The 142,644-nt window shown below is 38.6% G+C and overlaps 4 protein-coding genes across 15 annotated transcripts in view; 2 read left to right on the top strand and 2 right to left on the bottom strand.

Moving 5' to 3' along the window:
• VMP1 (vacuole membrane protein 1) overlaps window positions 1-1,367 on the top strand; it is a 131,421-nt gene extending 130,054 nt beyond the window's left edge. For both annotated transcript variants that reach the window (XM_036754057.1, XM_036754058.1), the window contains exon 12: window positions 531-1,367. In XM_036754057.1, coding sequence (XP_036609952.1) covers window positions 531-674 — 144 coding nt within the window. In that variant the 3' untranslated portion in view covers window positions 675-1,367. The remainder of the gene's footprint in view (window positions 1-530) is intronic.
• A 22,660-nt stretch (window positions 1,368-24,027) lies between these two features.
• TUBD1 (tubulin delta 1) lies at window positions 24,028-55,645 on the bottom strand. 6 transcript variants are annotated; one of them, XM_036755891.1, is made up of 9 exons: window positions 55,256-55,645; window positions 52,711-52,899; window positions 51,611-51,758; window positions 49,815-50,031; window positions 48,458-48,689; window positions 41,637-41,801; window positions 26,986-27,126; window positions 26,271-26,454; window positions 24,028-24,746 (listed from the first exon to the last, which is right to left on the bottom strand). In XM_036755891.1, the coding sequence occupies exons 2-9, from the start codon at window positions 52,880-52,882 to the stop codon at window positions 24,644-24,646; spliced, it is 1,362 nt and encodes a 453-aa protein (XP_036611786.1). In that variant the 5' UTR covers window positions 52,883-52,899; window positions 55,256-55,645; the 3' UTR covers window positions 24,028-24,643. The 6 variants fall into 6 exon arrangements, with proteins under 6 accessions (XP_036611786.1, XP_036611787.1, XP_036611789.1 ...); XM_036755892.1 differs by lacking the exon at window positions 55,256-55,645 and adding an exon at window positions 55,121-55,208; XM_036755894.1 differs by lacking the exons at window positions 51,611-51,758; window positions 52,711-52,899; window positions 55,256-55,645 and adding an exon at window positions 50,639-50,661.
• A 419-nt stretch (window positions 55,646-56,064) lies between these two features.
• RPS6KB1 (ribosomal protein S6 kinase B1) lies at window positions 56,065-87,282 on the top strand. Of its 6 annotated transcripts, XM_036756679.1 has the most exons (16): window positions 56,080-56,275; window positions 63,744-63,793; window positions 65,846-65,966; window positions 67,250-67,318; window positions 68,816-68,963; window positions 72,620-72,677; window positions 74,302-74,429; window positions 76,987-77,077; window positions 77,265-77,355; window positions 77,930-78,037; window positions 78,384-78,446; window positions 78,625-78,702; window positions 80,559-80,666; window positions 82,776-82,888; window positions 83,300-83,424; window positions 87,051-87,282. In XM_036756679.1, the coding sequence occupies exons 1-16, from the start codon at window positions 56,135-56,137 to the stop codon at window positions 87,242-87,244; spliced, it is 1,686 nt and encodes a 561-aa protein (XP_036612574.1). In that variant the 5' UTR covers window positions 56,080-56,134; the 3' UTR covers window positions 87,245-87,282. The 6 variants fall into 6 exon arrangements, 5 of the variants coding, with proteins under 5 accessions (XP_036612571.1, XP_036612574.1, XP_036612570.1 ...); XM_036756676.1 differs by having other exon boundaries at window positions 56,065-56,275; window positions 74,302-74,402; window positions 83,300-87,282; XM_036756675.1 differs by having other exon boundaries at window positions 83,300-87,282.
• A 968-nt stretch (window positions 87,283-88,250) lies between these two features.
• On the bottom strand, window positions 88,251-102,347 carry RNFT1 (ring finger protein, transmembrane 1). Its single transcript, XM_036756680.1, has 9 exons — window positions 102,135-102,347; window positions 99,670-100,130; window positions 99,346-99,422; window positions 98,019-98,119; window positions 97,357-97,510; window positions 95,743-95,904; window positions 94,905-94,970; window positions 92,302-92,403; window positions 88,251-91,733 (listed from the first exon to the last, which is right to left on the bottom strand). Exons 2-9 carry the CDS (start codon window positions 100,073-100,075, stop codon window positions 91,599-91,601), a joined length of 1,203 nt encoding a protein of 400 aa, XP_036612575.1. The 5' UTR covers window positions 100,076-100,130; window positions 102,135-102,347; the 3' UTR covers window positions 88,251-91,598.
• Between the last annotated feature and the right edge of the window lie 40,297 nt (window positions 102,348-142,644).

Raw genomic sequence — 142,644 nt, 5'->3', positions numbered from 1 at the left:
AACTTCTATTTAATGCATCTGAAGGGATCACCATGTTGTCCTTTGCTGCCCTCACTTGACAGAACTAGATATTTTAAAGTATATTTTTAAAAATCTCTGAGCACTCTACTGGGAAAGCAATGTTGGAGTATGATCAAAACCCTACAATCTTCTCCATTTTATATTTGCAGATACTCCAGTATCATTGAACTATTCTATATAAAAGTAATGACGACTCATTTGCTTGGTAAATGACACAAAATGACTTCACACTTGGCTTATTCCCAACCCTATAACAAGTTAGAGCAGAATTAAGACTCTGGCCGTGTGGCTGCTGGTCATCATCGTAGGCCTTTTTAGGCACAGGTCCTTGCCGGTTACTTTGGGTATAAGAAGGCCTGAATAGCAGTCATGTGGACACTCGCCCAGGAGGGGTAATGAGTTAATATCTGTTCCTATTCCAGGTTGCTCCAATGGTCAGGATTGTTATTCTTTTATTGCCCTCCACTAACAAGGATTTTCTTGCTTTTTGTGTGTGCTTATTCCTACAGGGGGAAAACTGGTTGTCCTGGATATTTGAAAATCTAGTCATTATCATGGTGTGCTACTTCATCCTGTCCATCATCAATTCCATGGCACAAAGCTATGTCAAGCGAATCCAGCAGCAAATGTACTCAGAGGAAAAAACCAAATGAGGCCCAGAGATACAATTTACATGCCCATTCACAGAAACTATAATTGATGGGGTCTACTTAAATTGGCACTATTGTAAACAGGGAGACAGAAAAAAAGAAATCAACCATTTTCCAAACCAAGAATTTTTTTCTGGGGGAGGGAGGGTAGTGGGGGGTGAAGAAAAATTTTGTTTTTGAAAGCAATTAGTCCATGCTTTCCTTTGACAGACTTGTATGTAAAGGTAAGGTATATAGTTTTCTTAATTCATTCTGAGTTGGATGGTGTGTGGCATTTAATGTCATTTTAAGTTACTCCCAAAATTAACGCACCGCAGTACAATTAGAGACTTCAAGCCACCTCCCTCAAAAAAAAAATTTCATATATCAAGTTTATTTGGCTTGGCATAAGTGGACATTTTCTTTTTCTAAATCATCAAAATGTATACGAATGATAATAGATTGGATAACAGTCTTGCATGTCTATGATGATATTTAATATTTCATCCTGCCCAGCCCTCCTTCCTCACCCACCCAGAAAAAAATGTCATTTTATGATGCATTGCACACCTTTGGGGTGCCTTTTACATTTTAAGACAGTGTAAGCAAAATCTGGCTGGTGCCTCATAAATGAGCTGGCACCATTTTTTATTCTGTATATTTAGGATGAAGTTACCAAAAAAAACCTTTATAAAGTCATCTTTGATCATTCCAGAATTGTGTCTGTCTTCTTGAGTGGTTTTTTCACTATCTTTTAGCTTTTACCATCTGACTGGCTGCCTTGTCCTGCCTACAATCTCTGTGATAGCTCCAACCAACCCAAGAGAAAGAGCCAGTACTTTGATGACACCTTTTGTATTTTCAATTGTAGGCCAGAGTGGTACTCAAGTTGGGAGCTTTGTCTTGCGGAAGTATCTTGGTTGGCAAGCTAAGTCCTTATTCAGTTTGGGAAATGATTGTCTGTTGATTTACTTAAATAGAAAAAGGTGTCAGGTTTAACAGGCATGAAATTTGCTTTCATGATAACAGATCACATGAGAGGAATTATTTCATTTTTTTAAAATGTCACCTGTGCTATAATTCTTTAAGTTACCATAAGCTCTAATTCTGAGAACCTTGAAGTTGTGCCCTTCCTCTAGCTATTTCCATTTGTATGATGTTGCTTCCAGAGATTTCTGGCAGATGAGACCGGGTCCTGTTAACTTTGAGGAAAATGATTGTTCTTTTTTCCTTTAGGAAAAGTTATCTGGGATATTTGTTTAGAATAGAATTTGGGTTTTAACCAAGCCAACAGGTCACATTTTCCCTTAGGCTCATTTCAAGTGAAATTGGTCTATGTATGTTCCATCAAATCCTGCTTGAATATCCACTTTGTACCTATCGTCGTCCGTGACATCTCCATGGCTGTACCATCCTGTCGGATAGCTTATCAGACTGATGTTGACTGTTGGATCTCATGGCAACAGCAGTCGATGGGCTGTCTGACATTTTGGTATCTTTCATCAGACCATCCACATCAAACTTTGTTCCCATCCAAACATCAACCAGCATCATGGTTTAAATCCAGAACTTGAGTACATGGCAATATTTTGATGCCACAGTGGAGCAGCATAAAGGGAGACAGTTGCTTGGAAGATTTTTGATATTATCTTCCATGACCCAACTCATTTTTAAAAGGTTTGTTGTGCAAGATAGAGCTAGCTTCCTTTTTGAATATCCAAAGTCAAGTTTGTGGTTTTAGAAGGTCTATTACTTTCTTACTGTGCATGCTTCTTACCCACCCCACCCCCCAAGAATTTTTTAAAAATGTAATTTTGTATCTAGTCTTAAATATAGATAAAAGAGATCTTCTGGTACACTAAAGTACTATCCAAAGGGGTATCATGACTCCACATGGGAACCAGCAAGAGCAGTTAAGCAGAACTGCAATATCTGATCACTGAAGGCCAGGGAGAGGTTAAGGACTTTTCCAAAGTCACACAGTAACAATATGGATTCAGTTCTTGTCTAAAAAAGTGAAGGTTTGGATTTTCATTGTTACTTTCCAGGTGATGATCCATTTAATTTACATGCAGAGTTTGGTCACTGTTAATAAGCCTGTTGTTCAGAGTCACTTCAGTTTTCTGTTAGTTTTTTCTTTACTAAAGCATTTTCTAGTCCTTCAAGTGTCTCATTCATCTGAATTTTAAGTGTACTTAGCTGCTCTCTTCATAATCTATCTAGATGATTAGATGTCCCAGCCCTAATTTCCCTTGCTGGTTCCTATCAGAAGCTATGATGTCCCTCTGTCTACTAAAGTAGACAAATTAAGAGTGGTCCCTGGATTTTCTTTCTTAGCAAGCTATGGAGGATATCTGTATATGCTACAATTGATGAGTGGTGCCTAACTTAGCGGGAAGAGTGGTTCACAAATGGATGTCTTTATGTCTGTGCAAATTAAAATAAGAACTTGTCGGTATCTATGGGAATTTGTTTGTGGCTCATTCACATCAAATCTGTTCCATTGCTCTTCCTTTCCATGCATCAGTCTACAAATTTCTGTTCATACCTCAAGTGTCTGAGTCATGCCATGTTCCAACAGCAGTGTTAAAGACACATTAGAGAAATATCCTCACAGAGAGTAACATCCCACCTTCCAATGCAATGAAAGTCACTTGTAGAAAAATATTGTTAGTCAACAAGCATTTATTAAAAATGCTGTGTTCAGGCACTGTGCTAAGCCCTTAAAATTCATAGAAGGGCAAAAACAGGTCCTGCCCTCAGGTAGCTCACATTATAATGGGGGAGACACCATGTAAGTAAATGGGGACAGACAAAAAGTATACAGAGCAGATGAATAGTAGCCTTGGGGGAGGTGGGGTTGTAAGAAAGACTTCCTGAGGAATTGGACTTCTGTGGGCATTCAGCTTTCTGAGGACATAAGTCACAAAAACTGTCATGAAGACACTGATTAGTTTTGAGATAAGTTGCTTAATCCAGTACTCTTGCTGGTTCCCAATGTGAAAGTTGGATTTTCCTCAGTTTTGCTTTCCACTTGGCCTAGTCCAGAGGGTGCCAAATGTAAACCAAGTCATTTGCACACATTCCTAAAACTTTCAAAGACAATTAGAGAATAGCAACCTTTATAAACTTTTGAACTCAGCACATAAAATGGTTTGATTTTTTTTCAAGCATATCCCTGAAAGATGAGATTGGGCTGGAGGCTGTATATTGTGTACAAGTCAGTGATGAGCCAAGAGGGACAAATCCATTCTAAACACCTCTTTCAGGAGCCCAAATTATGATATATAAGAGCCAGTGGGTCCTGCTTATGCACAGGCTAGAGACTTAAGAGGGCAGCTAGGTGGTGCAGTGGAGAGAGCACCATACCTGGAATCAAGAAGACTCCCTGAGTACTAATCTGGTCCCAGACGCTTACGAGCTGTGTAACCCTGGGCACATCACTTAACCCTGTTGGCCTCAGTTTTTTCATCCATTAAATGAGCCTGAGAAGGAAATGGCAAATCACTCCAGTATCTTTGCCAAGAAAATCCCAAATGGGGTCACGAAGAATTGGACATGACTGTACAACAACAGAGATTTAATATCCTTTTCTGCTCAAGTAGACCAGTTCTTGTTCACAGCCTCCTTTTAGGAAAGTTCTACTGAGTTTCCAATGCTAAGTATTCCTTGTTGCGCTCCCTGGAAGCAACTAAAGAGAAAAACACTGTGAGGTGGTCTGATAAGGACCAGCTTCTCCACCAAAAAAATAAAAATACAAATCCAGTTAAAGCAGTTGGTTTGCCTTGTTTGGTGAAACATTGGATCTAAACAAATAACCTGGACTTATCTGCATATTCTTACAATGTTCCTAAGAGGGATTATAGAAAAAACCTTTCCTGGGCAGCTGCTTATTCATCCCTTTAGAAATGCTTTGTGCTTTGTGGCAGTTATGTGCCAACCATTTTCTCATTCCTTTTGAGCCAGTAGCCTTGGACAGTTTGTTTTGTGGTTGTTGACACATGATGAGTCAAAAATTTTTTAAATTGCCCCCACCCTCCACCCAGACATACTTGATTCCTTCACAGCAGTTGGATTAGAGAGATGAAGAGGATGTCAGAGAAAGAAGTTGATAGGAATGGGAAGCAGCCAGTTATGGAAACAGGAATAAAACACAGCCTAGAGGAAGGCTCATCAGCCAAGTCCACAGGTTATCCACCACTTTTGAAATGTTGGACATCTGTTCCTCATAACTTAAAATGAACTTTAAAAATCATGAAGTTGCTTGGTTCTGTGGTTAATATTGTGCAAGTGAGTGGCTGTGCTTTTCCTTCTCTTAGGTTTAGGAAGCTTCAAGTCAGACTTGGGGAAGATGACTGGTGTGTGTTTGACATAGAGCAGAAACGGGAGTGCTTTGGTTGGGTTAAGGGTGGAGAACCAGAAGAGGAACAACTTTATGTACTGCAGGGTGTACAAGGAAATTCCCTTGATAAGTAACCAGCCCAGGTGTCCCACTCAGCTACTTCCTGAGCAACCCATTTGTTAAAAACATTTTCCAAGTGAGTCAAAGGACAGAGAGAGAGAGTGTGTGTGTGTATGTGTGTACTTGTATACTCCAATGTCTAACTGTCCCAAGTTATTGATGATGTTGGAGTGAAAAAGTATTCTCTGTTTCTTGGGAATGGCTCTGGTTGAATCATGATTTCTTTAGTGTTCTCTTCCCTTCTCAGATCTCCTTGTGTTTTGTTATCTGTAAATGTGTTTATTCCCTTAATGGAAGGTAAGCTCCTTTTGGGTAGGGACTCCTTTTCACTGTATTCCCATCCCCTAACCTTGTAACTGACCAGGATAGTAGGCACTTAATACTCTGTGAACTGAATTGAGCTTTGAAAATTGAATGTTCAAAATAGATGATGAACTGCCTGGTGAGAGAGTGATGACTGGTACTAGAAGGCTCCCAAGAAACTAAGGAGACTCCCAATGAATGGCTCTTATAACTTCGGGGTTACAGCCTGGCTCACTGAAAGAGTCCACACTGGGCAGCCTACCTGCCCTCTTCCTCAGTGCAGCAAGGCAAAGGTTAACCATCTTCAGCCTTTTCCCTCCAGTGGGGGAAGCTTTCTCTTTCCTTGCTTCAAGCAGCTTTTGACCCAGCTGGACACCATTGCTTAATGCTGGGGGGACCACTGTGGCCTCTCCCAGATGGGTGGGTCTTTCCCTGGAGTTTCAGGAATGACTGGTTCAAACTGTTGTCAGCTTTACTTGGCTTCTTTATCCCTTTGGAAACAAGCAGCTCAGGTTCGAAGCTCTTGGCTGAGCTCCTGGAGCCCAGCCCACATATCCCAGGGAGAGTTGTGTTTTTCACAGCCCAGCCTCCTGTTATTTAAAACAAACAAAAAAGACCTCCATGGAATTCTGAGGGGCCTTTCACCTCTCCTTTAGCTGCATTTTGCTGCCTTTTGACTATCTGATGTTTATCAATATTTATTAGAATCTCTTTTTTTAACAACCAATTTAACTTCTCCTTAAACTCATGATCCGACTTTCCTTTTATTCCCTACTCAAGCCACCTTGGCTCTGTTTTCCCTCAGTGCTGATCTTTATGCTATCAAACTGAAACTGTGGTCCCCTGCTGTTACTAATAGTCAAGGGAGAAAGGGACTGACTGGCTTAGAGATAAGGTCATCTGAGGCTTTCCTTGTCAGATGGATGCCAGGACTTTGTGCTTTCCTTATTTAGAATCTCAGAGTTGGGAAAACCCTGCTAGGATCTATGCCATTCCTATATATACAGGTTATCCCAAAAGCCTTACGCTGCTAAAGCTTCATAGAGGAGCGGACAGGCAGATTCTCAGTACAGAGTCTGCAATAATTATGTTGTTCCCCTTCTCTTTTCTCCTCACCCTCACCACATGCAAACATACATTTGTTATTTTATCCTTTCAATAACCTAGTGAAATATTAAGTGAAGATTCATTTAAAAAAAATCATTCTTACTGGAAAGACTAAGCACACACTAAGGACAACTACAAAATACCCTTTACAGAAATAGATTGGGGCATCCTAATCCCAATGAAAATACTATCTAAATTAATTTACAGACTTAGTGTTATACTGATCAAACTATGGAACTAGATGTAAAAAAAAAAATCTAGAGAAGGGCAAGAATCTCAAGGGAGATAATGAAAAATGTAGGATTGAATGGCATTAACAGAATGTAGACTCTACTATAAAGCAGTATATTCTTCGGTTTGAAATAAGAAAATAGGTTAGATACAGAAGCAACTGAACATATTAGCCTAGTGTTCCAGAAACCCAAGTACATTGACAATTGGCAATTGACAAAAAATGCTGGGAAAACAGGAAAGCAATCTAGCAGAAATTAGGTCTGAACGTACGATATACCATGTAGTTTTTCAGTCATGTCTGACCCTTCGTGACCCAATTTGGGGTTTTCTTGGCAAAGATACGAAGTGTCTTGCCATTTCTTTCTCCAGTGGATCCATTTTGTCAGGCAGAGATTAAGTGGCTTGCGCAGGGTCACATAGCTAGGAAGGGTCTGAGGCTGTATTTGAGCTCAGGTCTTCCAAACTTCAGGCCCAGTGCTCTATCCACTGAACCACCAGCTGCATCTCTCTGGTATCTTTTTGGAGCTTCACATATACCATAATAAACTCCAAGTGGTTACATGACCTAAACCTAAAATATATCATAAAACAAATTAGAGGAGAATAGGAGAAAACTTGCACAAAAATGGCTAGGAAAATCCTTAACAAAATAAGTGATCACAAAACACCCTGGGAAGTGAAGATTAGTGCAGGAGCCCAGGTGACCCAGGGGAGGCCAAGAAGCCCCAGCCATCCTATCTACTGGCACTAGGACAAAGCCTCAATTTAGACACTATTACTAGAGAGATGAGCATACCAACCCCTTTAAGTATAAAAGGAGAGAGAGAGAGAGTAATAACTGCAAGCAAAGACAGAATTCTCCACAAGGATTGCATGAATACCTAGAAGAAATGAAGCAAGAAATAAAAAAAAATTAAAAATGAGGAAAAGGAGAACAAATCACTTAAAAGAGAAAGTGGAAAACCTTACCTACAGGAATCCCTGAAAACTAGACAAAACAGAAACCTGTGATTCCATGAGATGAGAAATGTTAAGACAAAGGACTGAAAATTGGAAGAAAATGTAATATACCTGATATCAAAAGGAACTGACTTGGAAAATAGGTCAAGAAGAGTTAATTTTAAAATTGTTGGACTCCTTGAAAACTATGACTTAAAACCTGGACACTATATTTTTAAAACTCATAAATGAAAACTTTGCAGATCTATCAGAACCAGGGTGCAGAGCAAAGATAGAATCTATTACTAATTACCTTCTCGGGGAAAAGAAAAAACTCAGGAATGACATAGCCAAAAGAAAAAAATACTACATGCATCCATAAAGAAATAGTTCAAGTACCAAAAGACCATAGTCAGGATCATACAAGACCTGGCAGCTTCTGCTATAAACAAGAGGAAATCCTGTAATGAAATATTCCAAAAGACAAAAGATAATGGACCAGGTATGACTGCAAAGTGGATAGAGTTTAATCCTACAGGGGGAAAACCATGAATCTTTAATGTAATAAAGGACTTTCAAACATTTCTGATAAAAAGACCAGAGCTGAGGAGGAATTTGGAAATATAAACACACAAGTCTATAGAAACCTAGAAAGGTAAATTTATTCAAGCAGTTGGAAGAAGCTATATTATGATGTAGAAGAAACAAGTGTCCCTTCAAAACCTTAACATTTTCAGAGGGTATTGAGGGAATTAAATAAGAAAAACAGACAAACTTGGGGTTGATTGGTGATGTTCTACAGATTTGAAAAGGGGAAAGAGAAGGAAGAATAAAAGGAATCCTAAGGAGGAGACGGGAATAAAACATGCTGGTTCTCGTAAATGTATGAGAGGAGAGAGATACAAATAGGGAGGAAGGGGCAAGGGGGAGTTGGACATCAGATGTACTTCATCTGAAATGGACAAAGAAGTGTTGAACACCCACATGAACATAGTCTGGTGTAGAAATGCATCAGAGGGGTGGCTAGGTGGCGCAGTCAGTAGAGCACTGGCCCTGGAGTCAGCAGGAGCTGAGTTCAAATCCAGCCTCAGACACTTGACACACTTACTAGCTGTGTGACCTTGGGCAAATCATTTAACCCCAATTGCCCTGCCTTCCCCCCTCAAAAAAAAAAGCATCAGACTCAATAGGGAAATAAGCAGCAAAAAAGAGCCCTGAGCATGGGTTAAGAAGGAGGGTGGTATTGAGGGAGGAGTGAATAACTAGTTGCTAGCAAAATGAATTTACTGATGCTGAAAGGGGATTAAAAAGGTATGTGGGGGCAGGGGGGAGATTAGATTCTAAGGGGTACTTTTGCTGCTACTATGTCATAAGAAATGGTAAGACAACCATTTCTACAAGGACAGTAAAATATGTCATAAGAAATGGTAAGACAACCATTTCTACAAGGACAGTAAAATAGTAAAGGAAAAGTCTGAAAGATTTAAGAACTCTGACAAGCCTTGTCTCCAGAGAACCTATGATGAAGCATGTTCTGAGAGAGAGGTGATTAAAAGAAAAAGGTACAGAAGGAACATGCATTTTGGGCCATGGCCACTACGTGGTTTTGTTTTGCTCAACTTTGCTTATTTGTTATAAGGATTTTCTTTCTTTCTCTAGGTTTTTCATTTGTAGGAGGTGAGAGGATTAGCAATAGTGGGCCATTTAAACATTTTTTTTCATTTGCAGAAGAGAACAGAAGGAAATTGAGAAGGAAGCACATTCAAGTAGGACAGTTTTAAAAGTAATGTACGGAATTTCATTATATACTCTTTTTTTAAACTAGCTATTTGAAATGGAGATTCATGGTTTCATATAGAATCCTCTTTTTGCATTTTTTCTACATATAAGGAAATGCTCCTTTTTAGGTGTTTGTTAAGAACAATAAATAATTATTTTAAAGAAAAATGTTTGCAGTAAATATCTCTGAAAAGTATTATATCCAAGAGATAACAGGGAATTCCTACATATAAAAACAAAAAACATGCCCTAATATATGTCAGTTTTCAAAATAAGAAACACAAGCTATTGAACATAAGTAGGAATGCTCCAAATTACTAGAAATTCAAATGTACTAATAAGAGAAATTACTAGTAAGAGAAATTTAAAAATTAAAACAACTCTGAGGTTTCACCTCACTTCAGACTGGCAAAAATGAAATTAAAAAATGGTAAATGTCAGAAGGGCTAAAGGACAGACGTGTTGTTGGAGCTGAGAATTGGTTCAAAAAGCCATTAATGCTAAGGACCCTTTGACCCAGCAATACCACAACTAGAGCCATAGCCTAAGCAAGTAAAATACAAAGACAAATTTCCCATATATACAAAGATATTTATAGCAGCCTTCTTCAGAATTGTTAAAAACACACACACATACACTGGAAACAGTGATTGAGGGAATGACAGAACAAACTGTGGTATAGGAATGTAATGGAATATTATTGCACTATTAAAAATAAAAACGAATTCAGAAGAAGCAATGGGTAAGCATTGCATGAATTTATATGGATATAAGCAGAACCAGGAGAACAATTTACACAGCTGTCCACAGCAATCTAAAAGCAAATAAAGAAAGACTTCAGAATTCTTATTTGTGCAGTGACTGATCATCACTTCATGAGATTAATAAAGAAGCATGCCTCTCAGCAGAAAGGTGGTGTAAAAGGGACAAAATAGGGCATTCATGTGCAAATGTATGATTTGGAAGAGTTCTGTTGGGAGTGAGGAAGTCATTGAAAAGCTACAGTGATATTTTTGGACAACATCGGTAAAAACACAACGGGATGAAAAATGCTTAGTGCCCAGATTATAACACAGTTGGACAGGTGAATTAGATTCGGACTGATCCATTCTCAATCCAACCCGATAGGCATTTAATAAGCACCTACTATGTGCAGGGCATTGTGTTAAGTGCTAGGAATACAAAGACAAAAACAATCTTTGCTCTTTGGGAGACAGAATGAAAAAGGTTGGGTTAGCTCACCTTTGGAAAATTGCATAGCACTTTCAGATAATCCATATTTGCTAATTTCCACAGAAGCATTTATCTTTTAAACACCAGAATTCTTCCAGTGATGCTACAAGGCTGTTAAATGACACAAAGCTCTTGAAATCATGATCATAGTACCTCAAATGACCATGGAAGAAAATGTCTAGTGGGTATAAATGGACTACAAAAGACATCAAAGGCAAATACATGACTGGAGAAAGAAATGAGTCAATCATATATGTAATGAGATGGTCAGCCTTGGCACTTCTTTGTTACTTACAAAATTTTAACAAAACCAGAGGAAGACCCTCCAGTGCTTTGGGTATATTTCTGATGGCTAGGATTCTTAATTTTTTTTGTTTATCATGGTCCCTTTTGGTGGTCTGGTAAAACCTATAGATCCCTTTTCAAAATGTTTTAAATTGCATAAAATAAAATACAAAGAATTACAAAAGAAACCAATTATATTGAAATAGACTTACCAAAGTATTTTTAAAAACAAATTTAAAAACAAACTCCCTGAAATCAGCTGTGAACCCCAGCTCTATAGAGAATTATGGAATCCTAGATTAAGAGTTGGAAGGAACTTTGGAGATCAAGTCAGTCAGTCGCATTTATTTATGTGCCAGGGACCGTGCTAAATGCTGGAGATACAAAGAAAGGCAAAAACACCAGTCCCTGCTCTTGAGGTCACATTTTAATGAGGTCACATTTTAATAATGACAATATGCAAATGTAATGCCGGAAGAGACCAAGGTGTATATATATGATATATACAGTGTGAATGAAAGGTGATTTCAGAGGAAAGGCAATGGAGAACTGGAAAGGTCTCTAACAGAACACGTGAATTAAGCTGAGCCTTGAAGGAAGCCAGGGAAGCAAAGAGGCAGAGGTGAGGATAAAAAGCATTCCAGGCCTGGGGGACAAACCAGTACAAATATGTGGAGTGGAGACGTGGAATTTGGAATCTGAGGAGAACAGCAAGAAGGCTGGTACAGCTGGAACGTGGTATTTAGAGGACAGTAAAATGTAAGAAGGCTAAAAAGATAGAGAGGGGTTTCCAATATCAAGCAGAATATTTTGGTTTTTGTCCTGAAGGGAATAGGGAGTCACCAGTGTTTATTAAGTAGTGGGGAAGCGGAACAGGGTGACAGAGTCAGATCCACACTTTAAAAAATCGCTTTGGCAGCTGAGTGGAGGATAGTTTGGAGTGGAGAGAGACTTGAGATAGGGACATAGGGACGTCAAACTGGAGGCTGTTGTAGTAGTCTAAGTGTGAGGTGATAAGGGCCCTTTCTAAAGGAGAGGAAGTGGCTATGTGAGTAGAGAGTAGAGTATATTTACTGGAGGTGCTCTGTAGGTAGAAACATCAACATCTGACAAGAGTGGGCTGATTGCATGTGAGGAGTCAAAGATGGCACTGAGATTGTGGACCTGGGCACCTGAAATATGGTGGTGTCTTTGAGAGTAATAGCAAAGTTAGAAAGAGAGAAGGATTGGGGGAGACGAGTCATTTTTTTGACAAGAGTTTGAGTTGCTGATGAGACATTCAACTTGAGATATTCAAAAGGCAGTTGATGATGGACGAGTTTAGGGCTGGGAATCATCCACATGGAGATGGTGATTGGACCCATGGAAGCTGATGATATCACCAAGTGAAATAGTATCGAATGAGAAGAAACCAGGGCCCAGGGCAGAGCCTTGAGAGACAATTTCAGTTAGAGGAAGTGACTTGGCTAAAGATCTGGCAAAGGAGACCAATAAGGAACCATTAGACAAGTAGGAGAACTAGAAGAGGACAATGTTATAAAAGTGAGAGTATCCAAGAGGAGGTGATCAGTAGTCTCAAAGGCTGCTAGAGAGAGGACAAGATTTAGAAAAGGCCATTCGATTTGGCAATAGAGAACATTGGCTATCTGACCATGTTACCCCCCTACTCAATGAACTAACACTGGTTCCCTATTACCACCACAATGAAATACAGAATCCTCTGTTAGGCCTTCAAAGGTCTTCATAACCCCACTCTCCACCCCTCACTTCACCCTACATACACACACACACACATCTTACACCTTGTATCCCACCCACCCCTCCCTCATACTCTTCAGTCCAGTGTCACTGACCTCCTGGCTATTCCAAGAACAAAACACTCTATCTCCAGGTATTTTCTTTGGCTGTCTCTCATACCTGGAATGCTCTCCCTCATCTCTGCCTCCTGCCTTCCCTCAAATCTCAACTAAAATTCCACCTTCTACAGGAAGCTTTACCTGGTCCTTCCTAATTCCAGTGCCTTCCTCTGCTAATTATCACCTATTTATCCTGTATATAGTTTGTACATAGTTGTTTGATTGTCTCCCCCCTTTGATTATGAGCTCCATGAGGGCATCAACTATCTTTTGCCTTTTTTCCATCTCCAGTGCTTAGCCGAGTGCCTCCCACAAAGCAGGCACTTAATAAAATGTCTGATGACTGACTGACTTTGGAGAGAGCAATTTCAGTGGAATGATGAGGTCGGAAGTCAGATTGCAAAGCTTTTAGAAGAGTGTGGAGAGGAAGTGAAGGTACTAAGTGCGGATGGATTTTTATTAAGAGAAAGGCAGCAGAGATATATGATGATAACTAGCAAGGTTAGTCAAATCAAAAGAAGGTTTGTTTTGTTTTTAGGATAATGGACACTTTATCATGTTTGTGGACAGCAGAGAAGGAGCCAGTAGATAGGGAGACATTCAAGATAAGAGAAGTTGGGGAGGATATTGGGGGCAATTTGCTTGGAGAAGTCAGGAGTCAATGGGATAAAGGACAAATGTAGAGAAGCTTTCATTGGCATGTAGAAGGGCCACCTGTTCATCTGAAACTGAAGTGAAAGAGGACATGGAAGGAGATGGTGTGAGAGATGTGAGATGAGGAAGAGGGGAGAAGAGGGAACCCTAAGCAAATGGCCACCTTTTTTCAATAGCTGAGAAGGTACTGGGGGAGGGGGCAGTTGCAGGAAGTTTAAGGAAGGCTGAAAAGGCCTGGAATAGCAATTGTGGTGTTAGATAGCCAATCAAATAGGGAAATGTAAAAAGACTGCCCTTGCAGTGAGGGCCGAGTTGTGATAATATAACACATTTATAATGGACTCAACCCTCTCATTTTATAGATAAGGAAACTGAAGCACAGCCAGGATCATGCAGCTAGAAGGTTTTCAAGCTGGGATTTGAACCTAGTTCTTCCTCACTCCAACTCCAGTGCCCTATCCACTTAGGCCATTACAAGTCTTGATAGCAGTTACAGAAAGCAATTAACAAAGATTTCAGGATATAAAGATATCATGGAGTTGAGATCTGCAACACTGGAGGAAGTAAGCAAATTAATGAGATCGATCATGGATTCATGAGAGTATAGAAGGAATTATCTGCATTTTACAAATGAGGTATGGAGGAGTGAGATGATTTGCCCAGGGTACAGGTGGCTGATCTGGGACTAGAACCCAAAATTGTTGACCCCTCATCCAGTGTGCCCTTAACCTTAGACCTGATTTTAATCTCAACCTCATCACAGGGGCCTGAAACAAACAAATGAATGAACGAATGGATGGATGGATAGATAGATAAAAAATAAAGGTCCAACCTTTTCTAAGAACTTTCCTGTGATCCCTCTGTTCATAGCTGAACCTTAATCTACCACCTTTCTAGAATTTGGGTGTGATTTAGTAGGTGAGAATAGACTTCACTGCTTCTGGGTCACAGAAGGCTGTTAATGAGACCGTGAACTGGAATAAACAGGTGCCCCTCACCCTTGGATGGGAAAGATAAGTTGTTTGCCCTTGCAAGTAGAAGAGTTTGGCAGTGATGTTTTCCTGCCATGGCATCTGAAATCCCAGCTACGCCAACTTCGTAATGGCAGCTGAGACTTCAGTGTCTTTTGAGGTAATATTATGACAACTCCACTAATGCTTTTGCCAAACCAGAAGACAGTGTCAGGGCTTCGTTGCACCTTCCCTTGCCTGTAGAGTAAGGTCTGCTACATCCAGGTCAGGTGAAAAAAAGGATGATGGACTAGACATTTACTCCAATTCTCCAAGACCTCTCACACCTCTCCTAAACAGAAATTGTGCTCCAAAAATAAAGCTATTTCAGATGTTCCATGATTTGGACACTCAGAATCCAAAAGAAGGTTAAAAAAAAACAACAAAATGCAGGTTATTGGCTCACTGACCCTGAATTCACTCAGCACACCTTTCCTACCTCCCATACTACTGGCAGCAAGGTTGCGCTAGCAGACCCAAGGACATGACACAGGCTTACATCAAAACCCAGTCCCATACCCTGGCCCCCCCCCATCTCTTTCCAGTGCCATGAAGACCTTGGCACTGGCCTGGAAATTTGATCAGGCCTGGACTAGCTTGACAATAATCCTTTAGAACTAAAAGCCTTTTTTTTTTTTTGGCAGGGCAATTGGGGTTAAGTGACTTGCCCAAGGTCACACAGCTAGTACATGTGTCAAGTGTCTGATGCCGGATTTGAACTCAGGTCCTCCTGACTCCAGGGCCGGTGCTCTACTGACTGCACCACCTAGCTGCCCCAAGAACCAAAAGCCTTGCTGGAGGCTGCAACCCAGAAGCATTAGCACTGCAAAGCACTGAACTGCCAGTGTTGGTGAAAACAGTCTCTAAACTGCCAGTGTGGGGCCAAAGAACTGAGGAACAGAAGTACGGATGGGATTCAGCTGGTTCAGCAGAACCGGTACCTAATTTTAGGTTGAGTTTGGTGAACCAGTTGTTAGCAGGGGTGGGCCTGGCACCTGCCATGTCAGTAGTGGTGGCACCTCGACTTAGTTCTGTGGAGAGCCAGTTGTTAATTTATTTGAATCCCACCACTGAACAGAAGGAATAGGACAGGTCACTAGGACAGGACACTGTGCATGTGGCGGTGCTAGGCAGCCCCAACTGGCGCTAGTTTTGACCACTCGAAACTCAGTTGGAGCAGTGATGTTGGCTGTTGAACCATGAGTTGCCCAGTTTGAGAGGAGGCTAAGATGCTTTGAGATCCAGCCCCCAAGGAAACCACACTCAGAGGGAAGGGAGTCAGGAAGTAAGTGATAAACAAAATAAGTGGGGGAAAAGACTAAAAGTACTAAAGATTTTAGGAAGAAATCTCAAAGACCTTGAATATAAACAGAGAAATCAACAAGGAAAATAGTGATGACTACAGGAAATATGACCTCCAGGTCTCATAAATGAGTTTAGGCATCTATAAATAAATACCGAAAAATAAAAGAAAATGACCCAACACTTGATGAGCGTGAGGTCCTTGTGGAACTTGAGGAGAACATGGAATGACAACACACTGTACCTGTGTGATTTCAAAGAGAGATAAGAATTGGAGCAAAATTTATCACGTACGCAGCAAAAATAATGATCAAAATAGAAAAAGTGTTCTCTGCTATGGCAAGCCTCACCAGAGAAACAAAAAAAAGAAAACAACAGATTGAGAATGCAAATGCACAGACATGAAAGATAACCCAGAAGAAAAGAAGCAAAAAAAAAAAATACTACTACTAAACGATGCTCACTGTGCAAGCAAAACATACAGATCTCAAAGGATGTGTAGAGATGGCCTAAGGATCATAGGTCTAGCAGAAGGACAAAAAACCTTAACACCAGAATGAATGAAATGATAGAATAGAACTTTTCAGGACATAGAAAATGAAATTCCAATTGAAAGAATTCACAGATTGCCTCTAGGGGAAAAAATGCCCAAGTTTGCAAACTCTAGGACACACAGTGGCTAAATTTAACAACTAAATTCAGAAATAAGAAGTTCTAAAAACCATCAGGAGAAAGATCTTCAAACATAAAGGAAAGGACATTAGAATAATGCAAGACTATTCTGTACCCACTAGAAGAAAAGAGGAGCTAATAAAATAATATGTTCTGAAGAGCAATGGAGCTCAGTGTGCAGCCCATGCTGACCTATACTGCAGATTAGGGGGAAGTAGATAACCTGGAATGAGAAACAAAAGACTAAATAAAACTAAAAGCTGATTCTTTGAAAAGATTAATAAAATTGATAAAGCCTCAGCTAACCTGACTAAAAAAGAATGAGGCAGAGAATCAAATCAATAAAATAGCAAATGAACAAGGTGAAACCCCAGCATAACCAAAGAAATAAAAAGAAAAATAAGAATATACTATGCCCAATTATATTACAACAAAACTGAGAACACAAAAGAAATAGAGGAATACCTTCAAAAATGTAAAATACCCAAACTATCAAAAAACCAGACAAAGACTTTAAATAATCTCAGAAAACGAAATAGATCTAGTTGAAAAGTAACTACTAAAGGTGGGGGGAGGGGGACTCTTCATCCTGATGAATTCACAGAAGTCTTTGAAACTTCATTTTTAAAAATTTTTAATTAATTAATTTTTAATTTTCAACATTAACTTTTGTAAGATTGTGAGTTTTAAATTTCCCCTCCTCCTTGCTCTCCTCCCTCCCCAAGATGGCAGGCAATTTGATATAGGCTATACATATACAATCATATTCAACATATTTCCACATTAGTCATGTTATGAAAGAAGAACCAGAACAAAAGGGAAAAACCACGAGAAAGAAAAAAAAGAGAAAATAGTCTGCTTCGATCTGCCTTCAGACTCTGTAGTTCTTTCTCTGGATGTGGATAGCATTTTCCATCTTTAGTCTTTTGGAATTGTCTTAGATCATTGTATTGCTGAGAAGAGCTATCAAAGTTGGTCATCACACAATGGTGATCTTACTGTGTACAATGTTCTCCTGGCTCTGCTCACTTCACTCAGTATCAGTTCATGTAAGTCTTTCCAAGTTTTTCTGAAATCTGCCTGCTCATGGTTTCTTATGGAACAATAGTAATCCATTATATTCATATACCACAACTTGTTCAGCCATTCCCCAATCGATGGGTATCCCCTCAATTTCCAATTCTTGGTCACCGCAAAAAGAGCTGCTATAAATATTTTTGTAGATCTGGTTCTTTTCCCCTTTTTTATGATCTCTTTGGGAGACTGCCCTAGTAGTAATATTGCTGCATCAAAGGGTATGCACAGTTTTATAGTCCTTTGTACATAGTTCCAAATTGCTCTCCAGAATGGTTGGATCAATTCACAACTCCACCAACAATGCATTAGTGTTCTAATTTTCCCACATCTTCTCCAACATTTATAATTTTCCTGTTTTGTCATGTTAGCTGATCTATCAAACTGCTAAAGAACAGTTAGTACCCATACTTCAGAAATTATTCTTAACAACTGAGAAAGAAAGAACCCTATCAAAATGCTTTTATGAGAGAAATATAGACCTAATACCTAAACCAGGGAAAGATAAGTCATGGAAAGAAAACTTTATGCCAATATCATTAAAGAACATGACTCAAAAAAATTTAAACAAAATCCTATCAAACAGATTACAGTGATTTATCCAAGAAATCATTCATTATGATCAAGTGGGATTTATACCAGGAACACAAGGATGGTTCAACTTTAGGAAAATAATCAACACAAGTAATCATATTAAAAACCAAAACATCTCAAACCACATGATCATTTCAATAGATGCAGAGAAATGAAAATCAAAAGAATCCTGAAGATTCATCTCACACTCTGAAAATTGGCAAAAGTGACCCCCCAAAAGGGCAACAGTTAATGTTTGAAGGGTTGTGGAATGACAGGCATACGAATACATTGTAGGGGGGGCTATGAAATAGCACAACCATTTTGGAATGCAATTTGGAATTATGAAAATAAAGTGACTAAATGTCTATACCTTTTGAATTAGAGACTCCATCACTGAGCTTATACCCCAGGAAGCCATTGGTAAGAAAAAAGTCCCCATATACTCCAAAATATTTATAGCAGCACTTTTTGTGATGGCTAAGAATGGAGGAATGACTAAACAAATTGTTGTAAATGAGTATGATGGAATATTACCATGATGTAAGTAATGATGTGTATGATAAATACAAGAAGCATGGGAAGATGCTCAGTGAAGTAAGCAGAGCCAAGAAAGCAACATACACAGTTACCACAACATGGAAAAAAACAATATGGAAAGAACAATGACACACCCCCAAATCAAAAGTAAATGTAACAAAATTAAAGATCAAATGGGGCTTCAATGAAGAGAGATGACAAACCCTCCCCATCAACCTACCTCTTTGTGGAGGCGGGAGGTCTTCAGGTGTTATATGTTTTTGGACTTTTTCAATGTTTGATCAATTGTACTGACTTTTTTTTAATCCTCTAAAAAAATACTGTTTGTCATATGGGGGTGCTTGGGGAGGGGGAAGGAAAGGATACATGGGACACTATGGTGAGATAAGAAACAGAAAATATCAATAAAACTTATTGGGGAAAACAAGAAGGGCTGCTTCTTTGGCTATTTGGCTTCCTTTAGTACTAGGTTCATTGCTTCAAGTAAACGATCTCTTGGTTTTTGAGGTTGGCTGGTCAGACACACTGATTAAATGATGCCATGGGACCACAATTACTCCATTCACCAGCAGTACCAGAGCTCAGGAGGGGAGGCTTCCTTGTGTGATAACCATACAGTAGAGACTTGAAAAAATGGAGCGCCCCACACTCAGGCAAACACATCTCTCTAGCTAAATAAAGGTTTGTGTGCAGGTTTTGTTGACTCTGTCCTGGCGTGACGATTTGCATTTGTGGTGGTACCTGGTCTTGCATGTTTTCAAAAGAAAAGCAGAAAGGAAGCTGAAAAATTCCCTGGGATAGAAGTGATGACAGGAAGATCAAAGTTAATTTCCAATGCTGTTTTTTCCTTAATGCTATGACTTAAAATGTCAAGAATCAGTCTAGAGATGATCATAATAAAAGGCATCTGACTTCTGCAGGGAGTTGTAGCATAGTTCTTTAATACAAATTTCTCTTACTTTGCAGATGTTTCATAGTCATTTAAAGTTGTATTTTTCTTCCCAGACCATTCAAACGCTTTGAAGACAATACCCCGTAGTTAAGTCTCTGCTTTCCCATCTTCTGTGGCTCCTGACTCTAAGAGTTAAATCTCTTTCCTCCAGTGGGGTGTTTTCTGAGGTTATATCCTGAACCTTTTGGCTCTACTAGACCAAAATGAAACTCTTTGCTTCTTCTCACCTTCTTCTTGCTTACTTACCCTATTTCTTTGCCCCTTGAACTGAGCACATCCCAGGTATTAACCGTAGTGCCTGAGACTCTAAGGTCCTGGGGGTTCTTGGGCAGTGGCCTTAAGGGAGTGTGTCAGAGGTTCATACTGCCCCTCCCCTTTTTAAAAAAAAATGTGAACTCAGTATCCTTCAGGCCTGTTTTGGAGGGTTGGGGTATTCAGCATTTTTTTTTCATTTCAAATTTTGTAATTTACATTTGAGAACAAGCCTTGTATAATTTAATTTCTGTATTTTCAGATCCCTAGGTTTCAGATCTGGACATTGTAAAGAAAAAGATGTCTGACCAGAAAAGGAGGTGAGCTAGTTATGTGGTACAAATGAGGGGGTAACAAATGGTTAGGCAAAGGTGCTGTGCTGGGACGTACTCAATGTCCAGCACATTGGGTAAAACATCTTTGGAGAGCTTATGGAAAATACGTACAGGAATAGCACAGGATGAGGTGGTGTGAATGAGTTACCATCACACCAGGAAATGGACACAATAAAATCATGGATCCAGAGTTGTTTAACCTAAGGGTATTCTACTATGCCCACCAGGAAATGGACACAATAAAATCATGGATCCAGAGTTGTTTAACCTAAGGGTATTCTACTATGCCCACGTGGGATCTTTGGTTGGTTTCATTGTGCTTCTAACACTCATGCTTTGTCATCTGCTTCTATCATGTCGAACAGCTCATTAGTTATTCATCCTTTGGAGCTTACATCCTGTCTCATTCCCACTGACCACATAAATCTGACTTATCCCTTCATGAAGGAAATACCCATGTTTTGCTTTATGGCATGTCTTCTAATATTGTGTTGCTATGATCCATCTTCTAGTAGAGAGACAGGCTGCTTTGTCTGGTCACAGCCTCAATAATTCCCTAGACCTTGCCCCCAAACATCTAGAATCTTTGTTTACTTGCTATGGAAATTTAGATAAATTAAAATGGGAAAGGCCATTTGGTATCACATTTGCTCTGCCACAGGCAAGAGTCCATTTGATTCAGTTCAATTAAACAAACATTAGAGACAAAATAGTCACCCAAAGAGATCTTAGGTTCTGCTGGAGGTATTGTTTTGAGAGAACAGGGATCAGTGGATAGCCTACTAGCTACTGAAAGCAATCCAGCTCACTGTTTCCTTCTTGAGAAAACAACACTTCAAGAAAAAAAAAACCCACCCTAATAAGTGTCCTAAATTCCTGGCATGATTAAAAAACCCAGCAGTCTGTTCCCGGAATCCTCAGCAGTCATGAGCAGTTCTGTTATCTTATTGCCTCACTGGCTCTCCAAAAGAATAAGGCTTTCCCCTCTTTAGTCTGTCTCTTTTCCATATCTTGGAGGCCATACTGTCTTCTGTACTGAGTTCCCTAGAAACTAGAAACATTTGCATTGTTTGTTTTAACCTCTTGTGCAATCCTTCCTGCTGTTGGAAAAGTTCTGATTCAGTCTGAAATAGCCATAATAAATAAGGTTAATATTGCATCATCTAAGAAGTTGCAGAAGAGAAGAGCACTTAAAAAAAAGCAATCTTTTATCCCACATCCTCGTGATTTCAAATATGTTTTAGGGGATAACACTACCCTTTAAGTGAAATTCTTTCTCAAAACGGACCTCTGTGTGACTGAAATCCCGATTTATTTCATCGGTAAGCCAGATAGGATCCCTTCTGCCAGAACAAGAAAGATAATGGCTGCTTAATGCTTGGATTAACAGAGGAAAAAGTGGACATGAATATATGGAGAAAGTCTAAAGGCAGATTTTTAGACAGAAGTTCAAGTGTGATAAACATGGTGGTCAGGACTGAGTTTAAACAGGGCATGAAACAGAAATGGTCTATACCCCAGATGTAAATTGAAAACACATCAAACACTTTTGCATTTATGATCTTACTGGAAATAATTCAAATCACCCCCTTAATTTTGATAATTCATATTCATCTTTTTGTGGAGAAAAGGCTTTTAGTAAATTTAGATTTGGGAAGAAAAAGGTTACCATATTCAGTCCTTAAAATGAATGTGATGTATGATGTTTAGATAAGGCCAGGAGCATTGAATCATATAACTGGAAGGGGTCTTATTTGAGGAAAAGTTGAGTACATTTGGGCAAGCTGAATAATTACAGAACATGGACTGGGGTACCATACATTATAAGAAAACTTGACACTTATTATTGTCAGAAGACACACTGGGGAAAGTTGTTCCAGGCAGATAGGATGGTGTCAAAAATACATAAAAGTGGGAAATTTAGATAGAAACACTGTGCATTTTGATTAGAGGTATTAGAACACTAGAAATCAGGACCAGTCAGGCTGCGGTAGAATGGTGAAAATCTTTAGGTAAGTTTGAAACAGCAATCTGGGAAAGTGTATTTTAATATTTACCTCATATTTGAGTTTTTCTATGACCATGTTAAAGCTGTAAAGGGATTTAAACAATATCATTTCCATATTTCTTCAATATCCTGATTCATAACAGATCTGTCATTTTGTCTACAAAGATCAAATTGAATTGGTTGAGGGAGATCAATCCTTTGTGCTCCAGACCTGATTTCCTTAAGTTTTTTTTTTGAGTGAACAGTTATAGCTCTACCATAACATTCCAAAAGAAGATGACATTTCACCTTATTTCCTAATTGAATATATTAGAGACCAGCAAATCTCTAGGGCATAAAGAATAAAGCAGCTCTGGAATATAGAAGATGGCAAATTTAATACTCTCCAAGTCATCTTTATATAAGTAGGGAACTTTGACTAAAGTCAAATTATAAAACTTAACTTGACCTCTCGCTAAGACACACAAGTTCAAATTGCCATACTACAAGTAGTGTTTTGTTAGAGTTGGAACTAATGTTATCAATAATGGAAAAGAAAATTTACATATTAATATCAGTACCATTTTCCAAGTACAACTGTGGGCTCCATTTTCTGTACGTGTGGGTGTTATGTATGAAACTCCTAGCTACACCTTATACAAACATCAAATAACATCAATGTCACCTAAAGCTGTTTTTTGAGTTTGTATCAGAGTTTAGTTAGTTCCAGGCTAAATAAGACAGGTGTAGATATTCAATAATATTTCGTCTGGGAAATTATTTTGTGTTTTTGAGTCTCTTCACTGTTTAACTGTCATTTTAAGAAATAATTACATTCTAAGTTTTGCAAACCGAAGCTTAAAATACACAGAGGTTAACTCAATGCAGCCATGGGGTGTGTCTTTTAAAAATTAGCAGTTGTGCAGACCACTCTTTGCATTCTTTAGAAATAAGATATAGTTCAATATTTTTAATCATAGCAACAGTTGATAAGAAAAACAGCAAAAAAGGTAATTGTTTCCATATGGAAAGAAAAGGAAGAAACTAGTCAAACAGCATACTGTCATTTAGTCAAATAAAAAGTGGCTACTGGTAGATTTGGCAGAAAGGGTGAATTTTCCTATGTGGGTTTCACTGTACATTTCTCAATGTACCATATATAATGTGCTTTTGAGATGTATCATTCCCCTTCCAAGACATTTGCTCGTTTTCAAGTCTGTTGTATCTTTTTCAGCTATTATTAATACTGATCTTTTCTGTATTTTCTATTACCTTACATTTACTCAGATACAATATTTTCCCCAATTAAATGGCAAATGCTTATTTTATTGACAAAGGGTAGAGAGGGAGAAAGAAAGCCAATCCCTAACTTCCATTTAAATGCAAAGTCTGTTTCTATCTACAGCAATCTACCTGACATTTGACTGAAGTATCTAGTATCTACTGTATTCGTAAAAATACAAGCCACTCCCCTAAAATGATAGCTCTTTGAAAGGAAAATAAGGTTTTATATGAGGCATTGGTGTGTGTGTGTGTATGTGTGTGTGTAGGGAGAATATAGACAATATTTCAGTCTAATATGTCGATATAAATTTCAAAGCACTGACTAAAGTTCTGGACCGCTTCTCTCCTGTGCCTCCCCTCCCCCCCATGCTCTTAGAATGATTATCAAAGGGAGATTTTATAATGACCACTGAAAAGACTCAATCAGATTCTGTAATAACCAGTAAGTTTTTAACAAAAAAGAAAGCCCTGTGAAAATCTAGGAAGCGGTCACCTATTCCCTTTTGGTATGTTAGATTAACATTCACTCATTGTAATTCTAAAATTTACTTTGAAACACAAGCTTTAATCTGATCCACTTAAGTGAAAAACTTACGTAAGCCCGCAAATATTCGATTCAAGCGTTTGACAACAGTGCCCTCCTGTGGCATAAAGTATTCATTGACTCGAGATTACCTCTATTCTAGAATTCCAGTTTAAGCACAATTAAATATCCAGCACTGTCATTAGTCAGGTTCATGTGTAGTAAATGTTTCTGACTAAATAGTTAAGTTTCCAGGACAAACTAATAGTTGAAAGAGATTACTTTAATTGTCAGAAAAGATAAAATATACTTTTTCCTCGTAATTTTTAGAATCAAAGTACCACTTATAATAGCACCCATCGTGACAATTTTTCACCAAGGTATTTTATAAAAGCATCTATTTTCCTTTTAAATTAATAAGCAATTCATCAAAAAGGGGATGTTTTTATTGAAAAAAGTTTTTCCTCTGGTAAAAAGGCTCCTACTTTCCTCTATTTACAAACTACAATCTGAATTCCAATCTGATGAGTTAGCAAAATAGGATTTTGAAACGTGATAGAGAACATGGTTTATAAATATTTCAATCCAGAAGTATTCAGAGATACTTTCTTCCACCGAAAGTCAACTTATTTTAAGATCAAAGATTACAGTAACTGGCGACCACCTGTTCCAATACCGTGAAGCTGTCTAAAAAGTCTTCCTCTTCAATTCCAAACTTTGTATACTGGTGAACATAGGCTCTGGTAGAAAAATGGGAAAAAAGATGTTAAATAGAGAATTTGAGCATATTAATTCAAAACTGAGCTATAATATATGCCTTTTTTTTTTCTTCTGGATATTAAGAATTGTAAAGTTGTAGGCCAAAGTCCTAGCATTCCAGAAGGATATTACAGTGCTAGCTAGAAGAAGGAAGAAAAGGAAATAAGCATATAATCCAATTTTACAGGTAAGGAAACTGAGGGAGAAAGAGATTAAGTGCCTTGTCCAAAATCACACAGCTAGTTAGTATTTGAAACTGGATTTGAACTCAGGTCTTTTTGACTCAAAGCTCAGCATTCCATCTACTTTACCAACAGCTGCTTCTTCCCCTAGAGAAGAGGCAGGTGTGGAAGGGGCAGCCAGGCTTGTGCCACAGGCTGTCAATGACTGTTAAATGAGTTTAGATAAGAAAAGGAAATTAGAGATGAGTATTATTAACGTTAAAGAGATACCTTTCAATAGCAAACTTTCCAAGTACTTTGAAAATAAATATTCAATTCACACATAGGTTTTCTGGAATAGAGTTATGACATTAAAAAAGGTATACTTATAGTGAACAGAAATAACAAGTGCATAAAAAAGCTGGTTGTATTCTATATTTGCCAATCATTTTGGAACTTGGGGAGTTGACGGGTTGGAGAAAGTGGAAAAGTCACTAAGTTTCTTTTCACACTAGGATAATATCCTTTAAAGGAAAAGAAAGACATGCGCAGAAGAAATCAAATACCATCTGATTTAAATGAAAACCCAACGATCTGTTTGTCCAATTTCTCTACCTATACAATTTCAACCACAGTTATAAAACAAAAAATTCCAGGGAGTTTTTTCCCTCTGGTTTCATTTTTAAGTAGAGCCTCCATACAATTCCCATTATTTTTCTTTTTACTGACACAAACTCCCTAAACACACACACATATATCCATCTGTAGTCCACAGAATAGGTGGCTGTAACAAAGTCTATAAAGTGCCTGTGACTCTCCAAATGCATCTTAGAATAACATTTTGGACTATAGTTATACCACAAACACCCACATCAACTCTACTTACTGGTAAAGATTGACAGCTCCAACCATGGAGGGATGGGGACCAGGACAAAAACCAAAACATCCAAACATGTCCTATAATCTATGATCTTCTTTGACTTGGGTGACATTAGGCTACAATGATACAGGGCAACTGTAAAGAAGTCACAAAAATGGCAACATGCAAAAGAGGATGGTGTTTGGCCTTTCCACGGCAGGAAGAAAGGAAGAAGGGAGAATTTAGGGGTTAACTTAAGCCTTCTTGGTGTTTTAGTGTATTGGTCCTGCCATTCACTAACTAAAGATGTTCTTCCAGCACCAGGCAGTGGTGACACAACTAATGTTCAGAAATCCTTGCATGTATGTGGGTATGACTACTGACCTTGAAAAACACATAGACTACACATTGTGATTACTAGTGGCAAAGAATCACAGGCCTGTAATTAAGTTGCCAATATGTTATTTTAAGCTTATTTTACTTACTTTGAAGCAAACATGTTCCAAGCTTTGCCTATGATGGTATCAAGTGGTTTTAGTAAAAATTGACTATTGCTGACCAAAGTAGCTGATTTCTCATATTTGTTAAAGGCTCGGTGTGTTCTCCATTCACTGAAGGCATCACTAGGCTGGAGCCAGGAAGTGTATAAGGCTGAATCTTTAAAACCCCCTTTGGAGGAAATAGCACAAGTTATTCTCTCGGGCATTATTTCTTAATTTTCAAAATCATTTAATAATCTTCTCTTTTCTAATCAGTTTTACATGTACCAAAAAATCTCTGAACTATTCTTAAGTCGATATGAAGAGTGGTAAGAGAGTACACAACTGTGTTGTACTTAAATGACCTCCCCCCCGCCCTTTTTTTTTATAGAAGGCTTATTACAGAGTTTGCTTGGCTCTTTTATATAAGTGCACGGACTGGCCAATTTATAATACTGCTGAACTCATCAAATCAGAATTGAAACAAGAGACCTGCTGGGGAGCTGAGAGCCAACAGCAGTAGCAGCACTATAAAGTCAACTCTTTAGAAAACTTTGGGCCAAATGCATTAACTCCATTGTGCTACAGAAACAAACACTATTTACTTTCCTGTTCCTCCATCCCTCCAGTCTGCCCCCCCGCCCCCCCAAAAAGCTTTGGGTTGGTTTATATTCACCACCTTTACCAAGAGTACTTCATTTTCAGCATGATTTTTGCTTACCTAGGTCTGCACTGTGCACATCTTTACCACGCAGGATGACCAAGTTGGCTATGGAAGTGTTAAAATGGGGCTCCTTGTTGGCAGAGACCTTCTCAAGGGCAGGAAGTCCTGACAAAGGTGGTCGGACTTGCCAATCAATACCTTAACAGAGAGTGAGTGTGTTAATTTCCATTTTCCTTTGGACAAAAATACTGGGTAGCATTTGCAGGTGTTTTTTGTAAACTTTTGCTTATTTAGTAAAAGTTTACTTTCAGAAATAGAGGGTGGTTGTTTTTTAATCTCTGTCCTGTGAACCTAGGGTGATTTATAAAATTTAGCCCAATGCCCAAAATGGATGAAATGAACATCAAAATATTCAGGAATATAGAAAAACATGATTGGAAATTACTCATTATGTGATTTCATCAGCATGTATATGCATTCCCTCACTTCAAATGGAAGTGCCTTTCCATGGGTTGCTGTTGACAAAGAAACCCAAGCCCTCACTGGCTGGCTGTCTCTCTGGTGATGACAAATATAGAGTCTTTAACTAGTTCCTCACTCAAAACCTTTCCAGCTTGGAAAAACTTGGCAAAAACCTCATGAGCTCAGGGTCTTTCCATGCCACAAGGAGGCATCTGAATAGAACTCTCCCTCTTCTACTTTCCCTCTACCACTTGGGCTAAAAGGGTGTAAGAATATTTTAAAAATGAAAAAAAAGGTGGACTTAGTGGAAATTTGGTTGACAACATTAGATTTATTCTTATAGTCTTTGTCTTTTATTTTTACTAAGAAATAAGAGAAATACAGAAAATGGAGAAATAATACAGCTGATAAATCAGGCCACTTACACATCAAATCAAGAAAGAAGGAGATAATCAAAATATCTTGCCTCAGATACATACTGCCTGTGTGACCCTGGGCAAGTCTCTTAACCTCTTAATGACTCACACAACTCACATGAGAGTCTCTCTAAGACTATACACTGAAGAGCAGATGCCCATCTGCATTGTTAGAGTAAGTTCCTCGTGCAGTTCCCATATCAATGAACTTACAGGCCTGCTCAAAAACAAACACAACAGTCAAAAGGAAATGGATATCTACAAAGGCATAAAATACCCAAACTGTCTCCAAAGGGAGAAATAAGAAAACTCTCTGAAGAATTATATGGTTGGTGGAGTGGGGCGGGGATAGAGATGAGAAGGGTACCTGGGCTCACTGTATTTACTAAAGAATGTTTCCAAAACTTTCAAAGAAATGATCCCTATCCTATATTAACTATTCTAAAATACAGAAAAAATTCATCTTAACAGGCAAATATAGTTTTACTTCCAAAATGTGACAAGCAATGTGTTCTACAGACCATTTATGAGAACAGATACAGAACTCCTAAAGAATATCCAGGCAAATATAATCCATTACTTGAAACAAATCTCTACAGAGACCAAGTTGGGTTTATTTCTCCTTGGAAATATGTAAAGCTAGAAGGAAGGAAGAGTATTAACATAATTTAACACATTTGTGAGAAAAACAGTAAGAATCATGATTTTCATATGAGAAAGCATCTAGCGAAAAAGCCCCACATCAAAATGGGTATTTTTCTAAGCAGACATACTTTAAACCATAAGCCATCACAACTTCTGGTACACTAGTTATTCCCTATAAACAAAAACAAACACCAGAACCATAGCTATCAGTATTTTGTAACTGAAGAATATAAAACAAAGTCACAAAAATCAATTGCATGCCTAGATATGAATAGCATCCAAGTAGAAAATAAAGTTGTAAAAGGTGATTAAACTATTCCATATGAACTCAGAAAATCAAAAGAATCCTAATGGGAAAAACAAAGGAAAGACTTAAGGAAAAAGAGAAATGCCAATACTTCAGAAGATTTATGATTTTAACAATGCAGATACTCCTAATGGGAAATATCACAGTTATCCACATCTCCTCCTCCTACCCCCCAACTCAATGCTCTATAGAGGTACCATGCAACATGTTGGAGGCCTTCACCTAGGTCCTATAACATTCCGTGTGTTACAGCATGGCACTCAGGGCTGTTAACCTTCACTCTCACTACAAGACTGGCCTGTCTTTCCCAATTATACATCTCCTGGATAGTTTATGTGTGCAAGTTATCATTTGCAACAGGCTGTTCAATTACCTGTTCCCAGCACACATCTCTCTGCTGCCCCTTGAGTCACCTCCAATTTGGATTTTCTGGAGAATGTGGCCTTTCATGATACACCGATAAAACACTGGTGTTGAAAAGACATTCTTCTCTATCAGCAAACAATCTGGGATCATCAAAAGTGCTGTGTAGTTTCTCCAGCACGATCCGGTCCACTGTCGTCCTTTCGATTCTGGACCCAGGTCCGTCTGCAGCACTTATTCAGGCTACAGTTATTGATGGACAAACCCAAGAGCTGGCCATCCAATTATCCACATGTCTTAGTCTGGACATTATGCATACTTCAGTCATTCTTTTTTCCTGTTAGGAGAATTAGCCCAAACTCTTTTGCAAGGTCATGGAGAGCCCTCTAAAGGCTATGTTACATCTGCATAAAGCGACACCTGGAAAATGTCACTTTAGGTCATACATATAGTAACTGACAAAGACGCCAACACTAACCCATCTACATGTATGCTTGATGCCATCCTCTCTTTTTCCACCTCTCTCTCTCTAATCCTCACTATCAACTAGTTCCCTTCCTGCCACCTACAAACATGCTTACTGTATTTCACCAAATAACTGTCACCACCACATAACTGTCATTACCGCATAATTGTCACACCGTTTTTTCAGCCCAAAAATTGGTTTATAACTTTTTGTCACGTAATCGTCACATGGTATAATTCTGTTCCTCACTCTGCTTAAAAGGTAAACAGAGCAGCAACGTATTCACTGGTGGCAATGGTTACTCATTTATCTCTCAAGCATTGCGAGCTGCAAGCCCAGAATTCTCAGCACACTGGCATTGTCAGTAGGTTTCCGAAAGCCAACTTGCATGGTTTGTTTACAGCGTTGCAGCACTAACGATACTGTCACTCAATCCAATGAAGAGACATGTGCAGGGGGAGCAGGCAGGCAATCAAAGCTGCCACGAGTAAGTCACGTGATATGGGAAGACTTGCACCTTACCAATTTTTTTTTTTGAAGGAGGGAAGGCAGGGCAACTGGTGACTTGTCCAAGGTCATACAGCTAGTAAGTGTGTCAAGTGTCTGAGGATCATAGGGCCGGTGCTCTACTCGCTGCGCTACCTAGCTGCCCCACCTTACCAATTTTAATGTGTATTCATGAGTATTCTGTGCATCCTAGTCTTGTACTAAAGACAGTGTAGTAATAAATGATTTTTAAGTAATACCAGCATTAACTCTTTTTTAAAGCTTCACATAATGGTTGCACCCCACTTTTTTTGCAAAAAAAAAAAATCGTCATAAATCTGCCGATTATATGGTGAAATATGGTACTTCTTCCCAACCTTGGAAAAAACCCTATTTGACCCTAATCATCCCCTCAAATGATCATCTTATCTCTCTCCTCCTTTTCATAGCTAAATGCCTAAAAAAAAAAAGGTGCTTTCTCTTATTTCCTCTACTTTTCTCTACTTCATGTATCAACTCCTTGTAATCTGGCTTCCAAACTCATCATTCAACTGAAATTGCTCTCTAAAGTTGCCAGCGATCTCTTAATTTCCAAATCCAATGGCCTCTTCCCAATCATCATCTTTGCTGACCTCTTGGCAACCTTTGATACTAACGACTTACCATTCTCCTGGATAATCTCTCCTTTCTGGGTTTTTGGGACATTGTTCATTTTAAATTCTCCTTCTACATGTCTGAACCCTCATTCTCAGTATCTTTTTCTGATTCTTCCTCTATGCTACTTCCACTCACAGTGAGTATCCCCCAGAGCTCAGCCTTGGTCCTCTTCCCTTCATTCTCTAAACTTTCTCCTTTGGTGACCCAATCAGTTTCCCCATCTCTCTCTATATGATATCTACATCTATAAATCCAGTCCTTGTCTCTCTCTTGAGCTCCAGTCCTGCATCACCAACTGCACGGTGGACATTTCAAATGAGATGTCTTACAAGCATCTCAAACTCAACATTTCCAAAACAGAACTGGTTATCTTTTCCCTCAGATGCACCCCACTTCCAATGTATTTCTGTCAAAGGGAATCACTAACCTTGCAGTTATCAAAGTTTACAGCACTGGTGTCATCCCCCACTCTTGTCTCTCCTTACTTTCCATGTTCAATTAGCTGCCAAGTCTTGCCGATTCAACCTTCACAACATTTCTAGAATCTGTATCCTTTCAATTTACGTGGCCACCACCCTAGTTCAAGTCCTTATCATCTCTCTCCTGGGTCACTATAATAGCCTCCTAAGCGGTCTACCTCAGGCCTGCACAACCTGTAGCTCGAGGGCTGCTTACGGCCCCTGGGACACTTGCAGCATGCCAAAGGATTTCGGGAGGCATGAAAAATGTAGGGGAAAACATCTTTTGTAAGTAGAGGAAATCCTTTGGTGGGTCACAGGTTGTGCAGGCCTAGTCTACCTGCTTCAAGTCTCTTTCTTTTCTAATCCATTTTCCTCAAAGCTGCTAACGTGATCTTCCTAAATTTTAAGCCTGACCATGTCACTCAATAGACTCTAATGGCTCCTTGGTACTTCTAACATTAAACAGAAACTCCTTTTTTATTTTTTACATTTCATTTTACATTTTTACACTTCAAAATCTTGCTATAATCTATTTTTCCTGCTTTATGATACATCACTCCCCTACATGTACTTTGCATTCCAGCAAACTGGATTCCTTTACTGTTCATTAGACCACTCCCATGTTTATGCCTTTGCCTTGCCTGTCTGTCACACCTATAACTGCACCTCTCCTCACCTCTCCTTCTTGGAACCCCTAGTACCTTTTAATACTCAGTTTAAGTTCTACCTTCTATATGAAGCTTTTCTTATTTCCTCTAGCTGCTAATGCCTCCTCTTAAAAATTACACTGTATTCCTTTTGTATAAACATATGTACATACAAGTTGTTTCTTCAGCTATAGTGTATATTTCTTTTTTTATTAAGATTTTTTTTATTTTTAGTTTACAACACTCAGTTCTGCATGTTTTTGAGTTCCAGATTTTCTTCCCCTCCCTCCCTTCCCCCCTGCCAAGACAGCAGGGAATCCAATATATCTTCTACATATACCTTCACATTAAACTTATTTATACAATAGTCAGGTTGTAAAGAAGAATTATGACTATTGGAAGGAATCATGAAAAAGAAGAAACAAAACCAAATATAGTATATGTTTCTTGAGAGAACCATTTCACTTCAAGAACCATTTCATTTCTGTATTTATATCCCCAAAGTCTAGTAGAGAGCCTGGCACATAGCAGGTGTTTAAAAAATGCTAACTGATTTACTTATCAGGAATCCCTCCTCCATTTGGACTCTTCAAAGGGCTTCTTCCATGACAGCAGAATAGATGCTGGAATAGACACATTTATGCCTGATTTACAGTCAGTTGATACTGATAATCAGAGAATCAGTGAACACGTTATCTGTGTGGTTGCACATGCATAATTTTACATATAGAGAGGCAGCTAGTGAATAGTGCTGAGCCTGGAGGCAGAAGACCTAAGTTTAAACCTGGCCTCAGACACTTACTAGCTATGTGACCACGGGCAAGTCATTCAACCTCTAAGTTTTCTCATCTATAAAATATTAATAGCACCTACTTGCTGGGGTTGTTGTGAGAATCAAATGAAATAATATTTTTAAGTGCTTTGCAAACCTTAAAGTGCTATATAAATGACAACTGTTATTATATTCAAAAGAGGCAACCTGGGGAAGAGCCTTTAAGGTTGCACCTATAATCAAATGCTTTTTTAAAAAACTAAATCAAACACCATGAGCTCCTCTGTGCCTTTCAGTCAACTATACAGCTTTGATGTGGTGTGCCATAGAAAATTACTGATGAAACTGGTATGGAATATTATGTGTAACATCAGATTTTTTTTGTCACTTGTTGATAGGTTTTGCTAAATTTTTTTCCTCTTCTTTAAAAATATCCTTTTATTATAAGAGCTCTCTGAGCAGAGCAAAAGATAGCAGGGAAAGTTTAGAACAAAGTAAAAACAAGAGAGAGCAATATCCATTATTTTTTAAAACAATTATTGGTGAAAACCTGACTTTTCTCTAGTCTCATTGTAGAGAGTGCAGACATATGGTTCAGCAATCACTGATACCTTCTCTATTCCTTTTTGTGCTAATACATTTAATACGTAATAATGTGTGCTAATACATAATACACACATTTTTTTCTAATCATTTGGCATCTTTCCTTCTTTCATATCTTAATAATTAATGCCCCAGTAGTTTCAAAATTGTGTCAACTCCAACATAGATTTCTTCTCAGTATGCATAGTCTGGTCCAGTTGCTTTTCCTATTTGTCCTTCCTTATACAGCATATCAGAGAAAGAGATGTAAATAATAACCAACATTTATATAGTGCTTTAAAGTTTTCAAAGTGCTTTACATACACCACCTCACTTGATCTTCTAACAACAACCCCGTGAGATGGGTGTTATTATAACAACAATTTTACCAATGAGCAGAGTATACAAATAAACTTTGTAGTTCCACTGTCATGGCTTGTGAGAACAGTTTGTTATAAACACAAACAGACCCCCTCTATTTATTATATGGTGTTATCCTCCTATTATTTTCATCTAAGAATGCCCGTTGGGTGATCTGTCCTGTTTAGATTTCACACGAACCTTTTTTGCATGTTCATTTTCCACCATTGTTCACTGTTTCATAAAGCAATGCTGCTCATAATCTATCACCTTTTACAAGATGTTATCCCTGGCTGCCATGTTACTCGACTTGGCAAGATCCAGTTTTTGTTGGTGAGGATGACATCTGAGTTCTTCGGCCTTCTTTGTTACAGTCATAGGATCACAAATCTAGAGCCAAAAGAGACCTTAAAGGTCATCTAGTACAACTCCTTCACTTGAGAGATGATGTGACTGCTTTATATTAGTTAACTCTTGTTGGAAATGGTGATAATCCTTGTAGATGACCATTTTCCATATGAAAGATCAGCTGATTAAGGAGGACTCTGGCAAGAATCTCGCCAGCAGCGACTAAGAGAGAGCTCCCCCTGTGATTTTCATAGGATACCTGTTTCCTTTTCCTTTATAGAGATGGACAATGGAGGAATCCTTGATCTTATGGGGGTAACTTCCTCTTGCCATATAACCCAGAAGATTTCAGTCAGCATTGGGGGAGATCACTTTTCACCCTGCTGTTTTCACAGCTAGTTATAGGGAGTTTGTAAATTTTCAGTGCTTCCAAGGTGTGGTCACTGCTGTCCTGGTCTGTATTCTGGTCATTACTCAGGATGGGCCTCTACTCCCTTGCAACTGCAACAACTATTCTCTACCCTGGAACTATGACCTAAAATTGGGTAATGGAGTTACCAAGCAGCACCCAGTTTTGCACTGGTGCCTGTCCAAGGGTCCCCCGTAATCTCTTTCTGACTAGTTACCATCTCTAAGCAGTTAAAGGTCCTAGAACTATTGCGGCTGCTGCCATTGCACCACCGTATCCAAAACCCACAGCTGGTGTTGCTGCCAGGCTGTGCTCCAGGCCAATGCCCACCCTAATGTCATAAACCTTTCCTTTGAATCTCCAGTTAAGGGTGGGGAGCCTGTGGCCTTGAGACCATATGTGGCCTTCTAGGTCCTTGGGTGTGGCCTTTTGACTGAGTCCAAGGTTTACAGAACAAATCTTTTTATTAAGAGGGATTTGTTCCGTAAAACTTGGACTCAGTCAAAGGGCTGTGCTTGAGGCTGCAGGTATCTTCCGCACCCTGCCCCCTCATTGGTTGTCTTGGGCTAGAAAAATGTCTCACCTCAACCTTTTGACGGCTATTCCACTTCAGAATTCAATTTGATGGATTAAAGTTATTTGGAGGGGAATACTCAGAGAATTCAGCCAGAATGCTCCCTCCACTTCACCCTCCCAGACATATCAAAAGAGGGAAAATAAATGTCAAAGACTAGATATTCTAGAAGTTGATTCAAATGATCATAGACTTCACACAAAGAAACAAATTTAGAGCCAGAAGGGGCTTTAGAAGTCTAATATCCTTATTTTATTTTTTATTTAATATGCTTTTAATAATGCCCTTTTCTCATATCTATCACTACTATCCACAAACCACCTTTGAGTAGAAACCCTCTCTTTAAAAAAAGTATGTATAATCAAGCAAAACAAATCAAGATACTGACCACATCTTGAGACTCATATGTCTGTTTCTGTACATCTAATCCATCACCTCTCTAACAAAAAGTACAAGACATACTTCATCTCTGGTACTTCGAAGTCTGACCGATGCTGTTTTAGTTAAAGTTCTGATTCTTTCAGAGTTGTTTCCCTACACATTAATGTAGCGATTACGCAGATTGTTCTGCTCACTTTACTCTGTATAAATTCACAGTTTTTCCATGTATCTCTGAATGTCACGTTCTTCATTTGTTAAAGCACAATAAAATTACATTGCATTCATATACTGTAATTTGCTCAGCCAATTTTCCAGTTGATGGAAGCTATTTTGTTTCTAAGTCTTTGCCACAACAAAGAATGATGCCATATTCTTGTGTGTAAGAGATCCTTTTGGAGGACCCCTCACTGGTCCAAAAGGAATGTAGTTCACTGACCTTTTGGGTATAGTTTCAAATTACTTTCTAGAATGGCTGGACCAATTAATAGCTCCACCAACAATGCCTGCCCTCCCACAACTCCTTGAACAACTGTTCTCTTTTATAATCTTTGCCAATCTGATGGTGTGAAGTGGGAACTTAGAATTGTTTTTATTTGCATTTCTCTTTATTATTAGTGACTTGAAGCATTTTTTCATATCACTGTTAATAGCTTGTATGTCTTCATTTGAAAATTGCCTATTCATATTTTTTAACCACTTATCTACTGAGGAATGGCTCTTATTCTTGGATATCTGTATCAATTCTTTATGTATCTTAGGTATTTGACCTTTAGCAGAGGAATTTTCCATGAAGATTTTTTACAAATTAATTATTTCTCTTGTGATTCTAATTGCATTTATTTTGTTTTTGCAGAAACTTTTAATTTTATGTAATTAAAATTGTTCATTTTATCTTTAATGATCATTTCTATCCCTTGTTTAGGTAAGAATTCTTACCCTTGCAATAGTCAGTCAGTCAACTAGTATTTATTAATCACCTATCTGCCAGGTACTGTGTTAAATGCTAAACCATAGTTGTAAAAGAGATCTTCCTTTTTCATCTCCAATATTTTTGATATGACCTTTCATATTTAGGGCACGTACCCAAACATAGTCTATTGTGGTATATGATGTAAGCTATTGATTTCTGCCAAACTGCCTTCCAGTTTTCCTAGCAATTTTTATCAAATACAGCCTCTTTACTTTCTCCATTAGTTAGTATCCCTGGGTTCACTCAGTGCTATGCTACCATGTACAATCACTTCTAATTTTTGCTTACATAATTTGTGTCACTGATCAACTTTTATATATTTTAACCATTACCAAACTGTTTTAATTATTTCTTTATAATATTATTTGAGAGCTGGTATGGCTAAATCCCCTTCGCTGCTACTTTAAAAACTGTTTCCTTTCTCTTCCTCCTCCTCCTCCTTTTTCTTCTCCTCCTCTTCCTCCTTCTCCTCCTGCTGCTGCTGCTTCTCTCCCTGTTCCCTTGGAGCGGACCATCCTGGTGCCTCTTTTGTGAAGCGGCGGCTGAGGAGACCGCAGGACTCGCCATGGCCGATGAAAAGCCGAAGGAAGGGGTCAAGACTGAAAACAACGATTACATTAATTTGAAGGTGGCAGGGCAAGATGGTTCAGTGGTGCAATTTAAGATTAAGAGGCACACACCACTTAGTAAACTAATGAAAGCCTATTGTGAACTTCAGGGTTTGTCAATGAGGCAGATCAGATTCCGATTTGATGGGCAACCAATCAATGAAACAGACACACCTGCACAGTTGGAAATGGAGGATAAAGATACAATTGATGTATTCCAGCAGCAGACAGGAGGCGCTTACTAAAAAGAATCTACAACTTTTCTCCAGAACTGTGCTCCGAAGAAAAGCAATACATTCACAATTAGAAACCAAGATTTGGTTCATCCACATCCTGACTACTGCAGTATAGTTTTCTCTCTTCTTTGATTCCCTTCCCCCGTTCCTTTATTGTACATAAAGTAACTGGTATATGTGCACAGGCATAATGCGTATTTTTTTTTAACTAAATGGCCGATGGTGTGTTTTGATCAACATCAAATGGAGATGGGGAGGGGAAAAAACAAACTGGTTCTGTGAAAATACCCCTTTTCTCTATTAGTGGCATGCTCATTCAACTTTTATCTTTATATTCCAGTAAGTTACTTTGCTCTCACTATTTAACAACAACAGAAAAAAAAAACCCACCAAAAAATCCTTGCATACCTTGTTTGATTGGATAATTTCAATGTTTTTCTTTTATCATTGTAAAACCAAGGACGATTTTACAACTTTTTTGTATGTAGCTGTTACATGTAGGGCAATCTCTGTCTCTCAGTAGGGATAAATTACTATAAAGAAATTGATCCTAGATAGTTTTCCCTTCAAGTCAAAACATCTTGTTGTTTAAATAAACTTGTTTAAAATAAAAAAAAAATTGTTTCCTTTGAGATTCCTGACTTTTTGTTCCTATAGAAAAATTCTATTATTCTTTTGTCTAGATTTCTAAAATAACCCCTTTGTAATTTGGTATGGTACTAGACCTATTGATTAATTTATTACCAATAAAAATGGCAGGTAAAATTTATAAAGTACTTTTACATATGTTATTTATCCTTTGCAATTTAGCACTAAATTTCACACCACCCTGATTAATTACAATTCTGGTACCTTTTTGGGTTTCTAAAGCTTACAAATGCATAGTTTCTTTCTTTCTAACATTCTTTGGTGACCTTGCTTCTAATTTACCTAAACAATTAATTTTGTTATATAAAGCTTTGAAAATTCTACTTCAGCCTTCCCAAAAGATATTCCTAGTTCCTGGTCATCTCCCCTCTGCTATCATTGTGAATATCTATCCTCATTATCTACAACTGGATCTAGGCCCAGGTGGTGCGGGTAGAGAAAGGTGCCCCTCCTCACAGATCCCTCTTCAGTTTAAATCACCCTTTCCATTTCTAAATAAAAATTTTTTGGGGGGGGGGGGGGAGGCTATTGGGGTTAAGTGACTTGCCCAGGGTCATACAGCTAGTGTCTGAGGCTGGATTTGAACTCAGGTCCTCTTGAATACAGGGCAGACGCTCTAGCTACTGCACCTTCTAGCTGCCCTCTAAATTTTATTCATTTTTAAGTTGTTCCCTGATTTAAGCAATGTTTTCTCTTTTCATAGTCAAGAAAGGGTTAACAAGAAGCATCTATTTAAGTTTCAGATATATTTAAAATGCAAACTGCATACCTATTTTTTTCTTCACTCTGGAATTTCTTTCAAACCAGCTGCCTTCCTTCATTACAATAAAATAATAGGCCTATCAATCTTCAGGAAAAAAGGTAATAATCTAAGTGTTACCCCCGAAACTTTTACGTAATTCAATTCTTATTTTTCCTTAAAACAAATTTTATAGAGTGGTACCCTAAAAATCACTAAGATGTTTCAGTATATGTTAAGCTTCTGCTAAGTGCCTTATCAGATAGGACAAAGAGAAGGGGTAAATTCCTGGAATTACACAAAGTCCCAGAAGTTCTCCATTGCAATCTTGAAATGATTAATCTCCAAACTTCCTTAATGATTAATTTCCAATTTCCTTAATCTCCAAAGCTCCAAAATCTATTAAGATGCTGTGTTTAGCAAGTTTTACAAACCAGGAAAAAGTTTTCCTTTCTTTGGTTATCTGACTTTATCTTTGTAATCTCAACATCATCAGGGCTGAAATGACAAAGTATCTTGCTGGTTTGTTTTTTTTTTCCTTCTTAACCTAATCTTCCCCTGAAAATCTAAAGTGGGAGTTAGTCCTGCTTACTGGGACAGAATTTGGCATCACTGTTTCAAGTATGAAACTACGAAACATCATTAATCTTCCCCAGCATTCTGAACTCTTAGGCTACAGCTTTTTAGCAGTGTTTCTGGGTGGCTGCATTTTCCCCTTATAAATCTTTCAAGGTAGCAAAATCTACAAACAACGATGAACATGACACATGACAGAGATTTTTCTTCATTTTACAAAGAAACAAAAACAGACAAAACAAGAAAACAAACACATACTTGCTAGCCTCCTTATCTCCTACTGAAAGTCTAATCTCCAAGCTTTAATTTGTCATCAAATTTGGGACCCGTTTGGATTTTGATATATTTAAGCATAATTTGAAAGCTCTATCTTTTAGCCATCCTCTCTATTCCTGTATAGGAAATTCCAGGCCAATAAGAATTTTGTAAAGGGGTGTCAATTTAACAGTTCACTCTTGCCCTGGTTTCATGCAAAAAAGAAATTTTATCCCATGGGGGAATCCTTTGGTATATTACTATTCCCAGAACCCATCAGTTCCTTAAAGGGAGTCCCCAACTTCCAGGGTTGGGGTAAACCATCCCCAGCAGTGTGGAGGTAGATCTTTCCTTAGCTTGGAAGAATTTGAACTTAAGGGGAGTTTGACCTCTGGGGGGCATTTTTCCACAAAAAAGTCCCTCAGTGAAAAAATGACCAGAATACTCTAGGGAGTTTATCAATTTATTAAGCAATGCATGTTAATTGTGTAACAAATTGGGAGCAGGCCTTCCTCAGCTTAGCACTGAACCTTGAATGCAGGGGGAAACAGATTTTTATGCATTAAAAGTAAACCATTAACAGAATATAAACCAGGATATAAGATTAGGTAATTTGATTTCTAACTGGGGGAAAGATAAGGGGTTTTTCGAATTGGGGGTTGGGGGTAGGTTTGAATGAGTTTCAAAAATTAAGTCAGGGGGAAAGTGAAGAGGTACAATTCCCTGAAATCAGAAAAAAAAAAGAGTCCCGCTCTTCCCAAACGTCTGTATTCAATCAAAGGAACATGCAAACAGTAACAGATTGACCAGTACGGGGCCAGTTTTCAGATAAGACATAGGGGTTGCATGAGATGTATAATTGTAAGAAAACTCTTCCCATCAATCTTTGGATCTGACTGGATTTCTGGTCAGCATCACCTAGATCCCTAGTTTAAGGGTCTCTAAGCAATAGGTAGAAGTGGTCCAGCTTCCCAGCCACTCAGGGTTATGTTCAAACAATGCAATGAAGTTTTCTCACAAGTCCCATAAATGAATAAAGTTTTCTCACAAGACAGAAATTAGACTAGACCCATATCCAAATAGAAAGAGAACTAAGCTAGATCTAGGGATAAATCACAAGATGAAGTCAGTTTGGTTCATACAATTCTCACAATTCCCTCACATATAATAAGAGTTTGCTTTTATTAAACACCTCATCTACTCTGAGCCAATAATTCTACTTTTGAGAATATAACTCAAGGAAATAACCAAGAAGAAAAAAATGATGTCCACAGAGATATTTTTTTTAACCATTTCTTTTTTTTTTTTTTGGTTTTTTTTTTTTGGAAGGGCAATTGGGTTTAAGTGACTTGTCCAAGGTCACACAGCTAGCATATGTGTCAAGTGTCTGAGGCCAGATTTGAACTCAGGTCCTCCTGACTCCAGGGCTGGTGCTCTACCCACTGCGCCACCTAGCTGCCCCCTCCACAGAGATATTTACGACAATGATATTTATAATAGCAAAAAATTGGAAATAACTCATGCCTAGTAAAAAGGGGAAACTATGTTATATTAATATAATGGAATCCTATATTGTTATGAAAAATGGCTTGTGGCCTACTTATGTCAACACACGTTAGCAGGTAATATACACATATATATACACAATTACATACATATACATACACACACAAAGAGCATACATACTATGATAATAATGATGTACAAACATGCAGTAACAAAGAGGGGGAGAACTTAGAGGGATGTAAATAGGACATATTGCTAATTCAACTTCTTCCTTATTTCCTGGCTCTATAAAATTGTTTCAGTTCTTCGCTTGGAAAAAAATGAATTAGGGAGTATATTGCAAGACACATCCACAAAATTTTAGCATAATAATCACAAGGTATTACAGTAAGAAAATCCAAAAAGTAGCAAAGTAAGAACATGTGGGCAATACACTTTTTTCGTTTTGAAACTTATAATGTTTTCATTTTAGTTAAGATGTATGATAGGTGTAGAACAGAGCTATTACATACTATTTAAGAAATTAAGGTCACCAGAAACAAATTAATCCAAATATATAGGGTCAAAACTCAGAGTCAAGTTATTAAATAGTCATGGAAGTTGTTAATTTAAAGAACAATAACAGAGTCGGAAGAGATGAATGTCTAATAGTATTGTCTAAAGTTGATTTACAATTTTGTCTGGGGCGTATGGAGTGAAAGTGAGGAAAAAAGCAACTAAACCATTGGGACTTTTGGGGAGTCCTACCCCAGCTGGCCCAAATCTATTTATATTAGAGGTTCTCAAAGCCCAGACTGCTGGAATATTTTTTAAGAAAACACTTTTTTTTTTTACCTTCTTCCATTTTAGCATTAGAAATGAGCATCTGTCTTAAATGCTTGAGCAATCCAGTCCAAGCAAAGGTGGTGTATGCCAATGAGTTTTCAGACATTTGAGGAATGTTACGGAGACCCAGCATCTTGAATTCAGGGTGTGGAACCAAGCTTGCCATCAAGTCTCCTAGAGAGAGAGAAAGGAATATCTTTAATAAATTACTCCAGATTGTTGCCATTAAATTACACACACAGGTGTAGTGACGTACATACACCAGTGCATATATGTATATGTATATATGTGTATATTTTACACACACACACACGTTTGTATGTATTTTGAGTTGATCAATTTGATGCCAAAATATGTATTTTATTTTCTAAGTCCAGGATCATTCAAAACGAATGACATTAAAAGCAATTACAGGGGAAATATGTATAATGCAAAGAACACAGCTGCCAAACTAGTACCAAGCAAAAGAATTAATCTACACACTTGCACCCAGAGCCATGACTACCATAAGGCCACTGGGGCTTTGCCTCACTGTGTCAATATAGGGTAGGAAGGTAAGCTTCTACCTGTCTCCCACCCCACCTACCACTGTACCTGGTCTAGAGACCAAATGAAAGTCAGTCAAGTTAATAACCTTTTATTAAGTACGTACTATGTGCCAGGCACATGTTCTTTGCACTGTGATAAATAAATTATGAGAAGAAGCATGAATGCCTTTCATTCATTCTAAATTCTCTAAAACATTCTCTTGGGAACATTTTTAGAAGAAAGTATTTTTATCTGCTTACAGATATAACTGAAAGAAAAATAACCAAGTATCAAAATGTGCTAGAGATGGAGCTGGATTAGGAATGCCTCCAGGATGGAACGTGCACATACGTGTAAGCCTTTGTTTGCTCCGAGAAGGGCAAGAATCACAGGATCACAGATTTCACGCCTCAACACTCAGTTAAAGAGTCTGGATTTTATCTAGCAGGTAATGGAGAGGTGAAAAAACAGATTAATCATGTCACTGACCATTCAAAATCTATTGATGGCTTTCTATTGCTTATAAATTCTAAACTCTCTCGTTTAACATTCGACCTAATTTTTCAGGTTTATTTTTCATTATTCCCCTTCACACACTGAGCGCCTCAGCTAAGAGGACTTCTTTCCATTTCTTAAACATATTATGTACTTTCCCATCTCCATGCCTTTGCTCACACTGTAACCCCTCTACTTGGCATATCTTTCCTCTTGCCCTCATCTCTACTTGTCAAAATTTTATAATCCAATACTACTCTCTCCAAAAAGCCTTATTTGAGCTCTTACAAGGGCAGAGGCATTTATGGTTCATGTCTGTATACCCCACAGCATCTGGCACAGTGCCTTGCGCATAGTGAGCATCAATAAATGATGAACTCAAGTATGTACTGAAAGTTTCCAGAAGAATGATGTTATCTATTACATTTTATGATTAACCTGAGAGGGTTATGCAGGAAGGCTTGGAAGGGGAAAAGGCTGGAAGCAATAAGGCCACTGAAGTAATGTTGGTGAAAAGTAATGAGGGCCTGAACTATGGTGATGGTGGCCAAAGTAGAATGGATAGAATCCAGAAACAGGAAGTGAATTTGACAGAACCTAAGGATCAGATGTGGAGGTGGAGAGGAAGACAAGACAAGGGGGGTCAAAAATGATACTGAATTCTCAAGTCCATGTAGCTAAGAGAATGGAGGTGCCATTAACAAAACAGAAAAGGTTAGGAGGAAGAACTGCTTTGGGGAATGAAGATGAATTTAGTTTTAGGTTAAATTTATGGTTTGGTGCAGTATAAAGAGATTAAGACGTTTAACAGAACTGAAAATGTGTAACAGAAGCTCAGATTGGGGGTAGTCTAGATATGTAAATTAGAAGTCATCTGAATAAATATCATAGCTGAAGCCTAACGGTTTATGAGAAAACCCAGAGAGAGTACAGGAAGAGAAGATGGTTGAGGAAAGAACCTTAGAAAATGGCTACATTTTGTGGGCAGAGAAGCAAAACCAAGCAAAAAAGACAAAAATCAATGTATTATGGAAATTAAGGAAAGTAGGGTTTCAAGAGTTAGGGGATACTCAATAGTATTTAATATATTGCAGAGAGGTCAAAGGAGGTGAGGACTGAGAAAAAGTCACTGATAGGGACAGCTGGGTGGCATAGTGGAGAGAACACTGACCCTGCAGTCAGGAGGTCCTGAGTTCAAATTTGACCTTAGACACTCACTGCATGACCTCGGGCAAGTCACTTAACCCTGATTGCCTCAAAATAAAAGACCACAATGGGCTTGCTTGGGGCAGCTAGGTGGTACAGTGTACAGAGCACCAGCCCTGGAGTCAGGAGGACCTGAGTTCAAAGCTGTGTGACCCTAGGCAAGTCACTTAATCCCAATTGCCTCACCAAAAAAACAAACAAAAAAAAAAAACAAAACCCCAAAAAGAAAAAAAAGTCACTGAAGTAAAACATAACAGACTATGTTGGCTATTAAATTATTATTAATATTAATAAAGCATAAACTATGTTAACAAACAATAAAATACAAAAATGCAAAGTGATGTACATTGCCAGTTACAATCACTTTATCAGGTGATTTTGTTTAACTTTTTTATGAGAAGACACTATAGGAAAAGACTAATGTGTTGAAACAAGATGTATCAATAAAAATGTTTTTAGTAAGATAGAAGACAAAAAGGCTACTAAATGTATCAATCAAGACGGCATTTGTGATATTCTAGAGAATGGTTTTGTAGAATGAAGAGAGATCTAAGCCAAACTGCCAAGGACTCATGAATAAGCAAATGAAGGCATAACGTGCTTCTCACCAGAAGTTTAGTAGGTAAAGTATACAGGGAAAGGTGATTTATCTTTTATTTTATTTTTTATAGAAAAAGCTGAACGAGGGGCAGCTAGGAGGCACGGTGAGTACAGCAATGGCCCTGGAGTCAGGAGGACCTGAGTTCAAATTCAGCGTCAGACACTTGACACATTTACTAGCTGTGTGACCTTGGGCAAGGCACTTAACCCCAATTGCCCTGCCTTCCCCCCTGCAATAAACAAACAAACAAACAAACAAATAAATAAATAAAAAGCTGAACTCATATGCAGAAAGGAAAGAGCCAACAGAAAAAGAGATGTTGGAGATATAAGGGAAGAACAAGGGATAACTGACAGAACAAGCCTTAAAGAATTTATTCCTTACAAGGAGAGAGGCTATGTAAGAATTGGTGATGGCAAGAAATTCTGAGCTTTGAGCGGAGTTGAAGGAGCTCAGTTTTATGTAGAGTAGGAACGCAGGTGATTTACTGATTGTAAGGAGTAGGGATTTGGTAAGTTTAGTAGAATTTAAAGTTCAAAAAAGCTGCTGTGGAAAATGGAAAAAGGAGTTAGTAAAGAGATGAACACAAATCCCCAAGTATCAGGGACGGCCCAGCTGAGATTTAAATAGCACAAATTTGCAGCAGACCAAATTAGGAAAGTGACAACTGAATTGAGTACTGGCAGGGAAGAAGGTCAAGTGGGCAAGCAATTTTAGGGTGCTAGTGAGGGCACTGATGTAGCGGCTGACAGACTGGGATAATAGGAAGGGGATAAGAAATCATATGGGTTGCAGTGTGAAGATGAGGTTCAATAAGATGGAATCAGAGTGTCAAAGATGAAGTTGTCTTCAGAGAAGTGAAGCATAAAGTTCCATCTTTGGGAGATGTAACAATTCCCATGACTGAGCTTCAAGGCGGGAGCTGACAATAAGGGATAGGCTCCACACAGTGAACATGAAGATCCTCCGATCAGAAAATGGTCAAAGATTTGTAAAGTCAGGGTGTTACAAGGGTCATCAGGAGCATAAAGTCAGAGGAATCAGTGGGCAGAAACTGAGCCCAGGTCCAAAAATCCTGTAGAAAGATGGGAGAATGGGTTGTTGTTTTGGGGGGGTCGGAGCCAAGACGGCCGCATGAAAAGAGTGTCTTACCAGAGCTCTCTCACAAGTTCTGTCAGATTCCTATAAAAAAGTGAATTTGAGCAGAATTGAGAGAGTTAGAAACTGCGAGAAGTCTGAGTGGGGCAAATTTCCCAGCCAGGAGAGTCTGAAAGGCTGAAAGAACGAATCTGTGGGCTAGGAGAGTGCTTGGCGTGAGGAGCTGCTCAGCTGGGACCAAAGCGGAAGCGGCTGGTGGGGAAACCCACGTGAGAGACAGGCTGGGAGAAAGCCAGGCGCCTGAAACCGGCGGAGATCCCCAGGCCTCCCAACACAGGACGGCAGTCTGTGGAAGTGACAAGAGGCAGCGCAATGAGTGAGATACCAACTCCTGAGGCTTGCAGCCCAAAGGTATGAAACCTTCTTGAACTTCCGGGAGACATAATGGCCAGGTAAACGGCTCTAATCCCTCCCTTCCACATCCAGAGAATTCCTGGGGAAAAAAAACAAAAACAAAACAAAAAAACCCCGCTGGAATAGAGGAGACAGAAGTGGGGCTTCAGTGGCCGAGTAGTGGGAGTACCTGGGTCCCAGAGGGGCACAGCCAGCAGGGGACAACACCAGGCGCCCAGACATACTCTTGCTCCCCCAGGGGAAGTGCCACACACCCAGCTCAAACAACAAAGAGCTGAGACCATTGCTGAAGAGCAACAGTGCTGGAGAACCACCCCAAGGGAAGAGGAGATTTCGGGCAGCCAGATCCCCCTCCCCCACATCTCAGGAAACTGAAGGCTATAATTCACAAAGCCAACAACAAGACTCACAATCCCCAGAATAAGAAAGCTGGGACAGAGAACCCTGAGCCCCAAAAGCAGAAATTTATTATAAACCCAGGAAAAGGCTAACCAACATGAAGAACACAAAAAAACCGAGGACCATTGATTCTTTTTATGGAGACAGGCATGATCAAAATACCAATCTGGAAGAGGATAACAATGACACTATACCCACATCTGATACCTCAAAAGGTAGTGTGAACTGGTCTCAAGCACAAAAAGCATTACTGGAAGAGCTAAAGGAGGATTTTAAAAACCAAATTAGGGAGATAAAAGAAAAAATGGAAAAAAAGGAAAAAAAATGGAAAAAATGGAAAAAAATCCACAGACAAAATCAAGCCCCTAAAGAATAAGATTGGCAAAATGGCTACGGAGATTCAGAATCTAAATAGAGAAAATGACACCCTGAGAGGTAAAATCAACCAATTGGAAAAGGAGACTCAAAAGCAAAATGAAGACAGTAACTCATTAAAAATTAGAGTTGAGCAAGTGGAAGCTAATGACTCTACGAGGCATCAAGAAGTAGTAAAACAAAATGTAAAGAATGAAAAAATAGAAAAAAATGTGAAATATCTGATTGGGAAAACAAGTGACCTGGAAAACTGATCCAGGAGAGACAATTTAAGAGTTATTGGTCTACCGGAAATCCACGATGAAAAAAAGAGCCTTGACAGTAGAGAAATGCAAATCAAAGCAACTCTTAGATACCATCTCTCTCCTGTCAGATTGGCTAAAATAACAAAACAGGAAAATAATAAATGCTGGAGAGGATGTGGGAAAATTGGAACATTGTTACATGCTGGAGGAGTTGTGAACTGATCCAGCCATTTTGGAGAGCAATTTGGAACTATGCCCAAAGGGCTATAAAAATATTCATACCCTTTGACCCAGCAATACCACTCCTAGAGTTGTATCCCAAAGAGATTACACAAGTGGGAAAAGGACCAATATGTACAAAAATATTTATAGCGGCTCTTTTTATAGTAGCTAAGAATTGGAAATCAAAGGGATGCCCATCAATTGGGGAATGGCTGAACAAGCTGTGGTATATGAAGGTAATGGAATACTATTGCGCTATAAGAAATGGGGATGATACGGACTTCATAACAACCTGGAAAAACCTACATGACATAATGCTGAGTGAGCGGAGCAGAGCCAGGAGAACATTATACACAACCACAGATATATGGATTCTGTGATGACTAACCCTGACAGACTTTGCTCTTCTCAGCAACACAATATGCAGAGACAGCTCCAAAGGACTCACGATGGAGAGTGCTATCTACATCCAGAGAAAGAACTATGAAGTATGAATGCAGATCGAGGCACACTTCTTGCTCGCCTTTTCTCCGCCCCTTTTTTTTCCTCTCTTTTGTATTTGTTGTTGGGTTGTGTTTTTTTTTTTTTGGTTCTGTTTCTTCTTTCTCATGATTCATTCCATTGGTCATAATTCTTCTCCACAACTTGACTAGTGTGTAAATTAATTCAATGCGAAGTTATACAGGGAAGTTATATGGGATTCCATGCCATCTTGGGGAGGGAGGTGGGGAGGGAGGGAAGAAAATCTGGAACCCAAAATTATGTAGAACCGTGTGTTGCAAACCAAAAATAAAAATAAAAAAACAAACAAACAAAAAAAAAGGAAGATGGGAGAATGTCCTGAAGTTGAAAAACAATGGTAAGGAGGATGGGGAAAATGATATAAACATAAGCCTTGGACTACAAAAGAAAACTTCATGACAGACCACTGTATAATGGGGGAACAAAAAGTGGCAATAGAGGGCAAACGGATCCTTTTAGCCCCATTAATTAAGGACCGAGAGAAAGCACACTGAAAGTTCTGAGGGAGCAGTATTGTCAGAGAAAACAGAAGATTTAGAAAAGTTTAGGTATAGTAGAAGAGAGGCTCAATGAAATTCAAACAAAAAACTGCCAAAGAAACTGAAATTTATGCTCGTAGGAATTTTATGCTTTAGAATAGATAAAAGAGTACACAATATTTGATACTCTCAAGAAAAATATAAGACTTTTCATTGGAAAACAAGCATTTAAGATGATCAAATTACCTAATGGGTTTCTTCGGTACTGAAAGGAGCCTTCTGAAGAGTAGGTAGGTTGGAATACACTTCCCAACTGATGGGCAATGACTTGATTTACATCTCTGAAGGAGATCTGTTTGATGTTCATCAGTTTAGCACATATCTTATGTACCACATCATTTTCATGAACAAGAAGCGCATCTGAAGATCGATACAGATGAGAAAGAGTCAAAATTGAGTTGTAGTTCTGGACAATTACCTATGAGAAAAATGGGTCAAAAATTATTTGCTCATTTCATTGTATGTTTCCTTCCTACCTCACTCGTTTTATTGACTTGTCTCAATATAGAGACAAAACGCTTCTTCTGGTATAATCAGCAAAGAACTGATACACAGAATCTCTTCCCCAAAGAAAAGAAACATTTTTGTTTAAAGGTTGAGCAAGGGGAACTATGAGAAAAAGCTCAAGTAAATTGAATTATTTTGCTTGGATAAGTTAAGAATAGATATTTCAATAAGAGTTTGCATGAAGTGTTCCCATATGGAAGATGATCTGTATTTTATCTCCAGTGAAGAAATTATGAACTATGAATTTTGTGTGTGTGTGATTCCTGGGGAAAGCCAGAGTATCTCTGTCCTTACAGAGCTTGAAAAATAAAGACAGCCCATTTATTTGAAATAGTTTGTGTATAATTCTTTCCAGATGCAGGGGAATGGACTGAGTGACCTTTGTAAGACATCTGGTTAGTCTAAGGATTCCTAAACTGTGTTACATACAAATTCTCCAAGGGAACTGTTAAATGTCTCCTTAGATTAAATGTATAGGTTGGATGCAATGATTTCTAAGGCTCCTTCTACCTCTAAAGTTCTAAGATTCTATAATGTTATTATATGATCCTATGGTACAAAGTAGAATTACGGATATTTCACAGTCTATTTTATAAAGGTTTCGTTGATTAAAATTTGAAACAGGCACAGCCAGGTTGAGACTCGCTCATGAATACATCATGCTATACAATCATTCTAGAAGAGACGTTATTGCTGAATCGTTTCAGGTGTGTTCGACTATCCATGACCCCATTTGGAGTTTTCTTGGCCAAAATACTGGAGTAGTATGCCATTTCCTACTCCAGTTCATTTCACAGATGAGGAAACTGAGATAGGCAGGGGCATACAGCTAGAAAGTATCTGAAGCTGGATTTGAATTTAGGTTTTCCTGACTCCAGGGTCAGAGCTCTATCCACTGAGCCACCTAGTTTCCCCCAGAAGAGACAAATTACTTTCTAAAGAAGACTGACAATTAACAAAGCCAGAGTTTTTAACCTCTTCTTAAAAAAATTAAATCTAAAGTTATCAATGAAGACATTTTCCAATATGCTCTTACCTCACCAGTTCCATAGGGCCAAATAACCTGATTTATTATAAAAGAATTTGGATAAGCATCTCTCAAGTTCTGTGTGAGGAAGGCTCCCAAACCAGATCCTGTGCCTCCTGCCATACTCATTATAGTAGAAAATCCTCTTAGAGAATCATATTTCTCTACTTCCTTCTGAATTAGATTCATGATAGATTCTTCATGCTTGGGCCCATGAACACTATAACTACACACAAAAAAAGGAACAGACAAATCTAAGTAAATTTTAACTTAACTGGGGAATTACAACACAAAAGCTAATACAGTAACAGTACAAGGTAGAACTTTGCAAAGCTCTATGTATGTTATTCAGCTGGCAATGTCTAGCCTCTTTATTAGAGAGTATTTATAAGTCAGATAAAACTTCTAGGGAAGATGATTTTGTAGTTCATTATTACTTAGTATTCTAGTAGGACTGTATTAATAGGTACAGCTATACATGCTTGAAAGCAACCAGTAAATGCTATCATTATTATTATTAAATGCTATCATTATTATTATTAAATGATCATCCCTCCTTACTGGCTGAGGTTTCTCCCAGCCTGTGATGGTCTAGTTCAATGGCATCCCCAGCCTTTGATTTTACCACCTCCTGACCCATCTTGTTTTTCACCTTAGAATTCCTACCTTACCCTATCATCTGTGAAGAGAAAATCCCTAGCTCAAGTCTTTTCCACTGAAATGTAGCTTTTATTTCAGACTTCTGTGTACCCCCAAATCCCATGAGAACCCACATGCAGCTGAGAAACAATTTGGTCAAGAGTCAAAGCAATGCCACTTGCTAGCCTTGTTACCTGGGTCAAACCACAACCTCTCTGGTGTTCGGATTTTTCAGTTCTTCTCTAATATGAAGGGATTAGACCAGATAATCTCTCTAATGATTTTGAAAATCAGTAATGACCTATTACTTTACAATTCTCTACAGTGTCTAAATGAGAAAAAAAAGGCAGAAAGGGTTAAAGATACAGGCAAGAAAGGGGTTTCTAGTTTCATAAGTATTATTAGAAGCAAAAATCATTAGAAAAAATTTCTATAGGCCTATATATTCCAAAGGGCTCAGGAACAGAACAAGAAGCACTTTACCTTATGTGCTATTTTGCAATCTTCATTTTTACTAGTATGGAAACTGAGACTCAGAAGTAATTTGTCATAAGCTGTATGCTACTCTGTTCTAGAATGGTCTGGAAGTGTCTGCTGATGAGAGAGAGATAGAGAGCAAGAGATTGTGCGAGATAGTGAGAGAAGAAGGGAGGGAGGGAGAGACAGAGAGAGAGAGACAGAGAGAAAGAGAGAGAGAGAGAAATTGACAGAAGGGGAAATGGAAGCAGGTGACCTAAGCCCTGTTGCTGGTAGAAGATAGCTGGGAACCAAAAAAAAAGTTTCAGGAGGTTTTGAACAAGCAGGAAGCACCAAATCCATTGTTCTCAACAATGTTTCCTCCATATCTGACATTTCTCTATTATATCTCCCCAGACCTGTTTCTCTCTCTTACCCAAAGTCTACACACAAACTGTCCCTATTCCCTAGCCTGCCTCTAGAAGCTTGTAGTTGGGGAAACTACCAGTCTCTTATACTACCTGAAATCCTTAACTGCGACACAAACACAAAGGTAGGATTGTTACCTTCTACTGTCTAAAATCAAGCTCTAATTTAAAGTATTAAATGTTCGTTGACTGGTTGGATCCACAGTTTCAAGTTTATGGTTTCTTTAGATTCTTCAATTGTACACCAGTAACCAAAGTGCAATTTGAGTAAATCACTCTTACCCATATGCCCAATTATTTCCAGAACCTTGTTTTTGACAGAAATATGAGTGTTGGCCATACTTCCATCTGCCAGAATGGGCAGCTTTTAATAGTGTTTGACTGATCACTTTGGGTTCCATGTCAATAAGCAATGCTCGGGCAACTGGAACTAGAATGTAAAGAGGAAAACAAAATGTGGAAAAAATTATCCCCACAAAGGATAATAATTTGAAAGCTGGGAGGGCCTTTACATGCTAATTCAGAATACAAATTTACTTGACTAGAAAGAAAAGAGGGTCTCTGTCACTCTAGCATGAAATCCAGGCAAGCAGCAAAGATACCAACATTATTCCTATTGTTTAGCATTCCTTTTGCTGAGTTTTAATATTTGCTATTTTTAGTATTTTTAATAATACATATATTGGTACTTGCTTTTCTGCTTAATAATCTCCTTGAAAATAGGTTGGACTGTTTCATTCTTTGTATTTGCACACAAACACAGGCCCTCTCCTCCAAAGAAAGTAAGTAAGCAGTAGGCTTCCAGGCTTAAACAAATGCATATAAGTAATTTACTGCAATGGCTTACAAGTCCAGGTGTCACTCCCAATCAAACACAAGGGTGAGAATTTATATAGAACCCACTCTGGACCTCAGTTAGGAAACAGTAACTCAGCTACTGTTACATATTCAGGATATGTATCTGAGAAGTGGATAATCATCCCCTACCTTCCTGTTTTAGGAAGGACTACACCCTTTCAAAGCATTAACATTATAGGCCCATAGCTCTATCATACTACTCTCAATATAAAAATGAAAACAGAGCAACATTCATAACAATAACTACATTTAAGAATTTCACTTTAAAATAGAACTTCCCAATTTTAAATTTAATTTTCTTTGCAACATTTATTGAGTATCCATTGTATACAAAGCAATGGGTGTTTAAAAAAATAAAATTGGATATACAGAGATTTTTAGACATTTCCTAGGTTGCTTCCTGCTTCAACAGGCAATACTTTTACTTTCCATAACTGGTATTCTAGGGTCAATATCTAGCAAAGGGAAAAAAAAAAAGAAACAATGAGCTGTTCTTAATATCTATCACCAGCTTAGTTACATACCTCCACTTTTCTCCTCATTAAAGAAATGTTCTTTGCAAGATGCCTGATATGCTTCATTCTCCCTCTTAGAGCAGAATCCTTGGGTATTATTTAAGTCTCTGCATATGGCATCAAATACTTCATAACCAATCTGATTGCCACACTGACCAAGTTGAATTGTGACTATTGACATGGCGACCAAGCCTTTTCCTACAAAGAAAGTGAATAAAGCAGAATAGGAAACAGTCATGTCTTTGAAAATAACTACAGATTATCATCAAGGGCCAATAAAAACACATACGCATACATCAGAAAGTAATCACGCATTAAGCAACATTATATAGCAGTGATAACATTCAGGCTCTGCTGAAGGGGAAAACTTCAAAGTTCTTAGATATCTTTGAGAGGGTACTAAAAACAGCATCAAAAATGTATTTCTGTCCCTAATAATTACTTCTGTTTAAAAAAAAGTTACCTCTTCATGAGATGGGATGGTATTGGATTGCAAATGTTCAGCTTTCTTTGCTATATGGAACTCCCAAGAAGGAAACTTTCTATCTCAATATAAATGACACCTGCTCTGCAACTTAAGAGTCTTTCAGAATTAGTTAACTGGCACACTGAAAGGTTCAGTGACTTGTCCAGGTTCACATATGGGACTTCCCAAGTCTTCCTGATTCCAGGGCTGGATCTCTAACCATGACATCATGCTGTTTCTCATATTCCTTCCATAATTGAGATAAATACAGTGGTAATTAATATCTGTAATGAGGGAGTAGGAGTCTGCCATCTACTGGGAAATGAGTGTAAGAGTACAGGCAGATGGAGAGAAATTTGTTGGTGAACGTAGGTGGTTAGAAGAATCAAGGTTGGCCCTAAGTTTTTGGTATGATCCTTAACTTTAAGGCTTCATGGCAGGTGGTATTTCTGTATCTTTGGTAGCATGGAAGCAAGAGAAGGAGGTGGTATGTTCTGGTCTGGGGGCTGAGGCCTTCAGGCCACCCCAAGCAGGCCCACTTAACTATTGGGCAGTAACAATTATTGTTTTTGTGGCAGTTCCCTATGTAGTATGGATAGCAGGCGCGCGTGCGTGCGTGCGTGTGTGTGTGGTGTGACAGAGAGAGAGACATTTCGGTTTTTTAAAATTGCATTTTCAGTTGAGCATTTTATTTTCTCTCTTTCCCATCTCCTCCCTACAATAAGTAAAGAAAAACAAAACCCTTGTAACAAACATCCGTGATATCTGATGCAGCTATTGTTCCTACTCTGCTGCTTCTCTTCTGATTCTATCTTCATTGATTTTATTTGCACCACTGTTTTTGTTTTTTAACCAGTTTGATAAATGTGAACTGGTAACTCAAAAGTTCTTTTGATTTGTATCTGTTTGATTATTAATGACATTGAGCAATTTTCAAGTGTGATTTTTCTGTAGATGACATGATAGTATATCTGGAAAATCCAACTGTTTCACCCAGAAAATTAATGAAGACATCAAATTAGTTTAGGGAAGCTGCAAGATGTTCACATTAAGGATCAAGCAAACATGCTTTGTCTCATCGCTGACTCCGCACTCTAACCTACCACACATATCAAAACTAGTTGCCAAATTTTGACGTTTTTTTTCTCCATAAAAGCTCTCAGAATACAATCTTTTAAGCATGCAGATACATTTAGAAAGTGAAAAACATCAATAAGGATTGATGAACCAAAAAGAATTTTTGACAAGCCTTCCTTCCTTTAACTGGAACATCAGATTCTCTGTCAATTTTTCTTCAAAGCAACGGTTTTATTTTTGCCAGTAGCAAAATACCATAAAGTTAGAGTGAGAATATATGGGGACTTCACCAACCTTCCAAGCTTAGGTGCCCAGCACTTATATTAGCCCTTATAAGAAAAATTCAGTTAGTCAACTAGCATTTACTAAACGTCTACTTTGAGCCAGGCACTGTGCAAAGTGGGGAGGGGGCGAGGATACAAAGGACCAAAACAAAGAAAAACCCCCCTGTTCCAGGCACTCGGGGTCTGATGGGGGAGACAACATACAAACCACTATGTACAAACTATATAACGCGCACGTAAAACTGGGGTGGTCTCAGAGAGAGAGGAAGGCACTGACAAAAGCATGGGAAAAGAGAGTAACTGTCAGTCGGTTAGTTTGCATTTAAGTGCCCACTAGACACAACATTGAGTCATCTAGACAAAAATCATTTTGACCTAGAGAGCCAGCAAGGTCTTGCTTTTCTTTGTATCTCTGGCGCTTGGCACAGTGCCTTAATAAATGCTCGTCGACTTCACCAGAAAAGGGAAGAAACAAAAACAAAAATGAAAAAGACGGCGGGCTGGTTACACGGCAACAGCCTCTGGGCTCTCCGTGGGTAAGCTGGCAATGGGGAGGTCAGGTTTATTAAGGTATCGGTCAAAGGATGCGTACCGGAATCACACAAGGCGGGAGGGCACGGCTGAGTGGGGAGGGAGAAAATCTCATCAACGAGATCCCTGGATTTCTAAGTACCCGTTGGGGGTCCCGGACAAGTCACATGCCCTTTCCGGGCCTCAGTTTCCTCACCAGTAAAATCAGGCGGCTAGCCTTGCCGCCGCCGCCGATCTCCAAGGTCCCTTCCAGCTCCCAGTCGTATTACGTGAATACAACCCTGAAAAGCAACAGCAGCCAGCTTTCTCCGAACTGGGCGAACGTCTCCGAGGGGAATGGTCGCGGCAGAGGCTTTGTTTCACTGCAGAGGAGTTCAAAGACCAGGGAAAGGCAAAAGCCGCGAGGCCGGGGACTTGGGGCCCCTGAAACTCCCAGCGAGGCCACCTCGGCGAAGGGCACGGGGTCAGGCTCATAAGAAAGGAGAACTCTCTGGTCTCGGGCCTATCCACCCTCAGCCGAGGGAGGCCCGCACTCACCGATGGCTCGGAGGCGGGCCAAACCATAAGCCACTACCCCTAGAATAACGGCTGTCAGGTCACGCATGCTCACTTTTACGAATTAATCCCTCCCGAAACATTATTCCTGCGCATGCTCGCTGCCCGGACTCAAGGCTTTAAAAGAATGAGTGCGCATGTACCATTCTGCGAACCCTTCTTCCGATAGTTCTCCTACCCCTTCCTCAGCTGGTCCAGAGTTATGCGCAAGTTCTGATTTCAGTTCACCAATTTCAGAAATGACACGCATGCCCACCGTTTATCAAGCGCTTTTGTGGCAAGGTGCACACTTAAGTTTATACCATCGGCTTCGGGTGAGGTTATGCGCATGTCTAAACTACTTGGGTCCCAGAGCAAGAGCTAAATTCGCCCATTGCCCATAGTTCGGCTTCATGGGTAGTACTGCGCATGTGCATGGCGGAACTTGCGGCGTGAGCTTAAGGCCTCGGCGCAGTCGCACTGAGACCAGGCAGCTGGTGATGGCGGCGGCAGCAGCGGTGGCTGCGGCGGGTCCGGGCCCATGAGGCGGCGGCGGCGGCGGGACGGATTTTACCCAGCGCCAGACTTCAGAGACGGGGAAGCTGAGGCCATGGCAGGAGTTTTTGACATCGACCTGGACCAGCCGGAGGACGCAGGCTCCGAGGATGAGCTGGAGGAAGGGGTGAGGCCCGGGGTCGGGGGGCTCAGCCGGGCCGGGGTGGGCCGGCTGAGCCGGGCGGAGGTGACAGGGCCGGGGCGTAGGCTCGGGCCTAGGGAGCCGGACCCGTTCCAGGGCCCTTGCCTGCGGCGAGGGTCAGAGGCTGGGGCGAGGGCTAGGGCGAGCGGAGCGGGAGGGTGGCCGGGCGGCTGAACAGCGGCCCAACTGCGGAGTTGGGCGGCGCGGCAGGACCATTCCCGAGGTGGGGGTGGCTGCTGACGGGCGCAGGTGCATGGAGCTGTCGGGAACCCCCTCCCCCCTCCCGACCCCGGGTCTTTAGCGGCTGGGGGTGGGGAGTGGCGCGAGCTTCAGGGTGACCCTGGAGCAGCGGGTCTAGGAGGCAGCCGCTGGGGAACGGGCAGGGGTTGCTTGGTGTGGAGAGCTCAAGCTGCTCCCCAGCCTGGGATCCCCGCTCCTGCGCTCGCCCTGGAGACTTGGCGCCTGCTGAGCGCTCGCTCAGCTGTTGGGATGACAGCTGAAAAGTTCTTCTGCGGACTGTTTTTTGCAGCAGCAGCCGCCCTGGGAAGGTGACCTGCATCTTGCAGAGTTTGGGACTGAGGGTTAAAGTATAATTGTTTGAAAGCTGTTTACAATGTAAACTGTGATTCCCCCTCTTCCCCATTCCTGCCTCTCCACCCCCCAAGACGAGAGGTTTGTGCAGTTTTCTGATGAGATTTGGGAGTGGAGAAAACAATGCCGACAGCTGTGATTTGGCTTCCCCAAAATAAGTTGCTTTATCTGGGACTTGTTAAGTGATGGTTCCAGGGCCACCTTGCTGTATGGTAGGAATACTTTCTAGCTTACTTTAAATAGAGCTTGTTTTTATCTTTCATGGTTCTTTTTGCAATATTTCTTTTTCCAGGCCAGATTGTACTTAAGGACTACTTATTAATTTTTAAGATGTTTTTTTTAGAGTTGGTGAATCTAAAATCATTTATTTCTGTGCTAATGAATATCAGTGATAAGGCATGGGTAAGAACAAGATTTAATTGCCCAAGCTATTTTATATATTTTAGTACTTAAAAAGATCTGTAATTTCATCTTTGTGGGTAACACCTCCCCCCATCCCCCGTGGTGATCCCTTCACAGGCTTCACACCTTAATAAATACACTTTTTTCCCCCTCCTGGCTTGTGATTTCACCATCTGTGTAGGGAACACCTTAGAGGAAACTGAAGAGGTTGCATCCCCTTCAGGTCTTAATATGTAGTGTTTTTGTTTGATGAACAATCTGAGGGGGAGCTCGTGAGGAATTATTGCCTACTACTACTGCAGATATAAAATGTATAGTTTGAATTTCCTGGGACTCTGAGAGGTTAAGTGAGTATGTGTCAGAAACAGGAGTTTCCCGGAGCTTGGGAAAATTCTTTGGCCAATTCTAGCATACAGTTTTTGTGAGTTGATATGGCCAAAATAATTCATTATGGTCAGCATTTTGGTGATGGATTTTCCCAAGCTTAGACTGTTTCTAACATTTGTTAATAATAGTAATTAGTAGCTAATGTGTTACATATGTGTATTTGAATATTATATATACATACATACATATACACACACATACACATTATACATATACACATTACTTTCAGGCTTGGTGAACACTTTATTATTTCATTTTTTTTTACTGTTCCTGTACTCTGTCCTTTCCAACTTGGTAAGACTTATATATATCACCACCACATCCTGATGAGGCATCATCATGGGTCTTTAGACTTGAGATTTAAAAATATTAATGAGTTGGATTGAAAGTTCTGTTTTGTTATCCGTTTTCCCTTTAAATTTAAAAAAGAAAATTCAAATAGAATATAATCTGAGAGCTGAGTATTTTAGCTACACTTTGCTCGTGTTTTGGGGATGTTATTTAACTGCCCAATGCCTTCCTCATCCCCTCAAACAATAGTAACATTTTATTATTACCAAACTGGCAAATGTCAGGATTAAAAGATGCCATATATATAGACATATACATATAGATAATATTTATACACACATACATGCATGTATTTATATAAAAGACATGTATAAATAAAAGATGCCATATGTATGTACATGCCATATGTATTTATAGGTATATGTCTTCTATATGAATAACTTTGAGCACCCTAAAGTTAAGTTAAAACAGGAATGAATAATGCTTTTCTTCTCAAGATCATCTTTACCCTCTAAATCTGCTACTTCTACCAACTTCTTTATTTCTCTTGATAGTACCATGCTTCTAGTTTGTAACTTGAAAAGTAATCTTTGACTTCCTCCTCCCCCAAATCCTTCATACCATCTCTCCTATCAGTTCCCTTCTCTTTGCTCACAGACTGCACCCTGGATCGATCCTGAATCATTTCTTTCATGGATTATTATAATGGTCCTCTTAATTGGTCAGTGCTATTAGTTTCCACCCTCTCCCAAGCTGTCTTTCACTCAGCTTCAAAAATACTCTTCTTGAAGCACAGATCTGATCATGTTATTCCTCTGCTTAAAAAGCTACTGTTTCCCTGTTGCCTGTAGAAGAGAGCACAAACCTCTCCACCAAGCTTTTAAAGCATTTTAACTCCAAACTGCCTTTTCATACTTATTTCAACAACTGCTTCCCTTCTGGCTACTCACCGTTTGCTGAGCTCTCCTGCTTCTGTACATTTGCATAAGTCTGCCTTGGTGCTAGGAAGGCCCTTAATAGCTCTGCTCAGATGAAGTTCCTTCCCCTTCTTTCTCCTACCCCCAAGCTATTAATTCTCTGTTTGTCCTTCCTTGTGTTTATAGGCTTCCTGAGGGTAGAGACTGTTTCATTTTAATTTGTGCCCTAGCCTGTTTTACTCATAGGCATTAAATAAATGTAATGGATTAAACATAGACTGGGTCTATGATTTCCTTGGTATAGGTGAGAAAATTCCCCCTAATAACACAGGTCAGTACCTTCAGTTGCCCAGAGTATTGTTGATTTGCTCAGGGTCATATAACCAGTGTATGTCAGAAGCAGAACATGAACTTGTTGATTTCAAGACCAGCTCTCTATATGTAACATCACAGCCTCTCTAAAATAAATTAAATTCTTCCAATTAAAAATAAATGTCTGTTGAATTGTAAAGTTGATTTAAACCTGAGAGGTATTTTAAAGAAGTAAATAGTTGGGTAGGGAGGGTAGCTTGTTGCAAGATTTTTAAGCTCTTAAATTCTATGTTCACATTAGCATAGTGCTTGGATTTTGATATTATTGGGAACTATGTGGCATATTAAATACTATTTGAAACAAAAAAGGGACTTTGACCCTGCATTGTCAGTGCTTATGCATTCTTTGACATGACATACTTTTATTAGTTGAACTGACAAGTGTAGAATCATAGGTTCATCATTTTTTTTTAAATGTTAGACTTACACTGGGGGCAGCTAGGTGGTGCAGTGGATAGAGTGCTACCTCTGAGGTCAGTTAAGTTCTGACCTCAGACACTTACTAGCTGTGTGACCCTGGGCAAGTCATTTAACCCTGTTTGCCTCAGTTCCTCATTTGTAAAATGAGCTGGAGAAGGAAATGGCAAACCACTCCAGTATCTTTGCCAAGAAAAATGGTATCTGAAGAATCAGATATGACTGAACAACAGACTTTTACACTTGGAAAGACTTGAAAAAAGTTCAAATACTAGGAAATTGTTGTAATTTCCCTTTAATATCTATGAAATATACTTTTAAAAAATTTTACTGTTCCAATCATTATATTCCTCTTGTTTCAGAGAAATACTCTGTCAGGAAACTTACTTTGGAATTGTTTGTTGGTATTGTTGAACTACATTGTGAACTATATCACTTCTTGCCAATCAGCCAGGAGTTAGTTTGCCTTCAGCATGATGTAGTGGAAAGAACATTAGATCTAAATCAAGAGATTTCGGTTTCAAGTGTATATGCTCTGCCACTTCATCCATCTAACTTTTAACTGTACCTTTCAGGCCTCTGACTTTCTCATCTAAAAACTGAGGGAATTGAACTCTGGGATGGCTAAGGAACATTTTTCATTCTATATTTTACTTAAGTGTGATTTATTGATAAATGTAGCTATTTTGGCTGTGGTGCATATTTTGAGGTATCAGATAACCTGTAGGATTATACTTTATGCTTGTATAGCCCCATTTAGAATGGAGCAAACCTTTCTGAGTGTGTGGGCATACAGACTTCACCAAGTACCTGTTAATTAGTTTTTCAATACCTAGAAAACTAAAGGATTTTTTCAAAGAGGAACAAATATAACAGACTTATACATTTATGAATAATAATAGCTAGCATGTACCTTGCAATTTAAGATGTAAGTGCTTTATACATGTTATCTCATTTTGATCCTCACAACAACTCTGTGACATAGTTGTTCTTATCATTTTACACATGAGGAAACTGAAGCTGAGAGGTTAAATGACTGTCTTGGGTCACACAGTGACCAGTGTCTAAGTCTGGATTTGAATTTGGGTCTTGCTGAACCCAAGTCCAACACTATACACTATGCCGTCTTGCCTAAAATTAAATAAAATTCAGTACCTGGAAAAAGGAAACCTGAACTTTTAATAAATGAGAAACCCAGTGTTGTGGCAGATAAAAGCCTCAGTCAGTACCACCTTAGTTCCAGTCCTGCCTCAGACACATCCTGGCCATGTGACCCTGGTCACTTTATCTCTCAGTGCCACAGAATAGTAATTGTGCATTGACCAAAGGAATTTCTTCTTTGGGACGCATCCTACACAGATGATGAACACACGGATCCAGACAAAAAAGAAGTCTAATGGATTTTTGGTCAAAGGCTGTAATCTGGGACAATAAGTTGAAACTAAGGGAAAGTTCTCTTTCGGAAGATTGTAAGAGTTTCTGAAAGTATTGGACTTTCCTGTTTGCTACAGGAACATAAAACTGGAAAAGATAGTAGAAATTAAACAGTTAATATGGGTGTATATTGATTTATAGTTTGTAATATGTTCAAAGCAGTGGCTGTATACTGTCATGTAAGATTCTTTTTGAATAAACTATTGAAAATTTTTTTTCTTTGAAACCTGAGAGTTTCATGAATAATCTACTTAATCTAGTTTTAAGATGAGTAATTAATTTCCTGAGCCTTTGATTTGAAAATGTAAGAGATTTTTTCAAAGGAGATTTAATTTACTGAATTACTACTGTGATCAAGGATTTTCATATTTGATGCCTTTCAGTGCACTTTGAAAAGTGGTTGGTGCTCAATAATTGTTTGGTAATGGGGTTATTATGTTGAGAATTGCTTTCTCATTAATTTATTTTCTTTTGATTAGTACTAATTTGTAATATCCTAGTTTATAAATAAGGACTGAACTTTAAAATTATACAACTACATTTGTTTAAAAATACTTTCTCAGGTTTCCTATTAAGTTAAACTGACTTTCTTCCTCATTTCCTGAGTAATTCTGACTTAATAAGGGAACTACAGTAAGCATCTGAGGGGAAAGAATGATTTAATGGATGTTATTTTTTATGACAATTTCTGCCATTCTAGAATTGTTTAACTTTTTAATGATTATGTTCAATTTCATGAGGCCTTGTAGAGTGTGTATGTATCTGTGTTTATTTTTATACACAATGAGAACTTTTGCAAACAGAAGTCATTCTGTTAAGCCAACTTGAAACAGTATTTTGTATGGTGCTCGGGAGATAAATTTAGGCTTTGTCAGACAGGAAAAGGGAATTCCAACAATATAGCTATGTAAAACACAGGAAAAGTAAGAGATAGTTAATATAATGCTGAGGATCACAGTAACAACTGACGTTTTCATAGTACTTCAAAGTTTATAGGTACTCTCCTTATAAACACCCATGTGAGATTTATAATACAAGTATTATTATTTCTGTTAGTGTTCAGCCAGGATTTAAAATTAGGTCTCCTAATTTAAGGTGCAGAGATGGTGCCACTTCCTGATAGCATGCTTTTTTTTTTTAATGGGAAAGAAGAAAGAAAAATCTTACAACACAGAAATATGGATCTTGTAAGAAATTCATATGAAAGAAAATTGCGTATGTAGACTATAATGCTGATTTAGAAAGTCTTCCTCTGATTTTGAAGTTTCCAGTGTGCTGGGTTACTGGTGAATACTAGGAATGGATGACTTGTTTTAAATGTTTCTGCCCCTATCTAACAGTAGAAAGTTTTAAGCACCTATGCAGCTGCAGGTGGTCATACAGACCCATCTAGCTCAGGAAATGAAACAGCCATAGGGCATATCTTGAGTGGAGAGTTGGCTTCAAAGCTATGGTTCTTTGTTAACTACTTTGTGGTCTTCAATTTAGAACTGAATAAAAGTAACATCAGAGAAGAGCAGAATTATGTAATACCAGCTGCATTACTTCTGAAAGATGGTCAGAGTCTTTTGTCTTAAAAGCAACTACGTCACAATAGGTGATTTTCTCATAGTTGTGGAGATTAAAAAGTCTTCAAACCAAGGAAGAAAAAATGTGTAAGTAGAAAGAGTGTGAGTTTATTGTATTGCTCCCAATGATATGCCTTTGCTTTACTCAGAAGAGGCCACCCTGAGGAAGACCATAATTCTGGCCCGTTCACGCTAGTTTCTTGGCCAAAGTAAGTGGTTGGATAGCATTTGTTTTCCTGGTATTTGATCTTTCAGAAAGAGCTATGACAGCCCAAATTGACTGTCCTGCTTTGAAAGCAAGATAAGTATGGTCAGTTGACTGTCTTTTATATTCTCTTGTCATGCTCCTGATTGTTTAAGAACTATCATGGATTCACAGTTAGTATTATACCCTTCAAACATGATTTCAGGTTCATAATCAAGTGGAGTATGTTGAATCTATCAAATTCCTAATTGTCTTTAGGCAATTTTTGCCTTTCCTGATAGCAGTAATTCTGCTAACATCTATCACCAAGTAATTTTATAACCCATTATTATCAGGCTTGAAATGGTATATGTTTAGCCCCTGAACCTTTAGCCATTTGGTCTTCTTGCAACAATTTTTAAATTTTGCCCTAACTGGAATAAAAAAATAGTGTTAACTACCATATCTTGAAATGGTTGTACTTATTTTAGCTTGTCATAGGAGAGTCAGTTTTACGCAGGAAAAATACACACATTATGTCAATTCAGCATTTTGGGTTTGGAATATAGTGGCTTCAGGTTCAAAAATGTAAAGAATAGGTGGTTTTTTGAACAGGTGGGAAACACAATTTTGAACAGTATCAATGGCTATCAACTGTTTAAAAAACAAAAAAGAATCTCCACAACAGTACTTGTGGAATTCTGACTGTTTAGTTACTTTTCTGTGAAAAGCATTTTGATTCCCTACAAACTGTTTCCTAAATGTTTTTATAAATTACCATGTTCAACTACTAAAAAACTACAGATAATTTCAGTTCTTTTAAGTGCTTGGCCAGAAATTATTTTATAGCCCTGGTGTTTTTTAAGAAAAATTTAATCAATTTTTTCCAGGGTCAATTAAGTGAAAGCATGGACCATGGAGGAGTTGGACCATATGAAATGTAAGTTTGCTCTAAAAAATTCTACTAATAGAGTGCTAACTTTTATAGACAGTTAACTCTTTACAAGCATTAGTGACATGATTCCAATCAGTCTCAGTTGTCTGATACTTGTAGACTGCTTATTGAATTTAAAAGCTAAATCTGATGATAGTATAGCTGAGTATTAAGGCAACTTTTGTATTACATTATGTTACAACTCAGGGTCTGTTGCTAAATATTGTGCCCTTCAAGAATTTTATTTTTTTAAGTGAAGAGTTTTGAATATCTTGTGTCAGCATATCAAGCATACATTTAATTGATGTGGCTGTTACTCTGTTAACACTGTGACCACAGCCTCTACAGCTTTGTGAATGGTCTGTGAAAGTTCCTATGGCTGAAAATTCTGTAGACCTGATAAGTCTGTCTGACTTAGCTATATTAGTACTCAGATAATAGATAAACAACCAGACCTGTGCTTAAGTTTTTACAAGCCTAATAGTTAAAAACTTGAAATTTATTGGCATACTCTTTGAAAACGTAGAGTAGCTCTGGGCAGCTCCATGGCACAGTACTGCATTAGATAACTTTATGTTCATCCCATAGTTTAATTTTTTAAAACCATGTAAGTTACATAGAAAAGTCAAGTACTCTTTGTTGTACATTATAAATGTTATTATTATACTAAAAGATATATAATGTTATGTTACTATTGGGTTAAACTGGGCTGAACATGTTACTAGCTGGGTGGTTGATTTCCCCTAACAACTAAGAAGATACACAGTAATACAAGCATAATAGTTGTGAAGAATTAATTTATATCACTAGGCAAAATTGATAGCTATTTGGTGCCCTTATTCAGAATAACAGCAAATGTGGAAAGAGGAATAAATAGATTTAATTGTTGTTACTACCAACAGCAGTAGAAGTGATTGGGTTTTTTTTCTGAACTTAAACCAAATAAAATGAGCATTTTCATATATATATATATATATATATATATATAAATAGACACACACACACACACATATTGCAGGACAGAAAGAAGAGTATTCTATATGAAGCTGTGAATCTCCGGCATACAGAGTTTGCTTTTCTTTTTAAGTATATGATAAATTCACCCTGTACTTTTCAATGCTGTGCTGCTCATCTCATATTATTTCTATGTTCTTTTTGGGGGTGGGGTGGGGAGGAAAGGAACCCTGCCCCTTTAAAAGAAAAAAAAAAAAGAAAAACCAGACCCTTGATACAAATATGTATAGTCAAGCAAAACATTCCCGTGTTGGCTGTGTTCAAAAATGTAAATCTTATTCATCACCATTCTGTCAGGAAGTAAAGAGCATGCATTTCAAAGTTGTTTTTCTTTACAGAGTTATTGTTATATTATTGTATAAATTGTTCTCCTAGTTCTGCTTACTTCACTCATATCAGTTCATGTAGTTTTTTCGGAAACTGTCCCCTTCATCATTATATGCCTTAATTTATTCAGCCATTCTCCAACTGATAGGCACCCCCTTGGTTTCTAGTTCTTTGTTGTTACCAAAAGAGCTGCCATAAATATTTTTATAAATATGGATCTTTTCCTTCTTTCTTTGATCTTTTAGGTTATAGCCTGCATAGTAGTATTTCTGGGCCAAAGGGTATGCACAGTTGAGTCATTTTGGGGGCATAGTTCCAAATTGTTTTTGGTTGGATATTTTTAGACAGCTCCTAGGATATTGCTCAAATTTCCAGATGAACATAAAGTCCAAACTTTGTCTTACATAATATTCAAATTACGAAAGCAAATTTTTCTTTTATATCATATGGTTGATAAATCTTTTTCTCATGTTTAGTTACATTTTTAAGGTATATGATGCTTATAAAAGAAAATGCAATTCAGATTGTCACTGTCAGAGCACCTTTAGTCTGAGCTGCCATATATTTGCCCCTATAGCTTTCCTCAGAGCATGGATACTAAATTGCCTAATGTGTATTTTTTTTCCTTAACAGGATTACATTTCTCTTTTTCTGAGAACATGATGAAGAAAATATAAATTTTTGCCAATTGACTTTTGGTTTTGCATTTCTCCCCAGTGGCATGGAACATTGTGAAAAATTTGAAATCTCAGAAACTAGTGTGAACAAAGGGCCAGAAAAAATAAGACCAGAATGTTTTGAGCTACTTCGAGTACTTGGTAAAGGGGGCTATGGAAAGGTAGGAAATACATTTTCAAAATTACCATATCCCAAATAAGAACTGTTTTCTCACTGAAGTAGATAGCTTGGTTTAAACTGTTGGTCCAAGAGCTTGCCTTTTAATAGTAGATAGAAGAGGTGGCCCCATATTTGAGGAGTGACTTGAGGATTCTCTTCTAGCTGCCATCACCTTGGAAGTGTTAACCATATGGGAAATTCTTAGATGTGTATTCTTGGGTTACTGTAGGTAATTTCTTTTACAATGCACATATATCCTTGGGAAGGGGTATTATTCTAAATGGCTATCTAATACTAATTGAGGTGAGGCTCTAGGACAACAAAAGACAGTAAGTGCCGGGGGCAGTAGGAATGAGTGTAGCCAGGATTGTCCCTTTTATCAGATCCTTGAAAATTTGATTGGAGTATACTTGCTACATGTATGTCAGAAGGCAAGATCTGGACAGTCATGTACCTTGGAAGTGTGTCACTTTTTTCAATATGGCATTGGATGGTAATTAATTTTTACAAAACATAACATTTATAGATTATTCTTAGAATTGAGGGCAATAAGTGGACACTAAAACTAAAATATCTTGAACACACAAACTTTGAATATCTGATTACTGTAGCTATTTCTTGAAAATTATTTAACCATGGTTTTTATAGAGGTCCAGCTTCGGAGTCAGGAAGACCTAGGTTCAAGTCCTGCTTGCTTCTGACAAGGGCGTAAATTAACAATACCTAAGTCCTATTGACTCTCACATTGCTGAACTATTGAATTGTGAAGCAAAAACAGTGAAACACTTTTCTAGTCGTTCCTGGAAGAAATTTCTGAAACGTAGCATACTGTTTAGTTTTGTGTAAACTTCTCTTTGAGCTTTGCCTATAATTTCTTCTAAGCAAATTTTTGGATTTTGTATAGTAAAGGAACATTGTTTATTTGAAACCTCAGTGGACAGTTTTTCCCACCAGATGGCAACAGACCAAAATAGGAAAACTGCCAAGTTCTATGTACAAAACTATCACTCAGTCCTCAATTTGGGCAGTGTTTTCAGGTGATCAATTGCAGATAGTGCTCTCCTATCTCTTATTATCTAAGATATCCCAAATGTCTTAGGGCATTTTTAAGCTATTAGAGCTTATGGCTTTGGGGACACTTTGTATTTACAGTATACTTATACCCCTGAATCGTTCCTTTTTTATGATTGAGAAGTATGAAAGTTTGACTTGGAACTCTGCCTATCACCAGTACAACTTTTGGTTATTCATGATCATCTATTATGTTTAAATGTCGTTACCCAGGTTTTCCAAGTACGAAAAGTAACAGGAGCAAATACTGGGAAAATATTTGCCATGAAGGTGCTTAAAAAGGTGACTACCTTACTTTCCATATAACCTTTTTTCCTACCTTTATCAACTTCTTTGGTTGAGTGCTTTGGGAGGATGTGGTGATGGTGGTGGTTCCCCCAAAGAAGCAAACTGATTATTTGGTTTATTAAGATGTTTGTGACAGCTTGGCCTTAGCTTCTTCAACAGCTTCAACATTGAGTGCCTACCAGGGACAGTGCTTGGATCTGAAAATGCAAAGATAAAAATGACATAATACTTATCCTTCAAGGAGCTTAAAATTGTCTTGGATATGTCATTTCAGTCTTTTCATCTCCCTGTTGGCAGTGGAGTGAGGAATAAAACATATACAAGAATAAGCAGAATGCAAGGTAGTGAATGAGGTGGGCAAAGGAGGGGTCCAAAGTATTTTAGGATTATGTGAGAAAGGAAAGATCATTTGAATATTTTCAGCAGGGTTGAGAGGATGGGGGTGGAAAGGAGACAAACAGAGAAGGCTCTGTAGAGGAAGGAAAAACTAGTTTAATCTTTGAAGGAAAATGAGGATTTTGGAGAGGGAGTACATTCCAGCCATAGGAGACAGCCTGTGAAAGTGGAGTCAGGAGTGGACATTTCAAGTTTGAGAAGCAGCAGATAGTTCCAGTTTGGCTGTAATGCAGAGCATGTGAAGACAAATCATGTTGAATGAGATTGGAAAGGTAGGGACTCCCTCATGTATAGAGATGGGGGCCCTGTGTGAGTCCCCAACAAGGCTATCGCTCTTCTCGAGTTGACTTTTCTTGCCAGTACAGATGTGGACTTCTCTGTCGGCTAGCCGGGGCGTGCCGATTCCTGTCTTTAAGGCAGTGTAGAAGTAGCTCACTGGGCTGAGAGCTTACTGTTGATCTTGTCTAAGGTTTCCAAACCTTAACTACTGTCAGTAAAATAGGGCTAATATTTTCCCTCTGACCTTTCTTTTGTAACCCTTCGAGAACTAACAAAGTGTTATCAAACCTATTGAATTTTGAAATAAGACAGAAAAATTAATACTTGTCCAGGAAATATCTCAGTAGGAGTTCAGGCTTTGGTACTTGAATCACTGTTTCAGAATTAGAGGCTTATGAAAAAATATGGATCAAAATTATACCCTGCTAGATGTGTTTTTTGTCATTTCTGAGGGCCATTCTGAGAAATGTTGAAGGTAGGATAGGCTACAGACTCAATAACTATTTGCAATCACAGAGTCAGGATTGGGGATGACAAAAAAAATGCACTTGGTGGAAACAAGATGTCAGTACTTGTGGCAAGTCATCCTCACAATGCTAGTTTGAGCAGCCTAGGTGACATCATGGATCACCAACCCCAAACAAAGTATGTCCCTGGTAACAAATTAACTGCCCTGGCCTTATTATGTGTAGTATTTGCTGACTTGGGTAATATTAAAAAGCACTGCCGAATGGATTTTCCATTAAGTGTGTAGAACACAGCTATGTCTGATGTAAATGCCTAGATTGTTCTGTCATGTCATCTTTCTTCTTTTAGGCTATGATAGTAAGAAATGCAAAAGATACAGCTCATACAAAAGCAGAACGGAATATCCTCGAGGAAGTAAAGCATCCCTTCATTGTGGACTTAATTTATGCCTTTCAGACTGGTGGAAAACTCTACCTCATCCTGGAGTATCTCAGTGGTCAGTATGCACTCTTGTATTCCCTTATTCCTCATTGTTCTAGAAATTGGGTCATGAACTTTATACAAAAGGTAATATTGTTGTCCTAGTAGTATAGTTAAGCAAAAGTTATAATTTATATAAAATAGGCTTTTTCAGCCCGACCAATACTTATTAGGGACCTGCTGTTTGTGTAAGGTGTTGTGATAAGGGTTGGGAGCAGAGGTTCCCAAACTTATTTGGCCTACCACCCCCTTTAAAAAAAAATTATTCAGCGCGCCCCTGGAAATCTACTGTCTTAAACCCTTTAGCAGTTTTTTTTTTTTGAAATTTGCATCATTTCAAAACAATACAAATTTTTTTTAAATGACATATCTTAAATTTAATAATTTATTGTAAATTTGTGGGGTTTTTCCTGAATTTTTTTGAAATTTTGATAACACGATATTGCATCATGTAACCTTATAGTGTTGTATTGGAATCGAGTTACTACACACACATTCCTGTCAATGCATGCTGGACTTCCAGACAAAGCGTAACACATTCACCTGCCAACACTTGCTTGTTAAGATCTGTTGGCAGACTTGACCACTGACTGGTTATAACTTGCGTTTTGTGTTTATTTGGAAAAGAATGTAATCACTACGACTTTAATTCTGTTACACAGAAGATGAAACATACAAACGATTTTTCAGAATTTTCTTATCTTCTCTTCTTATGCTTCCACTGCCCCCTTATTTTTATTCAGTTGACACCCCCAGCTGTACTCAAGGCCACTACTGCCCCCCTGGATCATTCCAGGGTCCTCCCAGAGGGTAGCATCACCCACTTTGGGAACCTCTGTTTGGGAGTATAAAAATGATACAGTTGCTGGCCTACCAGAAATTACATGACAGATACACAGTTATCTATAATATAAGAGTCTGTTAGGGGCACAGGAGAGACTTAGACATAGTGCTTTGGGAAGTATAGAGGAGGAAAAAATCAGTTTCAGCTGGGGGATTCACAGAGGAAGTGGCACCTAACCTCAGCTTTAAAGCAAGGGAGAGAGTGAAAGGTGGAAGGGAAAAGGAAATGCCATTGTATGCATGCGAGACAGTCTGTATTAGGGAGGAGATGGTATGACAAGTTTGTGTAACAGCTACTAGTCCAATTTGGTGGGATCTTCAATCTTTACAACATAGAGGAAAAGGTCATCTACTAAAAGTGGGGGTTAAGTTGGGGGCTTAAGGAAGAGCCAGCATGAGGAATGGGATAGAGATGTTATGAAAGACAAATGAAAGGGTTTGCCATTTTGCAGTGAGGGCCTAGTTCAGCTTAGATGAAGTAAAAGTAGTGTAGCCAGTCACCATAGTTTGTGGATTCCTCCAGCAGCTTGGCTTTTGAATCAGAGCAGAGAAGATAGATGGCAGGGGTGACCCAGGGTTGAGGATTACCAGGCTCTAGGGGGTTAAGAAAAGGGTAGAGGACAGTACCTTGTTAAACTTTACATTCAGTGTAACATCTTGTCCATAACTAGCACTAGAAATTGTGAATGAAATGACACATTGACAAAAGTAGTTAGAAATTGGTTGAGTTGTTACTTTGAGCTATATTCAAAGGTAAATTTAAAGGCTAAATTACCTCAATTTTAAACTTTTTATCTTAAGTGTTTGTCTAATCTTATGCTAGTCACACAGTGGGCAATAATAAAAATTTAACCTTATGTATTGAGACTTGGGATACTTTGATACAAATAAAACAGTTAATCCTTTATAATCCTGAATTTTTTTAGAAAGCATTGAAGTATTGATAGGAATGAGTATGACCATCAGTATATTTGTCATTGGATCTGTCAGCAAGCATTTATGCAGCACCTATGATGTGCCAAGCATACATAGTGAGGCTACAGTATATTGTAGTGGATTGAGAGAGCTGGCTTTGGTGGGTGGGAGGTTTCTCCTCATCCAGGGCTTGTGACCTCTCAGTGCCCTGGGCCACTCTCTGAGTCTTGCCATCTGTATTGGTTGCTAGGGTTTCCTCATCAGAAGTGCTTCATACCAACGAAAGCACAAGTCTGTTTAAAAAAAAGAAAGAAAATGTGCAGGTGCTGGAGATACTGGTACCAAAATCAAATAGCCCTTTCCTTCAGGAACTTACATTGGATCAGGAGGGATAACATATAGGCACATATATAAATATATACCAGCGAGATACAAGATAATTTGTTGAGGAAGCTCTAGAAACTGGAGGAATCAGGAAGAGCCTAACATAGAAGGTGTTGAGCCTTGTAAAAAACTCTAAGCTAGGGATTCCAAGAAAAATCAGGTGAGGAAGTAGAACATGCAGGCATGAGGGATGGCCTGGGCAAAAACCCAGAGATAGCTAGTGGAATGCCTTTTATGAGGTACAGCAAGATCAGTTTGGCTGGAATAGAGGAAGGGGAGCGTAGTAAGGTCAAAAAAGTAATGTATGATAAAGCAGAAAAGAGCCAGGTAGTTAAGGGTTTTAAATACTAAACAGAGGAATTTATATTTGCTACTAGAGGTAATAGAGAACTTATAGAGTTTGACTGACATAGTCATACCTGTGCTTTAGGAATATCGTTTTGGCAGCTCTGGAGGATGGATTGCAAAGGAGGGAGACCGGGGATGCTGAAATAAATTAGGGAACAATTGGAATAGTTTAGGCAAGAGGTGATGAGGCCTAAACTAGGGTGGTGACCATAGGAGGAGAAAGAATGGAGGTTAAATTGGTAAGACTTGGTAACTGATTGGACATGTGGGATCAGGGAGGGTAAGGAGTTAAAGATGGAATCCAAGATTATGAACCTGGATGCCCAGGAGGAAACAGAAATCAAAAAGTTCAGAAGAGGAGTGGGTTTGGAGAAGGAGGAAGAGGCAAAAAAGATAATGGATTCAATTTTGGATGTGTCTGGGACAGACCCTTGGAGTATACTCGCATTGAATAATGTTATCTAGCAAAGGAGGTGGAGAAAGGAGTGATAAGAAGAAAACTGAGAGAGAATAGTGTCACTAAAACCCTGAAAGGAGAAAGTATCTAGGAAGTAGAACATGGATGACAGTGACATAGGCTTTAGAGAAGGAGGAAGGTGGAGAACAGGCCATCAGATATTTGGCAGTTGAGAGATAACTGCTAATTTTGGAGAGAGTGATTTCAATGGAGTGCTGAGGTTGGAAGCCAGATTGTAAGGAGTTAAGAAGTGAGATAAAATGAGGGATTTGAGTATAAGACAGACTTATGCCTGTTCTTTGCTGTGGGACATTTACTTCAAGTACCATCCTCCCCTAGGCAAAAATGTGCCTTTTTCCATATAGCTGTTTGTTTACTTCCAGAGGGTCCCTTCCAGCTTTCCTTTAGGCCTAGCCTGTGGGTCGGTTTCTGTGGGGAATTTTTCTTATATGGGCCCAGAAGATGTAGGCATTTAGTAATTGGTATGGCCAGTTTAAGTATATGCTAGCACATGTCTTAAGGATAAATTTTACTGAGGTTTAAATATAAGGTGTTATTTTATCTGAAATCTTCACAAATATGTAATTCATAAATATTATATTAATATATTAAACCTAGGATTTCAAGTCAGATCTTCATTATAGTTTTGAAACTCAGAATACTGAGTTTAAAAAGAAAGGCCAGAAATGGAGATTATTTCTAATGTCTTTTTCAACCTTCCGCAGGAGGAGAATTATTTATGCAGTTAGAAAGAGAGGGAATATTTATGGAAGATACAGCTTGGTAAGTACTGTTTTGGTGGCTTCATAGTTTTAGATAATTCATAAAATTAAAAAATAGGATCCCATTCTCCTTATGGACCACAGAATAGGATCCCATTCTCATTATGGACCACAGAATGTGCAGAGGTTCTTCACATATGAATTCTTCACTAGCAAATTTGAAGCTATGTTGTTTTTGAAGATCTTACCATTTCTTTACCTGTACCCCACACCCTGGGAGGGGGCTTCTCATGCCTGTGCTTCATTCTTGCTGGGGCTTTCCTTAGTGAGCCACCAGCCTCTTTCCTGGGTAAGTATACGTGTGTGTGTGTGTGTGTGTGTGTGTGTGTGTGTGTGTGTGTGTGTGTAAGAGAGAGAATGAGAGACAGAGAGAGGGTGTGTGTGTATGTATGCATGTATGTATGTATAAAAGGAAGGAACATGTCAGAAATCTCCTTTTTCAGAAATCTTCTTCATGGGTTCGCTGTGGCCAGGCAACACTACCTCCAGCCACACAGACTTTTTAGCAAACCTTATGTATGAATTGCTATGGCTGAAAAAATCATTATTTAGTGACCAACTTTCTGAAAGTGAGCCTCTGAATTTATCTGGCTGATCCTCAGATGAAAGACACACAGTCTATCATTACAGCCATACTTGAAGCCTTTCCAGCACCTTCTGCCTTTGATAGCCTATGGTCCCCTCCACACAGGAGGAGGTATCAAGTTGGTACTTGGGTAAAGTAGGTCTTAATACTATATTGTACATTGAAAAGTTGGACATCCTCTAACGAAGTTACCATGTTAGGTAATAGTGATTGTTTATCCTACATATTAATTGAATGAGAAACAAAACTTAAATGTCTAGCTTTAATCACCAAACTGCATTCCATTATTAATTTCAGGCTTTTTTTAATAGAAGCTGCATTTAAGAGCCTTAGGGATGAAATTCCATAAGAGAACTTTCTGAGTCCTGTTGGAGTCTGTTGGTGGTCTTGGGGGCTATTAAAATGCCTCAGTCTTCCAAGACATACCCTGCAGGATTAACAGCATTATGCTGCAGCCAGCCAGTGCCTTGTGCTTTTCCAGTCCAGAGAGGGTTGACTCAGCCCTTTATTCCTTGGAGGTAGATGAATTTAAGTATTATCCATCGTACAGTTTGTGGGTTGGCTCCAAATGGACCTTGACTTAGTAGATGTGCACGTGAATAGAGCAAAGGATGAGCAGGAGAAAGCAGGGCTTCTTCAAACTAGGATGTTTGATTTGTGAGATAAACAAAACTCTTTGTGGGATTTTTTATTTAGGTATGAATGGGTAAGGGGAAATTTGCTTTCAACTGAATGTTTATTACAAGCAAAACAAAACTTGACCATTGAGAGAGAGGTTGCACTGCTTGAGACTTTTGAAATTGTAGTGGTATCCTAAAACAAGTTAACACTTGATAGTTTTACTTTGTTATACCCTTTAGCAACCCCCCCCCCCAAAAAAACCCCAAACTAGGTTATTTTTATATTTTCCCTAATAATTTACTCTTCTGTATATCCCATGTTTCTTTTAAGGAATTGTTACATATTTAACTGTTTTCAGTATATGAGTTGATTTTTGGACCGTCTAGTATTTTTAATTATGTCATCACTTTTGTTCCAGCTTTTACTTGGCAGAAATCTCCATGGCTTTGGGGCATTTACATCAAAAAGGGATCATCTACAGGGACCTGAAGCCGGAAAATATCATGCTTAATCACCAAGGTGGAGATAACAGTAAACAATTCTATAGTAAATAATCATCTTAAAATCCTCTCTGTAGGCCACGACCATTTTTTAAGTCCCTGCATTCATTGTGCTAAAATTCTTCTCTCCAAATTCAAAGCACCAAGATACTTGGTGACATTTAATTATTTAGTTACCTTTTGGCTGATGAGAATGAGAGTTCAACATTCCTAGTCAGGGCAGTGATTTCCTTTAATGACACTTAAAGAAATGTTATTATTTCCCTTGCCTTTATTTCATCTCTCCATCACCAGAAGATTCTTAATACGTAGCCATATTGTGAATAGGGAACCAAAAATCAAACCCAAAGACTAATTTCTTTTTCTCCCCCCCCCCTTTTTTTTTTGAGGCAGTTCGGCTTAAGTGACTTGCCTAGGGTCACACAGCTAGTAAGTGATGGAGGCCGAATTTGAACTCAGGTCCTTCTGACTCCAGGACCAGTGCTCTATTCACTTCACCACCTAGCTGTCCCTTTTTTTCTTTTAAATTATCACACAGTTCTAGTTTAAAAGAAAAATCCTGTATAAATTGGGACATATTTGATGAGTTGAAATGAACCTTAACAAGTACTGATAGTTTTACTTTCTACCATGAATTGTTTGAAGCATTATTGCCTGGAACAGAAATTTGAATCAAACAGAAAATTTATTATAGCTCTGGAAAAAAAAAAATTTAGTGGCACTCCTCAGGTTTCCCACTCTTTGGCTGGCTAAAGTCAAGATAAAGGCAAATGTGCTGTTGCAGACAGATGGCTCCCAGAATGACCTCAGAGGTGACCAGTCCAACTTTTACCTGAACAAGAATCCTCCCCCCCACAACATACCTGTCTAATGAGGCTTTCTTATATATTACATTTTCCTTTATGTTCCTTAAATCCATACTGGCTGACCCTTATATTTTGGACTATAGTTGATTTAAAAAAAAAAATTTTTTCAGAAACTAACATTTGAGATTCCTATCATTAGTCATGAGCACCTTTGTTCATATCTAGAACCTCCAATCTGGTCACCCCAATTTCTGGAAATGTCTGTGTTCTTAAAAGGATCTGTCCTTTCCTTCTCCATTTCATGTGCAAGATTGTTTTTAAGTTTCAGCTTTATGAATAGTCCCTCCAAAACTATGTTACTGAAGAGAAACTCTAGAATGAATACACTAGATTGACTTTTCTTTGGGGGGGGAGGGAAGGGGAGAAGGCAAGGCAATTGGGGTTAAGTGATTTGCCTAAGGTCACACAGCTAGTGTATCAAGTGTCTGAGGCTGGATTTGAACTCAAGTCCTCCTGACTCCAGGGCCAGTGTTCCACTCACTGTGCCACCTAGCTGCCCCTAGATTGACTTTTGATACAGGATTGGGGGATGGAGAGGGAGAGGGAGGCATGGGACACCAAATGTGTAGTTGCTATTACTATGTTCCTATGGAAACTAGGTATCCTGAAGTATCCATAACTTGTGTTAGTTAGCTGAACAGGAAATGCAATAAAGTTACTGCTTGGATACTGAGGTCAGAATCATAATTAAAGAACGAACCATGTGCCTTTCTAAAAAGACATTTGCTTTTCAAACATTTGAAATGTTCTGTGGATTTCTTCACTGTATCTGTTGGGCATGAGATCTGTTGCCTATTTGTATTTCAGTTCCTGTTTATTTTTCTGTGTGTATGTATCTGTATTTAAGCCATGGTTCTGAATTCTGAGGCAGATGATAACATTAGAATAACCAGTTAGGTTAATCTCCTTTTGATGTTAATCCCCACATCATGTTGATAAGGTACGTCATTTCTCTTACTTTTGAGTATATGGTGAATTCACATACAGAGATCAGGAGGCCTAGTGCCTTAGTTGTGTTTTTGCCCAGTCATGTCTGAGGAATAAATAGGAAGGCAGCTAGAATAGCTTACATCTAACGATGTAAGTAAAGGAAAGCCTGAGATGAAAGTGCTCTTTAGTGTGAGATCTTTTTCTGGTTCTCAGCGTCTCTTAGCACTCCATAGCAGTTTCATTTATCTCCACTGATGAGCAGATGACAAGATAAGCTAAATCTGTTTGTTGCCATAAGTAAGGCATTTATAAGCTTTTGAGTCACAATTCTTTGTCTTTCAACTATAAGTTATTTATATATTACTGCATTGCTGTGTAATAGAGGCTGGAAATTTGCATCAATCTTTATATGTGAACTAGATTCCCAGACCCTTAACCAGTTAACAAGAAGTATTTTCAACCTAGGATGGTACCTTCAATGGATGATAATGTATTCTAGGTGAGTTCATAATGGGAGCCATGCATGGATATCTACTCCTTCCTGACCAATTATTCCCTGACTCCACCTTGGTAGCAGAGAATGTCTGCTTGCCTTATCTCATATTTTGACATTCCAATTTTATGAGTGTATGTAAGATTGAGTTAAATTCATAATACCTGCTTTTTACTGGATGCTTAGAAATAGTTTGAAGAAAAAGTTAAACATAGGAGTCACCTAAACATATTGCTTCTGTGTGATATGTTTGTTTTCTCTTTTACACATACTTACAGTTCTCAGAATAACCCTGCTGTCATCTTTCATTTCAGGTCATGTGAAATTGACGGACTTTGGACTATGCAAAGAATCCATTCATGATGGAACAGTCACACACACGTTCTGTGGAACAATAGAATACATGTGAGCTGCATGTTAAAATCAATATAACTGTGGTCTGGGGGTAATAGCTAAATTTTTCCTGCTTCAAGTAATAGTTGACAATATTTACTTAGTGGAATTGTTTATTTCAAATAGTTTTTTTTAAATGCTAATTAACTTGAAGGATGTCCTAACAAGTGTTTTAGGTGGATTCTTTTTTTCATTGTAGGGCTCCTGAAATCTTGATGAGAAGTGGCCATAATCGTGCTGTGGACTGGTGGAGTTTGGGGGCATTAATGTATGACATGCTGACTGGAGCAGTAGGTGCACAGTTAAAGACTGCATGCTTTTCAATTCATGGCGGATAGTTGTTGAATCACAGTCATGGACCATCTGTGGAGAGCAAGCATACTGCTTAGATAGAAGTTACTAATATAGTGTGGTTTTTAAGCTATTTTCAAAGCAAGTTCTCAGAGATCTGTTAGAAGTAACCTTTGTACTTGTAGAGCCCTTACACTTTTTAAAGTTTTTATCTCTGTTTCCTCATTTGATTCTTAGAAACACCTTGTGAAATTTACAGGGATAGATGAAGAAACAGGCTAAGAGCTTAAGTGACTTGTCCAAAACTATCTAGCAAGTTAATGACAGAGCCTGAGCTAAGGATCTAGGTCTGCTTAGTCTAGTGAGCTTTATGCTCTAACATAGCATCTTTATAATCTACATATATTTAGCACTTAGCTTATTTCTCAGCATGAAAACTGATGTTTTCATGCATAATATAGAATAATTAACTAAATTGGAGATAAAACAGTTTGTAAAACAATTTTTAAAAATCCCTTATAAGGACTTTTTGTTTTTTGTTTTTTAACCCTGATCTTCTTTTCCTCCTTTTAGCCCCCATTTACTGGGGAGAACAGAAAGAAGACCATTGACAAAATCCTCAAATGTAAACTTAATTTGCCTCCCTACCTCACACAAGAAGCCAGAGATCTGCTTAAAAAGGTAGGTTTTCTTCAAATATACACATACATATACATTCTTACACAAGCATGAACACAAAAGATGTCTAGCTTGAGACAGACAAGTAGGATTAAACTTTAATCCGTTTTAACTGGTGTGTAATAGATATTTTGAGAATTGAAATGGTCATGGAGATTGAACTAATAGCTGTGCTTTTCTTGAAGGTAAAATCCAGATGTATTTGATCAAAATCTTGGGTTTTTTTCCCCCAATAATATCCAGGAGAAATTACTGAAAAATAGATATTATAACTTTAATAAATAACTTTGAACAAGTGTTCCTAAGAATTATCTGTTTTAAATCAGTCGTCTTTTTATTCCCCTCAAAGCTGCTAAAGAGAAATGCTGCTTCGCGTCTTGGAGCTGGTCCTGGGGATGCTGGAGAAGTTCAGGTAAGAATTGGCACCTTCTATTCTCGTTGGTTTTTTTAAATAGAAGATGCTTTTTATTTTAAAGTGAGGAATGTAGATATGTTGACCATGCTTGGAAGGCTAAATCATATAGAGAGTTGTAAGTCTTATTGGACCTGTGTAGGCTGTCCCTAGTCAGTTATTTTTCTGTTTTTCTTAGGCTCATCCTTTCTTCAGACACATTAACTGGGAAGAACTTCTGGCTCGGAAGGTGGAGCCCCCCTTTAAACCTCTTTTGGTATGTCATATATTAAAAACACTTCTGAGAGTCTGGCCCCCATTTTTGTTGAAAAGAGTAGTGCTTTTCCAAAATCTAATAACTTGTCAATTCCTGTTTTTATCATGTTATTAACTCTAGACAGATTTGTCTTATTCTTTCCTCTCTTGAGAAATGTCTTTTTGTGAGGTCTTTTAAAGAAACTAGTTCCAGTAGTGAATGCTTTCTGTATGTATGATAAATATTGCTTAGAAACTTTAAGTGACCAATTCAGGATATTGAAAAGTTTTACCTTGTTTTTCAAAGCCTTTTTCAGTCTTAATCACTGACAGCTTCTTCCCCGCCCCCCATAAGTAATGAGCAGATGAATTAGTATGCATCAGGGCTTTTACTGTCATGTTTTTTTTCCTTTAATCTAGAAACTGGGTGGAATTCAAAGATAGAGTACAAATTGGCCTATTTCAAATGAATTATCTTGGATTTTCCTTCCACCCACAAGGAAATTTTGTAAAGCTAGCACTATATAACCTGTTTAAAAAATTATTTATTTTTGCAATAGCCAGCTCCTTGTAAGAATCTAGTCAGGGCTGTTGGATATACTTGGGAGTGATTAGGTGGTAGGGTTAAATGTATTCACTCAAAGCAGACTCTGTACTTATTACTTGGGAAATTTAAAGGTAAATGAAGATAGATAGGAAGTCAAGAGAATGATATGTTCTAGTCCTTGTTCTGCCACGGATTTCTTGTGTGACTTTGACGAGTCACTTTGAATCTTGGCTTCTTCATCTGTCAGATGACAGATTTGGACTAGATGACCTAAAATGACTTCTAGCTTCTAGCCCTACGAGGTTTATCATCAGTTTATGCCAATAATTAACTATTACTGTTGAGGATATCACCATGGTCTCAGTCATCCAAGCCCACAACCTTGATGTCATCTTCTGCTCCTCTCTCACATTCACTTCACATATCCAGTCTGTTGCCTTGCTCTACTCAAAAAACCACCACCCTAATTCAGCCCTCATCACCTCTTACCTGGACTATTGCAATAGCCTCTTAATTAGTCACCCTTCCATAAATCTTCCCCCACACTAATCTGTCCTTCACTCAGCCATGAAAGTGTTCCTAAAGAACAGGCTAGCCATGTTGGCTCCTTAATAAACTCCAGTAGCTCCCTTCTATCTCCAGGATCAAGTGCTCCTCACCCCACCCCCTTCTCCCTTCCCCTTCCAACTCTCCTCCCCTGTATCATCCCTCATGGGTGTATGGGGGTGTGTGTGTCTGTGTGTCTGTCTGTCTGTCTTATTAGTAATGTTAACAGTTATGACCTCTTTTCAACCCCATTGTTTAACAAGTGCCTTGGTACTCAGGAAATGATTTAATGAATGCTTACTGACTGACTTTAATAAATTTAGATGACTCTCATATCTGTTTTTAAGAGCTTCAGTCAGAGTGTCTGTGGTTAAATAATTCATTTCATTAAACTTGTTGAGCACTTGCCATGTGTAAAATACTATGCTTAGGTCGTAGGGATACAAAGATAGAAAAACAAAACATTCCTTTGTCTTCAAGGAGAATACATTCTATTGGAATATGAAATACAAGGTTCTAAGAAGTGTCAACCATATAATAGACCTTTTACTAATTTATAGTTTTTAAAAGCATGTTAAAATTTTAAAAGCATATTTAAAATATTTTGTGGGTTTTTATTCTTGTTATTCAGCCTCTACTTTCAATGTCAGTGTTTTGTTAATAACCAGCAAGTTCTAGGATTTTATTAAAGTCAAAAGGTGTGGTATAAGCCTCGTTTAGAAGCCTCACAGATGTATACAAAATATTTTGATATGTAGCCTATTTGCCATTTTGTTTTTGTAAAGCAATCTGAAGAGGATGTGAGCCAGTTTGATTCAAAGTTTACACGTCAGACACCTGTTGACAGCCCAGATGACTCAACTCTCAGTGAAAGTGCCAACCAGGTCTTTCTGGTAAGATAGGATTTTCATGCATCTCTGGGAAATGCAAAGATAAGAGTGCCCCTCAACAAGAGAAGTCAATTTGGGATGGTTTTCTTGCTTTACAACTCATGTAAAGCATTTGAGAGATTCTTTTCAGAAAGTTTCCCCATGATAGTGTATTTGGACCCAGAAAATTGGTCCTTAGTTCAGTACTACACATAATAGATGTGAGAGTTTAAAAACCACTGGGCCCCCAGCATACTTTTCATGGCTATCCTATCACCTTGCTTCTACCTGGAGAGTGAAGATGATATACTGCTTGGGAAGTAGAGAATACCATTTTGCAGCTTCCCGTTTGTGGGTGGGAGGAGGGGATAGTGATCTTTAGAGAAAAAGGGATCCATTAAAACCTCATATACATAACACTTGAATACCAGAAACAGACCACACTTGTATCCTTTATTTGCTTAGAGGATCTTGACATTTTTGAAGATCTATCTCAAATAACATGTATTCACTTACCATATTTTAACTACATTTCTTCATTATCTGGGGCGGGGTGGGGGGACAAATAGAAAATTAGGAAGGGTTTTTAAAAAATTAGTGCTAGGTCTGGTGTGGTGCTGAGTTCTCTGAATTTCACCAGAAAGTATAGTTAAACAAAAGGGTACCTTTTAGGAAATGAATATCACTTAGGCACTACTTTTTTCTTTTACTTGCTACCAAAAATGAAAGTGCTTCATTTGCTTCTTAGAAATGGGCTTAGCCAAAGAACCTTTCCCTTCAGTGGTTCAGGACAGTGTTTCAACTAGTAGTTTTCAGTAGATAGCATCTGAAAGTATTTTGTTCAAGGATGGGAAAAATCAAAAGTGGTTAAAGTGAATTTCACACAGGTTACATTAGTCTGGCTGAGATCTTTATTTCCTCTCCAATAGTAAAATTTTTAATTACTGAATTCAATCCATTTCAATGGAAATTTATTACTGTATTGCCTAACTCTTTATCATTACACTTACTTTTTTTTCTTGTACTTGATATTAATGGACCAAATCTTTTAAAGTTTGTTATATTGCCCTTGGACCTTTGTGCCTAAAGTGTTCCTCTTACTTATCCAGAGGTCAGCCTTCGAGCAATCTCAAGCCTCTGGGACACAGCCCCAAACCTGGAAGTATGAGGAAAAAGGCCTTTGAGCTGCAGAAGTAGTGGTCGCAAAGCACTTCCACTAAAAACGTCATGTACTTTGTCTTACTTTTAGTAAGGCCTTATGATATTTAACACATAATTCTCAACCAGCTTGATTATCTGGTTTCCCAGCCTACAGCAGATTAGAAGCAGCAATTTAGAAGTGGGATGGAGGTGGGGCTGTTAACTGCTGTCTCAGTGTGCCTGCCTGAGAAGTGACAGTCTGACAGTGAGGTAAGAGACAGAAAAACTAAAAAGACGACACAGAACTCTGTATTATTATGTACTACAACAGTAACTGTTCATAGTGATGACCTGAAGTCATCAAGAAAAAGCTAAATTGTGTTTGTCCTTGGTTTAAGAAGGCAGGCAAGTGTACAACAAATAAATTTTAGAAAGATTTCCATTTAAGTTATTTTACATTTTGGCACTTGAATGGGTAAGTTTCACTTAAATCTAGCAAACCTCATTTATGTGAAACTTCATTCTGTGATACCAGATGAAGCAGATGCATGTGTTGTGATCCAGGGCTTACAAGTCATAACATTGTTGATGTCTTTCACTTGCCCATGAGAAATTGTTCAGTGTATTGGTTTAAATTCCTATAAAAATACTTTTGAGTGGAAACATGAATATTGTTTACATCTTTCTCAGTGCTTAACCATGCTGTAGATTCTACATTGTAGAATACATATTTTCTTTGCTTTTCTGCCCCTTGAGGCACAATGGGGTTTTTGTTTTCTGGTATGTAAGAAACCTGATAAGGTTTCTACTGAGGCATGTGTTTAGGGAGAGGTCTGGGAGGAGGTTGGAAAGTTTGAAAATAGGATCTAGAAAGGGTGGGAGAGTACATATATAGACTGGTGATTTTGATACACTTGTGTTTGGTATGTCAGATTAAATAGTTAAGTTTTCTTAATGTGCATGTTGTCACAGGACTGTTGCTGTGTTTTTCAGGGTTTTACATATGTGGCTCCATCTGTACTTGAAAGCGTGAAAGAAAAATTTTCATTTGAACCAAAAATCCGATCACCTCGAAGATTTATCGGCAGCCCTCGGACGCCTGTCAGGTATTTGCCAGCATAGTACAGTACAGTATTCTGGCCTGTTTCTCCATAGAAGAGGTAGATGGGCTTTCACATTGTCATTTTAATATTAACTGATGGTTGTAGTGCTTTAAAGTTTGCAAGCTTCTCATTTTCTGCTCTTTCCTTTCACTCAGTTGATTTAATGCAGCATTTTCTGTTCCTCATACTGCAAGTGATTAGTGGTACATTTACCCTTGCTGCATAAAAGCCAGTTTTGCTATATAATGCATCAAAAGGAATGGCCTTAGTCTTATTTTCTACATGTGGTGCTAATACATAAAACAATAAAACACAGGTCCTTGAATGCCATCTTATTCGTTTTAATGTAAATTATTTAGGATTGATGTTACCCTTGAGACAGCTACTAAGTGCTATTTCTACCTTGTCTTAAAGCCCAGTCAAATTTTCTCCTGGGGATTTCTGGGGAAGAGGTGCTTCAGCCAGTGCAGCAACTACTCAGACACCTGTGGATTATCCCATGGAAACGAGTGGAATAGAACAAATGGATGTGACGGTGAGTGGAGAAGCATCAGCACCACTTCCAATCCGACAGCCTAACTCTGGGCCATATAAAAAACAAGCTTTTCCTATGATCTCCAAACGGCCAGAACACTTGCGTATGAATCTATGACAGCAACATTTTCAACAAATTTCAGGCAAAAAAACAATGGGACGTGAACATCCTACAAGCTGAAAAATATGAGGGCTCAAAGGGTGACAGCTTCAGAGGGCCAGTGTCATATTGCACAGGACAGTTTGGAAAGAGGAAAAACAAACATGGGTGTTTCTTTTCTTTTTTTTAAAAATCAATCAATGGTGCAAAAAGACTTAAGAAAAATAGTATTGCCGAACTTTAGGCACATCAGTTAACTGATTCCCAGTGACATCTTCTCACCTTATCAAGGATTTTCATGTTGATGGCTTCAAACTGACAGTATTAAGGGTAGGATGTTGCCTCAGAATCACTGTTGTCATGATTGTGTCAAGAAAGGTTAACGCTTTCATTGGGCAAAGTATGAAATACCTATACTTGCAAATGAGGACAAATTAGCATGCAAGCTTGGTCAAACTTTTTTCCAGCAGCGTGGAATCAAAGATAAGAGATACAATTTAACAATTGATGTTTTACGTGCAAAAACTTAATGAATCTTTTTTTTATATAAATATATATTTTTCAAATAGATTTTTGATTCAGCTCATTATGGAAAAGCATCCCAAACTTTAAAATGCAAAATGATTGGTTGGTGTGAAGAAAGCCAGACTACTTCTGTTTCTTCTTTTGGTGAAAGAATAAAATGGTAAATGAATCATTGTTAACTACAGCTTTGGCTCGTTGGAAGGATTGGGGGTGAGCTTAAGGTTTTCTTAGCGCACTATTCATAATCCTAGGAGAAATGGATCCATGCAGCCATTTCCACTGGCAGTTTTGCTGTGTTCTAAGCTTAACTGGAAACCATGGGATAGACATAAACTCAATGTCCTATATTTCATCCTTATCCTCGGCCTGCATTTCGCTGGAAAAAAAAATTGCCACCTAGTCTTATACCAATATTTGGTTCAGAACACTATATGTGGTCAGTCTGTGGTGCCCTAACAAGAGTCTGGATAAAAATAAGGGCAGGCAGAGTCAGGGAAGATGGGACTGGGGATACTTCGGGAATGAGTTTGCTCTCCAGGTTTTAGGTAATCTCATTACAGCTAACTGGTAAGATCTTAAAATTTTTATTTCTTTTACTGTGTATGGTGTTTACCCTCCATTTCCATTTTTCCTCAACAGTTTAAAAAGGGTGGAAAAAAGTATGCTTTTTTCCTGTGTTGGGGCTTAAGCATTTTCTGATTGTAAAAGTATTAGATGGCCTTTTAATGAATGTCTTCCACAGTAAGAGACCTTAGTGGCTTATTAGGAAACATGTTACAAAGATGCTGGTTTTTTAAATTGTCATAAATTCTGTACTTACAGGTACAAAGGATAAAAATAAAGGTAACTTTAATACCTTACTTAAATATGTCCTGCCTTAAAGAAAGCATTTCCATGATTTTTAGTTGGTTTCATGAAAGGGTTAATATCAGCAAAGCTTTATAAGAGTGTGTGCTCAGGTGCATACTGGTATAAGATGATCCATGCAACTGCAGTTTTGTCTTGTCACTCTTTTGTCATGTCTAGTTGTTAGTCCATGATTGTGCAAAGTCAACTTATGATATCACAACCATGAGAATTTTTTTTAAAAAAATAGACACTGCTCATGCCAAACCTTTTTGAGCCATAGGATCCAAGCCATAAAATTCTTTATGCATGTTGAATCCAGTCGGTAAAAGGCAAGATTTGCTTTGTTTAAATTCAGTAACTCAAGGTGAAATCCTGCCACTGTATCCAAAAGTGGATTTAAAAGTAATTTTTTCCCAGTTTTGGCAGTAACTGAAATGACTGCTAGTTCCACTTTGAAGATGCTTTTTGGATTTGGAAAAAAAATTTTTTTTCTTTAAAGTTTTTGTATTGCAGCTGGTATTTTTTAAGAACTTCAGTATTGCTCTTGATGGACAGTAATAGTTTAAGAGAGAAATTCAGCTTCAGTGGCAACACCTTTGTTTTTTGGTTAATTTGTGGCATTTGGCAAAAATGTAGAACTCAGTGATGGTCATATGTGTTGGCAGATGGGTTTTATTTTGAGCTTTTGACATTTTTTTGCTTGTACCTAAGCGTATGAACATACTGTCATGTACTTGACCAAATTCCAGTAATGTTTTTCCACCAAAATTCTCCTTCAGTCCTACTTACTAAGAACATTTGCACTGTGATTGGCTAGCTATAACCATTCTATTCATAATTTATCTTTTTAAAATTAGTACTAGTGACACTAATGGCAACCTATTTTTTCTGGTCACACAAGTAGGTTAACTATATATCCGTGTGTGTGTGTGTGTGTGTGTGTGTGTGTGTGTCCAGCTTAATGGCCATTAAAAGTGAACTTGACTTCCATGATGTCACATGCTAAGAAATCATACTTCATGATGGATATCCCTGACATGACTGTGAAAACATTGGTGTCACAGACAGCAAGCACACACCTATGCAATATGGCTTATCCTATTCAATTCAACATCCATTTAAAAAGCATTTGTTGAATTGAATCCTATATTTATTTGTAAAAATTCAAATGTAGTTTAAAGCCTAGTGTCATTACTAGTCTTAAATTTTCTAGGAGGAGCTTTAATCTTCGTTTATGATTATTTCAGGTAAGTGCTAGTATGTAGAAGAGCTTATCAGAGCTTTCTTTTGTTCGTTTAAAATTTTATTTTAAAAAGGCAAAATTATATAATTTTTTTATTTAAGTTTTTTTTTAACCACAGTGTAATCACTGAACTTCATGTGCTGATTTGATTTTATAGGATTTAGTGTGTCATAGCTTTATTAATCTCAGCAGTTTACAAACCCTACTTTAACTATGTAAAGTATTAAATCTTTAACTTGTACCAGAATTTTTTAGGAAAAAAATGACTAAGATTTTTAGAAAGTATCCATTCCTTTCCCTTTCTAATTCCTTACAATTAAGCTAATTTAAATCCTTATAAGTTGTTGGTGTCTTCCCCCCTTACCCCCAATTCTATTTTTTGATGTAGACATAACTGGGGTAAGATGCATGTTTGGTATGCCACAATGTCAACTTTTATTAAATTTGGGTAATACATGGTTACATCCTGAAAGGAATTCATGTACAGAGAGATGGTGAAGCTACAAACTTCATGTTTAACACAGGACACAGTATTTAGGGAACTTGTAGTTATGTGGTCACTAGTTAAGATTTATTTATATAGCCCTAAGGGTTATTTATAATAAGAAACACTGAGTTTATGAAGGATGGGCTCTTTGATGCCATATTGAAAATAGTGAATTTTTTTTTTACTTAAACTCAAGGAGTGGGGGGAGGTGGGAAAAGGGTGGTGGTGAAGAACAACCATTGAAGTCCAAATTTCCTTTTCCATTAGCAGTAGTTGCTAGCAGTCTGGAAAAAGACAAATATATACTAAAGTATTTGGATCCATATGTCTCTTGTTGGGAAAGAATATGCAGAACTGTTCATTTGTCTTAATTCATAATATAACAGCACAAGATTTGTCTTAAAGGGATATGGTTGTTACATCTAAGGGGGATGGTTCACCTGTGTTATGTTTGCTCTTTACAATGGTTCTTTTTTTCTGCTATCCCAAGTTGGCTTTGCATCCATCTATCAGAATAAATTATTCAGCTGCCTTATTAGGAGTGGTATGAGGGTAACACCTTTTCTGCTTTTCATCTTGTATTTAGTTTACTGTAATAAAATATACTTTATTTCAGAATGAATGGATGTAAATAGCAATTAAATGCAAATTTGAATGAACATGAACTAGAAGTCATTTTATTTATTGTTCTAAGTCTAGTTAGAAATAATTAGAATGTATTCAAGTTGGAAAAATATGGTTAATATATAAGCCAGTCTTATTATGCATGTATAGATTGTTCAAATTAGACAAGTGGCTTTTCTGCCAAGAAAAGGTAACTACTTATTAAAATTCTGGTTCTAATTGCCAGCTAATCCATACAGCTAATCCAACAGTGCTATTTGAAAGTCAATTGTGCGCTGTTTGGTAGATTTGAATTGTTTGCTTGCCTTTTTTTAATGAAAACACTATCACGCCAAGATAGCTAGTCCTGAGTCCAGCAGTATTCAGAAAGACCTTGGATTAGGCATATAGATCTAGAGCTGGAACCAACCTCAGAGGACATGTAGTCTAACTTCTTCATTTTCACAGCTGTAGAAACTGAAGCCCAACCAAGTTCTGTGACTTGGCTTAAAGTCACACAAGAAGTAAACATTAGAGGTGGGATTTAAAACTAGGACCCTTAAGGCTAATGCTTTTTCTACTTTTCTGTCAATCTCACTAGTAAGAACAGCAATAATTGACATGTGTTAACAAACTATTGATAGAAGGTAGATAAATTTCTAGTTAAAAGAAGTCTCACTATATGACTAATCTCAAGTTGTTTCTAACTCAGAATGCATTTCACAAAGAAATGCCATGCTTTGCGTAGTTTGGTCAGGCACAAAGTTCTCCTTAACATCACTTAATATACCAATGTGCATTAAAATATTTCTATGGGGAAACATTCAGGGTTCCAACTTGGGAATAATCTCTTGGGAATCCTCATTTACCTGTTTCCTGCCTTAGTATGGTCCTTGTTCCAAGAACAGGATAGTGTGCTAATTGCTGGGAACACTGCCAAAAAGTGGAGATGAGATATGTTTACACAACTAATAGAAGGTAGAACAAGGTATATGAAAGTCCAAAGTGGTAAGAAAAGTTTTGAGGAAGAAGTCTAGAGTGGCACCTTTGACGTTAACATCTAAAAGGTGATCTGGAAATCCATTCCAGAAAAATCATGCAAGATAAGGTTAACAATAAGATAGGTAGGTAATGAGACCCTGAGGAGACAAACCATAGATACAGAGAATGGGAAGTTCTTTGCTCATCTAGGGGATGTTTGTATATGAGGAACAAACCTCTGGTAGTCTTAGTATTCAGATTTCCAAGGCATGACAGGTTCACACACATGACATCTTGCAGAGGGAGACTGCCATATATGACAATGATTTTTAATAACTTGCTGCTAAGTGACATTACTACACCTTTGAAACAATGGAGGCCCTTCGTAATGTTTGTATTGAGAGAAAGGAGACATACCTGAACAAGTTTGACAAAGCAGGCTTTTTGTTTCAGGGGATGTGCTCCAGTTCTTCTGTATATTTAACATTCTCATAAGGGAAGGCTAGCATAAAAGTGCCTTTACTTCACCAGTGTGTTTATGGCCCCGTGTCCCATCCATTCTTTTTTGACAATTGTTTTAGCAAGGTGGGTATAGGTATGGATTCTAATTGTTGAGAGTTTTATTGTATACAGAGCTGAAGTGTCTTGCGTTTAGCTGCATTATAGTTGCTGTAGTAATGCTTTCTAAACCAGGAAAAGTTAAGACAAATGTTCAATCATGTGTTGTTCAAGGGTTTTTTTTTTTTTAAGTCCCAAACTGGCTTCAAATTCAGAATTTATTAGTCACCTGTGTAATAGCACTGAGCTACTACATTCCAAGCAGTTTAGATAAGGCACAATCCCTGCCCTCAAAGAGCTTACAGTCTAAGAATGGGCTGAGACACAAATAACTGTAACATGAAACGATATACAGGTGAAAAGGTAGCACAAAGTGTGAATTCCAGTGGGGAGAAAAAACACTGCTTAAGTTAGAGGGCAGTAGTTGTGTGTGGTAAGGCATTATTTGAGGTCTAAATAGTGATTTTACAAGGAGGGAGGGCATTCCAGAAAGAAATTGAGAATTAGAACAACAATGGCATGTGTTCTACGATAAACACTCCGCAACTGTTGATGCATATCTCCCTGCCTATAAGAGATCCATCATACAATCCATCCCAGGGCTTCTTAACTTTTTTAGTGTCATAGGCCCTTCTGGACCCCTCTTACAATGTTTTTAAATGCCTAAGATAAATAGGATTACAAAGGAAACTGATTATATTGAAAGACAGTTATCAAAATATTTTTTTAAAAATGTTCATGGACCCCAGTTTAAGAACCTATGATCTAGGGGCAGCTAGGTGGTACAGTAGAGTCAGGAGGACCTGAGTTCAAAGTAGGCCTCATGCATTTACTAGCTGTTATGACCCTGGGCAAGCCACTTGACCCCAACTGCCTTGCCTCCTGCCCCCCTCCAAAAAGACCTATGTTCTAGTAGTTGATGCACCTTCATCAGCCCAATCTAACCAGCAATTTTCTCTACATTCCTTTCTTCATTAGGGCCACCTACATCAATCAGTGGGCAGATAGGGGAGTATTCGGAAGAATATTGGCTCTTACACAACGGCAGCTCTGAAGCTTTAGCTGGTAGGACAGAGACAACCCTCCCCCCGCCCCCCCCATCAGCTTGAAGCAAACTGTTACGGAGAATTGAGGAGGAAGGAAGTTCCTCTGCTGAGTAAGGCATACTGCAATTGAAGAGCCATCATGGGTGCAAACTAATTAAATAACTAATTAGAACACAATTTCAGGAAACCCAGGGAAGATTTAATCCCATACCCTAACAAACTTTTAAACTAAAGAATTTACAGAAAACTGATTTAATAAAAGCCAACATTGGAAAAATACATTAAGTACAAATATCACCCCTTGAAATACAGTGATGCAATATGATGTGCTGCTTTTATAGAAATCATAAGACAACTTATGAAACTGTAGCAGCGAAAATAGATTTATATACAGCAAAGAGAAAATAATTGGAAAAAAATTTGAACTTTTCTGCATAAAGCTTCTGCATAAAACTAGGTTCTTTAATTGAGTTTTCTTCCAAGAATAATAAAAATACTACCACCTCTGAGAATGAGCCCACTAATTTGATATAAGGTGACAATTTTTCCATTTATGTAGATCTGACTCATTTAATAATACTTCAGTGCCATTTCCTCAGGGAAGCAGAAAGGCCAAATATACTTTCCTTGGTCAATATATCAAAGTTAAGTCAAAGGAAATATCAGCCTTTGTGTAACCAAAAAAATAAGTAACAAAGTAATACCCTAAAGCTGTACAGTAACTACTAATGTAAGAATGCCTGATTTTTCAAGGACACAGTAGCCCCACAGTGAACTAGAGGTAGTGCTTTAAAAAAAAAAGGGATAAAAGAAGATTAAAATAAGAAAATAAGCTAAATCATTTTTGTAGCTTAAAGTAAATATGTAATGAAGAATCCTTTCAGATTCAGATTAAATTTATGGAATTTGCTCTTGGTGCCTTCATAATCAACAAATTATATTTTTAACTGTGTAAGATGGTCAATAACACTAGATAAAAGCAAAATAATAAAACACTTAAGTTGACAGCAGCGCATGTATGTACACATGTATGCATGTATAAGGTCCACCAAAATTTTTAATTTCATTTATTTCTCACTGATTGCTGGTCAAAGCGACAGTTAACAATACAGGTTAAAATATACCTTCCCTAGTCAGTTCCTTTGACTTGGAAAATCTGATTTAGACAAAATATAGTATTTAGAATTTTATATTTTAAAAATACAAGTTTTATAAAATACTTTACAGGAATTATTCCTGTAATTCTTAAAAGCCAACACAGGAAAAATACATTAAAATGCCTTATAGTGGCATAAGAATTCTAGGAATAATTCAGAATTGGGTTTAGAAAAGTCAAATGCTCTCTAAAAAGCTAGAATTGTTTTATATACATGTACCTTAAAACCATGAAAAAATAAGATTTTGATTCTAGCAGGAGACAATGCCTGTGTTCCTCAAAGCAAACTACTATTACCTGTCCAACTACATTCTGAGAATGTCTAAAACATTTTATCATTATACAGACAGATGAAAATGTTGTTTGAACAACACTGAATTAGAAGAAAAGTCAAAATAACACAGGGTTGCTTTTTACCCATTTAATTCTTAAAATTTCATGTCTGTAGACAGAATTTTCTTTAATTTGTTTCTAATAGTCTAAAATGTCTGATTTTGATGCTTCAGGTTAGTTTTGAACTAGAAACACTGGAAATCCATTTAAAATTCAATTATAGCAGTACCCACATTACTTAGTCAAACATCAAATGAAAACCAGCATCCTATAAACACCAAATAGCAGTTGACAGGATCTAATAAATCTGAAGATGTGATGAAGTGGCTCCATCTTTCCATTTGTTTACATGGTCTGAAATAACAGTTCTGCAAAGTGGACATGTTTTCTCTCTATTAAACCATAACGTGATACACTCTTCACAAAATATATGCTGTAATGGAAGCAAGAACTGACTTTTACACTTGGTAAACATTCTGCCTAACATTTTACTATCTATTTTACATTTCGTACAATTTTCAGACTGACTTGGATGATATCCTAAATTTGGATATAAATGTGAGATCCTTAGAAATACTAACTATATGGTGGCAGACCCAGGAAATAAGTCTCTTGATTCTGAATATGTGTTCTACAGTATCAAACACATGATAGTTTAATAATTTAAGTTACAATGATCTTAATGGTGATGATATGTATGCTTTTAAAGTTACACTTTAGCCCAAGTATAGGTACCTTTCAGGACAGTCAAAGGGACAATTTAAGTCAAATCAATTTCAAAATCTAAAAATAGAATTTGGATTTTCTCCCCAGAATTTTCCAAATTGCTGTCATTTACAGCTGCAAAAATTTAATCTGCCCCTTCCAATAGCTTCCTATGCTATGCCTGCTATTTTCTTCATAAATTAACTAAGCACTGGTGGGAGCTTGGGGGCTAGGGGGTGGAGTTGTGCAGTGGGGAGGATCTGCATAGTTTTAAGAGGCAACTTATTTATAATTACCTGACAGATGAGAAGGATAGGCTTCTGGAATTCAGCCTGACAGATAGAACAAAGATCATCAGCTTCTGAACACTGTCTTTTGGAGGCTGTCACCCCATAACTCTACAAAAATAAGAAATTTTACTTTTCATTTTTTGTCTTTCACATTCCTTAATTTCCAAGGTCTTTGCTCTTCCATCCTTTTTCCCCTAAAATATATGTGATGTTCAAATCTTTAGAAATCTTCCTAGAATCAGACTGGTTTTCAAACCTCTAAAGGGCAGAAAGCAGTGAACTCATACAACAGAGGGGGCAGGCAATCACTACCTCAGTAAGGGAGATTTTGCAGGACGATTTTCATATATAAAATTGGAGTCAGGAAGACCTGAGTTTGAATTTTATCTCAGATACTTAATAGCTGTGTGACCCTGGGCAAGTCACTTAACCTCTATGGGCCTCAGTTTCCTCATCTGTAAAATAGGGATGATAATAATACCGCTCTCACAGCACTATTATTAAGGATAAAGATACACAAATTGTTTTGTAAAATTAAAGCGCTATGTAGTACAGCTAGCTATTATAAAGTGAAAGAATGTTTAATCTTATACTAGTGGGAACTTACTGGGAATTAATAGTGTTGCATGAGGCAAACAGTAGATCTAGAAAGGGAAGGGAAACAAAAGCTCATAAAATTTTTAAGGCAACATTAATAAAATTTTGAAAAACTTTAACTGAGTTTTTGGGGCAGATACTTCATCTAAAGGAAGAAACTCCGCAAAACTAAACACATTAATTAAATCTGACAGGATATGCAATGCTCCACACCTATAGAGTCCTCCACCTCTGCAAAGAAAGGCAAGGCATGCAGTTTTCGTCTCTTCTGCAGGCACTATTTTCTAAGGCATCAACTGCAGTGTCTCATAAGGTTCGACTATAGCTCTTTTACCTGGGTATATATAAGTTTTATCCTTGAGAAATCCATTTAAAGAATGTGTATAGCACAGTTGAATGCAAGCCTATCTGAAATGCACATGCATTGTAACAATCAGCATCTAGTTGTTGAAAAGTGTTAAAACACTTTTCACTTGAATCTAAATCTTCTTCAATTTGCCTTCTGACCTCATCATTCCACTGAACCTGCTCTCTCCAAAGTTTAACTAAAGGTTTCTTAACTGCTAGATACAGGGTCTTTCAAAAATACAGCTTAAAACTGCACTAAAACTTTGGAAGACCTGTAATGATGGCCTTTTCTTAATCTTCATCCTTCTTGACCTCTCTGCCTTCAACATTTCTCCCTTCCTCCTGGATAGACTTCTGTCTAGGTTTGGTGACACTACTCTCTCTCCTGATACCCCACCCAGTATAACTCCCAAGCCTTCTTTGCTGGATCTTCCTCTAAGTTATGCCCACTACATTATCTCCCAAGACTGTCCCAGGCCGCTCATCCTCTTCTTATAGTATCTTGCTTGGTGGTCTATCTCATCAGCTTCCATGGGTTTAACGATCATTTCTATAGAAATAATTCCCCAGATCTATATATCCAGCCTTAACTTCTCTCATAGTTTCTTATTACCACTTACTACTGGACATTTCAAAGTTCTGGAGACAGCTCAAATGCAGTATTTCCAAAATGGAACTTTTGCTTCCAAATCCTCCCCTCTTCCAAATTTTTGGAAAAAAAAACCCCTATTACCATTGAAGACATCATCATCCTCTTAGTCACCCAGGCCCATAACCTCAGTGTCATCCTCGGCTTCTCTCTCACACTCACTCCATATACACAACCTGATGCTAAGTCTTGTCATTTCTCTGGTTATCTTCCTTTCTCTCCATTCATACAGCTGCTACCTGGTGCAGGCCCTCATCACTTCTTGGCTGGACTATGGAAACAGCCTTCACATTATGTCTCCTTGCCTCAGATCTTTTCCCCTACTCCAATCCCGCCTCCACTCAGCTGCCAAAGTGATTTTCCTAAAACGCTGATTTCACAATGTAACTTTTTATTCAACAAATACCAGTGGCTCCCTATTACCTTTGGGATCAAATTGTTTAGCATTTAAAACCCTTCAGGACCTGGTCCCTTCTGACTTCTTGTGCCTTATTCCCTTCCATATACTCTGCAATCCAGCAATACTAGGCTTCTTGCTGTTCTTGGCACACAACACTCATCTCCCAATTCCATGCCTTTTCACTGGCTGTACTCCACACCTGGAATCTCCATCCTTACCCGTCTCCTGGCTTCCAGTAAGACTCAGCTTGTCTTAATACTAAGAGGCCTTTTCTGCTCCTGCCCAACCTGTTCTTGTATATACAGTTACTTGCATGTTGTCTCCACCATTAAAATGAAAGTTCCTTGAACACAGGAACCATATTTTTGCCTTTCTATTCATAGTGCTTAAGCGCTTAATAAACTCTTGCTAACTGCTTACAGAGAGACCCATGTCTATCGTAGTTCCAGTGACACAAAAAAAGGGGAAAATCCAAATACTGTGTAAAATAGGAAACCATTCAATGACACATAAGAAAATATTCCTGAACACTTCTTAGAATATGCTACCAAGATAGCATTTTCTAAGACAAAATGCAAGTAGTACTTTTCTTTAGTTAGAACATAGAATACTTACTGGTCGTGTTAAAAATATCCGTAAAGCTCGCCTGAAAGTTCTCAGATGCCCAAAAAAGTCTAGAAGCTGAAATAGAGAATAAGTGTGTTTAGTGCAAAGAGCTACATCTTTCCAAGCTTTAATGCAATTTTCAGTGATGTGATGACCCCACCCGTACCCCCAAAATTATCTAGTTCAAAATCTAATAATTTAAATCCTAGGTCAGTTTTTTTTAAATGTACCAAAGATTCCTTTAATTCCATATTAAGATTGTCTCTCAAATTTTACTTCAACTTCATTCACTGAATATTTACTAAATTTAGAGTTAAAACAACTCTTTGCAAGCTGGTATGGTCCAACTTAGGATCAACTGAAATCTAAAATGACAAATCAAATATATATACAAGTTTCCCAAATGCAGCTTCTTACTTTGTCTTATACTCTGTCCATCATACCTCTAATCTTGTAGGAGTTAAAAATGAACATGATGATGTCAAAACCCCAAAAGATAAAAGTGCAGTTTGGCTTTGTGCATGTCTTGATCATTAATTACTTCACCACAGTGGTAGGACACATTAAAGTATGGAACCCTCAAGTGAACACTAAATAGTAATACTAACAGGTGTAATTTCTAACTTTTCACACTAAGTCAACTGTTAAACTAAAAACTAATTGCCTTACATTTATATCCCCCTTTTTTGGATGACAAAACTGAGGCTCAGCAAGGTTAAGTGATTTGCTTGTGGTTAGTCAGTAACAGAGCCTAAGCCCCATCTAACAGCCTAATCAATGGTCACTCTCCAGAAATATTTCTACAAGATTTTGGTAAACTATCAAAAGCCAGTTAAATATTACATACTTTTAAAATGAGGTAGAGTAGACCCAGCAGAATCCCAAGACTCCATCCTGTTACACTGCCTCCTAACTCCCCATAGCTAACAAGGTAACGAAACCAAACTGGAATAGGAACAAAAGTTCGATAATACTGGCATAATTCTTCTATGAGCATATACCAATAGCCCTAAAGAAGAAAGAGAAAACACACATAAATCCACAATGAGCTTTAAGTACACAGCTTTATAGATCATAATAAGGTCCTAGATTTAGAGCCTAAAGAGACCTGTAAAGGTCATTTAATCTAGTCTCCCCATTTCTCAGATCAGGAAATGAGCAGACCCAAAGAGGTAAAGAGGTTTGCCCACATAGGCAGTTAAGGAACAGAACTGGGACCTGAACCACGGATCCAGATCCCTATCCAGTGCTCTTCCTGTTGCCTCCTATAAATACCATTGAAGTCCACAGAGTTTACCTAGGAAATTCAAAGATATCGATCCCTATACTTGAACGTATAATCACAGCCTGATTCCCATGTTATGTAAGGAATTTGTTTATTTCTAAACAGTACCCGGAGTAATCTTAGGAAAGTGGTATTACATATAGCAAAAATATGTTAACCAGTCTTCAATGAAGATTAAACAGCTCTACAATACTGTTTTTTTTTGTTACATTTTTAAAAATTTATTTAATATATTTAGTTTTCAGCATTGATTTTCACAAGAGTTTGAATTACAAATTTTCTCCCCATTTCTACCCTCCCCCCCACTCTAAGATGGTGTATATTCTGGTTGCCCTGTTGCCCAGTCAGCCCTCCCTTCTGTCACCCCACTACCCTCCCAACCCCTTTTCCCTTCCTTTCTTGTAGGGCAAGATGAATTTCTATGCCCCATTGCCTGTGTATCTTATTTTCTAGTTGCATGCAAAAAATTTTTTGTTGTTGTTTTTGAACATCTGTTTTTAAAACTTTGAGTTCCAAATTCTCTCCCCTCTTCCCTTCCCACCCACCCTCCCTATGAAGTCAAGCAATTCAGCATAGGCCACATACGTATCATTATGTATAACCCTTCCAAAATACTCATGTCTACAATACTGTTTTAATAAGATATAAAATATAACTCAATTTTAAATACAATGTAATTAAGACAATTATTAGGAAGACAAACTAATCATCACTGTCAAATCCTAAATCTCATCATGCTAAGACTTCACAGAATCATATCATCTAGAGCTGGAATAGATCACACTTTCAAACCCCCCCCACTCCCACTCTGAATTTACAAATGAGAAATCAGGCCCAGAAGCTGTCTGCTCAAGGACACATGGTACCAGAGCCAGGATGGGAACCTAGAAACCCAGCAATCCAGCTTTCTCCATTCTGCTATTTAGAACGGCTAGAAAAACTTGTATGACTGTGTAGATCATCTAACTCTAAGTTAAATTTTAGCATGAATATCTCTTCACCTGGGAAGTATCAGAAACTGGAATTACCAATAAACTGATCAGGTACGAAAGAATGAAAAACCTCAGAAAAGTTTCAATTACTTCTTTTTCTGACTTAAGATTTTACTGAAGAATCACAGCCAAACGTCCAGAGAGATAACATTTTTCCCATATGAACAGAAGTTACTTTTCTTACCTTGGATTTAAAAGACATCACAAAAGAAGGCACCAACAAAATAAGGCATTTGAAGCCCATGAAGAGGAATTTAAGGATGAAGTCTGTAATTCCCACAATCCAGAGTACCTCCCAGAAGCTTGAAAAATCCAAAGTAGGATTTAAAAAAATTAAGCTACCAAAAGAAATACATCAAGTTATTATTGAAGACAAAATGTTACTATATTTTAAAAAATAAATCTGCTAAAAATATTTTGTTTATATAGAATAATAAAAATAATCTAAAAATAAAAAAAATTCAAATTTTGATTTGGAAGGATAGTAATTAAGAATTTAGATTTCTTAACAGAAATTTTTAAAATCAATGTCTGGCTTCATTTTTTGACATAATCTAGTTTTAATCTACTATCTCACAAGCCAACCTGCTGAAGTATATTACACTACTTCAAAACGCAACCTTGATTCCAACCTTATATAAGTCTAGGATATAACTAAAACCAACAATTCTGTTTTCTACCTCCATTCTGTTGTACACAAACTGCCCTCCTGGTATGAAGTCTCTAAGTACTCTAAATCCCATATGACACCTGGAAAGCAGCCTATAAGTCTTTGTTGACACCTAAAAGAATAATGTTTCTAGTAGATACTGACATGCATAAAAATGGGATGTGTGCTCCAATTACCTGTAATAAAGTGATTGAGACTGAAAGGTGTAATACAAGAGAACGGAAGATCCTGCTAAGAATACCAGTAAACAAGCGCACTGTACCTTTGAGCACCTTTCCTGTAAAATAAAACAATTTCATAATTTACAACTGAATTTTTTCAGAATTTAAATGCATATGAATAGTATTAAACTAACAGTCAATTCCAGATTTTTGTTATTTTTATAAAGTTATTTTTATGGAGCGATTCACTTTAAGTACAGAGGACATCTGGTTCATTTGTATCTCATTCTAGTCACTATCACTTGTAATTTTAGTTTTTAGTAAAGCAATAAAATGGATTTTAAGACGAATTTTGCAAATACAGGTTTTCCTCAAGATAAAAAAAAAATATCTTAAAGTCTATTTTCAAGTAGGCCAGACCACATGTAAACTGGTACAAAGGACTTCTGGCCAAGTACAAAAAAACAAACAAGTTCCACTTGGGCTAGGTTTTCAAAAAGGAAGCTAATTTTAAAAATATTTATTTGAATTTTTAAAATGTTAATATTTTAATTGAGCATTAAAGTCAATGAATGTGGTTTTTATATAAAGGTCATTTTTAAAATTCATTGTTAACTCAAAAATTTTTTACAAATTAAATGGGTTGACTCATCTTAAATTTTTAAAAAATTTAATTAGCTTTATTGGATAAATCTTACATGGGGCTGTTTTTTTTTTGCACTTGCAATTCTCTTTGCCAAACTGTAAAAGGGCCAATTTCTGTCTGTGAGCCATAATTGAAATGCATATTTGTAAAGCTGCCTTAAAATGAAACTCAGTAAATTAATTCTACTTTCCCATCGATCAATATGGGGACATACTTTCTAAGCAATTAACTACTTCACCAATTATGTTATGATATACCTATTAGGTTTTCTTAAAACCTAATTCCACCCTAAAACAACAAGTAGTGAATTTGGCAAAGTGTTTATGGGTAGTTCTATTATTATAAATATAGTCAAACTGGCTCACAGAACAGAGGCACTTACCTAGTTAACTTCTTCTAGGAGGTTAGAAGGTATTTTCTAAAACCTAAAAAACTTCATTCAACAAGCATTCCTCCAATATTGGGATTCCAACCATATACTCTCTTCTCAGATCAGATGAGGAAATGCAACATAAGAACAGGCAAATTATCCATGTAATGTGGTTGAGAAAGAAACCTTATGAATGTCACAGTGCATACATTTATGTCTGCCAAATTAACATGATCTAGCCTTCCCATTTCTCTCGAAAGTTAGCATGAAAATCTAGAGAAATTTGGTGTTTCAAAAAATGTTTAATTGCTGAATGTTGTACTTACTCTTAGAAAAACCTGATTTACAATGCTTTTGTTTGCATACATAAAAGTTGTTAGCAGCCCAATTCCAAGAGAAATGCCTGTTAGAAAATAAGTGCCAGTTATTTGGAAGAAAAAAAATCAAACAGGAGTTTCAAGATAGCAAAATGAAATTTTCAACCTCCAAAAGTATTCAAGCTAGCAATGGACTATGGAAAGCTAAGACAAATTAAAACAAAATATACAACATTGTAAAAGCTAACAAAAAGAACTGAAATGAATGTTAAATTATCCAGTAAATAAATAAATTAATTTAGCAATAAAAATTAGTTACTTAATCAGTTATACCTGTTATATGCTGCATTACAAGTTTGACACACAAAATCAAAATATATGGAAGACTTTTCTGCAACCAATGGAAGAGATAGCGAAACTCAGAGATAGAGCTGCTGCCATTTTCTCCTGGCTCCATGGTAGCATCATCAGGTTGCCTTGCTTCATTGTGTGAATGACTTCTTAATCGACTGTGTATGCAGCCCTGAGTATTGCTTTGGGAACCAGACCTTAGGTTTCTAGGGCTTGGACTTTCACCACACTCTCCAGGTACAGAGCTTATCTGGATGTGAATGTCTCCAGGATGATGGCAAGAACCTTCACCAGTCATTCTTACAGTATGGGCACAATGAGAAGCTGGGGCAGTTTCACTGTCTCCAGTTCCTGGAAGATTGTGAAGGTGACTACAGCTGGCTTGCATGGCCTTGGACTGCTTTTCCTTTGATCCAGATTTATTTGTTTGAGGGTTCTGTCTCCTAAGTAAACAGTAAAAAAGACTTTTTTTAATACATTTGGGAAGAGAACTAGTAAACAGAGAAAACGATATAGTGTCCATTAATGATTTTTATCTGCAAGAACCAACTACCACAGAAGGTACACATACCCCTCTCGGTATTTCAGGTTTACATCACTCCTTACCAGATCTCTATTCCTTCCTCAGTAACAAAGATCTACCACCACAGCATTCTCTTATGTGAACGTTCTACAGCAAAAATTCTCGTGCAAACATGAAGTTTAGGATTAAGGGAGGGCAGCTAGGTGGAGTAGTGAATAAAGCACCAGGCCTGGAGTCCGGAAGACCTGGATTCAGCTCTGGCCTCTTACACTTACTACGTGTGTGATTTCAGGTAAGCCAGTTAACCTTATTTGCCTCAGATCCTCATCTGTAAAATGAGTTGGAGAAGGAAATGGCAAACCACTTGAGGATCTTTGCCAAGAAAATCCCAAATGGGGTCATGAAGAGTCAGATGACTGAACAGCCACAAATGAGTCCTACTAGGAGGAGGAGGCAGTAGGTTAATCTCTTAGGACGGATGCCCAACAAACGTTCACAGAAAAGCGAGCTGGATTCCAGTAACAACTCTGACGCCTGCTATATTCCTTTTCAATACTTTAGTTTACTAACATGTAATTTTGGAACGGTATCATCTAGATTATCCGTATCTCACTAGTCCATTAGGAGGGCGAGCGAAAAATAAAGTATCTGCAAAAACGCATGGAGTTTCTGGGAAAAATATAGAAAATAATGCCTTTAATTAGCATCACAGTGGCAAACAAATATACCCCATAAAAAAGGTAAAATTGGTGCTCAGTTTATAGGTCTACCCCGTGCAGCCTTCTGGAAGACTGGAGCCAAATAATGCTTCGTGATTATCCATAATTAATGTCGCAATCGACAGCAAAGCACATTTATTTTTTAAAAAAGCATGCGGCTAAATAACTACTAACAGCTCATAAAAAAAAGCCACTTGTTGACAGTCACGGATTAACTCTGCCAGGTCAACCTTCATTTCGAACAGAGTAAAATGACAAACTGTACCCTTAAAGAAATGCCATGGGCAGTAGAGTGAATCCACCGGAATAGGGAAAGAGGTGGGGGAGGGGGAAGCAGGACCCAAAAGCCCCGGCTAGACAGCTCTACCTCCTCCATGGCAGGGAAGCCGGGGGTGGTGGAAGGAAATCTTCCCGGCTCTGGCCCCTAAACAGACCCCGCCCTAGGTGAGAGGGGAGTCCAGGGCTCCTCTGCCGGAGTTGCCAGCTTCAGTCAGTCAACGACCATTCCTTCAACTCCTATTTCGTGCCAGAAACCGTGCTAAATGCCAGGGATACAAAGAGGGGCAAAAATAGTCGATAAGCATTTATTAAGCGCCTACTATGTACTGGGCACTGTGCTAAAAGCTGAGCATACAAAAAGAAAGGCAAAAGACAGTCCTCGTCCTCGAGGAGTTCACAATCTAAAAGGAGAGGCAACACGCGAACAACTAGGTACGGACAGACTTATTTATATACATGACAGACTGGAAATAATCAACAGAAGGGCGGCGCTAGAATTAAGGAAGTACCCGGGAAAAGTGGGGTTTAGCTGAGACTTGAAGCCAGGCAAGCCAAGGGGCAGAGATAGGATGGACGAACATTCCAGGGCACGGGAGCCAGCCGATGCAAGGCACGGAGTCGGGAGACGAAGAGTGGCGCTCCGAGCCCTGAGGTCAGTGTCAGAGGATGGAGGAAGGCGTGGGGGCGGGGGCGTAAGGAGCGAAGCCTGGAAAGGTGGGAAGGGGGACAGGGGATGAAGGGCTCCGAAAGACAAGCTGAGGATTTTATATCTGATTGTTCACATTAACAGGAGCCCCCGGAACCTCTAGAGGAGGCACGGTGACGCGGTGAGCCCTCCCCAACTCCTTCCCTCCCCCGTGAGATCCAGCCTGAGGGAAGCTTCCGGCACCCCAGCCCCCGGCTCCACCCGCCTTCCCGGAACTCACCTCTCATGATGAGTCTGCCGAGGCCTCGGTGGCGGTGGCTGTGGCGGCGGCGGCGGCGGCGGCGGCGGCGGGAGGAGAAGGAGGAGGCGCTGCCGCGACGGGCCCGTCACGCCCGGCCGTCATCACCGCCACCCTCCCGCAGCCAACGACTGACACTGGCTGCACCGGACCTGAGGAGGAGGTGGCGGCGGCGGCGGTGGCGCGCGCGCTCCCGGAACGTGGGGGCCGCGCGCGCGTCTACGACAGTCACGCTGCGAGACGTCGTCGCAGGGAGTAGAGCGGGGAGAGGGAATACGGAGGAGTCGAGGTGGCCGGGGACGGGGTGGGGTTGGGGTGGAGTGGAGACCTGTGCGTTACTTCTTGAGCTGCCCCTCCCCCCTCCCAAGCTATTTAAATCAATCAAACAATAGTAACCGCCCCCTCGCGGGTAACAACTGACGCGCTGAGATTGGAATACCAAAGTGGGTCATGGGGACCGAGGGAGGCCGACGCGCTGACTCGGACATTGCGGCAGAGGGCGGAGCCTGTTGCCACGGGCGACGCGGTTCCGGGGCTTCCGTGCTTTGGGCCGCGTTCTACGGCGGCGGGGCCGGGGACGGTGAGCCCCGGACCCTAGTAGGCCCTTGGCTAGCCTCCTAGGACCTGCCGCTCCAGCTCGGACCGGAGCCCTGGGGGACGGATCATCGCTTCCTCGGCCCCAAAGCTTCGGGACTGAGGCGGGCTAGGGAGTGGGAAGCCTAGCCGGCCCCGGGCTCCGCTGAGGCGCAGCAGCCTTCGGTCAGCCTCGGCTCTTGCTTGGTCCGCGGTCCCCGCGGGTGCCGGCGGAGCTCGTGCACCCAGGATTGCAAACGGGAGGCCTAGATAGAGTTCGGGACTGGACCCGAGGTTTAACTCCCCTGTGAGGAACCTCTTCACAAGGCAGGTTGGCGGCACCTCTTCCGAAACGAGTTAGCGGGGGCGCTCGCAGCCAGTATGTATCAGAGGCAGGACTTGAACCTAGGTCTTGCAGGCTCTGAGGCCAACCCTCCCCCATCCCACGTTAGAAATATAAATGAATCTAACAAATGGCTCCTCTCCAGTTTTTTTTTGAGTAAACAGATTTTTTTTTTCTCCTCATGTAATGCAAAATGTGTTTTCCTTTATGTCCAGAAAGAGCGTTTCCACCTCAAACCTGCAAGCACCTCTTGCAGCTTTTTAGTCTCAGGAATGTTTTCTTATTGATGAGAGGTTGTAGTTAACTAAATTAAGTAAAAACTTAATTCACCTTATGCCAGGAAATACTCACCAGTTGTTGGAATGGTGTTAAATATTTTTGTGGACCGATTTAAAAAAAAACCCCAAAACTTGTGGATGGGTCGGGTGGCTAATTTATTGTCATTGTGTTAAAGAAAGGGAAAACAAATAATGTAGTTTTATGTTTTGTGAGTTTTACGTCTAGAAGTTAGCTGTGGATTTGAAGTCAAGAGGTAAAAAATAGCTTGCCTTTCCTAATGCAAGAGGAGTTATGGGGAGTAAGGCTGGAAAAGTAAGTTGGAGCCAAGTGGTAAAGAACCAGAAATGCTAAAAAGAGTTCATATTTAATCATCTAAATGGTGGGAAGCCAAGGGGGTTTCTTGGGTAGAGGTAGAAAAAAACCTGCCTGCCTGAGTTCCTGGGAAAGAAATCCTAAACAAACCGCTGCCATCATGCAGTCCTGGAGAGGAGCTAGTACCTGGCTATCCCTAATGAAAACCCAGCTCTCAGTCCCTTTTTCCACTTCAGAACTGTCATCCTCTCCTTATCTCTTCACCTTCAGTTCTTGGTCTAGGCTTTGAAAGGCCCCTAGTTATCACCCACATTTGTAAAACCCAGTCAGTGTATTTATCTAGCCCAAATGCTGACTCTCTCCACTTACCCTGGTTCATATCCTCCCCCAGAGTATTTTTAGAATACCACATATTACACATACATTACACCCACCTATGATAATAACCACATGCTGTTTCTCCCAGTGGTAAGAGAAGGGCCACTTCATCATACCTTACTGTACCGAAGATGAAAATGTTAGCTATGTGTGATGAATGGCAAAAAGGAATCTGGTTTTTCCGTTTGTTGTATGTTGATAACCTATTGACTTGTCTTGGTTCATTCACTTTTTTAAAAAAGATTTCTGATATAGAAAGTAATGAAACTCACTTTCCAGTCCCAATATATGTGTTTATACGCACACACACATAGTATATATTAGAAGTATATAGTATGGGACCAGGCCTATGGTTTCATTGTTATAGGGAAAATTGTCCAGGGTTGCACAGCCTAATCTATCCGTTATATCATGCTGCTGCCGCCGCTGTTCTTATATGTGTGTGTAAAACTTAGAAGGCAGCTCTCCACATGCGTGTCAAGATATTAGAAAACACAGCTTGTGCCCTGAGCTTGGCATAGCAACGATCTTTTGTGCTCAGCCATGGCACAATCCCAGAAGTGTTTCATATCATTATTGTATTGCTTTGAGCAGCAGCAGGTGTTCTCTGAACTTGTACAAGCACCGGATAAGCTCAGATAAGAAACCACGTTCTGGTCATAAAACCCTGCCATGGAATCGAACTTGTCTCATCATTGTAGTTATCCCTCATCGTCAGGGCTGCAACTCACTAAGTACACATTGGTATAAGTATTGAGATCTCCCCACACTGCCCTGGGTCCCCCGACTAGTGGCCGGTTCCCCAGCATATGTATCTAATTACACGCCTTGCTTGCAAGCCATTTCCCTCACTTTGAAATTAAGCTTCTGTTTGACTCCTCACTCACTCTCACTCTCACTCTAGCTTGCTTTGTTTGTCTCCAGCCATCCACAGGTTAGAGGCTGGTTCAGTCCAGTTGACATATAGTAGTTTTCCCCCATGTGTTAGAAGAATTTACTGTGGTACAGTACCATGATGAGGAACCATACATCAGGGAAGGGGTGGAGAACAAGCCAGGAGTGCACTTGGCCCTCTCTAAAGTTCACAACTTCCAGACTGCAGCAATAGTCTAGGGGAAATTTATGGTTTGGATCATAAATCACCTTCTCTGGTCTTTATTTCCCACTCACCCCCTTTATAACCTTGGACCACTTTAGAAAGCAGTTGTAGCCAGTTCCTTGGGGTTGCTAAGTCCCTAGGGGTGTCTTTGTCCCAGGCAGGCTTCTATACTAAGCATTGGATGCATATATCGCTTTTATTCCAAACCAGCACGCTCTGCCTCCCCAACTCTATCCTTCCCCAAATAATCACATAACCAAGGCTAGCTCATTAAATTAATTTTATGTATCATAGAGAAACAATAAGAACAGAAAGGGGAGAATGAGCAGAACATTCAATTGATCTGCACAGATGGTGGAAATACAATAAATAGCCGGTGATCTTCTGACTTTAGGGAGCAGGAAAGGGCTTCCTGATTAGATACTGGGAGTGAGTGTAGTTAGTTAATCAGAGCCTTCCCTTTTTTGCTTAGAGCCACAGAAGAGAAAGGGGAACCTAGTGACAGGATGGGGCCTATCCCACATAAATTGGATCAGTTCTCAACAGTAGCCACAGATCCCATGGAAACATTCCTGCAATCCACCCTTCTCACCGTGGGACAAGAAAGAGGTACTGTCTCAAGATGAAGAATACCTCCCATACCTCTCTCTTGTCTTCTACCTCTCCTTCTGAGGACTCTTCAGGAACCAATCCCAGTCTACTGCACCCAGCCTCTCAGAGACTTTCTCCAAAATAATCAGGTTTTCCAAGCATTCTGGAATTGGTATGTCTTGCAAGGCCAGATTACTTATGTTATTTGTATTGATGTCTGACCATCTCCACATGAGTAGCACCAACATAAAAATAATGGCCATCATAAGACAAAAAGAAAACCATCCACCTCATGGGAAGACCACAGACTATTCATTCAGTGATGAAAAGCTCATGTGTCATTGTGTGGTGTGCTCTGCCCATCTGGGTTAGTGGCGCATTGGTTATTCCTCTGCTGGAGGTGGCATGCCCAAAATAAGGGAAACCTACTATTTAGGTTTGTAGAAGCACATATGCACATAAACCAGCCTGTTTTTAGAGCCAGGTTCAAATTGGGATAAATAAGAAAATCATCCCAATCTATAGGAAGTAAAGATATCTAGTTATTTTTGCTTCAAGAATCAGATTTGATATTTAATAGAGATAGGAAATAGAAATGAGATTTAATTTGTATACAGAACTCCCAGATGAGCAAACTCCCTCTACCGGTGCAGGCTGGGCACCTTCTCTGTAATTTACAGTCTTAGATAGTTGCCTAGAACACTCAGAGGTTAAGTGGCTTCTCCAGGATCACACAGTAAATAGTCTAAGCCAAAGACAAGAGTGGAACTCAGCTCTTTTATCACTCCAAGGCTAGTTCTCCATTATATCATACTGCCTCTCCCTTATAAAATCTATATTCAACTAGTTCTATCAAAAGATGAATTTCATTAACAGTGGAGTCATAATTAACAGTAATCCAACTTAATATTGAAAAATTTCTGAAGTACTTTATTATTGGCTAAAAAACTTTTAAGTGAATTTCAATCAGCATTACAGTTTTAAATTATACATTAAATATATTTAGTTATTAAGAAAACAAATCCTTAGGCACTAAATAAATCATGTTTTTAGACACGTATTTATATAATTCTATGATAAATTACTTGAAATTCAAACAGTCTGACATTTCAAATAACTAGAAGCTTGCCTCCCATGTTTTGCCATCTATATCTATGAAAAAGAAAAGAAAAAGTTGCCATTCAGGGACTGTTAAACAACATGACAGTCTTAGGTTCTATACCACTTCGTAATAGACTCAAGTCTGAACTATTAAACCTTGTTTTGGCAGGAAATTGTGATTTTATCAGTGCAGGGTAGGCTAACTCCAGGGGATACAAACTTTTTTTTTAATTTCTTTTTTATTTTTAGTTTACAACACTCAGTTGAATTCCAAATTTTCTCTCCCTCCCTCTCCTCCCCCCTCCCCCAAGGCATATACCTTCACATTAAACTTATTAACACAATAGTCAAGTTGTAAAGAAGAATTATAACCAATGGAATGAACCATAAGAAAAAAGAAACAAAACCAAAAAAGAAGAAGAAAAGAGAGAGCAAATAGTTTTCCTCACTCTGCATTCAGACTCTGTAATTCTTTCTCTGGATGTGCATAGCTTTTTCCATATTGAGTCATTTGGAGCTGTCTTAGAACCTTGTATTGCTGAGAAAAGCCAAGTCTATCAAAGTTAGTCATCACAGATACCATGTGTCTGTAATTGTGTATAATGCATAAATCTTTCCAGGTTATTATGAAGTCCGTCTGCTCCCCATTTCTTATAGCACAATAGTGTTCCATTACATTCATATACCACAACTTGTTTAGCCATTCCCCAGTTGATGGGCATCCCCTTGATTTCCAATTCTTTGCCGCTACAAGAAAGAACCCTATAAATATTTTTGTACATATAGGTCCATTTCCCACTTACATGATTGATCTCTTTGAGATACAGCCATAGAAGTGATATTGCTGGGTCAAAGGGTATGCACATTTTTTTATAAATTTATTTTTTATTTTTAGTTTACATCACTCAGTTCCACTAGTTTTGGGGTTCCAGATTTTCTCTCCTTTCTCTTCCCGCCCCCCTGCAAGACGGTATGTAATCCAATGTAGGTTCTACATATGCCTTCACAGTGAAATTATTTACATAATAGTCCAGTTGTAAAGAAGAATTACAATCAATGGAATGAATCATGAAAAAGGAGAAATGAAACCAAAAAAGAAGGAAAAAAAAGAGAGCAAAAAGTTTGCCTCACTTTGCATTCAGATTCCATAATCCTTTTTCTGGATGTGCATAGCTTTTTCCATCATGAGTCTTTTGGAGATGTCTTTGAACCTTGCATTGATGAGAGGAATCAAGTCTATCAGAGTTAGTCCTTACAGATACTGAGTGTCTGTAATCGTGTATGATGATCTGGTTCCACTCCCCTCATTCAGCATCAGGTCATGTAGGTCATTCCAGGTTATAATGAAGTCCGTCTGCTCTTCATTTCTTATAGCACAATAGTATTCCATTATATTCCTATACCACAATTTGTTTAGCCATTCCCTAATAATGGGCATCCCCTTGATTTCCAATTCTTTACCACCACAAAAAAAAGAGCTGCTATAAATTTTTTTGTACATACGTGTCCCTTTCCCACTTGTGTGATCTCTTTGGGATGTAGCCCTAGAAGTGGTATTGCTGGGTCAAAGGGTACGCACATTTTTATAGCCCTTTGGGCATAGTTCGAAATTGCTCTCCAGAATGACTGGATCAGTTCACAACTCCACCAACAATGTAAGAGTGTTCCTATTTTCCCACATCCTCTCCAGCATTTTTCATTTTCCTGTTTTGTCGTGTTAGCCAACCTGACAGGAAAGATGTGGTAACTAAGAGTTGTTTTGATTTGCATTTCTCTAATCAATAGTGATTTTGAGCATTTTTCACATGAATATAGATATCAGATACAAAGTCTTTACACCAATGCCAATGAACAACTTTTTTTTTTTGTAATTTATAGTTTGAGAGAGTTCCTTGGGGCATTGAGAGGTGAAATGCTTTGCAAATGGTTCCCCATAACTAATTTGTGTCAGAAGTAGAACTTGAACCCAGGTATTCCACACACCAAAATCAATCCTCTATGTACTATACTGACTTTACCTCTTAAATCTTGTATAGCAGTGGTGATGTGGGAGTGAGAAAGTGAGTAAGTTTGTTGAACCACTTCTGTTTGTCCCTCTTCCAACCTACTGACTCATTATCTAGATGAGTTTCCCAGTATAAAGTTCCTTCCCTGTTCTGGGAAATCATATAAAACGATCTGCAATTCTCTCTCTATATATCTATATCTCTCTCTTTCCCCCCCCCCCCTCTGTCTCTCCCTCCCTCCCTCCCAAAGAGGACCAACTACATCACAGGTGCTGTCCTGACTTCTGCATGAATAGGATGTAAGTGAGGCAGAGTTTCACAAAGTCATCAACATCACTCTGTCTTCCAGAGTTATCAAAGTCCAGTGGCAAGACAAAAGTCAGGACACCTGGCGATGGCCTGGGATGCAGTGGATGGCATCTTGGCATCCTTGATGTCTGACCAGGTTCTGCTTCAGCCGCCTTCATGACTGATGGTACAAATTGTTCTCATCTGCCTATTCCACCGGAGGAAGTCTTCATATGCTTAGGGTAGACATCCCCCACACTCACCTATGAATTTGAGCCCCATTGGTCACCTTCAACCTGTTTTTAGCACATCTACTTGAGACAGTTTTATGGGGTATGGCCACTACACATGCTGCAGCTTGCTTTGCCAGCACATATACTAAAATGGAAAAGATACAGAGATTAGCATGGCTAGAGATAGTCATCTTGCAAACTATCTCAGTACAAAAATCTGTTTTTTTCTTCTCCTGGAATGCTCCTCCTTCTATTTCCTCCTTCCATTCCTAGTAAATATACTCGGACTAGCTAAGGCCTGGTGGTTAACACTTTATAAAGACAAAGTAAGCCTCTAAAACAAAAAAAAGATAGAAGAGATTTACCTGCCCAGGGGAAGAACCTTCAGACTCCCTGAAAAGAGACATAAGAGATAGGGAGTTACAATTTTGGGGTCTGTAGCCTTAGGGGGTTTTAGCAATACAGCTTTTGTCTTGACATTCCTCATGGCTAATTGACCCATTACAAACTTGCTCTCAGAACCCTGGCCCTGCTTCTTGTGGTGGCTGCCTTCCCAGCTTCACATAGCTTATTGTGGACCTTGTCTTCTCCAGCTCCAGGGTCAGCTGCAAGCTCTGGCTGGTGTATTGCTGTGCCTTTTCAGAAAGATCAGGAACCCTTACCCAAGGGATGGCAAAAATTTCCCAGTTTTGTTCAGGGCTTATCATCTTCCAGGCAAGGAGAATAGAGGTTTAGCCTTTCCTTTTGACAATGTTTTTTGGATCAGGACTGGGTCCCCTAACTGAGGCATCTCACCATAACTTAATATGATCATCCATTATATTTCCCTGCAGGCTAGGCCATAACCAGTCAATGGCCATTTGCCTCGCAATCACCAAGCTACAGTGCTCAGGGTTCTCCAGTTTTTCTTTTTTCTTTTTGACTCTAAGTTTCTCTTGGCCTATGCAAATGAATGGCTAGGGAAAAGGTACAAAGGCAATCTATGTAATTTGAGGGAAAGTTCATTGTCTCTGCTGGCCATGTCCATAAACATACATTTTCTACTTGTTAGGTAAAGTACAGTATTACTTTGATACTTGGAGTTATAATTTCATTAACGTGGATACTCCCTCTAATGATGCTGATTAATCAACCAATAAGCTTTTATTAAGTACCTGAAATGTGCCGGGCATTGTGTTAAGCAGTGGGGATATGAAAAGAGGCAAAAGATAGTCCTTGCCTTTACTGAATTCTCAGACTCATGGAAGAGACAACGAGCAAGTTCTACACAGGCTAAGCAGGAAATAATTAAAAGAGGGAAAGTCCTAGAATTATGAAGGATTGGTAAAAGCTTTCTGTAGAAAATAGGATTTTAGTTGGAACTTGAAGGAAGCCAGGAGGGGCAATGAGGGAGAGCATTCCAGGCACGGGGACAGCCAGAGGAAATGCCCAGGGCTGAGAGATGGAGTATCTTTTTCAAGAAATAGTAAGGAGGACAGTGTCATTGGATCAAAGAGGACATGATGGGGGAAAAAGTGTTAGAAGATGGGAAAGGGGATGGGTAGGTGAAGATTAGGCCATGAAGGGCTTTGAATGTCAGACAGAGGATATTGCACTTGATCTTGCAGTTCTCTGTGTCCCATAAATCTTCCATAGGGGATCCATCCAACATGCTGGGATCCTTCCTCTAGATAGCTTAACATTGTGGAGTTACCAATGAGGACAGGAGGTATCTATCACTTATCCCTCTGTCGTTGGATAAGCCTACATCTCTGACCATATCCTTTACTCTGCTTCTCTGCACAGTTCTTGGTTGGTAGTGTGACTCCTGGGGGCGTATCCTCTTTATGTGCCCACCATGCACCTCTCTGTTATCCTCAACTTTGATTCTTCAGAGACTGTTGCATTACATGACTTCCAACCATATAGCATTGCCAGAAAGCCATTTTTGTTTAAAAAGATGGGCTGTGGTTTTAAGGAGAAGCTTAGAGTTATTAAAAGAACTGTACAATTTCTCAGAGGCAGCTCAGATCACTCTCTTCTGTTCAGTTCTGGGCCTGAGCAGCTCCATTCATTGTCCATCCAACTGCATATCATAGCCTAGACTGTATGTATTCTTCATTTACTTGGTTTTTCCTCTATGGAAAAACTGAATTCTCTTAACTGATTATGAATATCATTTAGGAGCCTCTGCATATTTCTGGTACTTGATACAGTCCATACAGTCATCTGCAAATGTGCATTTGTAGAACTTCTATCTATAGGTAACCCCTCTTCCATGAGCCTCTGTCCTGCACATCCTCTGTGTCAGCAGCAATCCGCTTTAACAAGAATGCATCTCCGTTTTATGTCTTGCTTGATATTAATGGTCAGAGGGCCATTGAATAAAGTTGTCTCTGTTGTTATAGCTTACTTAAATTGGTCCTAAAACTACTTCCTTCAGGTTTTGACAGAAATTATTAGAGGATTTGTTGATTAGGTACTGCTGCCATTCATATAATTGATGATGCAGAGATGGAGGGGAAATGTAGTTCATTACTGAACAGAAAGTCAGTGAGCCCCAAACATGAGTTTAAGCTACAGTATCTAGGATTTAACACATAAGCAGGATGGGTACAATAGAATTTCAAAGAGCAAATAAGGGAATATATCTGTATGTACATATATATATGTATATATATATATATATGCACAGACATACATATGTATATACTCTAGTATATTCCACTGCACCTCTCCCTCAACATTTTCTATTTATACATGAAAGTTTTTAATTCATACATACATATAGTTCATAAAATAAAAGGAGGGATGAGAAAGGGCTTTTATTATCACCACCCTTCCCTGCCTATCTCAAACTCATGGGTTAAAACAACATAGAGGAGAAGGAAATTCTGTATGGCTCACCAACTGTAGGAATTCTGTTTGCCATAGTTCTCACTGATTTTGGATGACACTGATCCGTTATGTGGTGTCTGCTCTTATTCAAAAGTGGCCTCCAATAGGAGATTAAAAAGCTTTTGTATAAACAAAATAAATGTAACTGGACAAGAATGGAAACGGTTAATTGGGGAAAAAAATCTTTGTATCAAATATTTGTGATAAGGCTTTGACATACAAGATATATAGAGAACTAATACAAATACACAAGACCATGTGGGCAACTAACAAATTGTTATTCAGTCAATTTTGTCAGTCATGCCCGACTCTTCATTACCCAATTTGGGGTTTTCTTAGCAAGGATGCTAGAGTGATTTGCCATTTCTTTCTCCAACTCACTTTACAAATGAGGAAACTGAGGCAAGCAGGGATAATTGAGTTGCCCAAGGTGACACAGCTATTAAAAGTCAGCTAGGTTTGAATTCAGAAAGAAGAGGCTTCCTGACTCCAGGCCCCGGTGCTCTATCCACTGAGACACCTAGCTGCAACAAATGTATGAGACTAAGAGCTGTTCATCAGGACTTATCTATATCACTAATAATAAGAGAAATGCAAATCAGAACAACTCTGAGGTTTTAACTCATACTCAGCAAATTGGCAAGCATGAGAAAAGATGAGAATGATAAATGTCAAAGAGATTGTGGGAGGACAAGCACACTAACACTGTAGGTGGAGTTGTGAATTGGTCTAAACACACTAGAAAGGAATTTGGAATTACATTAAGAAAGTCATTTAAATGAACATACCCATTGATGCAGAAATTTCCCTGCTAGGCATACACCTCAGGGTAGTCAAAGCTAGAAAGAAAGGTTTCATGTACACCAAAATATTCCTAGCAACATTTTTTTTATTAGCAGTAGATAATAGTAAACAAAGTCAATGTCTGTTACTTGGGAAATGACTAAACAAATTATGGAACATGAATGTAGTTGAATATTACTGTGTTGTCAGAAATAATGAATATGAGGAATGCCACACAGCAAGACTTATATGAACTGATGCAAAATGAGGTAAGAAGAAGAAACAGGAAAACAACATGTACAATGACTATAATAATGTACATTAAAAAAACAAAACAAAACATTGAACCTAAATACAATGTGTTCACTTGGGGAACATGTTAATTATAATAATCAAACAGCCCCAAAGAAGAGATATAAGAATCTACCTCCCTCCCTTCTTCGCAGAGGTGGGGAACTATAGATAGGGAACATTGCTATTGAACTTCATGTGTCGATTAATTTTATTGGGCTACTTTTTTCCTCTTTGTTTTCTTTTCTTTATTATGAGTTAGTTCTCTGGGTAGGAGGAGAGATTTATTGGCAAATGGAGACGATGTAAAACAAATAGTATCAAATGAACATTTTACATATATATTATATATAAAAGTTTGAAGAAAAAAATGGCTCCTGGTTCCACCAGTGTTTCATCTAGTCACTTTGAAGCTCATATGACCGTGTCTTCTGTTTCTACCTTAGGTGCCACCATAGTAGAGGAAGTCCCAGTCACATGATTAGAGGAAGGGAGATCAGTGAAAGAGGGAAGGCACCCAAAGTAACAAAAGCAGGAAGATCCTTATAATCCCACACAGTGGAAGAATGTCAACCAATTTCCCATCACTGGATGATGAGAAATTGTTCTGCTGGTCTCTCTAGAAATCATCTCTTAGGTCCATAGGAAAATAATTCAAAGAGATAAAAGAACTAGGAGAATTCTCCCAGAGTACTTTACTTTCTGCCTTTTTTCTTGACAATTTCCTTTTGTCATGCTTTCTTTTGGTGTATTTCTTTATTCATTTTCTAACTTTCATAAATACCATCTCAGTGTGTTCAATTTTTCTTTTTTCTTCCTTATTGATTGATACAGTCATTCAGCACTTCAAGTTTGACTCTAATTACCGATTTAGTTGTGTTCCATAAAGTTTAATGTTGTATTCATATTGTCATAATTTTTGAAGAAACCTGTGTTGTTCCTATAATTTATTCTTTAACCCAGATATTATTCAATATCATTTCAGTTGAGACCTGCAGCTTTTGAATGTTATCATTGTTTACATCTAGTTTTATTGCTTTATGACCTATAAATATGTTTCAAAATTTCTCCCTAAGTTTTCCTATGACTTTGAACATGATCTCTTTTGTGAATCTTTTAATTTAATTTAATTTAAAAAATAAATCATGCCATAGACCTCAGGGTAATCACATGGAAAGTGATATGTGACAAGGACAGCAGCAGAATGAACCATCCTCTCTCTAGTAGTCTCCTTGATAACCTTGTGAAAGCTGGATGGAGCATCTTTCCTCAAGTCCATGATTTAACTCCTCAGTTTTGTCACATTTCTAACACTGGCAAAACTTGACTATGGATCAGAGTACCAATGGCCTGGAACATGATCAAGGAGTTAAACTCTGAGCAATCCACATTTTCCATTGATATTCATATGATGAGATAATAAAAGAGGCCAGAAAATTGACAGATATGATGTTTGATAGAGGAAGAGACACATATCTCACCTGTATTAGCGCCTTTGTGTACATGAGTGATGAGAGGATTGTGAGACCTGAACCCAGCAGCATCTGACTCTCCTGATCCACCACGATAACACCTTGGGATGAATGAATGCATGGCCTGATGCACTGACCAACCAGCTCCTGTATCCTATGCTAGGGTCTGAGACTTCATTCTTGCTACATTTCCAGGTCTACTCAAAAAGCTGTTTTTCTCTATCATAAGTTCTTTAAAATCTTCTTCATTTTCTATTGATTTATTCATTTCTATTGATTGATTTGCTTGACTTGCTATTTGTTTTCAAGAGAATACTTAGGTTTATTCAGAAAATTATTCTGAGGTCCATTTTTAATGTTATATTTTTATTTAGCATTGCTCTGTCATTTCTGATTCTTAGAGAAAAAGAATCCTGTAAGTTCAGAATTGAAGTTTTCTGATAGGTGATCTCTTTTTCCTTCTCGAAATTTGATGGATATTTTCTTTTTCCTTGTCATTTTCAAATTTGACAATAATGTGCCTGGATAAGCTGAATTCAAAGGTTCTTTTTGTTGGGATTTTATCAATTCTTCCCATTTCCAGTTGTCACCTGTTCTTCATACTTCTGAAAAATTTGTCATATAATTCCCCAAAATCTCATAGTGGTCCAGTTTTTTCTTTCCAATATTTTCTGGACACTAAATAATTCCGAGGTTCCCTCTTCATCATGTGGCTTTCAATCTGTATTACTTCCCAATATTTTTCTAGTTGAATTATCTTCTGAGGTTTTTTTTTAATCTTGCTCTACCTTCTGCTTTTTTGTCCTTTCCTGTTAATTCTGCCCTTAACTGTTTCCATTAATACTTTCATATTCTTTGTGCTGATTTTCATACTGCTCGGTTTCATCTTCATCCCTCTCTTAGATTCCTTAGCTATACAAAATTCATCCCTTAATTCCTCTTTTTGGCTGATTCCACCTCTCCTTTTAGTTCCTTGTGCATAACCATTATCCATTTAATTGTATTTTTTTTCTTTTTTTAGAATTAAATTTATTCATTTAATTGTATTTTCAAGAATTTTTATGTTGTTTCTAATGCAATTATTGATGATCTTTCTATATATCTTTCCTTTGATGTTTTTGTCCTTCTTATTATTCCTTAGTATTCATTGTATTGGGCATTCTTCTTGAGTTTTCCGATTGTGTGTGTGTGTGTGTGTGTGTGTGTGTGTGTGTGATTTATCATTTCTTTATGACAGTTTCATTTATTTTTGGTTTAAACAGGGGAATCATGGGAAGTCAGGCTTCTTTGAGACCCCTTACTCCTTTACTTCACAGAAATTAAGGTCTTGCCTTTTGTAAAAGCTTTTTTTCAGTTGTTTCCCACTATTCTCTTCACATTTAGATTGTCAGCTCTTTGAACACAAAGACTGTTCTATTTCCTGTTACCACATAAGGAATTGCATCAGCCAGACAGGAGTACTCCAATGAGAGTACTTGTAAAGACTTGTCAGGACCTGTGGTTCAAATCTCTCAGTCATCTAGTAGTATGAATTGAGAATGGAATATTATGTTTTCTTAACTGTAAGGCTGTAATTGAGTAACTCAATCAAGTCACTCCTCCCCCCATGCACACTCCACTTAAAGGAAATGATAAAACATCCAAATCCCTTAATACGGTGAGAGAACACATCTCATTCAATCCATCAGTCACTCATAGACTTTAGACTAATTTCTAAAAGTCTTTGAACTTCAGTGATATTTCGCAGGAATCTGGTTTGGGTAGGCTGAGGAAACTTGGTCATGTCATAGGGAGGTCAAATACAAAATATCCAGTTAGTTGAGAACTGGAATTATTCCAGAGGTTAGAGCAAGTTATCACTTGAGGGGGAAGGTTAGGCCTTGACTTAGATGCCTTCCCCTAATCCCTCCCTCCCTCTCCCCCAACTCCCTTTGAGTGGGAGGAGGATCTTCTGTCTGGAGCATATTCGAGTTCCCATTTTCACCTCAGTGTCCTAGCAGTGTCCTCTATTCAGATGACCCAGTGCCTGTATTGGGAGCTAAGGAGAGCTGGAATGGATGGACATTCAGAGCTCTACTAAGAGCCCAGGCTTAAGCACCAGCCCCAAGGGTACAAAAAGGAAGAAAAGGGCTTCTAGCAGCCAGACACTGTTATCCCTTGACCATATGTGCTTGCTAAGCCTGAGTCCACTTTCCCCCGGAGTCTTTATGTACTGGCAGGAGAGCATATCATAGACTTTTGGAGGGAGGGGAGAGGTTTTATATCAAATCTTACTACACCACCTTAGAACATGAGTGGAGCCTGGATGACTAGATTTGTTCCCAGTTCATAACCCTGAGGGGGAACACGCTAGAATGGGGTGCTTGTGAAAAGATACTCATCAGTGGGATTGGGAGTTGGGGTGGGTGACTCAGAGATTGTGATAAATGAGAAAATGAATTTTGCTTTTTAGGGTACTGGTCCTGTTAGTAACTTTTACCAAAACCCTATAGCTATTACTTGAGGGTTCTTAATCCTGAGCTCTAAAGCTCCTCCTATGTACACGACAACAGGATCGGTTCTCAGAGCTACCAACAACCTGGCTACAAGCTCATGGAGTGCTGAATTCTTCTTTGATTATTGTTCTCCTCACTCTCTGTAAATTGACTAACATTGGCAATGATACTAAGGGCTGTGGGAAAGGAAGGGAAGGGAGTGGCAGGGATGGGACAGGAAAGGAATATGCATTTGTTATGCACCTACTATGTGCCAGGCACTGTGTTCAATACTTTACAATGATTATCTCATTTGATGTTCACTGCAACCCTGGAAGGTGGGTGCTATTATGACCCCCATTTTATGGCTGAGGAAACTGAAGCAGCTAGAGGTTATGTGACTTGCCCAGGGTCACACAGTTAGTAAATATATGAAGCCAGATTTAAACTTAGGTCTTCTTAACTCCAGGCCGGGTGTTCTATCCACAGGAGTTAAGGAGAGGATGAAATTAGGGTCAGGAAATGGGTTGGAAAGATGAATAGGAGAAGAAGAGAATTAAATTCTTTGAGGATGAGGACCAAGCTTTATCTTTCTATATGTCTCGGGAGAACTAGCACAGTATTAGGCACAGAGATCAGTGGCTATTTGCTAATTAATTGAAAATATAGCATATATAACTAGTTAACAAAGATGCAACATCTAAGGCACCCTCTTCTTACATTCAGGATCCTCCTATATGATCCACCCCCAATTTAAGTATTCTGTGAGCCCATATGAGCCCATATAGACCAAAATGACATAGCTCTTGAGCTCCCACTAATGATATTTGCTTTTACTAGTCAATCAAAGGACATAATTAGTTGCAATCAAAGTCATTTAATGAAGTTAACAGTAAGAAAAGCAGCAACAAAACATTTTCTCCACAAACCTTGGGGCACAGCCTGTCACCAATACACGCACCATCCCTGGAAAAATAGTACCATCTGAAGAATGTTCGTGACACACACACATATCAGGGAACATTTTTGGCCAGGACACACATCTGTCTAGGGTTCGCATGTGGAGGGGTAACTCATGCTTCTTATGCTGCAGGGTCAATGGCGTCTTCTGGGGGAGGACCTTTAACTGCTCCCACTAGGTCTGGTCCCTGTTGGTCCTTTGTGGCACGGAGTCTGTACAGGGTGGTACTCCACCCGTGTTGTTATTGCTGCCAAGGCTACCACTGCATCCTGGGCCATCGCCAGGTGTCTTGGCCTTTCTCTTGCCATTGGACTTCGATGACCTAGAGGACAACTTCATTCAAATCCGACTCACGCACAAGTCAAGACATCATGTTCACAATGTCATTGGTCTTATTCAAGAAAGAAGGCCCAACAACAACAACAAATGGGGGCAGCGACAGTAACAATATTGCTGCTAGGTGCCGCTTTGCTGATCACCTTGATGAAGAACTTCTCTCTGCTTCCAGCTTCTGATTTTAGCTGGAGTCCTCAGCAGAGGCCCCACCTATTCCCCATAAGAGGAAGAAGGGGCTCTGAGGTCTTTTTTATCTCAGATCCCAGAGGTTTAAGCTTGAGCTTTTTTAAGGAGGGAAGCAGGTACTTCATAAGCCCAGTATCCCAGTATCATTCTTGGAAAAAAAAAACCTAGCTATTTTTTTTTCTTTTTCAAGGCAATGGATAGTGCTTGGCCCTGGAGTCAAATCCAGTCTCAGACACTTACTAGTTTTGTGACCCTGGACATGTCACTTAACCCTGTATGCCTCAGTTTCCTTATATGTAAAATGAGCTGGAGGAGGAAATGGCAAAAACCAGTCCAGTATCTTTGCCAGAAAACCCCAAATGCGGTCATGGAGAGTTGGACACGAATTTCATTTTCATAAGGAGAGGAATCTCTCAGTTGACAGAATTTTGGGAGTATGAAGTATTTTTCTACAGAAGAAGAATCTTGCCTCCTGAGGCCATGATTCTTTTGGAACACAAATAGCCAAGGAGCTGTGTGGAGGGCAGAGGCATATTTAATCCTTCCCTGAATAGCCTTCTGCTCCTTCTTCTCACAGGGTGAGGCTCCTGGCAGTTAATTAGAATCAAATGATGATAGATCTGGAGTAGGAAGGGAACCTAACCTAAAGGCCATACAATCCAGGTCTCTTTCACTTTATAGATGAGGACACTGAGACTGAGAGTGGTCAAGTGACTTGCCCAAGGTCACACAGATAGCAAGTATGTCTGTGGATTGTTAACCAAGCCTGAATTCCACCGTTACTTGCTACTTGTTGTCACATTGGGCATGTCACTTAACTTTGTATGTCATAGTTTTCTTTCCCTTTCTTTTTTGGAGGCAACGGGGTGAAGTGACTTGTCAAAGGTCACACAGCTAGTAAGTGACTGAGGCTTGATTTGAACTCATTTTCTCCTGACTCCAGGACCCATGCTTTATCTACTGTGCCACCTAGCTGCCCCAAAAGTTTTCTTAAATGTAAAATAAGGAGGTTGGACTGGATGACTTTTAAGTTCTCTTGCCTTTCATATCCTAGGATCCTATAATCCTAATGAGATTTTAAAAATATTTAAAATAGTTTTCCAATTATATTTAAAAATAATTTTTATCATTCGGTTTTTTAAAATTTTGAGTTCCAAATTCTCTTCCTCGTTCCCCTCTCCCCTCCCTGAGATAGCAAGCAATTTGATATAGGTTATACATATGGAGTCATGTAAAACATTTCCATTTTAATGAGGTTTTAAAAACCTGCCCTAATACTCCAGAATAAGTTCTACTGCTTCTCTACATTTTCCCCTTTAGTGATAAATACTAGTTGGAGCTCCAAACTGTGACACATTTATGAGTCTTGTTTTTCTCACCTGTGTGAGTCAGTTTTCTCATCTGTAAAATTAGAGGGTTGAACCAGATGGCTTCTAAGGTGTCTTTTAGCTCTAAATGGATGCTTCTAATATTTCTATGGAAATTCTCTGTAGGGACATAAGCCAAAAAGGTTAGTTAGTGAGATTCCCCTCGTATATGGTCAATTTTTAGCTACCTATATTTGCTGATCCATCTCATAGATCTAAGATACCCCAGTTTGTGACGTACTAATGCCAAAGCTGGGATTGAATATGTTAATTTCTTTACTATACACTATACCTGGCATAGATAGCATGTTTTAGAATCTGGAGACTTGATTAATATGCAACCGGTTCTCACTGGCCTCTGCTCAGGGTCAAAATGCAGGTCTTCCTAGTTATAATCAATCAATCCATAAACATCGAATTTATGAAACACTCAAGAGAAATGTAAAGGTTAACAAGTACAGTTGACAAGGAAAAACTCTGCTAGTGATAGCAGTGAGACAAGAGATATAAATTAAAGCCATAAATATCAGCAAAGAGGCAAAATTACCCCTATTGACAGGCAGCATGATAATACACTTAGAAAATTCCATAAATTCAGTGAAAAAATTCATCAAGATAATTACTAGTTCTAGTAAAGTAGCAGGATATACAAGTATGAAACTTCTGAGCAGCTTGTAAGCCTTTGGCCTCTTTCATTTCTTTTTTTTTTCTCTACTATTTTTTTTTTAATTTTACTAGAACACAAATACAGAATAGAGAAAAGAAACAAAAACATATGAACTTAAATATTGAAACTTAAATACAAAGTAAGAAAGAAAAAACATGTCATGTGCATAGCAGAACATAAAAGAGGATTCAAAATATGTAACAAATTTTCATTTCAAGAAAGCCTGTATGATAAATAATACACTTTGTGTTGAGAACTGTCCATCTTTTCTTTCCTTCCTTGTGTTTTCTTTTGTTCTCTGCTGTGCACTTTTTAACTTTGTTCTTTTTTCCCCTCCCCCTAATGCCCCCAGAAGGCTACAATATAGTTTAGATATATTTCTTGATATATACATACACATACAGGTATATACATACACATATACATATATACATGTGTATAGAGACATATACTTTCCCAAACATACTCTACTCCTGATCTTTGTTTTTATGTTTGTACATATCTCTTGTTTCCTATACCTCCTGCCTACTCTACTTTACTTCTACCCACTACCTTGCCCTCCTATTACTTGCCTATCCCCCTCCTCTACCAACTACTTTGCCCTCGTATTACATGCCTTTCCCCCTCCAAGGATCCCTCCCCTATCCTGCCATTCCCATTGATCTAAATACCCTTCCATAGCCCCCTTTTACCTATTCCTTCATTCTCCCCTCTAAAGATCCCTCCCTTATCCTCTTCCCCCTTCTATGTCCCTACTATTTTATTTCTTCTAAATTTAGGAGACTTTTATGCTTTTCTAAATATATATGTATTATTCCCTCTTAAACCCATTTCTGATGAAAGTAGGTTACCAGAACTACCAGCCCTCCTCCCCCATCTAATTCCTCTATATCCTTTCTTCCTCTTGTACCTCATTTGTATAAAATAGTTACTCTTTGTAGCTGTTCCTAAATGGTTTTACTTTTTAAAATTCATATCATAGTCAGGTTTACCCCAGTCTTTTTTGTGAGCTCGCCATTTATTAATACAAACCTTAGGCATACATTTTACGTTATATGAAAGGTAAACAGTCTGTCCTCATGAGTCCCTTATAATTAGTTGTAGCAGCAATTTGGATTTGAAGATCTTTCCCACCTGTTAATAGGCCATGTGACCTGCTTACATCACAGGAAGCCTGACATATGTTGTGGGAGGAGCTTCCTGACAGGAAAAGGAAGTTATGCCACAGAAAATGTTGAGAGAGAGAAAGATGTTATGGCTACTAATGGCTGCTAAGGGCCACCCTCGTGATTGTTAGAACTGAACAGGCTGTCTTAACTGTACTGTGAGTTTGTTTTGGGGAAGACCTCAGCGGGGGGGTCAGAGAGGTTTTGGGATGAAAAGGCTCCATGTTGTGATATTCTGTATTGAATGTTTTGGGTTCCTTGCTGTTATGGTGAAGTGGACTGACTGGCTGTGGGAGCTGAGCATTTGGTTATGGGATATGGTTCTCTGGTGTCTGAATAGATGGTTTACTTCTGCCTTTTATGTGGGAGTCTCATATACTTTGCAATACAGAACTACATAGGCATTTTGACAATTATCATCTGCATTGTTATTATTGCCTTACTGTTTCATTAGTCTTTAGTATTGGCCAATTAAGCATGTGTGGTAGCCATTTGACCCAGTTTTCTCTTCAACCCTGACCATTATCTGGCCAGTTTAGACCAGATCTCCTAACATCCTGAGTCTGAAGTATCTATAAAACCACGAGGTTCATTCTGATTGGCTGAGGACCCTCACCCTGGTTAATTTTTACTCCTTCTTTGTTCAGGCTGACACTTCACTAATTATTCTGTGGAACTCAATTAATTCTTCTATGGAAACCTAACTTTCCCTAACTTTTACCAATCTCTCACAGATTCTTTCTCCTTTGCCTGTGCATTTTTTGTGGTAATAGCTTGATTTTTGTAATCACCTCTAGCCCTGGGGTATGGGAAATGGTGCCTCTTGCCCCAGATCTTCAGTTCTCCCCTCTAACCTGGAACCAAAGCTAAACCTCCAACCTCCTGTAAGTGCCCACAGCCAGGAGCTTTCAGCCCCACTGCTTTTGCACTAACCCAGCCTGTGGTGGTTCCTTCTCACCCACTGCTCTTCATAGCACATTCCTCATCAGCAGAGCTTCCCTCCATCTTCCTGGGGTGAAAAGTTCCTGTGGCTGAGGCCAAAGCAGCCTCTCAAATCAACTAACCCCAGGACTTGAGGCCTGTTGTTAAAACCGAACTTAGTTTGGAGGTGTGTTTACTCTTTGAAGAACCAAACCTCTTCCTAGGCCTGGTTGTATCCCTATTCTTCTTTGTCTCCACCCATACTTTGTTCTCCCTAAAGTGCTATTTTAACCCTTTTGTGGGGGAAAATCTTGAGACCTTGGAATTTTTTGACCTACTCCACCATCTTCCCAGAATCCTCTCTCTGGCCTCTTTCATTTCTTAAGCTTCACTGCTATTTTCCAACATTTTCACTATCCATCCTGTGCCTATGAGCACACACACACACACAAATGTAATGGTGTATATATGTTTGTATGTACGCATATATATATGTATACAGGATATCCCAAAAGTCTTAGTGCAGTTTTAAGTATTAATAGCTTTTAGAAGACCCTGTGTATGTTTGTTTCTCTCCCTACTCTCCTCCTACCTCTTCCCTACATCTTTTCTGCCGCATATAACATATATTTTATCCGTTCATTTAGATCTTGTCATGTTCTTCATTGAATTTCTCTACTTCTTCATCCTTTACAACTTGCCAAATCTTGTCCCTTTTCCCTTGTCTATAAGAAATCAGAAAAGTGATTAGAATATGAAATTCCAAAAAACAAAGGATATCACAAACAACCATAAAATAACGTATCCCACAACACAGAGCTCAAAGTGGTAGAGTGGAAGGTGTCATTATGTTTGCGGTGGCGTTCTGACTATATTTGTTACTGGTACTTCAAGGTGAGATGACTCAGTGTCTCAAGCAATACTATTTCTTGTTGTCTATGGGTGCAACACTAAACCAGCTATTCCAACATTTTTTTATTTGCTTCTCCAGTGAGAAACAGTGAATCTATCACTTCCATTTAACTGTAACTTTCTTATGTCTTTTGGTTCTTTTATTGTGAGAATGTCAATATTGATATGGTTCAGTTCCTTTCACAGTTTTTCAGCTTGTTGGTTATAGAACCAAGGATGTGACATTTAGAGAAGACAGGGACAGGAACAACGTGATTTCATTGGTGTGAGGACCCCTCTGAATTAGGAAACTCCTTCCACCAGGCAGGTCTGATCCTTTTATCTGTCTCATATTCTTAGAGTTCCCTAGAGCACTGAGGAATTAAGTTATTTGTCCAAGATTACCCAGCCAGTATCCATCAGAGGCTGGGCTTGAAATCTGGCTCTTCTTGACTCCCAGGTCAGTCCTCTGTCTCTACTATATCAGGTCGCTTCTCTAAATGTTACTCTAAATGTCTCTCTCCTTACCCTTCCTGTCACGTTATCTAATATTTAACAAATATTTGTTGAGTTGAAAGCCACTTTTAAAAACTATTTTAAATGGTATTTTATTTTTTCCAATAACATGTAAAGACAGTTCTAAACATTCATTTTTATAAGGTTTTGAGTTCCAGATTTTCTCCCTCTCTCCCTCCTCCTTAAGACAGTAAGCAACTTGATATAGATTATATATGTGTAATTATGTAAAACATATTTCCATATTAGTCATGTTGTGAAAGAAGAAACAGAACAAAAGAAAAAATTACAAGAAAATAAATAAAGTGAAAATAGTATACTTTGATCTGCATTCAGACTCCATCAGTTCTTTTCCTGGATGTGGATAGCATTTCCCTTGATGAGTCTTTTGGAATTATCTTGGATTATTGTATTGTCGAGACAGTTGTGTGGTTTGTCCTTTGTTCTTGAATTGACAATGAATGTGGCATCAGGAAAATGGTGCCGTGACTTGCAAGTGAATTGGATTTAAGTGAGAGAGGGCTGTGCAAAGTCACCAGCCTCACTTTCTCCTCCAGAGCCATCTGGGTCCAGTGGCCAGATATAGATCAGGACAATTGGAGATGGCCCAGCTATTGTTGAGAAGAGCTATATCAATCATAGTGGATCATTGCACAATGTTACTGTTATTGTGTACAATGTTCTCCTGGAATACCACTATATTCTGCATATTGTTTAAAGATAGTGTAAATTCAAGTATTAAAATTTCCTGGAGAAGTAGCGTGTTGTAATGGATAGAGGGCCAGCTTAAAAGTCAGGAAGATCTGGGTTCAAGTTCTGACAAATATTGACTATGAGACCCTGGGCAAATCATTTAACCTCTTAGTGCTCTAAGCAACTGTCTAAGCCTATAAGAAACAATGTCTGCATGGGTAGGGGACGTTTTCTCACGGACATTTCCCTATGCCAATGAAATCACAGGCTTAGTCTCATACCATGTTGTACAAAATTTCCTTAAATGAAAATTCTCTAATACCATAAGCTTTGTATTTCTTTTTGGAAGCAGGATTTCTCAGAAGAGCTGTTTGCTTATAAAAAGGAAGAAACCTCCAAATTGTTCAGAAATCCAGAAAGATAAAACCAATTTAAGCATTAATGATTTACTGCCAATATCTACCTTATTCCTTGGAAAATGGCCTATAGAAGAGACACTGAGGAATGTGAATTTATGGACCTAGCCATTTGCTTTTTCTTTTAACATATATTCTTTTAAATTGAATAATTTTTCATAATAAAATATGATTTGCAGCAAAAAGATGAATTAAGAGTAATGAGGGAATTGGAAAAAGCCATCATTTCTCCTTACTATTCAACAGATTTTTACGCTAGATTTAAAATGGTGGTTGACCAAGTAATACAAATGGAGCAAAAATGCTTTTTAAAATAATCCAGCACTTCAAGTTAATGTTTATTACTGAATTTTCTCTCCCCTGCGACCACGTGCATGCCTCTTATTGCATACAGGCTTTATTTAGAGCCCTTCTCGCAGCTATGTTGTTCTTAGCTCATTTCCTGCTTTAAAAAGAAACCTGGTAAGTTGTTTCATTCTCCCAGTTCAGCTGTTAGGAGAAAATGTAAACTCCATTTGTTTTGGCCTCTAGTAAAATACTGTTGAAAGCCACAGATGAGCCAGTGGACCGCACAGCAAAATATAGGCCAGCTTAAATTTAGAAACTGCTGGTGCAGCTGTATTTTTCAACAGTCCTGACTTCACTAAGAGCTTATCTTCCCCCTTTATACCCAGAACAGATCTAGGATTCACCCCCTTATACCAAAAGCTGAAAACTAAGCCCAATGTATGTGGTTTTTAAAAGTCTCATTCTGCAAACTAGAAACATTTCAACTTGTTATTTTCATTCATTGGAGCTTCCCTAATTTTCTCAAGGGTTTTGTGAGTGTCCAGGAGTGTCTTGCAATCAGTTACTTCTGCAGGTTTTGAATGGAAAGGTGATGGAGAATTTCTTTCAGTCAATTTCCAGTGCTGTTCAAGGGATTACTGATGAAGGTTCCTGATTATTGGACTTCAAAGGACCCACTTATGATATTCTTTTTCTGTAGAGCAATGTAAATTCATGATTGTACTCACTAATGTGTATTTTGTATTGAATTCTATTTTTCAGCTTTTATTTATCATAGCCATTGCACTGAGATATGTACTTCCTGGTGCCCTGTAATAATCCCACTCTGTTTTGTATATTTATTGCATTAAACAGTAAAACTTAAGAAATAATTTTGCTTGTTAATATATAATAACTCTTTCTTATCAGACATTTTACTAATTTTTTTTGATAGGACATAATGAAATAGGGAAATACTTTAAAAAGAAAAGGTATTTTTCAGTGCTTTTAAAGACTCCTGAAACAAAGGACTATTTTTAATGAAAAAAAAATTATATTAATCTCTTCTGTTTTTAGTATCACCTTCACTTATGAATATATATGTGTATAAATAAATATATATATACTTCTCTCCTCTCCCCAGTGAGCCATCTCTTGTAACAAAGCAAAAAAAGAGAAGGAGGCAAGGGAAGAGAAAGCAATTCAGTAAAATCAAGTGATGTATCACCTGTCTGACAGTGCATGGTATATTCCATACCCATAGTCCCCACCTCTTCAAAGAAGAGAGGGAAGTATATTTTCTCATTTCTTTTCTAGAATCAAATTTCTTCGTCATTATAATTAACATTGTTTCATTTTTTGTTCCATTTATATTGTTGAATTCATTGTGTATGTACCCCTATTACATTATATTATTTTCCTGGTTCTTCTTCACTCTGCGTCAGGTTATATCTTTCCATATTTCTTGGACTTCATTATATTCGTCTCTTATGGAGTTCTTACCATAGTGTGTACCACAATTTAGTCATCCACTTCTTCAGCCTACTTTTTAGCAATAATGTTGATTCTGTATTATGGTGAATACCACAATACCTGAAGGATTAAAATTGAAGGCTATCCAAAGTGGCTCCCCTGGCTTCCTTCAAGTCCCAGTTAAAAATCTCACATACTAGGAGCTTTCCCTATCACCCTTACTGTTAATGCCTTCTCTCTGTTTATTATTTTCAATTTATCCTGTATTTTTCTTGTTCATTCATAGTCGTTTACATGTTATCTCCCCATTAGACTAGGAGCTTCATGAGAGCAGGTCTTTTGACTTTTTCTCTATCCCCAGTACTTAGCACAGTGCCTGGCACATATTAGTCACTTAAATGTTTGTTGATTGACTGATTTGCAACAGAGGCAGGAGTTGGTAAACAATTCTTGGTAACTAATAAAGAATTGTAGAATCAGAGTGGAGTAAAGGATGTTGTTAGAGAAATATATGATCAGAAAAGAAGGGAGTGGAGGTATCATTCATGAGGAGAGAGCAAGATATAACCACTGATCAGCCTCCATGCTCATTGTTATCCATTTAGTGCTAAGAGAAGTAGAAGGTCCCCAGCACACTGAGTGGATTCCTTGTGGAGGAATGTCTTTCCATTTAGAGTAGGACATGGATAAGAGTTGCCTTGGATGAGGAGGACTAGATGAGCTGTGATCTACAGGACTGGAAGAAACTCTTGCCATCCTTCAGCCCAGATTCATTCAAGTACCAACTTATTTACATACTTTTTGTTGTTGAGTCATTTTCAGTTGTGTCCAACTCTTTGTAATCCCATTTGAAGTTTTCTTGGCAGAGATACTGGAATGGTTTGCCAGTTCTTCCTCCAGCTTATTTTACAGATGAGGAAACTGAGGCATGCAGGGTTAAGTGACTTGCCCAGGGTCACACAGCTAGTAAGTGTCTGAGGCCAGATTTGAACTTTGGAAGAAGAGTCTTCCCAACTCCAAGCCTGGTGCTGTATCCAGTGTGTCACCTCACTGCCCTACATATTCCCTACATACTAATGTTATTTTATAAAACTTATCCACTTGTTTTAAACCTACCACTTATCCAGTACTCCAGACTAAATTATGGCTCAATTTGAGTTGTTTCAGAGGTTGTCAGCTAAGTTTTATAATTTTTAAATTGACCTTTCTTGAGACACACGTATAGCAATGATACTTATCATTAACATGACTCTAGAGTTACATTTTAAGTGCAATTAACCCAAAGGGCTACATGAGTACTGTATGCCCTGTAGAAGCTACTGTCATGTCATATCCTTTTATAAAAATTAGGTCTTTAAGAGCCTCAGCATCATCTGTGGTTTGAGAGTCATGGTCTAATTATCAGTAATTTATAGTATCTTGCTAAGGAAATTTTTTTTTTCTTTCAAGAGGCTAAAATTATATAGAATGCTGCTTTCTTCTAGGTCTCTTCCTACTTATCTTACTCTTCTCAGCCTCCTTTGCTGATTCATCATCCATGTCATGCCCACTAATCGTGAGTGTCCCTTGGATCTTCTGTTTTTTATTCCTTATACTCTCTCCCTTGATCTCATCAGCTGTCATGCATTCAATTACCATCTCTATTCAGATGACTCCCAAATCCATCCATCCAGCCTGAATCTCCCTTCTGAGTTCTAGTCCAACATTATGAACTGCCTATTGGACCTTTAGAACTGAATGTCCCATAGGGTCAAGCTCAACACATGCAAAACAGAATTCATTCCCTTCCTCACCTCCGACTTCTCTCTTCCAAAGTTCCCTATTAATGTATTGGGAACTTCTGCCCCGCTAGTCCCCCAGACTCTCTCTCTGTCTCTCTCTCTGCCATCAGGGTTAAATCACTTGCTCTAAGTCACTGAGCTAGTGAACATCTGAGACCAGATTTGAACTCAAGTCTTCCTGATGCCAGGGCTGGTGCTTTATCTGCTGTACCACCTAACTGCCCCTCCAATATCTTTTCTTGTGTTGTTGTTCAGTTGTTTCAATTATGTGACGACATTTGAGGTTTTCTTGGCAAAGACATTATAGTGGTTTGCCATTTCCTTCTCCAGCCCATTTTGCAGATGAAGAAACTGAGGCAAACAGGGTTAAATGACTGCCCAAAGCTAGTAGTAAGTGTCTGAGGCCAGATTTGCACTCAGATCCTCCTAACTCCAGGTCCAGCACCTTATCCACTGGACCACCTACGTGCTTTCCAATACCATAATGTTTGTTGTTAATATTTGCTGTTAAATACTGTGTATTTGTTGTTAAATTTGTTGTTAAAGACTGTGTAACCATGATTTTGGGAGTGTAATCCCATATCCGCTAGTTATGGTAGGTATGTATCCTCATAGATGCTAGTAATTGCTCTTGAAATGTACTCCATGGAATTCACCAAAAAGCACCTTAGTTGGTTTGTGGGAGATAGCTTAGGTTTAATTAAGAGAAAGAGTACAAGGGAGGGGAAGTTTGTTTGCCTTTTCCCTTCTCAGTAGATTGGTCGTGGGGTTTAATCACTGGATGATAAGGTGTTAATGTAATTACAAGGTGTTAATACCTTGTTATCCCTTGAGGAAGTATAAACACCTCTCCCTTGATTGAGTCAATGGATGAACAGTGATTGGCTACACCCAGGTGACTCTTAAAAGATACAATCTGGTCAGTTCCTCAAAGCTGGAGCCAATAAGTCAGGAAAGAGCCTCTTGGGGGAGATGAGATTTTTTTCTTATTCTTCCCCCTTTCTCCTGATATTTGGTAAATCTCCTTTCTTTTCTTTGTATAGCTGACCATAACCGCCCTCACATAGCCCTTGTGCCAATGAAATACATACAGATCTAACACACATTTGGGTTAACTGCAGTTTTAATTTTAGCATCAATCTGTAGAGATACTGGGTGAACAGCAGCATAAAATATAAGTTTTAAAGAAACAGAGACAACCTTTGGAACAGCTACTAACTCTCTTTGGAGAGGAGGGAGAAGAAGGTGGAGAGTGTCACCATTCTCATTTTCAGTAATTTTTTTTAACATTGGCTGTGTGGGGCTTCCCAAAGTTCAGCTCTGCCTCCAGTCATTTCATTGATGCATGGAGGTACAAATCTCCAGTAATTCTTCCCGTGTCCCCCTCATAGGGTCCGTGCAGGAACCCTCATCCTACCAGGTGAATTGCTCACTCACTTCTTGTTTCTCCTGAGACTCTTGCTTCTCCTTCCATCTTAGATGAAGGAATGAGATCCTCTGCCTTTTTCAGGAACAGACACAGTTTCCAGGAGTCATGTAGGGGAAATACTGAATCATCTGTCTCCCCATAGACAGCGTTGCTTGTGGCTCAATATATGTTTAATATCAGCTAGTTCATATTTTTTAATGTGGAAATTATATTCTTCAAAGAGTTGTTTTCAGGCTTTGTCACTCCAGTAGGGGATTAGTTATTTTGTCCAGTCATTTTTCAGTAGAATCTGACTGTTCACGACCCCATTTGGGGTTTTCTTATGAGGATGAACACTGAATCAAGGTCAGCTACTGTGCTGATGGTAAATTCTTTAACTTGAAAAGGCTACAAGCCAAGACCAAAGTGGAGAGTGTTGGTGCATGGCAAAGATATTGGAGTGGTTTGCCATTTCCTTCTCCAGCTCACTTGACAGATGAGGAAACTGAGGCAAACAGGGTTTAAGTTACTGTATCAGTAATTAAGGTGGGACTTTCTTTTACTGTTTTCTCTTTTAGCACTTATTTAATCAAGTGCCCTTGATGAGTCTGGCCTTTGTATCTTTGATTAGATCAGGAGTCTTTGATGACTTACTTGCCTCAGGGGAAAGCCTAGCTTACATGGGTTTGAGTCACATGTTTGTGACACTTTTAGGTCATGTGAGTTTGAGTGGCATGTTGTGATGCCTTTTGAACCTGAACAGGATATATAAACTCAGAGGTTGGTGTTTTTCCTTGGGGCTCTCACACACTGGAAAAGTGTCTTGTGACTTGAAGAGACTCTGGGCAGCCGTTGTTAAGAGCCCCGCCACTTGTAAACCCAGATGTTGGGACTTTGTTAAACCCTGGTAACTATGAATTGATATTTGAATCAGACGAGGTCTGTCTGTTGATGTTTGTAATTTATTTGTATTTGCTCTGAAGTTCAGGGTGCCAGCTTTTCCTCCTGAACTAAGTGAGTTATATTTGCATGTGTGATTAAAGTGAGATTGTTAACTCCTTAAAGTTACTTTCCTTAGTAAAGCAGATCAAAGAACTTGTGCTGGCAGCCCTCTCTGTGCTGGTTGTTGTTGATCTTACACGGCCACAGTAGCTGCTAGCTGAATTGTTGTTACAGTGACTTGCTCAGGGTCACAAGCTAGTGTCTGAGGCCAGATTAGAACTCAGGAAGATGTTCTTTCTGACTCTTTCTGGAGTCTTTCTGACTCCAGGTCTGGCACTCTATCCACCGAAACACTGATGGGTATATAAATGTGTTCTCAGTGGATTGTAAATTCCTTGATGGAAGGGACTGTTTCATATCTTTTATTTTTTGTATTCCTAGCACCTAGTATAGGTGTGCTGAACATACTTTGTAGGCAATTAATCAATGCAATTGAATTCCCTAAATACCAATTCTATGAACACATACCACACCACTTACAACTACACCTGCTTTCTGCTATTTTTCCATGAGCTAGTTTTTTTTTGGGGGGGGAATCCAGGGAAATTGGGGTTAAATGACTTGCCCAAGGTCACACAGCTAGTAAAGTGTGTCAAGTGTCTGAGACTGGATTTGAACTCAGGTCCTTTTGACTCCAGGGCCGGTGCTCTACTCACTGCGCCACCTAGCTGCCCCCATGAGCTAGTTTTAATATGATATATGTACATATACATACACCCATGTATATATAGTTTGTATACACACACACTCATAGCTGTATATATATACATGCATGAATACTGAATTTTCTCTGGATAGATTTAAGAGCATTTGAAAGTTCTTTCTCCATATATCTACTAGGGAAAAATGAGGAATTATTATAATATACAAAAGAGGTAAATGAAAATGGTTAATACAGTTGATGTTTTAGAAGTTCCTATCAGAGTTCAAGACTGCCAGTGAAATGACTTTTAAATATTTTTGATAGCTCTTGTTTTTATATCACCTACATTTTCCAGTGTATCCCTCCACCTACTCCTAGAGATCCATCCTTTATATAAATAAAGAATAAAATAGACAAAAAACCCCAACCCTATTCAACCAAACTAATGCATTAACCAAGTCTGGCATGATATGCAGTGTTCCATACCTATAGACCTCTACCTCTTCAAAAAAGGGAATGAGGTGCATTCTCCTATTTTTCCTTTGGGGCCAACCTTGGGCATTATAATTTCACAACATTCTATTTTGAATGTTTTGTTGTTGTCTGTTCCATTTACATGGGTAAAGTCATTATGAGCTTTATTTTCATGGATAAGCTTATTTCACTATAGATCAGAGGAATGTTTTTTATAATGCTTTTTTCTGGACTGGGCTAGGATTCCTTTGACTTCTAATTTAGGTAGGGCAAATGCAGAGCTTGAATTTTCAATGAATATTTTATAGCACAAATGATAACATGTTATCTGTCTCTTAAGGCATTTTAAATATAAATGCTTATGTGGATTTAAAATTTTTTTTCTTCTATTTCACAGAAGGCTACTAAATACTTTAATGAGCAGAGGTAATTAAAATCTGAATTTATCTTGTACTGTTGCTTGTTGGCACATGCATTAAAATAGGCAGCTAAATTATGAAAACATACTATTGATGTGTGTGTGTGTGTGTGTGTGTGTGTGTGTGTGTGTGTGTGTAGGATATTCTCTGACCTGTCCAAGGCATAGCTTGCTGGAGGATTTCTATAATTATGTCAGCCTGTGTCAGACAGCTATCTTGTCACCTGGGCCAACATGGCCAAGAATATACTGTGCCTCTATTTTTTGCCTTTTAATTTTTGTTCCATCTTACTCTTAGGTAAATGAGTTTTGGAGATGGAATAGACTAGGCTAAGACCTTGTGAGATCTCCAAAGGTCGAAGAAGTAGTTTATACCAGAACTTTCTGGCGGCTGAGACAGGTCAGGTGCCAACTAGGTCTTGAGGAGTGCTACCTGTTTGATTCAGGAAAGGAGTGGATTTACTTTTAGATGTGATGTCTTACTAAAGCAAGAGATCCATTGGCTATGCCACATTTGGAAGTGAGCATGGTGGGGTAAATATCCCTTTGTAAGAGCTAATTGATGTTAATGGAGTAAATGATACTACAGGTGTCAATCACTGGGTCAGAGGCAGCTTGGTAGCCCAGTGAATAGAGTGTCAGGCCTAGGGTCAGGAAGACTCATCGTTTGAGTTCAGATCTGGCCTCAGACATTTATTAGCTGTGTGACCCTATGGTGAATCACCTAACCCTGTTGGCCTCAGTTTCCTCATCTGTAAAATAAGCTGGAGAAAGAAATGGCAAACCATTCCAGTATCTTTGCCAAGAAAATCCCAAATGGGATCAGGAGGGGTTGAACACAACTGGAACAACTCAACAACAACCACAACAAACAGCAACAACACCCCCGGGTCAATTAAAGATACACTAACTGTAGCTGGCTATTGATTATGGAGAGAACACACTGGAATGGAGGCTTGAGAATTGAGACATTAGAAAAACACCCCAGTACCCCTCAGAGCAGAAAGATACTTTTCACTGCCCCTTGAAGTCTGAGGAGGAGATATAATTAGCCTTGCTCTGGAGGACCTGACTCATCGTTTGGAGAGAAAATTGGGATAAGGACCCCAATTGTCTTTATGCTCATTATATTTATATTTAGTGTCATTTAAAATCATAGCATCATAGTTTTTCAGTAGGGATTTTTTGTGGATCCTGTAATTTTCCAAAGCTTCACAAAAGAGTCTACTTTCTAGAATTTTGAGTGTGGAACCATATTTTGATATATTCTTATTATGGGATTATAGAATTATAGGATCATAGGTTGGAAGAAATCCCAGAGGCCAACTAATCTAATTCACCTCATTTTATAGATTAAGGACATTGAGGTCTAGAAAAACTGAGTGACTTGATACTGGGGGTAGGAGAGAACTTCAGGGACATCAATGTTGTTTCAGCTTATCAAATGAACCACAGCATTGTCATGTGTAGTGTAGTGCAGAGGCCTGGAATTCATCCTAGAAGGAGATTGACCAATAAAACTTTCTGTTTTATCTTTGCTCAAAGCACTCCCTGGTCAGTAGCAGTAGTCAGTCTTGCAGATTTCTTAGGAAGCCCTGTCTCAAGACGTTGTTCCCCTCAGACTTAGGTAAAAGACTTAAAAGACAAGGTTAGATTGTGTATGCAGCTGTTTACACTTTGATTACCTTTTTTTTTTTTGCCACAAGGGTTAGCCTTTTCTTTTTCTAAATCGCAGAACTAGACCAAAATGGGTTCCCATCGCTGACAGAGCATGTGCCAAACAAGGCGCGGGAGTGTGTGTGCTGGGGTGTGCTGCCACGCTGATCAGCGGCAGAAGCATTCCTCCTCAGGTGACATGACAACATCAGACACATTAAAAGCATCTGCTGTGTGGCCATCCTGCATTGATTTTTTTGGCTACATCTCCCGAGGACTCAATAGAGGCACTTAGTAAAGTGGGCAATAATTCTTTTCTGCCCACTAGAGCTGGTGAAATGGAATCACCTGCCATCTCTATACGCATGGTTAGAATACAAAGATATCTGAACACAGTTAGATTCCTTGCTGGTCAAAGTATGCTTAAATATGGAATCGGGGGCGTTATATATGTCAGGGGGCTCTGCGGTTCAAACAAAATCCTCTCCCTGAAAGCTATTTCTCCTTCAAATTTCTCTATTTCTATTGAGAGCAACACCATCCTTCCATTCACCCCATTCATAACCTTGACTTTTCTGTCTTCTAAATCTCAAATTCCCCATCAGTCTTATCCATTCTTTCTCTACATTTCTTGCATCTATCTCTTTCTCTCCACTCACATGGCAATGCCTAGAATATATTGGCTCTCCTCTGGATTATGGTAATACACTTCTAATTGGTTTCATGCTTTCACCCTTCCCCCTCCCACCAATCTATTGCTCACGCAGGGCAAGAATGATCTTCCTAAGACACAATTAAGGTATCTTAATCTTTCTAGGGCATAATAATCTGACCATATAATTTGTTGTTATTGAGTTGTTTCAGCCGTGTCAGACCCTCTGTGACCCTATTTGGGGTTTTCTTGGCAAGGGTACTGGAGTAGTTTGCCATTTCCTTCTCCAGCTCATTTGACAGATGAGGAAACTGAGGCAAACACGGTTAAGTGACTTGTTCGGGTCACACAGCTAGTATGTGTCTGAGGCTTGATTTGAATTCAGAAAGATGAGTCTTCTTGACCCCAGGCCTGGCACTCTATCCTCTGTGCCACCTAGCTATGCTATTATGCTCCTGCTTAAAATTTTTTAATGGCTCCCTATTGCACAGGGGTGGGGAAGATGAGGTCTCAAGGCCACATATGGCCTTCTAGGTCTGAAGTGTGGCTTGAATTCAGTCAAAGGGCCACACTTGAGGACCTAGAGAGCCACATGTGGCCTCGAGGCTGCACGTTCCCCACCCCTGCTCAAGGATGAAATACAAAGTCTTAAATCTAGCTTTTAAGGCTCTCTACAATCTGAATTTAGCCTACCTTTCCAGTCTTATTTCATGCACTCTACACCATAGCTAAACTGGACTACTAGCTGTTCCCTGAACTCAGTGTTTCATCTCCTACCTCCATATACTTGTACAATCCACTTGACTTGGAATTCTTTCTGTCTTCACCTTTACCTCTTAGGATACTTAGCTTCCTTCAAGGTTCATCTCAGATGCCACCTGCTGTGTGAAGCCCTCTTAAAAATGCCCTCTTTTCTCAAATTACTGTGAATCTTCATATCTGTGTACATATTTGTATTGCCTAGTAGTCAAGTCCATCAAGCATTCATTAAGCACCTACTATGTGTACTGAGCAGAAAATAAATTCATCGAGGGCTGAGATTAGTTCTTCTTTGTCTTTCTATTCACAATATCTGGAACAATGCTTTGCACTTAGCCAGTGCTCAATAATTGTTTGATGATTTTAATTGAATTAGTGTTTTTAAAAAATTTCCTTTTAGTTTCTATAACTATATACTGGGGAGATTTATGGGTGGCTTTAGCCCAGAGTAGTTTGGGTACCAATAAAAATTCTTTCTTTCCATGAAGCCAGTGGTTCTCAAAGTATGAGGATCCTTGAAAAACTTTCAAGGGGTCTGTAAGGTCAAAACTATTTTCATAACAATATTAAGAATTTAAAATTATAATAAGGAAGTATTGATTGATGTGACCCAAATAAACAAAAGCTCTTTTTGTTGAGAGTCCTCAATAACTTTTAAGAGTGTAAATGGGTCCTGAAACTAAAAAGTTTGAGAGGTATTAAACCACTATTGCTTCTCAGAGTTGGGAAAGCCTCTGAAACATATTGCCCAGTGACATTGGCCAAATCACATAATCTCTCAATGCTCCAATCAACTAAGTCTATAAACTATGAATGGTCCAAGAACTGATCTGCTTTGGTAGAGTTCCTGATGGAGTCACAGGTTTAGTCCCCCAAAATAGGAGAGTGGCTGTTAGGTTGAAGGTTTGCCCAACTCGTCACTGTTTTTATGGATCTCCAACACAACTCTAGAGGCATCTAGGGGGCACCATAGTGCTCAGAGTGCCAGGTCCAGAGTCAGGAAGACTCATCTTCCTGGCTTCAAATCTCACCCCATACACTTATTAGGTGTGTGACCCTAGGCAAGTCACTTAACCCTGTTTATCTCAGTTTCTTCATCTGTAAAATGAGCCGGAGAAAGAAATCGCAAACCACTCCGGTATCTCTGCCAAGCAAACCTCAAATGAGGTCACAAAGAGTTGGACACGACTGAAATGACTGAACAATAACAGTAACACAACACTGGATGACATAACTGAGGTCATAGCAAGAGATTAACAGAGCCAGGATTAGAACCCAGGTCTTCTGACTCCCAGACGAGGACTTTTTCTGCAATACCAATTCAATTAAATTAAATAAACCTAAGTATTCTTAGGTGTTGGAACTTGGTTCTGTGACCTACAGCAAGTCACTTAAAAGACAAAAAAACTCCCTCAGGGAACTTACATCTTCCTGCTATGGAATACAACATACTAACTACATCATGTGGTCTCTACCTCAAGTTTATAGCATCTTAGCTCAGAGGCCATTCAATCCAAGCTCCTCATTTTTGCCAGTTTGCCCGGGGAGGTTAAGTGACTTACTCGTTGTTATACAAATAAGCAAGCTGAAATATCAGTGTAAGACACGACTGAATTGAACCAATTATTTTATATATGTATTTTATTTCTATTTAAAATTTTTATTATTTTATTTTTTCAAAATTGTTTTCCAAATTTTGCTTTTAAAAAACAGCCCCCCTCCACAAGCCTTAGGTACATCCCATCCTTCCTGAAGTTGTTGAGGTTAAAGCTTACATTATACTCTAATGACCAACCACCTATCTGCTGATACTAAGAAACAGTTGCAGAGAAGGGCCGTCATTTTTTTTGAGAAGGCGGGCAGCCAATTTTTTTTCATTTCAATTAAAAAGCATTTAATATATTTTGTTTCCATATCCTATTTTATTTTAGAATTAATATAATAAAATGGATTTAAAATGCTTACCTATAAGACTTTTTTTTTAAAGTATATAACCTCAAATAGAAACTTGAAATTACACAAAATGAATTTAGGATTCTAGAATCTCAGAATCTTCAGATTTCTGCCTAGGATGGAAGGGCCAATTAGATGATCTCTGAAGTCCTTTCTTACTATGCCCACATCCTCTATGACAATTGATTATCCACCATCTGCTTGCATTCTTTTAGTGGTTTAAGGATAGGTCAAAGATGGCTCATTTTACAATAAAACTTGACTTACAAATATTTGATGTTTTACTCCATCAGTGGCCAAATCCATATCCCAAGGCCAGTAGTCCTGACTAGCCTTTGTAACAGTCAAAAAAAAAAAAGTTGCCTTTTTGATTTGTATGGATATTGCGATTAAAAGACTTGAGGTGTAATTACAGCACGGAAACACAAGAGGGTACTCTGACCAACCTGCAATATTTGATCTAAATAGTCATAAAAAGGATCGTAGGGTCATGGATTTAAAGCTAGAACGTATTTTAAAAGTCAAAAAGTCCAACACCTTCATTCTAGAAATCAGGAAACTGAGGCACATGTAGGTTAAGTGACATATTTATCTATGGTCGCAGAGTTAGAAAATGTCAGAGATGAGATTTGAATCCAGTTCTTCCTAAGACAAATCCAGTACTCCATCCTCTATGCCACAGTATTTTAGAACCTGAATGGCCTTTATAGATCATTCAGAATCATGGAATCATAAATTTAAACTATAGGGGATGCAAGCATGGCTCAAAAGGAGAGATGAGAAGATACCCCCACCCCAACCTTTTGCAGAGGAGGGAAGACCACAAGGATTGTACAATGCACATATTTTTGGATTTTTTCCTCCGTGTATTGATCAGCATGCTGATTTTTTTCCTTTTCTTTTTTTTCTTTAAAAAACCTTTTTTTTTTTTTTGGCTGTTATCTGGGAGGAGAGGGAGAGGTCTGGGGGAAATTATGATCACGTGAAAAAAAATCAATTATACAGGCAGGCAGCTAGGTGGGGCAGTGGATAGAGTGCCAGGCCTGGAGTCAGGAAGACTCATCCTCCTGAGTTCAAATCTTTCCTCAGATACTTCCTAGCTGTGTGACTCTGGGCAAGTCACTTAACTCTTTTTACCTTAGTTTCTTCATCTGTAAAATGAGCTAGAGAAGGAAATGGCAAACCACTCCAGTTTTTCTGCCAAGAGAACCCCAAATGAGATCATGAAGCGTCTGACATGACTGAAATGACTGAACAACAAGAAAACTGGACAGGACATTAGAGATCATTTAGTCTAATTCTCTCATTTTACAATTGAGGAAACTGAGGCTGAAGAGAGGTTAAGTGACTTGCCGTAGGTCACAGAACCAAGTTCCAATTTCAATTGTTCCTTTCTACCTCTTAGTATTTTCCATTCTAGAACTACAGAGTGACCTGGTAAAAACATATGGATTCTATTACATTTTACTAAATTTATTTAAGAATAATTATTCCAAAGAAAACAAAGCATTTTATTTCAATCTTCTTTTACTTCATCACTGGGGAAAAACCCAATGTCTGCTTAATAATAATAAAAATAGCTAGCATTTATATATTGCTTTAAAGTTTGCAAAGTGTTTTATAAATTTTGTTCAGCATTTCACAATCATGTCTGACTCCTGACCCCATTTGGGGTTTTCTCGGCAAAGACACTGTAGTAGTTTGCCATTTCCTTTTCCAGCTAATTTGACAGATGAGGAAACTGAGGCAAACAGGGTTAAGTGATGTGCCCAGAGTTGTACAGTTAGTAATTGTCTGAGGCTGGATTTGAACTCAGGAAGATGAGTCTTCCTGACTCCAGGCCCAGAACCCTATCCACTGAGACACCTAGCTGCCCTGTTTTACAAATATGATCTTATTTTATCCTCAAAACAACCGTGGGAGGTGGTGTTATTATTATCCTTTTTTACAGATGGGGAAACTGAGGCAGATAGCCGTTAAGTGACTTGTTCAACATTGCATAGCTAGTAAGTGTCTGAGGCTGGATTTGAACTCAGGTTTTCCCTGAGTCCAGGCCAGTGTATATGAAGATACATGCACAATCATCTTGCAAAAATATGTATAATAATACGAAGTAGTTGCTTTTTATTCAGTAATTTTTTTTACCCTTAGAGTAAAATATGGAGCAGAACATAGATTAGAGCCAGATGCCAAAAGATTTCTTTGCTTTAAATTTAATTCGAAAATCTGTGATTGGGTCATTCCCTTAACCAATGGATTTTTCATGGCCTTTGAAGACAGTCTTTATGAGATCACAGGATCATAGAGTTAGAACTGAAAGGGTATTAGTGGTCATTGAATCCAATCCCTAAATGTTGTGGTCAATAAAAGCTGTCACCTGGTTGTTGACCTTCTGATGATATGTAGCGGGGCAGGCAGCTCTGGGGGAGGAGGGGTAACAGGAGAAGAGGCGGAGGGAGTATGGTGCAACAAAAAGAATACTAGATTTGGAATCAGAGGACCTGGGTTCAAGTCCCAATTCTTCCACCTATTCTCTTTGTGACCTTGTCACGACCTCTCCCATGGTCTCGGTTGTTTCATCTGTAAAATGAAGGGATTGGATTAGAAGACCTCTAAGCCACCTTCCAGTCCTAAATCTATGACCCTGATTCTCCAAACTTCAGTAGGAAGGTGCTTGGAAGACAGGAACTGCTTGGAAGGATCGTTACTGCTCCCAGACTCCAAATCTTTCCTGTTTAGCAGGACCTGCCACAAACCATTGTACTCTCCTGGTACAGCCTTTGGAAAACCAGGGTCACCTTCATGAAATATTGAGGTGTTGGAGTAGGGCTGTAGTGGGGTACTTTGATTTTTTAATCATCACAATGGTTTTTTGCTGAGAGCAAGTAAAAAATCAATTAAATAAGTGATTTTTCATTTAATGAATACTTTTAAAAAGAACTCCATTGGCATTTCATTTCTAGAGATTTTTGCTCATAGAGCAATTGATTTATTTTCTATTTCTCAAGGTTTTGTCCTCGAATATCAAGAAAGCTTTGCTAGCTACATGCTTCTGCTAAACAAAACAGCTCTACCAATGATGTGCTACTGCTTGGGAAGGCAAGGAAGTAAACATTTAAAAAGTGCCTACTACACCCTTTTATAACCATTATCTCGTTTGATCTTTGTGAATTCTGCTATGTTTCATACAAATTTTAATATAATCAGTGTTATATTTTCAGACAAAACTGAACATTTTCTTTTTTTGAAGTGGTTGGTTGAATTCTGATTTATTTTTATTATTAAGTACCTAGAGGGCAGCTAGGTGGTGCAGTGGATAGAGTGCCTGGCCTGAAGTCATGAAGATCTGAGTTCAAATCCAACCTCTAATACTTATTAGCTGTGTGACCCCAGGCAAGTCACTTAACTCTGTTTGCCTCAATTTCCTCATCTATAAAATGAGGATAATAATCACACCTACCGCCTAGGGTTGCTGTGAGGATCAAATGTGATAATAATTGTGAAGAGCTTAGCAGAGTGCCTGGTACATAGTAAATGCTATTAAAATGTGGGTTATTATTATCAACCATAAGCAAATATGAAGTGTTATGACTCACTTATTTTGTGAATGAAGGTAATCACTTTTCCTTACATTTTCCCCCACTTATTTGTAAATCCCTTATGTCTTGTTATTATTCACGTTGATGAAAAGTATTAAGGATAGCTTGCTTTTATATATAATGTTATGTTAAATTTTGTAAAATTTTGCCTTGTAATAGAGGAATTGTACCTTGCTCATCTTTAAACTTCTATGACTGTAGTGTCAGAGGCTCAACAAAAGACCTGGATACACTTTGGGGATTTTTTTTTTTTTTTTTGCTTTTCTGGATCCAGATAATATGAAATTTCAATACCTGATCCTTCACAAGGGTAATCACAAGCTCCCCTTACAAGTAAACAAGCTCACAAGGTTTAAAAGGTGAACCATCTTATTTACAATTTAATTTTTAAAAAGACACAATTTAGTTCACAGCAAGTAAGCACACAGCCCAGTGAACTATGCAGTCTCCTAGACTTACATTGGGAGTCTGGGTAGGACTGCATTTGGGATTTGCTCACCGATACTGTTGCTCTTCTTCACATCTCCTCCATCTGCATTATGTTGCTTCCCACAGCTCTTGCCTCTATGATTCTCAGCAGACATTGCTGGTTCACTTCTCAGTATGTATGTTTCCACTGGCACCGTCCTCCGCAACCCTCTCTTCTGCCCCTTAGCCCTTGTCTTATACCTCACTGCTCTCCTCAGCTTAGGTTTCTTCCAGCAGAGGGCACTCATCCCTTTTCGAGAGAAACAGCTGCCCAAGCATTCCTGGATGGGACAAGACAAGTCTAAGAGTGTATTTTATAACTCAGCCCCCACTCCTATGCTCCACCCCCCACCACCCTTATTCTTAAGCCTTCTTTTATACATGGTCCCCATAACTCCAACCCTCACGTTGCTGGTTTCTTGGAGATGGGATTATCCACTGGAACCTCTCTTTCTTACATCATTCAGACAAATGTCTCTCTTTCATCCTATGCATGCTGTTTGAATGTAAGCACCTTTAGGGCAGAGACTGTTTCATTTTGGGGCACATTCTGTAGTGAGTGCTTAATAAATACTTGTCGATTAATTGATTGATCCATGCAGACTTACAGGAGATCAGTACCATCTGCCTCTTCTCTCCTCCATTGCTGGGATGTTGCATCTTTAACTTGACCCAACACTGAACAGAGTGCCTTGAAATTCAGGGGAGCAACTCCATTT

The sequence above is a fragment of the Trichosurus vulpecula genome, chromosome 4 (assembly GCF_011100635.1).
Source record: "Trichosurus vulpecula isolate mTriVul1 chromosome 4, mTriVul1.pri, whole genome shotgun sequence".
NCBI lineage: Eukaryota > Metazoa > Chordata > Mammalia > Diprotodontia > Phalangeridae > Trichosurus > Trichosurus vulpecula.
This window is presented reverse-complemented; position numbering and strand designations above follow the sequence as displayed.

Excerpts from the sequence above, each read along its gene's own strand:
- TUBD1 (XM_036755891.1), bottom strand. The coding sequence starts at position 52,882 with ATGTCAATAGTCACAATTCAACTTGGTCAGTGTGGCAATCAGATTGGT. Across the intron at positions 41,802-48,457 it reads GTACCGAAGAAACCCATTAG|GAGACTTGATGGCAAGCTTG; the intron begins GTAATTTGATCA and ends CTCTCTCTCTAG. Across the intron at positions 24,747-26,270 it reads TGGAACATGTTTGCTTCAAA|AGCCTATGTTCACCAGTATA; the intron begins GTAAGTAAAATA and ends TTTTTCTACCAG.
- RNFT1 (XM_036756680.1), bottom strand. The coding sequence starts at position 100,075 with ATGCAAGCCAGCTGTAGTCACCTTCACAATCTTCCAGGAACTGGAGAC. Across the intron at positions 97,511-98,018 it reads TCTCAATCACTTTATTACAG|CTTAATTTTTTTAAATCCTA; the intron begins GTAATTGGAGCA and ends TTCTTTTGGTAG. Across the intron at positions 94,971-95,742 it reads TACTCTACCTCATTTTAAAA|CTTCTAGACTTTTTTGGGCA; the intron begins GTATGTAATATT and ends TCTCTATTTCAG.
- RPS6KB1 (XM_036756679.1), top strand. The coding sequence starts at position 56,135 with ATGAGGCGGCGGCGGCGGCGGGACGGATTTTACCCAGCGCCAGACTTC. Across the intron at positions 68,964-72,619 it reads CATCCTGGAGTATCTCAGTG|GAGGAGAATTATTTATGCAG; the intron begins GTCAGTATGCAC and ends AACCTTCCGCAG. Across the intron at positions 82,889-83,299 it reads AGCCCTCGGACGCCTGTCAG|CCCAGTCAAATTTTCTCCTG; the intron begins GTATTTGCCAGC and ends CTTGTCTTAAAG.